General features: G+C 41.6%; 5 protein-coding genes across 9 annotated transcripts; 3 read left to right on the top strand and 2 right to left on the bottom strand.

Moving 5' to 3' along the window:
* The first annotated feature begins 33,960 nt into the window (after window positions 1-33,960).
* Window positions 33,961-78,069, top strand: LOC109981043 (rho guanine nucleotide exchange factor 9). Of its 4 annotated transcripts, XM_065958796.1 has the most exons (15): window positions 33,961-34,262; window positions 35,595-37,271; window positions 38,387-38,725; window positions 39,500-39,626; window positions 39,734-39,840; window positions 59,250-59,429; window positions 60,079-60,168; window positions 61,278-61,478; window positions 63,650-63,829; window positions 63,970-64,202; window positions 65,184-65,313; window positions 67,246-67,377; window positions 69,523-69,766; window positions 71,288-71,356; window positions 73,392-78,069. In XM_065958796.1, exons 2-15 carry the CDS (start codon window positions 35,667-35,669, stop codon window positions 73,565-73,567), a joined length of 3,813 nt encoding a protein of 1,270 aa, XP_065814868.1. In that variant the 5' UTR covers window positions 33,961-34,262; window positions 35,595-35,666; the 3' UTR covers window positions 73,568-78,069. The 4 variants fall into 4 exon arrangements, with proteins under 4 accessions (XP_065814868.1, XP_065814869.1, XP_065814870.1 ...); XM_065958797.1 differs by lacking the exon at window positions 60,079-60,168; XM_065958798.1 differs by lacking the exon at window positions 38,387-38,725 and having other exon boundaries at window positions 33,962-34,262; window positions 60,046-60,168.
* Window positions 78,070-78,260: 191 nt separating this feature from the next.
* Window positions 78,261-83,294, bottom strand: LOC109981024 (ankyrin repeat and SOCS box protein 12). The gene is made up of 4 exons (XM_029276579.2): window positions 83,100-83,294; window positions 82,417-82,740; window positions 79,438-79,966; window positions 78,261-79,153 (listed from the first exon to the last, which is right to left on the bottom strand). The coding sequence occupies exons 2-4, from the start codon at window positions 82,699-82,701 to the stop codon at window positions 79,008-79,010; spliced, it is 960 nt and encodes a 319-aa protein (XP_029132412.1). The 5' UTR covers window positions 82,702-82,740; window positions 83,100-83,294; the 3' UTR covers window positions 78,261-79,007.
* Window positions 83,295-86,035: 2,741 nt separating this feature from the next.
* Window positions 86,036-96,832, bottom strand: zc4h2 (zinc finger, C4H2 domain containing). Its single transcript, XM_020629697.3, has 5 exons — window positions 96,697-96,832; window positions 95,944-96,115; window positions 95,547-95,719; window positions 89,818-89,980; window positions 86,036-86,770 (listed from the first exon to the last, which is right to left on the bottom strand). The coding sequence occupies exons 1-5, from the start codon at window positions 96,747-96,749 to the stop codon at window positions 86,657-86,659; spliced, it is 675 nt and encodes a 224-aa protein (XP_020485353.1). The 5' UTR covers window positions 96,750-96,832; the 3' UTR covers window positions 86,036-86,656.
* Window positions 96,833-96,897: 65 nt separating this feature from the next.
* LOC109981063 (moesin-like) lies at window positions 96,898-109,028 on the top strand. Of its 2 annotated transcripts, XM_020629698.3 has the most exons (16): window positions 96,898-97,130; window positions 98,246-98,348; window positions 99,019-99,066; window positions 99,238-99,321; window positions 99,407-99,502; window positions 99,688-99,810; window positions 100,343-100,494; window positions 100,601-100,684; window positions 100,774-100,920; window positions 102,715-102,811; window positions 103,879-104,042; window positions 104,179-104,309; window positions 104,516-104,676; window positions 105,132-105,224; window positions 105,787-106,020; window positions 107,776-109,028. In XM_020629698.3, exons 1-16 carry the CDS (start codon window positions 97,048-97,050, stop codon window positions 107,938-107,940), a joined length of 1,965 nt encoding a protein of 654 aa, XP_020485354.1. In that variant the 5' UTR covers window positions 96,898-97,047; the 3' UTR covers window positions 107,941-109,028. The 2 variants fall into 2 exon arrangements, with proteins under 2 accessions (XP_020485354.1, XP_065814872.1); XM_065958800.1 differs by lacking the exon at window positions 99,019-99,066 and having other exon boundaries at window positions 96,903-97,130.
* Window positions 109,029-109,230: 202 nt separating this feature from the next.
* LOC109981070 (progesterone receptor) lies at window positions 109,231-119,392 on the top strand. Its single transcript, XM_020629711.3, has 9 exons — window positions 109,231-110,442; window positions 111,398-111,534; window positions 111,773-111,889; window positions 112,219-112,359; window positions 112,470-112,676; window positions 113,226-113,370; window positions 115,158-115,288; window positions 115,445-115,596; window positions 118,265-119,392. Exons 1-9 carry the CDS (start codon window positions 109,649-109,651, stop codon window positions 118,427-118,429), a joined length of 1,989 nt encoding a protein of 662 aa, XP_020485367.1. The 5' UTR covers window positions 109,231-109,648; the 3' UTR covers window positions 118,430-119,392.
* The last annotated feature ends 24,787 nt before the right edge of the window (window positions 119,393-144,179 follow it).

Below are 144,179 nucleotides of genomic sequence, written 5' to 3'. Positions count from 1 at the left end.
TGTTAGAATGATTTTATCATCAAAGATAACATGAGGCTCAATTAATCTTTGAACAGAATCAGCTGAAAGAAACGTCCTGCAAAGGACTGTTTGTTCCTGTTCTGTATATGTCAGTTGTTACCAAGAGGCAACCTCCGGTCTTGAAAAATGAAGCCAAAGTGGAAGTGCAAAATCCTGCAGTTTGTCGAGGGTCCTCTTGAGGCTGACTCTAAGACGACTGGAAGTCACAAACACATGACGGGCAATAAAGCCATTTTTACAGCATAAATAAACATGTTTACAGCCTGGTACTAAAAACCAAATAGGTCTGATTAGTTATTGTCATCACTGGCACACACTGTAGGGGGGGTGAGTTTTTTCAGAAGGGCAGGCGATTGACAGGTGGGCGTGATGTAACGGTACATCAAGAGGCTTAAAACCCGCCTCAGCTCCAGCTCTCAGCCTGTCGTTAGTTTGACTGAAAGAGATAAGAGATAAGATAAGATAAGAGATAAGACACTTTATTGTCATTGTATGTGATACAACGAAATTTGGTTGGTGACAAACAGCCCAGCAGCAATCTGAGATAAAAATAAGATAAAAAACAAGATAAAAAATATATTAAAATATATTAAAACAGCAGAAAAAAGTTAGGCTGAGACAGGATTTCCAACATGGTGGCTGCTGCTGATGAGCCTCTGGGGCTCCCTGCAGTAACAGATGGACGACATCACCAAGGCTTCGTCCATTAATATTTACAGTCTATGGATGTTACTCACCCTAAATAAAGACATTAAATCAGAATTATACTTTTTAGCTCTTTTTTTAACACAACATATAGAACTTCCTCCTGAATAAAGAATATATGTACCTTTAACATCTGTGCCAAGGAAATTCAGGCTACCACAAGAACTTTTGCTTTAATTTAGATTATTCTTAAAATCTGTCTCACCAGATGTCTGCCAACTGTTTGGATGTTCAGAAATGAATCACTGCAAATGGGCAGTGGCTGTTCTGTTTTTCTCTACTTATGGAGTGTAATTACTAAGGGTGACCCCATGTAGTCGAGTACTCGACGATTCGTTCGTCAGAGCCTCAGTCCACTGCCAGTCTCATATGCTGTATTCATGTGCTCCACGGATTGGTCCCAGTTTCCGAGTTGGATGGTCGATCTTCCGACTTCAGTGTGTTGTTGTAACAACAGCAACAAACATCATGGATGCTGCCACGAAAATGTGTCTCTGTTACAAGTTTTATTTCAGAAACAAAAGTTGATGTGCAATACTCGAATAAATAAAAAGTATCTTAACATTAACTAAAAACAAGTCGGCCACCTAATTTTCTTTTGAGTTTCCGAGTTGTTGTTTTGACTTGAGCAGGTATGTTACAACTCAGAAACTCGTTTTTCCGATGTGTCCGACACCACATGAATGCACCAACATAGTCGAGCACAAGGATAATTCCATTCTAGCTAATAGGGGTGTTTAATGTCTAACTTTACAATGTGTGGTTCATAGCCTATCTTGGTTTGAATATCACCTTATTAATACTTTTGATGCAGTTCTGAAAACCACTTGTAGCCTACTTTAAATCAATCTCTTTAAGTGTGTGTATGAAGAAATCACCCCGGATTGATAGAAGCAGCATGTCCATGTGTCGATAATTTCATTGGCTTCCAGAAATGTCAGTCATTGGCACAGTCGCGTGCAATTGGACATCAGAACAGGTGGAGGCACCAGCTTTATAACAAAGGCTCTCATTGGCTGCTATAGGCTGTAATGAGAGGTCAACAAAAGGAGTTTTTTTAACAGTTTCGTGGATCGTTATGGATGTAACGTGTTTGGATTCAATCTTTCTCTTGATTTAAATCATGGTGACACTTTTTTGGTGGATTATTATGACCAGGAGAGTTCAGTGAATCTTCAAATGGTAAGTTTAAAGATGCTGTTTGTTTGTTTGTTTGTTTGTTTGTTGCTGGTTTGACCCGCACACACTGGGTGCTGTGTGCACAGTACTACAGTGTGTGTCTTCTGTATTGGACATGTGTAATATCGTAATAGGGTCCCATTAACGAAGACTTAATGAGTGAGAAAAACAATGTCCTATCATAGAGTAAATGGTTATTCCAGGATTAGATGGCATATAGTTTAATAATGTGGTTAAACTCAAATGAGAATATGGATCAATGAGCGCAAAAAACAAACCACAAGAAGACTTCCTGAAAATGTAGAAGTTTTCTTATTTCATTAAATAGGTCTACTTAGTCCAAAAGGAGCCTGGGCAGATGGGAAACAAGTATACAAAAACCTTTGATGAAAACCAGCACAAAGGCTGATCCTTTAGACATCCAACACGAACATGTCACTCCAAAAAATAGATCATAACTTTAACAAAAGTATGCATGCAAACTCATCACTGTAGTCATGGTAACTTCAAATTCATTATCAGTTTAACTCAAAGTTAGAATACATGATGTGATGACTCGACTCATTTGTGTTCATCTCATCTCAACTAATGTGAAGTTTTCCAACTTCAGAAAATGACCAAGTTGTAATTACGAATATGAGTTAAATAGATGCACCTTGTAAATAAGTCGACCCACAAAAAAGTTAGTAGTTAGTAATATTGTTTCATTTTGTGGCAACATAGAGCTTAGCACTACTGCTTTTAAGTCCCCTGTTCTCATCCTGGTTCAGTATGACGGAAAGGGAAACATAAACACTGTGATGGTGAATGGACTTGAGCTTGTATAGAACATTTCTCTTCTTCTCAAAGCGATTTCACACAGGTCACACCTACACACTCAAACACTGACGGTAGAGGCTGCTGTATAAAGTGTCCATCAGTAATAACTAATCCCAATTCAAGGATGACAAACAAATCAATTCATTTTACCAGGAACGTTTTCTTTTGTCTGTTTTTTTTTTTCAAGATTTATTTTTGGGCTTTTTGTGCCTTTATTGTAGGGATATGATAGTGGATAGAGTCTGAAATCAGGGAAAGAAGTCATTTAAGGATACCTTTCTAATAGTAAAGGACAGCTGTCATTAAAAGTAACACATGAACACCAAGATTCCTTCAAGTGTTTGTGTCGGCGTGTCACTGTGTCGACATGTCGGCTTGTCCCCACCCCCCCAACGCTGTAAACCTAGGGGAAACACTGAAGTGCTACAACTTTTTCTATCAGCCTATTATTATTAACATACGTCTATAATCATTATGACAAATGTTAAAGTAAGGCTACAACGCTATTATTTTTGATGTATTATTATAACAATACCAGTGTTCCCTATTTCATCATAGTTACAGTTGCTAAGGTTCATATTAGACTGATCAGTCTATTTTATACCTAGCTGTTACTTCTAATGCTACACCTCTGTTTCCCAATATAACTGCACTTTAGCTACAAATCTCTTACTGTTCCACCTCTCTCTCTCTCTATCTGCAGCTCCCTCTACTTGGCTAAATGTTGCTTAGCGCTGTGCTCATGCTGGATTCATGATGGGTCTTGGTTCTAAAAAAGAGTACGGTCTGCTCTGTTTGCAACGTGTCTAGAGAAAACATTTAATATGAATTGGGAGGTAAAGATTGATTTATTCATGATCTAACAAAAACCCGACCCTGATCTAAACAGAGGCAGACTGCGGATGTTCAGGTCAGAGCTCCTCCTTCACTACCTTGGATCATACCTACCTGGGAATTTAAAGTGTGGCAGTGGTATAAAAATATCTGTGCCTACTGCAGAGATTCTGCATAAACTAGCTGACCTCTTGCCCCTAGTGGAGGGAGACCCAACCTGACTTTCTTTCCAAATCAAAATTATTTTCTGCTTTGACCTGCATGTCATCTCAGGCCTGACCATGTACGAAAAAAACAAGGCTGACAGAGGACAGTACAGCCCGACCGATAAATCGTCCAGCTGATATTAACATATCCAGCGACGTTGGTATCGGCTGATTTCATCACAGATATGCGCCGATATTACAAGATTCATTTACCAGTAAAATAGCATTTCATTTGAGATTCATTGTTTTACACTTGCAGTTTTCTTTCAGCGGCAGAGTGTGCTGTATGGATTGTAACTTTTTAATTAGTTAATCAAGTTTTTACAGGGAAAATTTCACTCCTAACATTCAGAGGCATTTATTTAGCTATCATGTTATTAAGGCAGATCTAATCCTTAAACGAACATCTGCTGTAGTAGAGCAGAGGTTTCAGCAGCTGTTGATAAACTATGAGCTGTCAGTCATGTCTGATATGCCCCTTACCTCCCCCTCCCTCCTCCTTTCCCAGAGGGACAGAGAAAGAGAGAGAGAGAGAGAGAGGGGGAGGAAGTCACAGAGTTAATCAAAGGAGTAGTCTTGCAATTAAGTGACACTGAAAGTTACAGGATTGTATCTCAAATCCATTCGGCTTACTTCATGCCTGAGACGAGGGGCCTTAAATAGACCGTTGATTCTCAGGTTCAGTGATTAAACTGGTCATGGCACATAAGAACACAACACAGCCGTGTTTTTACACCGCATTTTCCTGTTCTTGTGAATTTGTACGGCATTCTGGGGGAAAGCTTTGAGCTACAGAAACACTGTTTTGTTTTGTAAATCCGTCCTCTGTCATGCATACAGAGATTAAATTCAAAAGGTTTTGTGATGTTCATCAGCTTCCCCTATGAATAATTCCAGGAAGCAACATTCAGGCGAAGGCAATTCACTCTGATGGGACTGAAGGTTATCCAGATGGATCCGGAGCGTGGCCTTAGTGTATGATTACATGTTTAGCTCCAATATTGATGTAATCCTCAAAGGGTATTACCCTGTAGCAGCCTACCTGTGGATATGCAACACAGGGCTTTAAATCTGCACCCAATCTCCCACTATCTCACCCCTGCAGCTTTCCCCATCAAACCGCAGCAATTCGGCGCACTGTTCCTGATGGGGTGCTCCTCTATTCTCCAGATGCAGTTGGACAGCTGACCCTCCAGCCAAGGTGCCTCTTCTAACAGGTCTGAATGTTTTATTCATGGCACCTGTGGACCAAAGTAAACCACTAGACCACAACCAAAACAAAAGGGGCTCAGTCACCTCGGGAGAAAACTTTCCCTGTTGTAATAAGACGTTGCATCTCTGCTTCTGCAGCTCTGTGATCCTAATGCCATGGAAACAACCACGCTGTGACAAGCAAATATATATTTCACTGGATGGTTGTAAATATAAACACTCTTATGCGTTACCTAACCACATGATTTGACTTTGAACATATTCTTATTTTGTGGATATTGTCATGGGTAGATTATTTCCATACCCCCCTCCCCCCAACACACAAGCACACACAAAAAAAGCTCTTGCTAAACTTGCCTCTTTTGTCAAACTGTTTTTAGCTCACAAAAGCCTAGGACTCATGGGGAATGATGTTTGTTAAAAAACAACTTAAACACAGGAATAGAAAAAATATGGTTCTGCGTTGGTTGTTTCAAAACATGACAAAGACATAAGATGTTGCACCCAACATACTGTTGAGAGAGGTCTGCTCCAATGCTGCTTTTGTTCTACTGTTTCGATGTAAAAGAGACAATACATGATGTTTCTAACATCTGCAGCGAACCTGGATGTTCTGGTCTCACTTCCAGTGTATCGTTACGATTCACCAGATCATGTTTGTTACAGCTTTAAAGCAGTCACCCCACTTTGTCTTAAGATGGATCTTAAGTGCGTTTTATTTTTGTATTTTTGTCCCTGTCCCTCTAAGAGAGATGAAGGGAGGTAACCATGCCAACAAAGCCCCAGGCTGCCCCCACCAGAGATCGCTATAAATGTTACACTTTAAATAAAAGTCTTAAAGTTAAGTGTTATCCAACCTCTAATCCTGCGGAGCTCGGGAGGTTACATCTAAATGGTTTAATTTTTTTAATTTATGCACGTTTTCTGTTTAGCTGCATCACTGACAAGAAACTGTGCAGCACTTTATACACCATAAAACCATAAAATTATTGTTTTTATGTAATTTAACAGATCACACTTAATATTTGAACATGTTAATTAGTGAGTTGAGTGCACTTATAGATATTTATTTTACCCTTTGACAGATAGCAAGGCTGACTATTTTATTTTGTTTTAAGTAGGGTTGTCAGTAATAAAGTGAATCGTGATTTTTTTCAGTTCTGAAGTTAATGATTCCATTTTTTTTATCATGATTAATCTAAGTTGTTTTGTCCATTGAGGCCTATAGTAGGGATAAGTGGTCAGGAGATGGTCAACCATTTGAGTGAAAAACATCAATTACATTTGATTTTATACATACTGAGAGTTAAATGAGAGGATTACACATTCCTGAAATCCATAAATCTAAGGCTTCGTTCATTAGCTGGTTAGCTTAGCATAGCATGAAGACTTAAAAAAGTGGTTGTTGCTGACTGAAAAACTGATACAAAATAAAACTTACTAGATCTAAAAAATAGATACAATGAACCTACAAATCCCTTAAACCACAACATGCTGTGTTTACTCCTTTATTTATTTATTCTAATTAACAGCAAGGCAAGCTGGGGCCTTTTTTTCAAAATGTTGAATTATTTTCCATAAAGTGTAGCTGTAGTTGTTACAAAGAAAAGAGAATGCCTCCATCACTTCTCCCACACTGATCTTTCATGGTAATAAGTGGATTTGAGCTGGTGGCACTTTTGATCACCAAATGTATCCCCCCCTCATGAAAAATTCAGGAATATCCCTCATGATCAATTCAGCCTGTGCGAATGGATCCTAGGTGATCAGAAAGAGTGCTTAATATACCCTGTGTGTGACAGCGGTGGATTGTGAAATGATTGAAATTGATATAACGTCAATGCTGGGTAATCACAGAGCTCCCTGTCTCTTCTCCTTGATCATTCAGACTGAATCAGAGTCCGCCTTTGATCAGTCTCTGGCGCGTTACCCAGGGACCGACAGAAAGAGACAGGCAGTACAGAAGAGAGGACAGACACAGCCATGTATTTACCCCTGCATTTCAATTCCACTAATGATTATTCACGTCCAGTCACTGTATAACTGCTCGGAGGAAGCCAAGTGCTGAGCCTTTATTATAGAAGATCTGAGTGAACATTATTGCTTTTGCTGCATGAAACAAACGCTTCAAGCAATTATAATGATTATCATTATCTGCTGAGAGACACGCTCGACGCAAATTGGCTCTATGTCAGTAATTAAGAGATGCACCCTTTTTTTTGGAGGGGGCTGAGTGAAGTTTTCATGCTGCTTTTAAAAATAAAAAAGCCGGAGGAATGCCGTGCAGAATTTTAATACGCAACCTTTGGGGGATAATTTGACCCCTTCTCTCAAAAGGTTCTACAATTGAATGTAAGCACCTTTCAGAATGACTAATAACAAGTAAGGAAAAAGTAAAACGGAAACTCTGCAGTCCATTTTCAATCATTATAACTCTAAAAGGCCAACCAAGACGAGGAATGAACTATACAAGTCAGGTCCGGCTTTTTTAATCGTACTTAACACGTTCTTTTTTTTTCTAATTTCCTCGTTCTTTCACTGGAAATGGCCTGAGATTGTGTGTGGCAGTGTGTAACGCTTTCATTTCCTCTGCATGTCAGGCAAAGACAAAGTAGCAGCATTAATGCACTGCATTAAGTCCAGGTGTGAGTTTATGTATACATTGAATTGCACATTAATCTAGGTTTTTATCACCTTCCACTGCTCAGTGGGCGCAGCATGACCCAAAAAAAAGAGGCTTAATTTGAATGCAATGCAGAGAGAGCCAAACATCAGATGCTGTCGTCGAAGAAGTTTTTTATTTTTGTCTGTTTGTTTACATCTGACATCCTCTCCTTTCAAACAACACCTGCTCCTCTCCAATCTTTCCCCTCACTTCAAATGTGTATTGAAAACTTAAATGTTGCTGAGAGTTTCTGGAGATTTGGCAGACAAATAAGTTTTTTTGGACCTGCTGTGATTTGCTTACCCAACCAAAATTAATGTTTAGGATGACATTTTCTTTGTGTATCAAAAGTGTTTGCGAGCATAGAACATGTGAAAAGCTGTCAGGGTGTGGATCTGCTAATTCTAGTGCTTTAAACATACTCCAGCTCAGGCGTCTCAAAGACCAAGACGTGCTGTCCTCATCAGAAATTAGGAATATAAATGTAGGCTATATGAGATAGACCAATTTGGTTAGGACCAGTATGCTTCTTCCCCATGATGTCGTTTTCATGTTTCAGTTTCTGTCGGCTGAGAAACAATTCAATCAAACTGCTTAATACAAACAGATTCTTTCTTTCTTATTTTCTTTCTTGAAAGAAAAGGTTCTAAATCAAATGATGTGTTCATGTAACAGTTTGTAGGGTCAGAGGTCAGCTTTGTGTGTCTATGTGGAGCTCCCGCTGTGCCGCGCTTTCTGCAACGTAGGTGGAATCCTCTGCTGTATTCTGCAATGTGTGCATAATGGACACTGGGCTGTATTAATATCTGTGGGCTTGATTGTCGATGACACTAACAGTTTTTTATAAATCCAAATCCAGTGGGTTTCTGCGTGTATTTGTCAGAACGCATATTTATGCAGGAGTGCTCGGAAACCAGAAACAACTTTGTCCTCTGTTCCGTTAAAAACACAAATATGAATCAGCTAATGCACTGATATTAAACTGTGGAGTTGATGTGCTGTTGTTCTAGATCAGGGCTTAGGTGGTCTGAGGTGGTTAGTTTCTGCTTCCTCAAGATAGAAACGCGCCAGCTTTTCCCCTGACCACACCTCGGTACAAGACAAACACACCCCCAAGTTAATTAGCTGTTTAAAAAATGTGAGTGCTGGGCGTTAAGATGATAACTGCAGCAGGTGGAATATAGGAAAGATACCTGCTGCACGCCAAGACGCTTTTTGCCGGGTGAACGAAGGGCCCAATATGTTTTGACCTTAATGTGTTCAATCATTTTTCTCTCTCATTATTTATTCAAACTCAATCAAATGTATTTAATGACTTTTTGTCTCCAAGTATTTTTTAAACATGCAGCCTGAGCCTCCAGCGCCCCCTGCAGGAACAGGTGGCTGACGTCACTCAGGCTTTGTCCATTAATATTTACAGAATATGATCCAAGTATAATTTACAGTAGGTTTTTTTTTTGGTTTTTTTATCACAGCAGCACATACAGCAACCGTACGGCAGCTTTTAGTAGCAGTTACCGATAAACGATAAACATATCTTGACTGTCTCATGGCGGCCATCGCAACAAGACATGTCCTGCAACGTCTGTGAAATGAAGAATTTCTCTGGCTTTGAGAACTGTTGTAAATATTTGAGGTAATGTTACTTAACAAAAAAGCTATAGGTTTAGTTTACTTTAAATTAATTTAAATATTTTAGCATAGAAATTCTCAGTTTTGTATCTTTAGTACACATAACATCTTCACACATCTATAGCGATAATGTGACATTGATGCATAATACAGGCCTGTTTAAGGACGTTTACTTACCATCAACAGCTAGCAAAATATTATAAAGAAAACACAAGGAGTCCCAAACTCCATGTTTGTTTACCCCACTTTAAACCAGACTAAAGCAGTTAGTCTACAAATTGTCAAAACAGAATATCGATATTCAAACTTTGGGGCTAAAAGGCTATAGTAGCATCTCACGCTAAGCGAATGATTTTAGGACTGCCTATCTATCTTTGTATCTATCTAATTCATGTAACAAGGACGTTATGTAAAATAGAGCTCATCTGCTCACTCAGACTAATTGAAGGTCAAAAGTGTCGGTGGGCGAGAGAACTATTCAGTGTGCTCTTCTGACAGCAGGTGAGTGTGCTTCATGCGCTCACTGTAAAAGGGGAAATGGGACTAAAGCAGTAGATAAAAAAAAAATGTAAAAGCGCACAAAAGAGCTGAGAAAGAGGTTGTTGAAGGTGAAAGGAGAAAAGCTGAGGATTGGGAGATTGATGTGAGATTGGAGGAGAGGAAGGAAAGAGCAGAGGAGTGGGTGGTTGGGTTGGTGGGGGCTGTTCCTCTGGTGCACTCGGCTGGGGGGGGGTTGAATCCATGGGATATTAGATGTCCTGACCCGGCCGGTGGAGGGCGTGAGGATGGATTGGCCACCACGGACCAACAGAGAGAGCAAGAACAAGGGAAGGGGGAGAGATGGGGTGATGGAGGTGTGGAGAAAAAGAAGGGAGTAAGGAGAATATCAATGGCCAGACAGAGACACGTATGGATTTCTCTTCCGTCTCTTCAGAGCCTAACTTTACAGCAGCAGCGCAGGAGTGGATCGAATTGGGAGGGAGAGAAAAAGTGCCTGCTGATCCTCCCCTGAGAAATCAACACTTATGCATGAAAAGCTTCTTTGACTGTTAACTTTGTTTCCCTGCTCATTGTTCAATAGGATGCACTTGTGTTTTTTTTCCCCCTTGTCCTTCTGTTTACAAGTCGGCACAATAAAAAGCAACATAAGGTGGTGACAGAAAATAATGAATACCACGTAAATGATAAAAAGCCGTCCATGGCTCAGAGTGAACTAATAATAAAAAAGGAAATTTATGAATAAGGGTGCTTATTACCCAGTGCTGCCTTGTGACTATTTGCATAATTCCAATTATTGCACAATGACACAGTTCCTTCCTGATGTGATTTGTGCTGACTGTTAATACCATCAGCATAAACAAAGGAATATCACATTGATTCTCAAGCTGAGTCTGTCACTGTTTGCATCAGCATCCATATAGTGAAGAAAACAGGGGGATGTTCAAAGACGGCTGCAGGTTTTATCTTTGCCAAAGCCCAAGTTTTGAAAATGTAAGAATATAATTAAATTGTTGAGGAAACAACCTCAATCATGTATTCAGTGTGGATCCTTAAATGAAAGGAATTGAAAGCAAACTGGGACTAGATCTTCTAAAGGGGCTCAGAAATCTCAGGGCTAAGTCATGTGATGTAGAGATTTGGTGTCTAAACACATTTTAAAGCAGCTCTAGTATGCTGATCCATATTTCAATACCTTCATATAATGTTACAATGTTGGATGTCCAGACTAGAGTTTTTTTATTCAATTGTTGGTGTAATCTGGGACGTGGTTTCCTGCTGCTCTGAAGAGACGTTATGAGAACTTCATGAGACTTGTCCACAACCTGACGACGGGATCTGCTGATTGTTAAAACCCCTAAGTTCCACCAGATGTGTGTTCGGCCCGTCTCCGTTCTTTTAGAGCATTGGAGCTGATTTTTACTTTACTGGTTTTTACTTTCTTCAATGCTTCCACTGGCTCAGCTTGGTCCCAGCTGTGGCAGTCCAGAGCCCTCTTTAGCAAATACGCAAGGCTTCTATTTCAATCAGGAGAGACTTAATTGGGAATGAACAATTATTTATTTAAAAATTAAATGTGCAACAATATAGAATTAAATGTCAGAATCAGAATCGGGGTTGATCGCCAAGTACATTTACACATACAAGGAATTTGACTTGGTGTATTGGTGCTAAAGAATTAACAAGGAAATAAAGCAAAACTAGCAACAACTTAAATAATAATAAGAAGCTATTACAATATATAAAATAGAATTTAAAAATGTAAAATATTAAAAATCAAAAACACAAAATGTACAAAAGGTGCAATGTAGGAGCTGTGCAGTGGACTATGAGAAAAAATCTTAGGGTATGTAAATGTTCAAAGCCTTTTGGGATGAGACTCCATCATGACGACTTCATGTACTCGGCGGAGTAATGATGCCGACAGCAGGATAGGATACCCCCCTATGGAGTCTAGACACTGGTGATGGTGAAGAGGAATGGAGGCTCTGATGAGCCTGAATCTGGACTCTGCTGAGCTGGAATGGAGGTGACTGGGGCGGTGATGGGTTGCAGCGGTTGCACTGAAATGACAGAATGACTGTGGAAGAGAGAGAACTGTTTTAGCATTTTGCTGCAGCAGGATGATTGGTTGAGAGAGGTTGTGCCCGAATCTGGTTGTTTGATTAATAAACGCCCATTATCAGCTGATCACCAGAGCAGGTAGACAGAGGAAGTAGTTTAGGTTGAAGTGAAAAGATGAATGAGTGTGCGAAAAAATATAACCAGTCTTCCTGCTTGAACTTACGCTGAGCTCCATTTTTGCCAGGTGCTAGAGCATGACGCATCAATTTACCTGTGTGTTTATAAGGGTTTCTATACGGTTTTATGCCACACAAATTGTTATCTCTTGCGCTGTCACAACATTAATCTAGAATTACCGTGGGAACTCCTTTGTCTCAGCACTCCAGCTGTTTACAGTTTTTTACTGTAAAAAAAGTTAGAATAAAATAAAGAACAAAAGAATCTTCCTACATGTCCAGGTAGTAGATGTTTCCAGGCCTTCAGTCATCATAACTGTGAAACTCCACATACAATGTAAAGATTTATTTATCTCAGCAGTGTCCAAGGTCAACTTAGTGTTTCCAAAAAGAATGAAAAGGTCAGTACCCATGTGTAAAATATCAAGCCCTTTGGACATGATTAAGGACATTAGTTATAGAGACTGATACTGTTTCATGTGCCAAGCTGTCAACATGTTTATCTCTCGCTGTAAAGTTTGGCATTTTATTACAGGGGTCTCTAAGGACAGACTCACTTTTGGAACTAGCCTCGAGTGGCCATTCAATGAACTGTTCTGGCACTCTGCACTGACATTTTCAGCCCTGGGATATCTACATGGATTCCCACTGATGTGAAGGTCATGTATGAAGTTTGAAACTTAGAACAGAAAAATACAACAAAAAATGGAAACAGAGTGAGAGTAGAGAGAATATAATCGAACAAATTAGAAAAAAAAAAAAAAGATATAATTAAAGCTTTCCATGAAATCGTGATGAAAAACATTTGACTGAAAGCTACAAACTGGACTTTTAGCGGTGTTTTCCAATGTGATGTATCCGAACCTTAAAGCCATCATAGAATAGTCCCAGTTATTCATATTCATATTCATAAACCTTTCAAACTATCAATCAGAAACATGTAGTGCCATATGGAGGACTTCCTGGTCTTTTTGGTGAGCTACCATTTGTTGGGGTGAGTCATTCACAACAGGAGATCGGCCTTTTTAGAATTGCTGCTCACTTGATAGTAAGTAAGTAAAGTTTATTTATAGAGCACCTTTCAAGAACAGACGTCACAAAGTGCTTCACAGTAAAGAATTGAACAGAGATAATACAAACAGACAGTTACATAAAATCAAATATTGACAGATTAAAGAAAGGCAAATCTGGACAGACGAGTCTTTAGCTGCTTTTTAAAAGTGTCCACAGAGTTCACATTTCTCAGTTCTTTGGGAAGACAATTCCAAAATGTAGATACCACAACCTCTAAGGCACAGTCTCCTTTGGTTGTTAGCCAGCAGACCCTGGTCATTGTAAAAACACATGTATGTTGTTTCTATAGCAAATAGTTGATATGTTTCAGATAAAATAAAGTTTGAACTAGATTTCTAAGCCGATTCTATTTGATGCACAAACTATAAACCACCACAGGGCCCAACCACGCAGAGACACGTTGCTATAAAGCATCAAAAAGTGTAACCATTGGTTTCCTATCGTACAGCATGCTTGATGTTTACTGTTCTTTGCTGCTGCACAACGCGCAGTGGTTTAAGAGCTCAAATTCAAGTTAAAAATTGTTTCAAATTTTCATCTCAAGTCGCAGCGTTCGTCAATGTCACGTTTGGCCACTCAAAGGTTTTGCTTGCGGTTTCTGTCCGTTTAAAGGACGTTTTTCCTTGCCACTGTAACTTTGCTAAACGTTGCTTAGTGCTCATGATGGATTAATGTTGGGTCTTTGATAACATACCAATGAGTAAGGTTCTCTTGTAAAGTGGGTTTTAGGTAACATTTGCTCAAATCCATTTGTTCCCACTTCTTGTATTGAGTCACCTGTAATGCACACAGCCCGGCTCTACAGGCGCTCAGGTGGTTTTGGAGCAGCTGCGCTTATCATGATGTGTCTTTGTGTCATCGGGCCTTTTAGAGTGTATTGTTTTATGTCCTCCATGATGAACATTGGTAAATAAATTGGTAAAATAGTTTTTTATTTTTTAATGAAAATCCTGATCTCACCCAGGAAAGGAATTAGCAAAAAAAAACATTTTGCAAAGGATTGTGGATGGAGACTCATTTTGAGCTTTCAGATGATGAAGAAATAGTAAAACATTGTTAACAGTATATTTTCAGATGGCTAGTTGTTTTGAAAAGCATTGCTAAGGCTGGAGGGGATTCAGCTTAAGTGGTATTATGTTCGTTACCGTCAGTGGAAATTCTGCAACTTTGACTTCAAAAGTTTTGCACTGAGTGACACAAGCTTATCTAAAGTAGCTAAAACCATTGTGCAACCTGCAGTACACAAAACAGAAGTTATTTTCCCCCTTATGAAAGTCAATGTAGCCTTTTAATGGGGTTATTCCTAATGCTGAAAAGGAAACTGGTCCTTTTATGTTGATATAAAGTATCTTAACTCACTTTTCATTTATTTTCATCATGTTTTGTTGATGCTGATGTTGCACAAGGGTTTTTGGTCTGATGCTGAATCGGATACAAGAAAAAAACAAGAGACCAAATGTCTCTGTCCACTTTAAAGGACATGCCTGTAAGGTCACCTATTATACTCCTTTTTAAAGAGTTTAAGGTCTCAGAGCTCCCCGAAACATGTTTGTTAAGTTTATTTTTTATAAATCCACTTTGATTCATGCCCCCTCTATTTCAGCTCTGCTCAGAACAGGCTGTTTCTGTGTCTGTAGCTTTAAATGCAAATGAGCTGTGTTTGACCACGCCCCTCTCTGGAGGGAGATGTGGTTGGCTTTCTTGCTTTATGTCGTATGGTTTACGGTGAGAAGGCAGACTCAGAGAGTAGAACAAACACTTAGCTGTGGGAGTGTCACCCACCTGGGTGAGGGGTTACTGCCCTTTGTGATGTCATGAAGGGAAAATCTCTGGGAAGGGAAAACAGCCTGTTTGAGCACACATTTTCTGAAAAGTGGAGCAAGCATGAAATATAGAGGATGGGCTTTTCTCTTAAATAGGGGGGTTTCTAGACAGGCTAGGGACACATGTTTTAGAAAAACATGTGGAAGTGCATTTTGCATAATATGTAACCTTTAAAATATAAACAAAACGTTTTAATGAAGACATTTTCTCTCACTCTGACATGTTTTTTTCCATCCCTTAGATTTAATTTATCCTGAAGTTGATAAAATTCTTGAAAACTTGAATTTGTCTGGCTCTCCAAATAAAAGAACAGCATAGAAGCCCTTGTCATCACTTGTTGGATTATTTTGTTTATCACAGGTGTGTATACCAAAATCATCTATTTTTCATCCACAGTCAGTTTGGATTAGGTGTTTCAAGATTCAAAATATCAACTGAAATGTTTGCCTGTGCCCTGGTGAGTCTTCACAGCTATAAAACTTTCTATTTCTAAAACATGACCTGGAACACTTCTCCGGGCTTTGTGGATTATAGGGCTAATCCAAAAAACCATTACCGTCACCAGTTTCTACAATGAATATTTCTTAAATACATACATAAAAAAAGTGGTTTCAAAACATCATGGGTCAAACCTAAATAATGTGGGTTTCACTGCAGGTAAGTATGGAATTATGTTGACCCTTTAAGCCGCATCTATGCAGGATAGAATATAAACAGAAGAGAAAGAAGAGTGTGATGGCCTTTGATCCCCTACAGAGGGATCGCCTGTGAAGAAGATAATGAGGAAATCAATAAAGCTGGTTGTAAAACTCAGGCTAAGTCATGCCTGCTCGGTTGGGGGTAAGCTGTGTCTTACCGGCAGCCCTCCAGCATCTCCAGAAATACAACTGCAATGTGTTAGTGTGGGTTTCTAAGCTTCTGTCACTGTGTGAATCCAAAAACACATGTATTTTTTACAGAAAAGGATATGGAAGGCACTGAGATGAGAGGAGCGGCTGTGAAGGCTTCACCTGCCACATCGCTGCTTAAATACGTGGCGTCTTCTGTGACAAATACACTCGTAGAGAGGCAGTCAAATGAAGCCACATGATGTACTGTGGTAGTAGAAGCATAAGGCAGCTTTATTCTTCTCTCTGTGGATCTGAATTGTAAAACCAATGCTGAACTGTTACAGCAGTCTTAAAGGTGTAGTTTGCAATTTCGTAAAAATACAATTGTTCACTTGAAAAAACATCAATTCTGCTTTGATATCTGTATGGTGTATATGGAGCTACATGAGGCTGTCTTAGCTTAGCATAATAGACCTAAATAAATACCCAACCCAAGAAGTGATGAGGAGACTAAATTGTTAGGTGAGTAGACCCTAAAAATAGGGTTGGGGGAAGGTAAAGTCATGATGGTATTTATGGTGAGTGATAGTGTTTTTCATTGTTTTAGGGGAATTTGTAACTTCAGCTCTTTTTGTTGTCACCTCATGCACATAAAATAAAAACCATGAGCACCTTAGTAATGAAAGAAATGTGGAACGTAATTATCAAGTGTGTTGTCGATGGTCTCTAAGAATTGATCAAGACTACAGTTTGCAAATGGGGAACTGGATTAGGTGATTACATTAATGTGTTGCTTTTTATTTATATGAATATATTTAGGCAGTTTTACCTTTATTGGGTAGGAAAGTGGAAGAGAGACAAGAAATGTATGGAGAGGAGAGTGTCAAAGGAGCAAGGTCAGATTGGAACCGACTGAAGCCTCCACACATGGGACGTGCAACAATACTGCTCTAGACACCTTGAACTTGTACATTTTGAAAGTCAAACATTGTGACATAAATTCTGGTTGTTCTGGTAAAAGGAGTGACAGCTCACTTTTGGGATTTGTTTTTTGGGATGATCTTTTAAGTGTACAATGGTCCTCTATCTATTGGCACATATGTCCTTGGATGTTTTGGTGCCTTGTTGGTCTTCGGTGGGTGCATTTGGGTAGAGTAACAACCCTGTTTTGGTAGTTTGGTTAAGCGTCTTTAAGTCCAGTTTTGTTTTTATTTTGGAAACAAGAGTGTGCTAGTTCATGACAACAAAGACTGGAAATTGTGGGAGGGAAAGCTAGGCTTGGCTTCGTCTATTTATCAGCACATCTAAATCTCACTAATTAACAAGTTCTATCTTGTTTGTTTAATCCGTACAAAGAAGTATGTATAAACAGGAAGTTGTTGTTTTTGCAGTGTGATGTGCAAGCCCATTTCTCTGGCAGCTTTCCCCGCATGTTGACAAATTGAATGCTAAGCCAAACTAACTGACTGCTGGATGCAGCCTTTTAAAGAGCCAAAGTTAAACTTGTACTTCCTGGTTCTGTTTTGAGAAGCCAGAAAACCTCATTTAAATTCTCATTAAGACCCGTCACAACACTTATCACTAAAGATCCAGCCCTAAAACAGAGCCATTCAACAACAATATGTCGTGTGGCCCAACTCGTATGTCTAAATGAGGTGGTTAAAAAAAAAAAGTTCTGTTGTCATTGTTTCTACTGTTTCTGTGTTTTAGCAACCTTTGACGAACACCATTTCCCATAAGCCCTAACCTTTGCTGGTGAAATGTCGAGGCTCAACAAAAGAGGAGTGTGTATGGGTGAGTGGAGGGGTCAAAGCGTGCTCAGACGTGTGTGTACCAGCAGCAGAAAACACGTTAGTCCTAACAGAAATATAAAGTATGGGTTGTATTATCTTTGGACTGAGCTAAGTGGCTTTTTCTGCTTTCGTTCTCTTGGAAAAAGAAAGTAGACATATTTTCCTAAAGTGTCAAACTTGTGTTTTAAAACATATTACAGAATGCATGACTTGTTATGCATATCATGGTGTTGTGAAAACAACTGCCTATTTTTATCTGAACTATCAACCCTCTCTTAAACCTTTGTTTGTGTGAATTTTTAACCCCGCGCACCAATCTGGGAAAATGAATTTTATTTGTGTGCAGTACATCCGTCATCGAGGTTAAATCACTCCTGAGCTGCGAACCTCGGAGCACAATAAACAAATCAAACACAATCACCTGCTCCGTCTGTTATCAGCAAGAGGTCACTGAGGGGGTGGGTTTCGTGGAAATGTGCTGTTTGCCCCTTGTTATACTGTGAAATGTGTGCACTAATTTATGCAGTTTGGACATTGGGACATTGTAGAAAAATAAAGAATAGTAGCAATTTGAAATAATTGGTCCGTGTTCCTTATTATTCATGCCATCTGCGTGCTCCATGCAGCTGAAGCGATGATTTACCGGGTTAAGCTCTTAATTGCCAGCAAACAAGAGCGCCGAGCAAATTGAAATGCATGGCACAGGAGGACGTGAGCTTTTAAGAGACAATATATGTGGCTACAGTGTCAATGCTGCAAACATGAGACGTGCTATAAGCATTACAATAACACATCTATCAGCGGAGGGAGCAGTGTTCTGTATGGCTTCATGAATGATTTCTTTAGCATAAAATATTTTTTGCTGTTTGATCATCTATGCTGTTTGATATGTCATTCATATGGAATCTAGTTTAGTAAAACACTGATCCATTCCCCTGAAGGGAGAGGTTCTTTATTGAAGATTTCATGTATAAAATGTTGCATTTTGTTTTGATTCGATGGTTACACTTTGTTGTACTCTGTTTCATACCTTTTTGGATTTGGATCGTATTTTGTCTCAAATCTAAATATTCTATGACATGCACTACTTTTCCAATCGCTGCTCATAAACCAGCCCATAAAAAATGCATCCCAAAGTAAGATTTCTACTTTTGACCCATTTTTACATCGGGCAAGAAACGTGAGCGCACTGCTAAAGCTGGAAACTTGCTATCCGTTATTCTTCTTATCCGCTCCCATCAAAGAGGTGTCCAGTAAGAATACTTTAAGAATGTTAATATTTTACACTCTCACTTGGCTGTAATGGCCCTTGTTCAGGAGGTGAGGAGAAAGCGAGGAGAAAGGAGTCGTTGTGTTGGTTATATATTCAGCACAGAGCCTCACTCTAATCCACATACACTCCAGCTCTGTCCCCCATGTGTGCCCTGCCCTTAAGAAGGCAAACAATGGATATCCTTCACTCTCCTCTAGATCACCTCTTTCAACACATTATCCTTCATCTATTGCCCAGACTCCCTCTTTCTTCATCTATTTTTTAACACACGTTCATTTGTATGTTTCAGTGTAAAGCAAACAGGGCCCATCAATAAAGTAAATAGAACAAATTTTGAAAAAAAACACCCACATGAAAAAGATTTATGCAGAAAAGAAAGATAGAGCGAGAGAGAGAAAGCCCTGGATCGCTTTCTGTTTGTGTAAGAGGGATTTTTAGTTAAGCCCAATTTAACAGTCAGTGAGTTTAAGCAAAGGTGCTCCGCACTTTCTATTCCGCAGCATAAACACTCAATATATGCTAAGCCTCATTCTCTTGGTGTGCATAATGCTGCCTGGATCTCAGCGAGCTCCCGCGGACCCGCACACACCGCCCCATCCTCCTTTCTCCGTCTGCCAATAGCTGCCAAGGAAAATCGATATGTCAATACACATCGCAAATGTTGGGTCTTGACTTTGCAAGGTAATGTCTGCTTGTCTCTGCAATTTCGCTCTGTGCGCAAAACATGGGGGAGAAAACAGTTCCTCCACTCTCCCACGGACATTGGGTGATGAAAAACATAAACAGAACAGGTATTCAGTGTTGTTTACTGGCCTCGAATATGACAGGGACTTTCTCCAAGCTGTCTCAGTTCATCCTTCAAATACTAGTCTGCTGGGCTCAAAAGTTTTTCTTTGTTTTTTTTTTCTTACAAGTCTGACACCCACCACTCCAAGATACCTCGTATCTTTTATATATCCACTAGAAGATTTCTCACTCTTTTCACTGCTTGTAGAAAAACCGGATTCCTGCTGATTTTAAATGGGAACCACAACCCTGAGACCTCTGCGCCGTATCCAGGTTTCATCCCAAGGCCCTGTGCTGTGCTGAGAGGAGTGGGAGGGAAACGCTGAGGAAGAGAAGTGGGGCTCAGAACTAAGAGCCCAGAGACCCCCGTCTCTCCAAGAGATCGGTTCTACTCTGAAAACTCTATCTTCACTTAATCCTGTCTCACTGGGACACACACCTACGCATGCACATACAAATGTAAGCACGCAAACACACATGCAGCTGAATTATGCATACATGCAGAATGAGTGTATGTTGTACATAATCAAAGCGCAGCTGTGGGAGCATCCTATCCTCTATGGTAGAACTTGTGCTGATGAGTTTAGAAGACTGGCAAAATGAGGAATAATGATATTTTGCAACCCTTTATACTGGTTTCTTATTCTGCAGTGGCTCCAACACACATATCACAGCTGAGATGGCTAAGGGGCTGATCGCTTGCCAAAAGCTCATGTTGAAAGGAGCCTTTTTGCAAAACATATGAGCCCTCTCCCAGAGGAGTTCTCACAGAGTACAAAGTGTGTGACAGATGAGTTGAGCTGGAACACTCTGAAACATCTTCAAGAGTGAGGCTGCCCTACCTTTACATCTGAATATTCATGAGTTTTCAAATTAGCTAACTTTTTTTAATTTTTGCATTTCAAATGCATGCATGCTGCCTCCTCAGTTGTCACATACTGTGCACATATCTGACAATAAACAGCTGACAAAACATCCAAGAGTGCTCGGTTTCCACATTTTTTATTTAGATGTAATTTTCTATCATCAAGCCGCAGGAGCAACCAAGGTTCGTTTGATCTGCGTTTTTTTATTCCAGAAGGATTTCATGAATAGTGGCACAAGGGGACCAAACAACCCTTTTCAGACAGCAGCAGAGTCTGAAAGCCATCAAGGTTCTCGTCTCTCCAGGGATTGTTAGTCACACCACTCTCACTGTCTTGTTCAGTTTTGATCCAGGCTTACATCCCTCAATAGCTTTTAGGATGATCAGTGATTCTGCTGCGAAAGGTGACTCATGAATTATAATGTTTTCAAAGTGAGGTAAATTCATTCTTTGGCATCACGACAATACCTGCTCTTGGAACACAACAATGACTTGTCTCCAATTTTAGGTGAAATTACCATAAAGGAACCTGCACATTCGGTTTAGAAATGTTTTTTTTAGCTATTCCACCTAGCAGGCGTATGGCGGCAACTGACCACAGATGTCTTCTTTACTTCTTTATCTGTATGTGTATATATATATATATACAGTATATACAGATCTGTATAATATTCTCCTTTAAAGCTGGTGCAGTCATATTTTAGGAGTTTTATAAATGCTTAAATAAGGGGACACATGTTGCTAGACATTTTTATCATCTCTATAGCAAATAACAAGTGCCTTACAGATATATTCACACCATCAACCCACATAGAAGTTGTGTTTTAGGCCACATGACCATTTTACATCTCTTACCATTAGTTGTCATCTAGTAGCTGTACCTGGGGAACAATAGTTTTATTAGCTCTCTTCTGTTGGAAATGAGGGGTTTGTATAGGGTATGGTAGCCTATATTTTAATTGTAAAAATAGTTGTCATTGTTGCTTGTTTAGCCACCAGGGATTTAAAGGGGACATATTGTGAAAATCTACTTCTTCAGTGTTTTTGAACATATATTTGGGTAACCTGAGTGTCTACTGACCCACAAAATGAGAAATAAACCCATCCAGTCCATTTTCCGATTAACACTGCACTATACAAAGACACAAATGCTCATTGTAAGATTGAAATGGACAGAACATTCTTTGCTTGTTTTTTTTATTCTGACAAACAAGTAACATCACAAGGACACACATTATAACTAAGGCCATATATATCTGCCTTTTGAATAGTGAACATCATCAATTATTGCATTGTGATGGAGATAATCTCATTAAACTCAGACCCTCAGTAAAGGAAATCTTGGTAAACATGCAACATCCCATTCTATAGGAGTGCATATAATACTATTGGTGCTATAGGCTACTTCATACTTTATGTTTTACTTGACATAAGCCAAATCACTGCACATGTATAAAAAATGTTCCAAGTATTTTTCCTTCGTTCTGATTTCAAGTTTTCAGAATCACATTACCATTCAAATTAAACAGAAATGGCTCTGCTCTTATTTTATGAAGCGCAAGCTCAGTACACCTCATGCCCTTCTCCGGCTCCATTAAGTCTCCCGGTGTAAAAACAAAAGTCAATTTCTACAATTTTCCTCCAGGCTCATATTTCCAAAAGTAATTTGACAGTATTTAATCAGAGATGTGTAAAACTGTTCTTTTCACCACTGGATTCCACTCCTTGCTCTCAGGTAAGGACAGACTAATTAATCTATAATCCATGACAGGCTGTAATTTATTGAGGGAAGGCACACACAACCATTCCCCTCCTTTTCTGCCAGTATCCAACATTTCTAGTCAAGTGTCAGCCAGTGAGATGAGCTGGTGCAGAAAGAAAGAAAAAACACTGTTAGCATCTAGTATTTCTCCCTCAATTACCTCGTAAATCCTTTAATTAATATTAATAATTTCATATTTGTAATTTCAAATAACCTGTTTTAAATCGTGCTCTGCCTTTTTGCACATTTATTTTGATGCTTTGTTAAGTTTTGTTGGCTTGAAGATTACCAATTTCTCCCCACAGCAAGAACACCTGAGATGAATTCAAGCAGGAAACTTACTGCTGAAAAAAATGTTAGCGTCATTAAGACACAGGCATGTCCAACATTTAAAGGGATTCATTTTCAATCACACAACAGTTTTGTTATAGGAATAGTCATGTTGGTTCAGTCAACATCTTTGGTTCAATTTAGTTTTGTTTTTTTTACAAAAGTACCTGTAGTATTTTTAACTGGTCGGTGATGCTCAGCACTACTTTGGATGACGTTCAGAGTGAAATATCAATCAATCTTTGTATCGCGCCAATTCTTAACAAATGTTTTCTCAAGACACTTTATAAAAAGCAGGTAACATTAATCCATCATTTTTATTTTATTTTCATTTGAAATACTTTATTAATCCCTGAGAGAAATTCTAGTTTTTCTGTTATTGAGAGACATGCTTCTCACACACGTAGGTCTGAATCACACACATGCACAAACAGGACCTGTGGACATTAGTGGAGAGATGTCAGGCTGCTACACACTGCTACACTGAGTTGTTGGGTGCACCTTGGCAGTACTCAGGAAGTGCCCTGGCACCCTTCAAGCTACCAGACCAACTTCCATATTATGGTCCGCATCGGGACCTGAACCAGCAACTCTCCGGTTTCCAACCCAAAGTCCCTACAGACTGAGCTACTGCCATCCTCATGAGCACTAAGCAACATTTCACAAAGTTACAGTGGCAAGAAACAAACTTCCTTTAAGAGGCAGAAAACTTGGGCAACAAACCAGACTCATGATGAACAGCCATCTGCTGAAACTGTGCTGGGCTTGGACAGCGGGATAGAGGGAGATGGAGGAAGAAGGACAGGGTCAAACAAAGCAGCAACAACAACAATGCACAAGACAGATTTATAGCTACAGTGGTAACAGTATGTGTTATATAATAATGTAATATCTCAACAGCAACTGGATGGATTGTCCTGACTTTTGCCAGAAATCTGCAAAGGCAAGCATCCTCTGATGTTAAACACAAGATGATTCATTAAATCAAAGTTTTACTCCTTTAACATTTGCATGTTAGTAATGTCAGCTTGAGCACCTCAGCATGTAAACATGAGCAATTCATTCAAGCTGTTACCTCTTATTCTCACATTTTCTAGAAAAAAACAAAAAAAACAAAGTCTGTTTAATTTCCAATAATAACACAGAGACCCCAGAGACGAGAGTTATCCAATTGTCTGAATAACAATTAAAAATCTCATTTTGAAAGCTTGACAAGGCAGTTGCGGGTAAATGAATTAGCAAAATTCTGATGACCTTAAGAGTCATAAAAAAAGTCAGAGTTTGAAATTATGAAGTCATGATGAATGAAATATAAATATGATTCAGACTGTTGGTTGGATAGTTTCATGGACATGTCATCATCTACTTTTTTTTTTTCCGACATCCTGAGTGAAAAATATGGAATGAATCAGAAAGAAAATCATTTGAACGTTTATTCCATGATGAAAATAATGAATGGATGAAGCCCCTTTTGGACATTATTTGAAATACAAACAAGCAAAGACATCTTTGTATGTTTTACCTTCTCTGTTTTCTGATAATAATCAAAGTGGTAAAGACATTTTAATCAATTTGTATTAGATATTAACTAAATTACTGATCACTAGTATTTAGTTCCTCAGCTGATGATTGGTTCTTGATTCATCACATTTGCATCAATCCAGTAGGGATTGGTTGATTTGTTTGTATCCATCCAGGTGGTAACCAAAGTGTTATTTACAGTACATGATGTTTGGTGATTCATACAGTAATAATTAGCTAAATACATAAAGACAGCAACATAAACAATGTAGATGGGAAATACATTAGATGGTGCTCATGTACATTCAGTGGAGACATAAAGGGAACAATCGAGTGGCCTTCACAGCAATAGACATTTTACAATGGCCCATGGGGATATGACACATCACGGGGGGGCACAAGTGTTTTGATTAGTAATACTAATTATATTCAGACCGTTAGCAAAGAAGAGACAGCATTAAGTTAAATGGCCTGATCCAAATTCTCTTTCTTCCAGCAACACAAATAGACGACGAATCAGATCTGTGTCTTTCTTTTTCTGACTCCCCTCTTGTTCCTCTCCTTTGAGGAGAGCAAAATGAGTCCAGATCTTGTTCATTACAATAAAAGCAGACAACATTAAATTGTTCTCCTATTAAATCAGCCCTTTGTTAGACGAGACATCCGCAATACACAGTGACAACATGACATCTCAGTTCACACACACACACACACACACACTCACTCAGGTCTCTGCAGGCCGATGAATGGATTCCAGCTCTGCTGTCACACTTAGATAATAATTATAGTATATATTGTCACAGTGGATGCTTCCTGACAAAACACAAACACGCCATATGCAGATCGGCCAGTTTAACAGGCTGAGGATAAATCAACATTTAGTGTGCACCGATGCTGGGGAAATATTTATCCTGGAGGACAAACGATGTGTGTGACAAAGCAGCCATATTGGGAGAAGTAAATAAGGCAGATTAACCGTTCTGGTGTTCGGGTGATGTTGTGTTCCCAGACATGTTCTGGGAGGACAGATGGAGGCAGTGAGACATGCAACCCTCATTGTTTCAGCACAGGCTGGGCAGAGACGCATCAGAATTAATCAAATGAAAAATAAACTGAGTGAGAGGAGAGCTGAAAATTAAAATGAACATGGTCTCGGCTTGAGGCCAGATCATGGAGGGCAATGGGCTCCTTTCAACTTCTGCTCTTTGAAATCACCAGCAATATATATATATAAATAAAAATATATTTTACATGTTTGATTTTTTTTTAATTAGTTTTTTGGAAATTAGCACTCAGATCTGCATTGCCTTTCCCTTTACGCTCAGCATCATCACTCTCTCGTACAGGTGTTTTAAAAACCCCTCTGCCACTGTTTGCTTTCACTCCCTGATCGTACTCTGTCAACAAAATGGTGTTCTTCTTTCCTCCCCCCCGTCTGACAAGACTGTCTGATATTGATGTCAATCTGCTGGTGAGGTCTAGCCGGTCGAATGAAAGGTCAGAAAACAGACTCTATATTCCTTTTCAGTAGCAACCAAAGTCACCCACGTGTAATACTCTGCGCTGCATTATCAATCCTGATGAAAAGACGTGAGGCAATCTTTCATCTGACCTCACTGAGAAATGTCACCTCTTTCACAAACGGTTTGTTGCGTCTCGGAATCCGCCAGGCCGCTGCGGTCGTCCACTGTAAAGCGACGTTTTCCTATGAAAACGAGATGGTGGGGGATGTTTCTACTTCTTAAGCATTCATAGTTGGTGTCTTTGATTGACACACTTTGATTAGCTTTTTGGACTGTGATTAAGCGTTATAAAAAACATCACGCTGCTTCTAAGTGAATATCATATGTTTCCCATAAGAAATAGTGCGCGTGCTATCTTTCAAGCTCTAACAGCGTTTACCTCCTGGCAAAGATCAGACTGAGCCGCCGAGGCACAGATCAGTTGAGGAGTCTCTGGAGGAAACTTGGTCTTCATCTCGCTCTCAATAATAATAATAACACATGCAGGCATACCGACTTGAATATGCACAGATACCACACAATCGTTTGTCTCTTTTTTTTCATCTTGCTTTTTTTTTTTTAATCTTTCTTTCTTCCTGTTCCCATGTATATTTGTGTTCGTGTGTATATCCGACGTCAGTATGAGTTTCAGTGCTTATATACACTGCATAATCAATGTGAAAGGAGTCAGAGATGTTGCAATTACTATCATTATTACCATAAAAACAATCTCAGTGTATATTCCCACATCAGAAGAACCCATCTAATTGAATCTATTTCCTTTGCAGATGATGGATTCACCTTCTGTCATGGTGGATGTTGTCTGATTTCCACGCTGTGGAAATATGGTTTTATTTCCCAGCTTATCTCGGCTGCTGATACCTCATCTGCTCTTGGTTCCCTGTGCACTCCTCTCTCTCTCCCACCTCTCTCTCTCTCTCTCTCTCTCTCTCTCTCTCTCCATCTGACTAGCTCCCTAACATTACCACCACCAGCAGAGAAATGATGGTAATTGGCCATTTTGGGCTTGGACAGCTGCTAACATGAAAGCAAAAGTGGCTTCAGCTCCGAGTGCTGAGCTCTCACCTCTTCAGTGGGTTTTTCCCCCTAATAAATAGAATACCTCTTTCTCCCTCCTCACATTGTCTGTACTCTATATACAGGCACGCATACATGAATAAATGAAGGTACGTCTGGAGGAGGTGGATAAAAACATATGGGACACATAAACACTAATTCACATTGTCTCTGCGGATTTCACCCCGTCGTTCTTGACTGATTGGAAGTGAGAGCGGAGACAGACGTATGTCTCCCATACACAGATTAAAAAGCCTCTTATCTTTCCTCTTAAGGCCTTTAAGCAAGGACGATGTGCTTCACTGAATAATAAATGAGAGAAGTTCCACCTGACTTGTAGCTTTTAATTTAAACTAAGCCAGTACTTTACTTGCATCAATTAAGCATCCTTGGATTTTATGAAATTGGCAAGAGATTGTGTGCAATCATGCTGTTATTTATTCATCCATTCATTCATCATTGACCAAGCCTTTGCAAATGTGTAAAGCAAATGAAAATATCTCACAGTGTTAAAGTGGAAAATCATGGAATTGAACACAGTGATTCCCCCTTTTTCTGCAGAACATCCTGAAGCCTGGTACCTTGTAACAGAGATCCAATCGATGCCTGTAGCTTTAATCACATCTAACTTTAATGCTAGCCACATCTCCGAGGTGTAATACTTTACTTTCACACCAAATTACTTTTAAGCCTGAGGCGCATCTTCTCCAAAAAAAATGTATCTGCGGTCACAGCTCCAGCAGTATGACCGTGATCCATTGATTGACACATGGCTTAAGGCTGAATCCCAATGGAGAGGAATCCTGGTTACACATATGACTTGCTGTTTCTTTGGGATTTCTGCACATGTAACTACACATTCATTACGGAGGAGTGAACCTGCAGCTGAAGGGAGCCTTAATACTGGGCCTATATTCAGGTGCAGAGCACAATCACCGCCCTTAATCAGTTTTAGTAGCAGTTTCTTATTGAACCTATCTAACAGCATCCAATAATTCAATGAGGGAATGAACTGAACTCTGGAACTCTTGCAGTTAATTAAAAATCTCATGGCAAAATTGGTCAATTTCATTTCATCACTTTAGATCAATTCCTCCGGTTTCACTCTATCAGTTTGATTCCCCTGAAACATGGATTTGCCAGTGTGGTATTACCCCTGAAATAGAAAATATTCTCAAATGTACGCTCTATCTAATTTTTTATAATAAAAGATTGTGTTGTAATCCCCTGTTTCTCTGTTAAGATGCCTGCGCAGTGTGTCCTCTGAAAGAGCCAGAGTGCCATCATGTGGTGGAAACCCTCAACTGCGAATGACGCATAGTACGTTCCAAACACAATCTATAAAGTATTTATATAAAGAGAGGCAGCTTATTTCAGTGGGATGTGGTCGTCTCTGTAATTTATCCTTTGTATTTTTTCTTTTTAATGCATTAAATTTTTAATGTGAAAATAAAGCTATTCCCTGCCTTCAAGTAAAGTAGAGACAGTCTCAGTTGGTTCCACTAGATGTCTCTCCTCACTCGAGTGGATTTCTGCTTTTTGGGTTGAAGACAGGTCTAACAACTTCTACACTGGTGTTACATCACCCGTACAGAGAGAGGATCTAAGGGTGTATGTGTGTGTTTGAAGAGTGCAGGCTTGTGTGGATGGCTTACAGGGGTCCACAAGCAGAGGAAAATAATGACATGCATAAAGAACTATAAATGATACATAACAAAGTATGTGAAGTGTATCCTGAAGCCTGACAGAGGGTGAACACACTTCAAGGAGATTAAAGGTATTATCATTAAGTGGTCAAAAACACTTTAATAGGGGCGCTGATGCCTAGCGGTTTTGGTCCTCCAAGCAGGTGTCCCAGGTTTGAGTCCGATTTTTCGCTCCCTTCCTGCGATGTCATTCCTCTCTCTCTCCCCCGATTTCCAACTCCGTCCACTGTCCTATCAGAATAAAAGCATAAGGCCAAAACATTAATCTTAAAAACAAACACTTCAATAACTATGCTACATTGCAGATTTGTAAGATGTAAAGATTAAATGTTATTTACCATAAAAAGGTACATTTTTTGCTTATTCATCCATTTGTCCTCCCTCCTCTCCTAAACTATTTCACACAAGCAAACATTGATAATAGATTTATGTATCTCAAATCATTTGGTTACTCTTTAAAATGTTATCCCTCACAGTTTGAATTTATCTCCAACAGATGTTTACTTATACTTGTCTGTTGCGTGCATAATCACCCATTAATGATCTGGAGGCAGGATATTTACACATTAATAAATGTGACCTGCAGCTGAACCCTTTTAGAACTGTTTGAACACTAATGATTTAAAATAATCTATAAAGGGAGTGTTTCCTGAATGATCATGTGCAGAGTAACCCCCTATTGAATGTCAGCAGGCGGTTTGTTAAGAGACCATGCTTCTTAATTGTTTCAGTTCAGTTCAGACCTTTATCGTCTCTGGAAGGGAAATTTGATTTACAGCAGAGGACAAAAACACAACCGATAAAAAGACATAGGACAGCACAACACAAGGTGATGGAATACAACCAAGGAAAATAAAAATGTCACATAGCAATATCAATAAAGTGCTCTAGTGCTGCTTGAAAGTGCAGTCATGGTTTAAAGAACATTAAGAACATTAATTGCATGAGATACATACAAATACTTGGTGTTAGCCCTGTGCAGCCTGGACCTCCGACCAGAGGAGAGAAGAACAAATCCCTCCAAGAGAGGTCTGTCAGAGCTTCACTTTGCTTTCCTCACACTTTGTCTGTTCCAGATATCTGACAAGGAAAACTGCCGTGTGCAGATTATTTTACTGGCTGTTTTAACAAAACAGCAAAGACGATTTTTGTTGTGTAGTAAATGGTTACCATACCACAAGATAAAACAAAAGCACTCATGATAATTTGGTTAAACATCTATTAGGATTTATATTGTATATCCACATTTCTTAACTCAGACATCTATATGGATGGGCAATTCATCAAAAAACTAGTCGAAACCGACATTCAGAACCTCTAATCGACGTAATCTTGCCCACTTCGATTATTTACAGAGCAGAGTCGACGACACGTCCAATTAGCAGCATGGAAGCAATGTCTGTCATTTGGACACGTTTTGTCTTTAGGGAAGACGACAATGAACAAAAAGAAGTCAAATGTAAACACTGCGGAAAAAATGTTTGAAAGAAATGCAAGTTTTTTAGAGAAGTACATTTCTACTTTAAAACTAAAATGTGTTGTTTTCATTTCAAGTGATGCTTTGATTTCTGTTTGAAATATTCAATAAATAACCACAAAATAGTTCATCAGATATGAACTCTTTCATTAGAAAACATATCCCAGCTTTAATAGTTGAGTATATTTACAGTAGAGACCTCGTCAGTGAACTATGAGAGCAAAAAAACAAAAACGAAATAATAATTCATTAATCGTAATCGAGGTCAAATGTTCAATTAATGGAGATGTTGACTTGAGGTCATATCGCCCAGCCCTAGATATCTGGTCATTTCACTGTAGGATACTCTTTTTAACCATTTATCAGAACTCTCCAGGACTATAGAGGAGTTTGGAGAAATATTGATTCTAATGTTGTGAATCATACATTGATATTTTTCATGATTTAATAAAACAAGCGTTATATACATTTACAAGATGAGGACATGCAGAAAAGGATTTGGAAGAGGGATGCGCACTCTGCATGCATATCCCTCCGCCTCTAACTAGGACATGTTTAAGATGCTGTAGCAAGGACAGAGAGATAGTGAGGGGAAGGGGAAGGGATTATATGCTGTGATAGTTGATAGGTCTTATAATGCTGTTACTGCTCCATCTCTAGTTCAGTCCAGGCTGCTGTGACTTTTCGCAGCCTGGCTAATGTAGAGGACACTGACCAGAGACAATGGTGGGGTCAGAGGTCAACAAGCATTCATCAAGGAGATAAAGCAGGGAGTGCTAAACAAACTTTATCAGTGACTAATCATGAAACGAGTGTGAAGTCGTATTGTCTTCTTAAATTGTGTAATATTTTGCATTAAATCTCAACCATTCCCTTTGCTCAACAACACTGACATATTGTGAAGAAGATCTGCATGGTTTTCTCCCCTCAGTTAAATATCCCTCCTCCGCTGAATACCAGCTCTCCCTTTATCACTCTGTCCCCTGTGTTTTCCCAATCACAAACTTTGTTCCCTGAAGTAGCCAGATGAGCACAAATGATGTCTTTTTATGTGCCAGACTGCTTTTCTCTCACTGCTGCTGACCCAAAAAACACAGCCAAGTCCAGTTCAGCCCAAGGCCTGTGCAGCAAGACACAGAGCCAGATAAAGAGTCACACAGACACACAAAACTGGGATAAACATCTGCCTCATCACACTTTTGACTTTTGAAAGCAGCTTTTGCTCAAAAAGGAAAACTGAGAACTGCTCTATGCGATGTTTTTGACGGACAGCAACTACACAGAAGTGAACCAAAAAATGATTTACATTTTTGTCAAAACAGGAGTCTTCCATGGGATACTAAGATGTTCTTTCCGGAGTGTTGATTCTGATTTGAATTCCTAAAAAATCTGCTGTTTCCTCCCTTGCTCTTAAACAGGAAGTAGAACGGTGGTCGTCTTCCGCTCGTCTTGTTTAATGGAACCCCCCTTCCTGTTTTCAGATTCATCCTGATAATGGCTGAAAGTCCCCTGTTGAAAACTCCAAATACACACACACACACACACACACACACACACACACACACACACACACACACACACAACGCTTACACACTCACTCCCCCTGTCCGGTCCATCTAATTCTTTCTTTCCCTCTGTGTCCCTCTCTCTGCTTCTCGTTGTGTCTAAGAAGGCTGCAACACAAGCTGTTTATGAGATCTTCCCATCACCAACAACGGTCCGACCTTTCCGCACATTAACATTCCAGTTCGGGGTCCATGTGTGTGCCATGTGAGCTGGTACATATCTGTGTTGTGTGTCTGTGAGTGTGAGAAGCCACAGTGATTGATTATCCCCAAAGTGAATGCAGTTAAGATGAAAGTGTCTGCGAGCTGCTAGGATGGGTTTGTGTGTGTCTGTGTGTGTGTGTGTGTGTCTTTGGTGCCATGTGCAGCCAGGCCAGGGAAGTATGCAGGTCAGTGCAGAGGGAATGTCAGGAATGCCAGTGTAATTCAAACTCTCCTCAACCACTGAAGGCACCACTACCTGGGCATATTTTATACCAAAAGTGGGCCTGAGTGTTAATCTGTCTGTGTGTGTGTGTGTGTGTGTGTGTGTGTGTGTGTGTGTGTGTGTGTGTGTGTGTGTGTGTGTGTGTGTGTGTGTGTGTGTGTGTGTGTGTGTGTGTGTGTGTGTGTGTGTGTGTGTGTGTGTGTGCGTGTGTGTGTGTGTGTATGTGTGTGCCAGTATATGTATCACAAGTATGGATAGTGCAAACCACGCTCCCAGTGTCATATGCACATGTCAGCAATCTGTCCATCTAAGGAAACACACAGTAGTATCACACAAATACAAAAAAGATCCTAAACACCTGCCTTGAAAACAAAATGTGTCTGAACTCCCAGCTGTACTCACATGAGCAACACCTCCTGAATCCTGTTCCCAGGCTTTAGTAAGCCTTTCATTTGATATCACAACATATCTACAACACCCCTCCTCCTCGCCCTCCCTGTCTGGCCAGCTTTTTTTCACGGCAGCCTGTTTTCACTCAGCAGCTTTGACAAAGACTGCTGAAATAATTACAGCTGGGCCCGAAACGCAGCAAGTGTTTGTCTCCTGTAATCTCCACCAAACCAACCAGCGGGGACCGTGTCATAGGAAGAGGAGGAAGAGGTCGATTGTTCTGGAAACGAGAGGCCAATGACATCATTTCAAAGAGTGCTCAACACTCGAGATAAACGCACAACAAAGTAAACGGGCTTGTAATGTACACAGCCAGCCAAGCGTCAACAAAAATGAACTTCTGTCTGCCTCTATTCATCGCTTTCTTTCTTTTCTTTTCCCCCCCCCTCATGCTTTCTGTAGTCCATACAAAATAGGCTACTCTAAGGATGCATTTATTTTCACACAAGCTTAGTTATTTGTCAGTACAAGCCGATTCTGAGCTAAAGCATTTGGCCTGTTTGAGCCAGGATGTCTTTTGTGACGGGAGGGGGACAACAGGAAAACTGCTTGGGGTTGTGAGGAAGTGAGTAAGTCAGGGGGAGGGAGGGATGAAGTAAGGGAACCGGAGTGAAGGAGAACAACAAACACTTAAAACTAAGAAGAAAAAAGACAGAATGACCAAGAAAAAGCAGTACAAAAAACAAATCTGTAATAGACACACATTTTCCTGTATGTATGTAAATGAAAGGGGCTGTTAGGTGAAGAGCCGTAAATGCTGTAAAGATGCTTCATCAGAGGAAAGGTCATTTGAAGATGAGGTTGCTGTAAATCGCAGTGACAGCTGCGGATGACTTATGGAGGAAGTGTAGCATGTAAATCACCGTGTCGCTACCACTGCTACTACACCCTCAAGTGCTTGAAGCCACCTCAGGGAGAGGGCCGCACAGAGGAGAGCGGCTCCTCGGGCAACCGAAGGGAAGCATGGATGCATAGAGATATTTACATACGGTCAGACAGACTTCCTGGCATTGTCAGCCTGAGAGCGTTGATGTCAGATCCACTCCTTCCTGTGCAGAAGGGAGAAACGCCATGCGATGACAATGGGACCAAAACAGGACAAAGAGGAAATGTTTAAATTTAGGCCCGGTTCTTCCACACATCTCCTCTTTCACGGCCATGGAGCTCTGGAGCTGTTTAGTTTTTTTGTGAATTCCTCCAGTTTCCCCCCCTGAGCTCCCTCTCCCCATTGTGTCATTTCAATGGAAGGATTTTCACATTCAACGCAAATCCCAAAGGAGGATCAGCTATGAGACCAGAGTTCAGTCAATCACTTATTTTCCCTGATGTTCTCTTAGAAATCACAAGTGCCTCTTAAAATTGCACTCATAAAAAAAACGATTAATTCATCAAGAAATGGCTATATTGGATAGGAAAAATATGTTTTGAATATGAAGGAGCCAAAGGATAAAAACAGGATTAAAAGTAGCCTAACAAGTAAACCCCTTTAATATAAATTAAGCTTCAGCCTTTGGCTTAAAATGAAAACCCATCTAAACTTGATATTTATCACATGTATGAGTTTGAGTCTATTCAAGTAGCTACGTGTGTGTAGTAGGCTGCGTCCTGTGTGTGTGTGTGTGTGTGTGTGTGTGTGCAGAGGGTGTGTTGGTGTGTGTGCTACTCTGTCTGCGTGAGAGCTTTATCACAAATCAGAGTGTCGGCGTCTGCAGAAGTTCGCAGGGCAAGAGTTCACCGGTATGTCGCTAACTCGGGGAGTTTCTCTCAGTTTGATGATAGCTGACGAAGTTTAGAGGCAAAAAAACCCACCAAACACAACGAGGTGGTCAAGGAAGTCGCTGTCTTCAACTCAGCCTTGCTCATGGATACAAAGTTAAGCCCGTGAAGTCCAGTGGATAAGTCCAGGCGGTGGTGAATGCGGAGTTTTTTTTGTTGACTTAAAAGGACAGAAACGACGATGTCTTTGGAAACGGGGAAAGTCTTCTAGAGGTAAGTTAAGTTAGCCTCAACAGCTTTAATGAAAATAATATTTATTTTTCGCGGGTATAACTTCATATGAAAGTGTATTCTGTTAATAATAGGAGTAGCCTACACTATTTATGGACGGATATTTCTGTTTAAGTTAATGTCAACCAGGTAAGCTCGCAAAGAAATGTGGTGAATGAAACAGCTGTAACATTAATGTCACATTAATGACGCCATATTTAGCCTTTAACAATTGACACAACTTTCTGACACCAGCCCAACAGAGTAGCCTATAGCCTACTCTCTGTTAGCTTTAATGGACAGTAGATACCTGGAGAGCTACACAAGATGACAACCTGAAGGTTTGAAGCAAATATATGAAACTAAAAGAACAGTTTTCAATGTTTGTTAGTGTGAACTTTATTTACTTTACAGATTAAAAATGACATTAGCTTGTCAGAACTCCTAGATAAGAATAAAATGAGTAAAAAAATAGGCTACATGAAATTCTACCTTTAGCCTAAATGTTAAAATAAGTAGCCTACCTGCTAGTTTAAAGTAGGGTATCATATAGTTTTTTTAAATACTTTTTTTTTCCACATGATTTCCTTAAATAATGAGAGTGACAGAGTTGCCTGTTTTAATTGTCTTTATATAGCATCTTAAAGCTAATCTATAAAAAGCTTGCAAATCAGATTGGCACGGCCAGTTTAATTGTAACACATCTTCGGTGGTGACCTCATGTAACAACAAAGATGTGTGCCGGAGGCCCCAATTAAAACACAGGGTTTCCATATATTAAAGGGATTATATTAAGGAGGTAATTAACATGTAGGCTTGTAGTGGAGCACTTGTCGAGCATCCTCTTCCTAAGACGTTTATCGGGAGCTGTGATGATGATGTCACGGGCCTGAAATAACCTGACATCTCCTGTAGTGAGTGTTTCCATGGTAACACAGCCTCCTGGTTTAAATGGTGGATGAGGGACTGTGTCTCAAATAATTACTTTGGATAATGTGGACCAAATATGGGGGTGGGGGGGAGGGGGCGTCGAGTGACTGTTGACTCTGCTATGAAAAGCCCTAGTTTGAGAATCATCCAAATATATCCAACACCTTCAGGATTTTATTTTGTTTAAGTGACATAAATAATCTCTTCTTTTGTATTTATTTGAGCCCATGTGTAGAGATAATCAATCTGACCGTCTCTTCAGAATGTTTGACATGATGTGTTTTGATATTCATGGACTATATTTACAGACAGGCCAAGCAGGTTAAAGACAGAATAAACATGACATGAAAAGATAAGGCAGCCAGTTTAATGTTAAACTTCTGAAATGTGGTTTTGTTCCTCCAGGTATTTAAGAGAGAAGAGCTGGAGACATGATGTCCATTGGAGCTGATAGCTGACACTGTAGAATGAGAGAGGATGGAGCAGACAGACAACCCTGCCCTTGAGAGCAACAACCCTAATGGGTTTGTCAACCGAGTGTTTAATGTTTCTCTGGATGTGGAGAATAAGACCAGCAGTGTTTATATTCAGGAGACTGGGCAAGGGCCTGAAGAGGGGCAGGGAGAGACCCAAGCTGCCTCTTCTCAGACCCCTGTCAAGGAAAGACAGGAGGTCAACCGGAGGCCCCGTGCCACAGGGGGCATCTGGAAGATCTTGAACCGAAAAAGAGCTGTCTCAGAGCTGGAGCGAAGACCCCACTCCATGATCCTGCCTGGGGAGGCTTCCCTCCCTAAACTCTCGTTTGCTGACAAAGTTCGGTCCTTCAAGAAGCTTAAATCTCCCTCTGTGTTTAGAGGAAAGACAGGGAAACTGTCCACTTCCAAGTTCGGCAGCTCCTTGGTGGATGAGGAATCTTTCTGCCGAGACTTTGGCACCCCTCAGCAGTCCAGCAGGGGCACCCTGAAACACCGTGGCAAGAGACACTCTTATGCCGGCTACACAGCAGAATTTGACTGCTCGTTTGAAGAGCTTGATCTCACTCCATTAGACAGCCACCAACCCACTGTAGTGGGAGAGGCTGTGACTCAGAATGGTTGTAAACCATCAGAACGGGTTTGCTATACCAAAAGAAGCCTCAACAATTCAACAAACTGTAACAAAATAGCTGCAGTATGTGAAGAACCTAGTGCTCAATGTAGCCCAAGCACCCGGCAGGGCAGAGGAAGGAGGAACAAGGATGTGTGGAGTTACCTGAGGAGGATTTCCCTTTTAGGGAAGACCAATCCCGTCTACTCAGAGAGGAGTTTTGACTCTGAGCTTCCATCTTTGGATAAAACCTTGGACTCAGACTATGGTTCTGTGGACTTTGAGAGTGTCAGAGACTTCCAACCTCCACGCGCAAAACACTCTGACACTAAGGGACACTTTGGGGGTCTGTTCAAGTTTTTTAACAGTGTAGCAGAGACAGCCAGAAAATGGCGGACAACGTCACACTCCTTTTCTCCTCCAGAGGGAGAAAGTAGTCAGATGAGCTCCCCTCGGGCCACACAACGCACAGTGGAAAATATTCATAGTGTGTCCCTGACACTACACAGTGAAGGACTTCCAAAATGCCAGCCTATTCCATCATCACCAGTGACCGCTAAATCCTCACACTCCAGTAGCTGGGACAAGGAGGCTCCAGCACCTGTGGCAGGGGAAGGATCCCCTAAGGTGGTCTTGAGAGCCTTTAGGGCAGGTCCAGGATCACGAGCTGTCAATGGCCTTAAGAGTTCTGAGTGCACAGACAAACATACAGACAGTGACACAAATTATACAGCCACAACGATAGTAGAGAATCATATCTCCCAATCAGGTCCAAACACAGAGACTAAAGAAGAAGCAGAGGTTGAAAGTGCAACATTAAACGGTGTCTGTAAGGAGGAAAAGGTAGAGAGACAGCCAGGAAATGAGCAAGATTCCAGGGATGCTCCACCTGGCTCCCACCAGAGACAGGAAGTGAACGTCCAATCACAACAAGGTGATAAAGAGAGCACAACCAATAGCATACCTGCATCAGATTCCACAGAGGAAATATTTAAGGTATGTGACTTTAAATACAAAATAAGCTACGATCAAAACCAGCTAGTGAATTATATTTTGAGATAACTTTTTTTATGTATAATGTGTCCCACATTAATGCCATAACTACATTCCATTGCAGGCTTTTTTCCACATCATTAACATTGCCAAAGGCATGCATCATGTAATTACTGCATAAACGCTCCAAACTTCATTTATGTAACAGTTTTAACCATGGTCATGCTTTTGCTTCTTAAAACCATCAACTATCAACCAGAGTGTAAATGGTACCGAGAGCGTTTCCTTATTTCCTCATTATATGAGCCCTAGGTGTGGTTCGTTAACTGTCAGGCAGAAACAAAAACATTCAAGACGCCAACCAGCCTGTGAGGACATGAATTTGGGCACCTATTCTACAGTTGTCCTTTTGCCCCATCTGTTGGAGAGAAGAGGAAACAGTCAGCAGCTACAGGGCTGTATAACAATACACTTAGAGGAGTTAGTCCTTTCCTGCTAGCCGGCCTTGTGTATCATACTAGGAAACACTACTTCCCATAAAAGCTGACTGTGTGTGGCTTCAGCAGCCCCAGAGCTCTGTGACGTCTGCACTTCATGACAGCACCCTTCCCTCCTCACTCCAGTGGAAACATTAGTCATCTCCCTTCTAGTCACACCAAAGAGTCAGGACATGTTAGCCCAAACCCCTAATGACAAAATGAGATGTGACATCTCAATACTCAGCACAGTTTTCATGGGGGTTTATTATGCAAGGGCATGAGCTGTGGAAATCTGTGTTGTGGGAACGGTGTTAAAAGTGCAGTCCTATAATAACTTAACAGATGGGATGATTCTAGGAAAACCCTTCTCCCACATCACCAACTGTTTACACATTAAATCTACCTGTTTATTGTTTTGCTTCTCTTAAATTTAACTGCCATTAAGGGGGCAGTCTTGAATCTTGGGTCTAATCACTGATGCATTGCAATTTGGAGCAGGAGCTCTTGGCAGTCTCTTTAAAAGCATTTTGGTGTGTATTTGTTGAGTCTATAGAGACATTCCTCCCAATTCCCAACACAAGAAATGCATTGTTGCACTTTTATGTGGGCCAAACTGCTGAGTATCTGTGCCAATCACAGCTGTGTGAGCAGATTGCCAGCAAGACAGGCTCCAGTGTGAGACAGCCGTGCCCAGCAGGGTCCCACTCTAGCACAGAGAAGACCTCTGTACCTCAAAGGCCTCTGCGCCCTCGTCCCCGCCCGGCCTCAGCCGTACTGGACCTCTGGAGGCCCAACCCCGACCGAGAACTCTACAGCCATTACAGTGAGGTTGGATCGCTATGCCGGCGGAGACGCAGGCCCGCTACCACAATGCAACACTCTCCAGGGCAGAGAAGGACGGTGGCTCGCCCCAGGCCTTGCTCTGTCATAGAGACCAGTGTTACAAGAGAGATGCAGTCCATGGAGCTGCACCACAGAGTAAGATGTGTAATGACTAACACAGGCATGAGAGTCACATAAATATCAAAATATTCTGAGCAAATAAAAACTGTGTGTGTCAACTGACATAAATATGTCAAATTATAATGCTGAATCTTGCCAGTAGTATTCACAAACTCACTGATAAATACAGCCTGAGCCCATAATGAATCAAACACCAAACCGCAGGCTTTGGCGGGCAGTCCGGTGCTCACCCAGTATTTATACAACATTCACTGTTAGCTGCAACAATGCATGCATGCTCTGCCCCATTTATAGAGGCCTGTATTTCTGGATACTGCTTTTCCCTCAGCTCACCTCCCCCTCTCTCTCTCCTTCTCTTTCTCTTTTTCTCCATTTCACTCTCTGTCTTTCTCTTTCTTTCTTTGTGGCTTCTCTTTCTCTCTCCCTCACTCCCAGCCTTTCTCTGTGGCCAATTTTCTGCCTCATTGCTTCCATAAGCTCTACTTCTCATTGCCCGAACTCAGAGTCAGTTCATTTTAACCTGAGAGACCGCCCGGTTGGCATGATGTATAGTCTCTCATGGTTTGCTGCGGGGCATGCACACTGACCACTGCACCAGAATAGACTTGCTGAATGTGAAATAGTTTAATTCACAGCAAGAAAGGGGGACAGGGCAGTAAAGGATTTTTTTTTTTTTGTTAAAGCGAAGGACAGGGGAATGTGTGAATTTCATTTTTTTGTGTGTGTGTGTGCATCAAAGTAACTCTGTATGGAATATAGGAGATGCCCTAACTATCCAGTACCCTATAGGCTTTGGCTCGCCCCCCGGGTGTGTCACCGTTAGAGCCCCCACTCAGGGCATCTCTCCAGCGGTGCCGCTCCCTGCCGCTGCCACCAAGCACTCTCACAGCCCTGGCGTTGCTTCTGCCCCAGTCAGGTACCTTTTTGCATATTTTCTAAATTATTATGCAGACTGTTGATTAACTTGTGTTTATTAAATTGATCTGACGTTTGCCCATCTGTCTGCATGTGTGTGCCCCCCAGTCATTGGTCAGTCGTCGTCGTCTGTGCGTCTGCGGTCGGGAGGCTCTGGTAGCTGCAGGAGGAGGAGGCTGTTGAGACCTGGTTCAGAACCACTGCAGGTCAACATTGTGAGTCCAACATATATCCTCATAAACACACACACACACATTAACACAAAGTGATTCAATCATTTATTTTACTCTTACTCCTTCTGTCAGGCTCTATTTCAAGGCCTTCAGTTTGGCATATCAATATCACAATATGTTCAGATTTTTATAGAAAGATAAACCCTGTTACCTCTATATAATTCATAGGAGCTTATTAAAACATTCTCACACAGACACATCCATCATGCTGATGCTTTCTGTATATGACATGAGATAATTGGATGTATAATAGAGTAGTAGAATAAGCCTTTACTAATACTGATAATGTGGAGATTACACAGCACTGGTCACTGTCTCATCAGGTGACAAAGAGCCATGAGGATGGTGGCCACGTGTCCTAATGTCATCCACTCCTCTCAGGCCATTAGTCATCTTGAATTGAGCTCCTAACATTTAAAAAATAATAATAATCTGAAGAGCACACGTTCAGACAAAGCCTGTATTTTACAGCAGAAAGAGGAACAACAGTACACCTATATGTATAATGTGCCTTTGTCAGCTGTGTAAAATAAGCTTCAGAATACGATAGAGTTATACTACGCAGCAAGAGAAACTAGGCATTGCAGAATCGGCGCTTTGATGTGCAAGTGGCCTCAGGGGGATTTTGTGAAAGGAGATGCAGAGTTTCTCTGAAACATCCTGACAAGGAATTGAACATTTCTGCGGCCGAGTCCAGCATCTACACACCTACAGAACTGTGCGTAAATGCACAGGGATGAACACTGAATGCATGATGATTTGATTATTATAACTTCAATCGAGCCTGGCCAGAATAACCTGCAACGTTTAGCACACAAGCTTTCATTGAGTGTGGGTCATCATGCATGATGTTTCACAGATTCTTATTTTTAAATGAATGTTAATCACCAGTGGGAGAGAATAATGAGAGAAGTATTTAATACCATTTGAGAATGTGTGAGTGTGCACAGCGCTGTGTAGCTATGTTGACAGGGGTAACATTTTCTTTAGCAAAACATATTCAGACTATTAGCATGGAGTCCCTGAGAATTTACTACAACATTTCTGGTACAATATGCAGTCCATTTTCACGAGAGGCTGCCTATTCAACTGTGGAATTGTGAGCCCCCAGCTTTCTGTACCGGCACGTCACTGCACTGAAATTTAGTAAACTGTGTCTTTAAAGGGGTGATACAACTGCCCAAAGGCTTTTATTATAACTTCTTCTTGCTGGTCTAAATAGTGTTTGTGAGCCGCCGCACGTTGTTGCCATGACACTCGCTGGCTCCTGTTCATCTTCTTGCTTCTATCTTTAGGCAGCCTTTTTAAGTGTGAGCTAAATAGAGAAAGTGTGTGGGTGAGAGAGAGAAAAGGGGTGGGAGAGAAACAGAGAGGGGAAGAGAGATGCTCCCTTTGTATGTGCACTTTTGTGTCATGGCCCTCCCCTGGGGTAGGGAACGTGGACTCACAGCGCTGGAAATGTCTTGCATGTGCTTGTGTGACTTTCAGTCGTAGTTCATCTGCAGCAGAATCAAATGCTAAGATTAATAGCTGCATTTTCAGCATGGAGTTAGCACACAAACATATGTATTTATATACTATTAATGCACACATTGTAACACAGCTGTTTTGACATTACATAGAAAGAGAATTATGACATTTTAATCTGTTTTTTTTTCGGGTTTATTTCTGGTAAATCACGCAATGTTTTTGTGGTATGGATCTCATGTCAGGATGGGATCTGCTGTTAGAAATACAGTGCAGTGTGTGTTACAGTCTTCCTGATAGAATGACTACTGGAGCCTAGAGGCCTCGGGCAGAGAGAAAGCATTCTCACTGCAGTGGATTAGCTGCTAATGCTGACGCCTCTCTTCTCCCTTTCATTTAAATGGATTTCTCCCCCAGTCACTGCCCTCTCCTCTCCTCTCCTCTCTGTCTCCTCTCCTCTCCTCTCCTCTCCTCTCCTCTCCTCTCCTCTCCTCTCCTCTCCTTTCCTCTCCTCTCCTCTCCTCTCCTCTCCTCTCCTTTCCTCTCCTCTCCTGTCTGTCTCCTCTCCTCTCCTCTCCTCTCCTTTCCTCTCATCTCCTGTCTGTCTCCTCTCCTCCCATCTCCTCCCATCTCCTCTCCTCTCCTCCCATCTCCTCTCCTGTCCTCTCCTCCCCTCTCCTCTCCTCTCCTCTCTAAAAATCAGTAATACCAGTCTTTGATAACTCTTATGCAGATGAGGGGACAGTCTCCTGAGTCTTACTAATGCTGTGCCCGAAGCTCTGCTGTCAACTTGTCAGAAGAGGGGGAACATCTTATCAAGGGCTTCGTGCAGATTAAGAGTTTCCACAGACATCTTATATGATTAAGTTTGGGCAAACCTAGGTCTGTGTGGTCATAATCATATTACGCAATGCTATCTATTTATTATTAACGCATGAGTCAGCAGGCAGTGGCCATTTGGCCTAATAGAAGGGCAGTGATAAAAGGGAAACATTTGGGTTGAGTAACTACTTATTTGGAGCACCAGTTCTCATATGTTTATTTAAATGCACAAACTGAAATGTGTCTGCTCGCCCTCAGCTCATATCATAGACACTTTTCACCACGTATACACACTGCACATGCTCTCCTTATGGATTCAGTATTCATCTGTCAAGATGTATGAGTCATTGCATTGAGAACAGCAATCTTTGGTAAGAAAAGAAAAGCACATGTGAGTGATATCTCTGTCAAGCACACTGAATGTGTGGCATACTTTTCACCCTAGGTCTATTTTAAATCCTCCTGAAACAAACCATGACAATGGGTCTTAAAATAACTGCATGTATGTACAATCCACACCAGGCCAGCTAGAATCTTTTTTATCAGTGTTCATTCAACATTGTTCCCGGCCTCTAGGCACAGGCACATATCCACTGTGACTCTCTGCAGCCACGAGCTAATGCTGTTTTTTAAGAATACGGCGTCTCTGATAAATAGCAGCGTCGCCGACTGAATCTGAGCAGGTGGTTGTGTCAGACTGTCCCTGGGCTGTGTTTTCCCAAAGAAGGGTTTCTGCCTGTCAGGTGTGTGCATGTCTGTTGTTGGTGTTGTTGTTGTACTGCATAAGCATGCGCCTCCATGCTTATGCAGAGTGAGTGTATTTGTGTGTAGCAGTGGAGACGGTTAGGCTCAGGGCCCTTTGCTTATATAACTGTCAAGAGGGTTTCCTGTGCTCCCTACAAAAAACATTTCCACTTTTACTTCAGAGGGCTGCACGTTTCAGGGGACTGGAGGAACAGTGCTCTGGGTTAATTTTCATACTCACTGGTGTCTTCTGTTTTGCCATATCTTCACATCACACTCTGTATCTTGTTAGTACATGCATGCCCGTGCATGTATGAATCTGTGTTGATGCTTTTTGGAGCATATTTGGTTTCATACCTCAGCCGGGCTACTGTATTTATCCTGCCAACGTCTATCTCACTAAGTCCTGTGGGACATTGGGAAATATTGGTAGATCATTTCAGTTATGTCACAACATGCAGTGACTATGGTTATGAGACTATTCAAGGCCTACGGCTCTGCTGTGCTTATTAACCAGCATCAGTTGTATCATTTGTGATTGTTGTCCCAGGCTGCAAAGGTGTCTTCATCCATAGTCTTCTTGAGGCCCTATTACCGTGATAGTGTTTGTTTCATAACTACTGGACAAGTGTACAATATGGTTAATTCAACACAGAACAATGTGTCCTTATGTAAGGTAATATCTTTAATCATCAGTCATCACTACCTAAGAGCACACACTGCACAGACTGAAATATTGACTCAGCAGTCTTTTACAGAGAGATTGTAGAATTGATTATGCATGTGTTAATCCCACTGATAACTTTCTCTATCAGTGTTTGGCAACTTTAACTAGTCCAACAACTATTATTACAACATATAATTGCATATCTCATCTTATTACTGGGGCTAAATAGATTATATTGACTTGAATCGTCTTAAGTCCAAATAAAGATAATCATTTTGAGCATAAAATACTTCACAACAGGTCCTCTTACACCATCCTTAGTTAGGCCACAACCTTCCCTTCTAATTGTAAGGCTGGCAGTTTACCATTGTACTTAAGACAGGCAGTTTATATAACCTTAATATAACTGTATTAACAGGGGTTTATGAAAAACTATAGTTACCAATGATGAGCTGAAAAATAATAGTTTAATGCCATTTATTCAAATCAAATATAATGTGAAGCATAAATTATTCTTTTCTATGAACATGCTATTTAATGCATGGCCAACTCTCATGCTAGCATAATTTATAATTCAACAAATGTAACCAACACTGACAATGTGAGCAACAACAGAGAGAAACTAACCAGTCAATTATTCACACTCATCCATGGTGACAATACATTACTCAGATCTGATTAGAGGTTGTCGTCCTGCTGCTCTGTCAACATAAAGGGTAATATATGCTGGCTGTTTTTTAAATGTACCAACTCAATGAGCCTTACCTGAAATGTCCAACTTATAATGTTTACATTTTTCATTTTCATTTTACTCATGGTCAACAAAACGACGTGTTGCTAAGATAGACACATCCATCTTTGCAGAAAGAGCAGCATCCTGATGCAAAAATGTGACTGAAAATTATTGTGTATACAACTTTCTGTGTCAGTAAGCTCCTTAGAACTATGAACAGTCATCTCACGTATATTCAGCATTTCCTTTTAATCAAGAATTAATCCTAGAATTGTTTATGACATGAGAAAAAAAAAGAATAAATCTGAAAATGACACTCATATCAGTAATTTATCAATAATTAATTCAAATGTTGTTTATTTTTGTAGGTTTTGAAACTGGACAACCGCTGGCTTCTAAACAATGGTCAATTGAGTATTTGTACCCTGAAAAGAATACATATCCCCCCGGCCTTGGTCACTCAGTCCCTGCCCTAAAACAATGAGACAGAAGCTAACTGCCTGTACAGTGTGCTGCTAGTTAGAATGTGTCCCGCAGGCCTCTGTGAGAGATGGGCAGTATTATTTCTGGCAGCTGCCACTTCCTGTGTACATTATTTAGCTTTACTTTTCTGCTTCTGACCTCTCTGGCTCCCTGCTACACCACATGTGGCGTCAGAGTAAACCCTCCATCACATACATGTATTATGCAACCCCTTCGCTCTTTGTACTTCTTCCTCGTTCCCCCTCCCCATCCACAACGTTTTATGTCTGACCTCAGAGCTAGTCATACCTCCCTCTTTCACTTCTATCTCTACTTTCTCCTCTTTTCAGATCAAGATTTTTCCTACTTCATATTTTTTCTTCACTCCCACACCTTGTCCCCCCCCCCCTCTTCACACCGTCCTGTTCCTCCCTCCAGGCATGTGAAAAACACCTGCTTCATGTGACCTGTCGTATACATTCATGTCCTTGTGTGCATCCAGGCCTGAGCACCATGTTACATATTAGATAATAAACTTGGGTTTTTAAGGACACCACTAGATCAGTGCATCATAATAAGTTGGGAAGTATTTGATGGAAAACTAACTGACCTATCAGTGAGATCTACGCTGCTGGAAACACAGAATACAAACCTACTCTGCACCCAAATACGGTTTTACTGCAGAGTTTTGCATTTTAATCCAATGCTCTGCTTTTGAACTCTCGTGCTTTAGGAAGCAGTGAGAATGTAAAATAATGTGAGCTGTGAGGACAGGTGGGGCCCTGGCTTTTCTTGCACCAACTCATCCCCCCTTTTGAGATACATTGGCATGTAGTGACAATGATGGCTGATTGGAGTAAGTGAGTAGGCTGTTCATAGCCTTACCCAGCTTTCCATTTCCTCACAGCTGATGTGACTCGCTCCTCCATAAACGTCATAATGGAAATCTAAATAGACAGTAGTCTGCTTCCAAAGAGACACTGTAAAAAAAAAAAACATTGCATGCAAACATAGCAGCCTGATAACTTAGGAAGGAGCTGCTCTTTACCTCCCGGTGTTGTGGGCCGCAGGTGGCTGACAGTGCTCTGATGAATGCTGACACAAGCAGGCACGTAAAGTACATTCACAACCAGCACAGTAGAAGTACAGTACAGCCGTGGAGGGTTAGGCAGCCAACTAAATCCCAACTCCGGTCATTTGATTTTATCCCCAACCCCACAGCTGGCTCTATAATGACCGATCTTTAAGCTCTATTGAGGCACACACTGGCACCCGTGGTGAACACAAACATAAAAAAACATAACAGCCTGTACTTTGAGCCGTGTTCCTTGATGCTTTCTTTTTGTTGCACTTTGTGAAAAGCTACAGTATTGTCTTTGGGGAGCTTGTTACAGTGGCAGACACACTGTTTCCCCGCTATGGTAAATTTACTGGCATTTCAAACTTACCACACATTGACTAAAAGTGAGAGAAAGGGCTTCAGGGATTCTTTGTTTGATTTGAGGTGTCCTAAGGCACAGTTAAAGGAGGAAACATATGTGCAAAATGAAATTGAGCCCCGCTGGTTGGAATAAAATGGTCAAATAAGAGGAGTGTTCATGGATCTCCTTAAAAGTGGTGTCTTGGTTTTAACATTTAAAATGAGAGCAAATAGATAATTGATTTTGTACCTTCAAATCTGGCATTTGGGAAATAATGAGGCGTATTGGCTTTCATAGAAATTAAGATGAGAAGATCAATCATCTTCCATATCTATAGTTATTTATGTAGCTTAGCATAGATGCTGAAAACAGGGAGACACAGCCAGTCTGGCTCCATCATGAAGACAAAATAGGTTCACCACCGTGGTTTCAATATTTTTTAAATCTCTCATGGATAGGTTGAGGGGGAACGTCTATTATCTTCAACTATTAATGACACAGTGAACCAACTTTCCCTTGACAAATTCGTACATTTATCAGAGAATACAACTTAGCAAATTTTCTTCAGTAAAGTGTAAAAAAAAGTAAGATTTGTTTTAGATTAGCTTCATGTTTTGTGTTTTCTACTGCAGTTTTTGTGTTCGAATGTCTGTTTTTATTCCCCAAGATACTTTATATTCCCTAAATTATGTCAGTGTTTCTACAGAGACTCTGTGTCTCTTCTTTCCCTGCTGGAAATTGACAATGTTACACAGACTCACTAGGGGCTGACTGGAGAACACAGTTGTATTCAGCTTGTTCTACAGTCTCTAAAACATTACATTTGGTTTGTCATTTAATAATAATAATCCATGTTTACTGTTCCCACAGCTATGGCATGACTGAGCAGGAAATATGATCCTGAAGCCAGTGGGTCTAGAAATGTTTTGATATCACTTGTGCTGTCTTTAACCCTATTTTCTCCACCCTATTTGGCACGACCGACCTCGTTTATCTCATCTCTCTCATACTATTTCTTACTATTCCCGATGCACTGACCCACTGACTTGCCTAAAAGCCAAATTGAGTTGAACGAATAAACAGCTGATGTTTGAACAATGGTGACAAAACTGTGTTCAGGAAAAGTCCAGCAATTTATATTTAGGGTGCTTTGTGGCTGGAAGGCCTGAGAGGAAGCAGGAAGGCAGTGTGGTTGTCGTGGGGTTGGGAGGGGAACAAAAGAATTGGAGCAGACTGGAGGGGAAATGGGCGTGGTGGGTTTTCGCCTTCCATTAGCCAAATACCTACTGACCACAAACGGATTCATTTGCCAGGGACAAAATTAGAAGTCGTTTGAAGCTCTTCAAAGAGAATCTGATGAAATACACGACATGCATGACTATTTTCCCTTAAGCATATTAAATCTGGGGCATTTGATTATTCTATTTATTGCAGCAGTCTGACTTCTTATAAATAGGTAGTAGAATATTTTCAACCCCCCTATCCCTCCTTCATCTGAAGGTGAGAGTTGCCAAATGTCCGTATCTCAATGATGTTTGATGCCAGTATCTTAGTAATGACCACTTCCTTAAGCAGCACAGCTTCCTGCCCACATTCCACCAGGATACTACTAACTATTATTTGTAGATATGCCCCCGAGGCAAACATGGAATTATTACGTTAGAGAACCAGTTTAATTACAACATGCTTCTCACTGCAACATGGCATCAACCTTGTGAAAGGAAGGTGTCGGGGATGTGCTTTGTGCTCACATCTGTTTGTAATATTCATTGACAGGATTTTGAGGCATACCAAGTCTTTGGAAAGAGTCCAGTCTGAGGACATTAGATGAGCCTCTGTTGTTTGCTCATGTCATTATCTTATCCCTTTTGGCTTAATTGGACCGTGGCATCCGATGTGCACTGGAGTATTTCTCTCACGAGAAAAATGTCCCAATCAAGTGTGAAGCGAGCAGCTGCTTCTGTTGGAGAGGTTCAGGGTCATTTTGACAAGCGAGGGTGAAGGCTGAGATCATGAGATTGACTGTCAGTTTGATGCATTGGCTACTGTAATAGACGTGAAATCACATGCTGGGAATAAAGAGAGAGTACACAAAGAAAAGTTAACTTTTTGACTTCCTCTCATCCAAGCCTAGGTCCACGCTGTGACAGAAATGTGTATTTGGAATGAAATGATTTCATCCCAAATACACATAAACTCAATGGAGTTCCCTCTGCTGGATCATTATATGGTTTCCATTTTTCCCCATCTTAATTCAGTAGTGACATACCTAAATGGATATTGAAATGTTTATTTATCTCTGTGATTATTCTTACTTTCCATACTGGCACGACATTCCCTGTTAAAGCTAATTTAAGCTAAAGATGGAGGATTAAGATGAATCATCAAGTACAGCTGAAGTTTATATGAGACTGCTGCAGTGAGTTTGACAAATCAAGTGGGTAGCTTCCAAATTTAGGATCTTTTTAATAACAAATTCCCTTGTTGTACCGCCATCTCTATGCCAGAGCTCAGCAAGAAACATTTTATTTTCATACTTAGAAGACTTTGGGAGATACACTCTTCATCGGCCTAATTCTCCCAGCAGACATTTCACACCTTTACTTTACCATACCTGACCTATGAGCCATTACTGAACTTTGTAATATGGGCATATCACTTGTATATTGTCTGGTCTGCTGTAAATAGGAACAGTTTCAAGCTAAAAGGGGAAATCAGGCTCCCCCCGTTTTTGAACATATTTTGAGGCCTAAAAGACTAAGAGGTTCAAAAATTGAATTGCTCCGGTAGATTACTTCAATTAATTGCCTTAATTCATGTTATCTTTTGGCTGCCTGCTCAAGCAAAGCACAGGAGCAAATCCAGAAATGTTTATAACTTTTAGTAATTTAAACCCCTAAGTATATAAACAGAGGTCCCATTTTTAAAAACAGCAGAGTTTAAGTTTTTTAGATACATGCTACATATCTTCAAAAAGTAATGATGGCAAAATGACATTTATTGTGACCGTTTGTGCCAATACCTTTTCAATGTGAATACTTTGAGCGAATCCTATTTGTCAAACAATTGTCATTCTGTCCAAAATAGTTTTGGAAGTCTGTATACTTTGCTGTCATATATTATTCTATTTCAGAAGCTTGATCCAAAAGGCAATTGGATTTGGTTGAAGATCTTGAAGATGTTTCATCTCTCCTCCGAAAAGGCTTCTTAAGTTTAAGAGCTTCAGAGGAGAGGTGAAACGTCTTCAAGATCTTCAACCAAATCCAGTTTCAAGCTTCAAATTTACCATGACCTGGATGACTGAGAACCTACACAGACATTGTGACCCCCCCCAGACCTTTACAGTAAGAAGCTTTTTAAATGTGGTGGTGATGATGGTCAATCTAAATATTTAAAGGCAGGTTTGGTAATTTTCTCCAGATACACTTTTTAAGATTTTGGTAGAAATTGTCTTTAGGTCCTGACCGAAATTAATAACTCATGTTCTCTGAAAAAGGAACGAAGAAAATCCGTCATCTGCAGCAGTTGTAAGCCTAGAAAAACTTTGACCAATGTCTGCAACGAGGAACCAATCTGATGAACCAATCACACCTCCCTGTCTCCCTGCTCGTTCCCTACCCCTTATGTGCAGTAGCCCATACTCAAAGCGCGGTGGTGTTGGCCGTTGTGAGTAGTAAAATCGTCACATATTATGATAAAGTTTAGTGTATACTTACTGCTGAATGAGACGACGTAGTTTCTACACAATGCAAGCGATGAGCTGAGGTCCACTTCTCAAGCAACGGTGCTCATGCATGTAAGTGAGGGGGGGTGGCTTATGAGGGAGCATACAGGGGAGGGGGTGGGTGCAGACGGAGCACTGAGGAAATGCTACTTTTAAAATCATGCTAGTTTTTGAAAATAACCAACCCTGCCTTTAAGGTTATCTGTGTCAACCAAAAGTGCCCTTGAAATAACAAAATGTCAATCAAACACCAGTTCTTCACAACATCTACAGAGCTAAAAATGAATCCTTTTGTTTGGATCTGCTGCCTCTTTGCTTGTTGTTAAGCATGTAATTCCCGTACAGAAACTTTAGGTTCAGTCTTATTTAACACGGGATCCTCTGCTGTGGGAGATTTTTCTTCCACTCTTACCATCTTCCCCTCTCTTTTGTATATGTATGAGTACATTAGCATTGGTGTCTGTGCAGATTTAGACTTTCAGATGTGACCTTTGTTGTCTAAATGTCAGGGAGATTGGCGAGGGAGCCCACAGAGGTAGGGCAAGGCTTACATAATCTGCTCACACTGCATTTCACACACACATATGAAATCACACAAGCACAGAGCAGTAAAAAAAAAAAAAGAAGGAGCTTGTTTTAGGACAATTGTCATATCTCAGCTGTGATGCTCTCTGCATCTCACTGAAAGCCTGGCTTTTAGGAGCGGTGGCTTTTATCAGCATGTATGTGCAGAAAGTGCCCTGGAAATTATTTATGGATTTAAAAATACTGATACAGTGCACTCTTTTTGTGTTATTCTTTTAAACTTATTCTGGGGTCCTTTGATCCCTCCCAAGGCTCTGAGCTGAATGTAAAGACAGAGTGTAGTTGAAGAGGGCTTTTGTGTTGTGTGCGTGTGGGTAGGTGTGTGTAGGTGTTTGTGCATGTGCTGCATAGTTGAGGAGCTGGTGGCTGGTTTGAGACTGAACTCAGTCTCCTTTATGAATTCATTCATGATGTCATTCTCTTTTCCAAATCTGAGACACGGACACCAGGACTTAAGCTCAAGGCCACAATGCACTCATGTGTAATACAATGTTCACAGTAAGTATCACTGAGAAGACCAGATATTGATATGCATGCAAAAAAATAATGATATTATGCATGCACCTGCATCAGAAGGGAACTGGAGCCCTTTTGCGTTGTCACTCAAAACACAAAACTGTTAGCCTAAAAGGAAAAACTTCATGGAAAAACTGTCATGAATACCAAACACTCACCTTCTGTAGGTTTAAAAGGACTTGTGCTTCTTTGAGGAGAATGTCAGCTGCATAAATTCACAGCATTACAGTTTACTGTATTTTCATGCAGCAATACTCCTTAATCAACAAATTAAGATTTTAGTCTTAGACTTCAACTTGCAACTAGGTTTGTTTGTGTTGGTTAAGGATGTAAAAACAATAAGCTGCATTGTTTTAAATGATCTATGTGTATTTAGTAAATTTGAACATCTGAATCCTCAGGATTTGTGAAGCTTGTGCTGACATTTTCATACTTTTTTCCCACCATGGAGTTTTATTGGTTTGAATTCTTTGGCAGTAGCATCATTTCAAGCTATCTATCAATCAATCAATCAATCTTTATTTGTATAGTGCCAATTCATAACAAGTGTTATCGTGAGACACTTAAAAAAAAGAGCAGGTAAAAATAACTTCCTCATTGCTATATTACCAAAACCCACCGTTAGTCTATCATGAGCGTAGCAACATTTTAGCAAAAGTTACAATGGCAAGAAAAACGTCCTTTTTAAGAGGCAGAAATCTTGGTCAAATCCAGGCTCATGATGAAACAGCAATCTACTGAAACTGCGCCAGGATTATCAGCTAACAGTCTCTGTCCATTCAAACAGACCACCATATTCACAACAACCTGCAACTGCACGTTTCACTGCTACACAGAGGGACTACATGGTTCAATTAGATGATCATATGTTGTCAAGCCCATTATTTTGGAATGATATCATTTTTGAGTATGTGTGAGGTTTAGGAAATAGTTGTTCTGGGTTGTTTCTTTAGTGTGTGTTCATCACAGTAGCTCTCTGAGCCCAGGGTGTCACATGACCTGGAAATGAGATACACTGTATTTTTGCAAGCCTGGTTTTTCTGAAGATGATTTCCTGTTCCAGAATGACTGTACAGTGTTTGTTTAGTCTGAAGGACTGCAGAAAGACACCGCCTCTATACCCGAGGTTTGGAGCTGTGTTCTGTTTTTTTTTGCTGCTTTATTACTTCTCTGCTTCTGAGCCCTATGCTTATTTCAGTTTATTTCCTGTTCCACGATCACACATCTATGCATCAGGAGGTGAGTTCTGAAACCACAGTATGATCAGAGCAGCAGCACTAGTTCATTTTGCAGTTTGCTCAAGGGCACCTCAATGGTAGTGCAAATATGAAGATAGTTCACCCTTCCAAAACCTACTGATGGAATCTAGTTAGCAAAAAACAGCTCGCCACCCCCGCTTAATGCTGAATGTAACATCGCCCTGCCTGTGGCTGTCCAGGTGTACATGTGTGCTTGTGTCCTTGCATCAGTATTTAAATCCAACTGTTTTTAAAAAGTGTTCACAAAACACTTAAAGTGCTTTAAGTCTCAGTCTCATTATACACAGTGCTGCCTGGTCATGAATTAAGGAGGGAACTTCAGTGATGTTATAAAGCAATGTTCATCTGCCTAAAAACAGAGTCAGCTCATGTCACCTGATGAAGTCATTACAGCAAGTCATTTTACATTAGTCTCAAAATCTGCTTTTGAGTGATAGGAGTATTTACCAGAACCAACGGTCTAAAGAGAATCCACTGTTCAATATTATACATAATCCATTTCTTTGGGGGGAACCATACTAGTTTTGAAGCAAAGATTCACTGATTCAATTGTTTTCTAATCTGCTTAATTGCAAGTCCCATGCTCGATGGTAAATTTGAGAATGCTTTTGTTGCTGGAAGAGCAGCAACAGTCTGGATTATTGTGATTTAAAAAAAAAAGCTTTTACAATATGCAACTTCAATCCTCCCCTTATTTCAAGAGCAGCATCAGTATTTTAAGCTTGCACAATCTAATCACCACAAAGCTGCTACTGTACATGGTGCCTTTAATTGAAGTTTAACATTTTCAATGGATCTCGTCCTCTTTCTTTCAGGCATTCATACTTTGTGGGAACATTATCAAGTTGAAGCACAGACATATTTTGCCACAGAGTGAAAACAAAAGTATAAAAAATACAATAATTTAGAATCCAACCCCTCAAATATTCAACCTGTGCTATCCTTAAACACATGTGATCTTACAGAGATACTTTTTAAAGCCCGTATATGACACTTGAAGTTGCTGCTGCTTGCATCAGAGCTGTTCGTCCAGAGTGTAAATGTGGTTGATTATCAGATCAACAGGGCACACTGTATCTGATTGATGCCCAGCCACGGACAAAGTGGCAGGGGAGGATGACATTATGCCAATAAAATTATAAGATGGTGATCACTTTGAGAAACGTGCATCCATTATTGTGACATTTATACTCCCTCATCACGGACTGTTAATGATAAATGATAAATCACCAGGGCATGGTGATATTTTTAGCCGGGGTTGGAGATGAATGAGGTTATGATTCTGGCCACGGTGGTCGATGTAGTGAGCGAGGGGCTGACTGAGCCCCTCCCCCGACTGTAGGTGATGGCTGAAGCCGGCAGTCTGGCAGTGGAGCACTCTGATCAGTATTAATGCAGGACCGCCTCTCAGCCTCACAGCCGATCTCTCTGCGGTCCCCACTCACCGGAAGGCAGCTCGGCAGCTGCGGACAGCCTGCGCACAGCTTCTCTCTTGTTTGCTTTCAGGATCTATTGGCCTGAGAGTCGCTCGGTTTTAAGGGAAGAGGAGAAACACCGGCAGGTGTTGACTAGCGGGGAGAAATCGCGGTGCAGACTGATGACGATGATGATGGTGAGGATGATGCATCTCTTCCCGTGCCTTTATGAATTACATCGCGTAGTGTGAAGAGGCGTAGGGGCATCTTTTCTTCATTTCTTGCCTAACTGTAATGGTGGATTGCTCGGTGGCTTTGAGGCTACGTGTCTTGACGGGGGAGCTGAATAGGAGCCGTCAGTGAGAGCGCAGCTCAGCATCGGCCCGCAGCGCTGCGCCATGGCCTTGGATGTCCAGACTTGCGTGGTGTTTTCGGTGATCGCGGTTCTGGTGCTTGTGAACGTGCTGTTGATGTTCATCCTCGGTACTCGTTAATGGATCTGCGCTTGGGGCCCGGTTCGCAGCGCACCACGCTTCCTCACAGGAGAGGAGAGAAAGACAGTGCGCGTTGGTCGAGAGCGGGGACACCCGGCGCTCCATCACGGCTACGCGTTACAATGAATGACGTTGGTACAACATAATGTATTTCTGTTACCCCCTCCCCAATCCTTCGTTATGTCTTGTGTCCTCTCACCGTTTGTGGTAGTTAGTGTTGTCTGGTGGTGGTGATAGTTGTGCGGATACAGATCTGTGATGCTCTTACCTTTTCTGTGGTGACTGGAAAATCATATCTCCGCATATAAACATGTCCCCCCCCTCCCACCTCCCCCTACGTCGATCTTCGTCTCTCCTCCATGTTGTACATTGTTGATTATGCGCATGGATTTAAACCTGTGATTATGAGATTTTTTAGATGAAACCCACAATAACTGATGGTCTTTTTAACAGCGTCTAACTGCTGCGTCAGGACTTGTTTTCCTAATGTGATTCACTGGAGCCACATCCACAATATGGCAGCTAATAGCTGAGCAGTGGCCTCTCCTCAGAAGTAAAAAAGGATATTTGTGTAGCAAATAGCTATGCTAGTGAGAGGTTTGTGATGCTGATCTCAGACTCTGGAGGACCGTTTGTAATCTCAGCTGAACAGTAACCAATTGAAAGCAGGGCTAGGCCTAATAAAGGAGGGCCTCCGTCACTCCAGGTTTCCCCCATTTTAGATGCAGCTAAACTCAGCTCCCATTTCACAGCCCACTATATTCACTTTTCTGCCATTTGCGACATCTCAATGTGGTGACTATATCTCAAGCTGAAATGTTATCACACCTGGCAACTAAATAGTTACTAATAAAAAAATGAACGAGTTAATGTGCATACATCTGACAGCTGAAATGTCTCCCAAGTGAAAAGAGATGTCAGGTGCAGATAAAAAAAAAATCCATATCCCCTTTCTCTTATGCTTTAGTATAATCGAATAAAGGCTTGGAGGCAGGTGTCATGAATGTTGAATGAGTGTCAGAAATAGATATGCTAAAAGCCTGTCCCAGAGCCGGCCATGGCAGTCCTATTAATAGGGATGGTAGGATGAGCAGGTTTTTGAAGATATACTGTGTGTGTGCTCTCTCACACTCTGGGTTAAGTGCTGTGTGAGTCTTGTTAAGTGGTAGATGCTTTTCTGTATGTAGGTAATGTTTTATGAACACAGGCACATCTATCACATGCAGTGGCATGTGGTCTGGTGTTTTCATCACTGAGGCTAAACATTCTATAGCAGGGACCCCCACAGGACTATAAACAGAGCTTCTTAGTATTGTACACTGCGGTGGTTGGGGCTCAGTCGGCTAGCAGCTGCAGATGTGTGCTCACATGTGAGCCTGTTATGTTGCCTGTGTGTAAGAGATAGTCTGGGTGGCTGTTATCTGTAGATCCACTTTGATTCTGTGGCGTGCACACGTCCCCGAGTGTTCACACATTTTGTAATCCCCCCCAGGGCCAGGTGCCTTCTAATAGAGTTCTGTTAAATGCTGTGCAGCCAGAAGTGTCAATGTGCGGATGGTGTGTGTGTATGAGGGAGAACAACAGCGTGCGAGAGGATGTGTGTGTATTTCTCACTGGTTTTTAGGCAGAGCATCTTTGATTGGCTCCCAGACTCGGGGTATAAGTGTATTACATAACAGGGTTGGCAGACACAGGGAGGACGGACTGCGAGACTCGCTCGGTGCGTCAGAAAAAGAGAAGCCTCTTTCTGGAATACAGCACCTTGTTACTCGATATCGCAGGCTCAGCTCATGCAGAGGACTATCACCTCGGCCACTTCTGACAGAGATTAATCTATCATGATTGCATGAACCGGACTTCTCCATGCATACACTCTCTGAACAGTTACATGCCACAAACATGGTAAGGCTAAAAGGCTTGTCTGTGTGTGCGTTTGTGTGTGTGTGCTTGCTCAGGAATGCTGTAGGTGCTTTGGTGCAGATGTGCTTTAGCTGGAGATAGAGGAGGATGTTGGAATGCAGTGGAGCTGCCAGTGCAGTGAATGCTGATGTGTTGTGCTGCAAAGATGATAAAAGGGAGTGAATCGGCTCTCTGTCATTTTATATTTCTTAGCCATGTCTGCGATTGAATGTGAAACCCAGGGCACTGTCTATATGTCCACATGCAGGGAAAGATTTCTCTGCATTCATTTGCATTGACCCAAATACAGGTTTTGCGGTTAAAGGCGACCACTTCGCCCTGTGATCTTTGATGTTGTAACTGCAGTGTAACCAAAATGATGACACGGGGTTGATACAGCCGGTTGGCACTCAGGTGATGATGAGTATTTTGGTAAGACTTGCCTGTGTTTACTTTGTTTGCCTTTTGATCAAGCTAGGTGCGAGGGTAAGCCGAGGGAGGACTTGGGAAGATTGATTATGTAATGTTTTTAATTTATTCAGCATGTAGAAGGGGGTAAAAAGGAATGCACTGTATAGGAGAGGGCAGTGCCGATCTCATCAGAGAGATGGAGGGATGAGGACGAAGGAGGAAAGTGAGCAGGGTGGAACATTGGCTGTGAATGGATCTCTTTCCTGTCTCTCTCCCTTGCTCTTTCTGTCTGTTGCCTATATTACAGCAGATTGATGGGGACTGGAGAGATTGTGCTTGGAGTGAATGGTGCTGAAAATGGAGTGGATGCTGGAGGGTGTGTGTGTGAGTTGGGGGGGGGGGGGGTGGCTGGATTAGGGAGAGCAGACATTACTGTGAAGAAGCGAGAAGCAAGACTGACCTCAGTGGAGAGGCTCATCTGTTCTGAGGGTGCTGTGGCAGGCCGAGGTCCGGATGTCAAATAGTAACGCTCATGGAGAACTGATGTGGCTATTCCACTGATTTTCTTTTGGCTGCAAGTTTGTGTTATAAATTAATGTTATTCTTCTTCCTGAATGAACAAATGATTTTCACATCTTTTTCAGTAGTATTCATTGTTGCTGTTTCCATGGCAGCGTGACACATGTTCCTGCATTAATCCTCCCCTCTTCCTGTAGTGGAGAGCTTTGAGATACATGCTCGAGCTCTTGTTACGCCAGTTCCCAGGCCCATGTGAAAACTGATTGAAGAAACCTACTCAGCGATGTCTTTGATCGTAAACCTGCATGCTGAGGGCCTGCATCATGCACCTCTGCATTTCTCACTGTCATGGAAATAATGTTAGTGCATTCTCTAATGTGATTGGTTCCTCTTTTTCTCAGATCTAATAACAGAGGGCTTTTGCTGCTTCTTCAGCGGTCACTCTCTGTGCGTGTCTGCTCACACATGCACCTAAATTTGGAAATATTCCAGTGCCTCCTGAAGTGTCCTTGCCTCATCCCATCATCTTGTCAATACCAGTGAAGCATCCTCATCTGTCGCCATGACGACGGCTGTTTTTTTTCCATTCCAGGCAAGGGCGTCCCCCCCCCCTGTGCTCACTCCTCTGCCCAGATTGGCTTATATCCCCCGTAGCTGTCTCAGTCAGCCATCGGGGAGGTAGGCTTGTCTACAGGTTGAAGGGGCAACATAGCTGCTGAGTCTGAGAGCTTACATCCTCATGGGGGTTCGGTTGAATGCAAACAACACTAACACACACACACACACACACACACACACACACACACACACACACACACACACACACACACACACACACACACACACACACAGCTGCTGTTTCTTCAAACACACTGCATCAGCATTAGGTGGGACCAGAGTGATGAGGTGCATTTTAAATGGTTGAAGGGATTTGATTTTATGAAAGGCAATGCAGTCTTAAGAGACTATGTCAACAACTAGAACTAGCTTACTTTAGAAAACAACAGTAGCTCAGTGTTATTGAGCAAAAGCCTTAATGAAAGCCAAGAACTAATTTAATGTCCATCCATGTGACGTCCCAGTCTCCGGGCCTTTGATAACTCCTTACCTTGAGCCTAAGCAGCTCCTGTCAGGCTCGGTTAGTGCTGGCTGCGCTGCCCGCAGCCCCGGGGACTGAATGCATGGTTAGCTTCTGACTGGGGACTGCTGATGAGCACTACCTTGGAGGGAGAGCAATCGTAACAAACATTTGGAGCTGTGCCATCCATAGATGCATACAGGGGGTTTAATGTGTCAGGAGTTAAAAGTGTGGCTGCAGGTGTGAGTGCTTCTTTGCGCACGTCTCAGCACAACAAACCTAACTGCCCCATGTGATGGATGGCGTAGATTTTTTTTGGTAGATGGATGATGTCAGACCCAGGTCCCTCGCAGGAACACTGTCCGCTGTCTCGTCCTTTAATGAGAACAACCTTTAGCCTCTCCAGATCCTTTAAAGAATACTGATTATCCGACAGGCCTCCATGCCCCTTCAGGTGATGCCAAACGCAAGCACTTTAGGTATCCCTTTCTTTATGGTAATGCATACAATGGAATATATCTATTTTTAGCGTAGCATAATGTCGACATAATTTATTCATGATGCTCAAATCAATCGAGAATGTTTGATGAGTCATGCTTCCTTGCTCTGTCAAAGACTGTGCTGCAGATTAAATAACAAGCTCTGGTGACAGCTCGAAGGAAAGGAGATTATCCCTTCACATTTGTTTGCTCCTCAGCATTTATATTACATTAACACATGTAATTATTCTAATGTCATAATGGGCCAATTATGGTCCCTGTGTGCACACTGGTGCTGTGTGTATGAATGCTGTGTTGTTTTTCCACTAATAGCTCTGCCTTTTTTGTGTTGTTCAATTTTTGTTGTGCGGTGCTGTGTTCTGTGTCAGCTATTGTGTTGCTCTGTTTGCACTCCCTAAGCTGCTGGTAGGCCCTGGCTTTGAGGGTGTGTATTTGCATCTATTAGTAATCTGAGTGGGTTTAGCAACACGGATTCATACAAATTAAGGCCTAAATAAGGATGAGAACTGAATTTGCAGTGCCTTTCAAAGGTTATTTGAATGCTGTCTTACGTCAGGTGGATCCACAGTTGTTGGTCAGTGATTGCTGTTTTTGTCGTGTCTCCACATCAAAAGCTGCATTTACTGAAAACAAAATAGTAAGATTCCGCTTGTCTTTCCCTCTCGTTTCCCCCAGTTGATAAGTGGAGGTTCAATCGTCAACGCTGAGGCGGTATGGGACCATGTGACCATGGCCGACCGGGAGTTGGCGTTTAAGGCCGGCGACGTCATCAAGGTGCTGGACGCCTCCAACAAAGACTGGTGGTGGGGCCAGATTGATGAGGAAGAAGGATGGTTCCCTGCCAGCTTTGTACGGGTGAGTTAGCTGCTGCCATGGCTGGCCAGCGACCATAGACACAACACAACACCCACGCACACAGAAATGGAGGCACATGAACATATGCACACAAGCTGCCGAATACACACAGGAAAGTGCACAAGAAATTCTGTCACATACGCAAAAAGCACACAAACAAAAACACACTCTTTAATATGCCTGCTCCGCTCACAGATACTCTGTTGAATAAGGCTGTGTTTTAATAATACATAACATTGAGGAGATGAGACAACAGCTAGCTAAGTGCCTTTATCAGGTGTTCAGGGACAATGAGACAGAGATGCTGATGAGCCCCTTTTTTCCAGTTTGGCATTACCTTCAACTGTTAGCCTTGAAAATCAGCATCCCTTCTTCACCTTGTGATTATATAATCTCATAAATATCTGAGCTCAACGAAGCCTACCACACAAGTCTGATTCTTTTAATTAACAAGAAGGCTGAACAAGTGAGCGAGAGTGGTTGTCGTAGGTAGATGCTTCACACAGCCAAGCACCCCCCACAGACACTCCTCATGGCCATTCCCACCTGTCCACCCTTCCATATTCACTTCTTGAGAGGGCAGGGCAGACAGGCTGACTGACTGTCGACCAAAAAGTATCTTTCTGTTCTGTCATTCTCTCTCTCCAAGGTGGAACCCCACCCTCCTCAGCCCCAAACAAAACAGGTTTTCTATATCAACCCCATAGCAACTCCACGGTTCCAAAACACCACGTCAAAGGTGCGTTTTCCCCGCTTCATCCAACCCATCCAGCCTGCCCGCCCACCCGCCCGCTCCAGTCTGTCCACACAACGTGCCCTCGACATTACCAGACATTTAACGTCACCATGACGGCATCACACCATCTTCAGCGGGGTCGATAGAGAGGAAGAACTGATGAGTCAAAAGTAAAATAATGTTAAAAGTCTCCTTAAGGCCACCACTCAAATTCTATAAACATATTTACATAGAAGTAGATGGAATTTTGGAACCATTATCCCTGTTACCATTTATCGTTATCTCGATCATAACCTTGTGAGAGAATATGTTTTCAGTACTCGATTTACTATTGACTCTGACTATTTCTCAGTCTTAATGCTGCGCTAGTAGCTCTCGTCTGCAGTCAGTGCTCTACCACCCGTCACTCTGCTTGTCTGTGGCGCTACATTCCTCATCCTGTGTTTGGCATTCTACCCGTCGGTTCTTTGATGTTCTCTTGGCAAACTGTGTGTCATCAGGTGTTGGGCTGCTGGACATCTGAAACCACACTCACCTGGCCCGTTCTATATGAACAAGAGTAGAATACACAATGTCCTGTGTGTGGATCTTTGTGTGTGTGTGTGTGTGTGTGTGTGTGTGTGTGTGTGTGTGTGTGTGTGTGTTAGTGAGAGCAGAGAAACGTGTTGTTTTGTGTGCAGATGTTTATGCATGCATGTGTGCAGGGAGGGGGCTGGACTTTTTTGAGTCAGACAGCATTGAAGTTGGGTGATGACTATCCTCTGAGTACTAGAAGGTTTTCTTCAAACTCAGAGTTTAACGGTGTGCACCTGCACCTTCTGGACCAACAGGCTTACTCACTGTCCCCACTAAATTAAGCTCTGTGTGTGTCTGTGTGTGAGGTGTGTTTTTATGTATGTGGTGTAGGTGTGTGTGCAGTGTGCTCATAAGGAGTGAGCAGTGCCACTGTTGTTGTTAACATAGTGTGATATGGAAGCCAAAATGTATGTTTACTAACACTCTTTCTGTCATCAGATTTATGCACTTCAAACATGACTGAACACATGTCTTATTCAAGTGCACATGTGTGTGTCGCTCTGTCTGTGTGTGTGTGTGTATGTGTTTGTACTCAGCTGTGGGTAAACCAGGAGGACGGGGGAGCGGAGCCATCAGAGGGGACCAGCGAGGTGCAGAATGGGCACCTGGACCCGACAAATGACTGCCTGTGTCTGGGCTCGCCCCTTCAGAACCGAGACCAGATGAGAGCTAACGTCATCAATGAGATCATGAGCACAGAGAGACACTACATCAAACACCTCAAGGACATCTGTGAGGTACGTAACACGTGCGCACATCCATCAACACATACACACATACGTACACACTGCACGTTAATACAAGAAAGAAAGAGAAATGCTGATGAAATGATTCAACTGAAATGTGTCCATCAGAAGAAGAAGCAGCCCTTTTGATGCTACACAATTCTTTACACTCCCACATTCACACGTTTAAACATGGCATATTTTTACTCCTGATCTCAACACAGTCCAAAAATAATTCTCTCTTTTCTGAGATATGAAAACACAATTTGTCATCTGCACACAGTAGTGGCAGCTGTCACACTCGGACTGATTTGGTCCAGATTCAGTTTTTTTTTTTTTTTTATAGATTATGAATCATGCAGAAGTGGAAAACAAGAATTCCCACCTAATAAAAAATAAACAAAAGCCTTGTAAACGGCTGTATTCTGAGGACTGCCAGCCTTGAATAAAGACTTAAAACATGGCACGCCAAATGTGGAACCTGATTCACAAAGCTGGACACACATTTAGAAAATTGAATCTGATTTTATGGCTTTCACATTAGTTAATGCTCTTTCACCTATTAGTAACAAACACAAATGCATGCACTGTACAGATATAGTATCCTACATGGGTCAGTTTGATCTTTCTAAGGGGACCATAGTGGATCCTCTGACTCTGTTTTATTCTCCAGTCATGCTGCATGGTTCCTGTATTTATAGTATAAAACATGACATAGCAGTATTCAGTTTGATCTACTGCTATCAAGAAGGATAGACCATTACGTTAAGAAATACATCTTATTATATTTCACTGTTTGCATTCTGTGAAGCACTGTGTCGCCTATATATGTCGCGATATAAATACAGATATTATTAGAATGATGATTTTATCGGTTGGAAAATCAATACAGTGCTCATTTCTGTAGGGGAGGCAGTAGCTCAGTCTGTAGGGACTTTGGGTTGGGAACCAGAGGGTCGCTGGTTTAAGTCCCGATGCAGATCAAAATAAGAACATTGGTCTAGTAGCTGGAGAGGTGCCAGGGCATTTCCTGAGTACTGTCGAGCTGCCCTTGAGCAAGGCACCGAACCCCCAACCACTCTCACGTGTAGCAGCCTCACTCTGACATCTCTCCACTAATGTCCACAGGTCCTGTTTGTGCACGTGTGTGTTTCGGGCCTATGTGTGTGAGAAGCATGTCTCTCAATAACAGAGTGTAAACCTGGATTTCCATCAGGGGTTAATAAAGTATTTTGAATTTTAAAAAAAAATGTCATAGCTGTCACAAGATTAACGATCAGAATACCTCTGCATCAAGACTTTTCGGAAGTGGGAAATTCTCAGGTTAAATTCTTGCTTATCTCATCATCTCTCTTTCATCCTCAACACACCCTTTGCCAGTGAAGCGTTGTGTTTAAAAATAGTTGGACTAAAGTGTGAATTTCACCTTCACACCTCCATACTACCCAGCTATTGTAGTACTTCTCAACATGCCAAATACTTTTTTTTTTTTATCTCTGATCACTCGATAGCAGAAATATGCAAAGATGTCTTAAACATCACTTCAAACTTGTCTGATCTAGTTTCAAACTGCGTGTAGTAAGCAGTGAAAAGGAAAGAGTTTAATGACTTAGGACAGCTAATTAGAGGAAACATTGCAGTGCAATCCCTCCGCCTATGAAGTCAAAATGCCTCTAAGCCAATGTTTTCTTGTTGTAGTTGAATACTTGATGACTTTGGAGGCTGTGCTAGTCTCTAAGGATGCTACCATTGAAGAGGCTTCATTCCTTATATAATGTAAAAAGAAAACACAGTGCATAAAAAGTTTCAACTAAAGCAGTCGCTCATTTTAGGAAGATATTTCACACTTTTCGCAAATCAAGGATACTCTAATTTAAAACTACGCCTCCATTTTATTGATTTGCATTGAAGTTGAGCTGAAGGAACAACAAATAAAAAGGCTACGCTTGTTGTGACATTCACAAAAAACAGCAAAGTTTACTAAGAAGTGGAGTGTGAAATAGCCAAAATCGACTTATCACAGCAAATCTTTCCTCGACGTGTCAAAGCTTCAGAGCAGTTAATTAAATACAAGAATCGGACTGACAAATCGGGGCCATGTGTAAATGGATGAAAAAGGAAATAGTTTTTGAACTTAGACAATAGTCAAAGCCTCACAGTAGTTGTAACCAATTTTATTGTAGGGCTACCTGCGCCAGTGCAGGAAGCGTGTGGACATGTTCAATGACGACCAGCTGAAGGTCATCTTTGGGAACATCGAGGACATCTATCGCTTCCAGATGGGATTTGTTCGAGATCTGGAGAAGCAGTACAACACAGAGGATCCCCACCTCTCTGAGATTGGACCATGCTTTTTAGAACATGTGAGTCCTTTTTTTCTTCTTTTTTTTACACTTAAACAAACTTCTCTGTACCTCCTGGCTCTCCTCTGCCCAGCACTTAAAAGACCATTCATTTTATAATGTCCTCTAATCATGCATTCGTTCACTCCTGTGCACTGCAGCAAGATGGTTTTTGGATCTATTCTGAATACTGTAACAACCACTTGGATGCCTGTATGGAGCTGAGCAAACTGATGAGGGATGGCAGGTACCAGCACTTCTTCGAGGCCTGTCGTCTCCTCCAGCAAATGATTGACATCGCCATCGATGGCTTCTTGCTCACCCCTGTCCAGAAAATCTGCAAATATCCACTCCAGCTGGCCGAGCTTCTCAAATACACTGCACAGGAGCACAGGTACTGTACACTCTCTGCTGAGGTCACAATTAATCTGCTGCATGAGGTGCTGTTTGATGGTTGTTGTGAAAAAGAAGCCATTACTGATGCATGGTTGTTTTTAGTGTTTTGATGCAGCACGTTGTTCACTATGCTTCAGCAGCTTCCTGTGAATGTTTTAGAGGACATCATTTCATTGAGGAATCTCAGCATCGTTTATGTAACAGCATTGCAATTAATCTCCAGTGGTCACAGGATCATTGCATAGATCCGTGGCTATAAATAGATTGCAGATTAAATATGAATTTGGGCTTTTGCTGGCAGGTGTACAAGCGTTCTTCACTCACTGCCTGCACAGCACACGAGCTCAGTACACAATACAAACATTTGCAGATGATCGCCGACATCCAGATGTGCAAACTCATGTGTGGGAACCCGCAGAAAAACATAGTGTAAATGATTTAGCGTGCCTCAGCCAGCTTCAGGTCATTCACAAACCATGCGTTCGCAGCCAGAGAGGGACAGGTGCCAGCGAGGCCTGCCAGATCACAGTGTTCCACTGTTGGGAGCTGTGGAGAATCTGCCAGATATAGGCTCACTCTCTGTCACACACACACACAGCATTGTCGCACACACACGTACACACACACACACACATTATCTTTCAAAGTGAGGATTGGATCCGTAGCACATCTAAGCCAGAGGGATAAATCCAGCTCAGTTAGCATAGACGCAGGCAGAGTTAACTGCAGCTAGAGAAAGTGGCTGATTAGAATTAAATAGCAGTGTGTTTTTTTTTTTTTTGACTGGGCTCCAGCAGACTTAGTGCTGTTACTTTAAGTTTATAACCCAAGTGGTTTAATAGGCTACTCTGTATCATTCACTGCAGCAACATTACATGTCTTTAAAAAAAAAAAAGTCTTTTAAAGAGTGGCTCATCTCCAAGAGCTATAACTTTCCCTTTAACACCCGGCAGTGATTATGTGTACATTGTGTTCGCAGTGACTATCGATACGTGGCAGCAGCACTGGCAGTAATGCGGAACGTCACTCAGCAGATCAACGAGAGGAAGAGGAGGCTGGAAAACATCGACAAGATCGCCCAGTGGCAGGCCTCTGTTCTAGACTGGGAGGTTTGTGTGTGTGTGTGTGTGTGTGTGTGTGTGTTGATCTGTTCGGACCATCTGTTTAGCCTAGAGACGGAAAACATTTTGATTTTTACACCTTTAATCTGTCACTAAATGTAGACACTTTTTATACCACCTACTTTAGGAAAGCATCTTATTAAGTGTTTGTGCCTGTCAAATGTCCTCTAGCCTAAATGTCGGTACATTCATAAAGCCTAAACATGTTTTCCTTGCTGTCAGATGACGACACAGGAAGGACAAACATACATTTTACTCAATAAAATCAAGTATATTTAACCTTCATGCTGCTTTGTGAAAACATGGTATTTATTGTTTTCATAAGCTTTTAAAACCTGCAAAGTAATTCCTTAAACTTCTTTTTATTGTCATTATTAAGTTTTCAGACTTTCAGTTGTAGTCATACCCTGCATTAGATGATGACTGCATACTGCACTTAACATGATTGTCTTTTGATTTAAAGTAGAAGTCCAGTAATCTGATGATGTATATTACATAGTGTCTAGAGGGTTCAAAAGGACATTTAAAAAATGGCAGTCAAGGAACTAGCTTAAAGGTGACATGTCCTGAAATTTGGTAAAAGTTCTTAAAGAAGACATATTATATCCCCTTCTCCACCTTTTCAAACAGTCCCCCTGTGGTCTAAATGAAACATCTGTGCTGTGCTTTGGTCAAAATATAACATGAATCAAGCACCAGAGGAGGTTTGTGACCCTGTATAAACCAGCTCTCTCAGACCGCTCCGTTTTGGTGTGTGTGTCTCTTTAAATGTAATGACCCCACCCTGAGCTTTCCTGGTAGACATCACTCCTCTGTACCGTGAATAAAAATGGCAGACCTGCGCAAAAGTCTTGCTCTAGGCTGGGGGTGGAGTTCATGGGTGGAGATACCAGGGGAGGGGAGGTGATTTTTTTTACCAGAATCCCACTGTGACATCACAAGGAGAGCAAATTTGAAACGGACCCATTTTTCTCTGTGTTGTAAGACTTATGCAGACCACAAACAAAGGACTGGATGGGTTTATTTCACATTTTGTGGGTCGGTAGACACTCAGGTTACCCAAATATATATTCAGAAACACTGTACAAGTGATTTTACATAATATGTCCCCGTTAAATCAGGAAATCCTACAGAAATTAAAATTCAACTAAATAGCATTTATTGATTGCATTTTCCTGATATGTAAACAGCCATATGTCCGAGTCGGCTTTATGTTACCAGATGATGACATCACGATGACATCATCACCTCCATTTCCCAGACCTCGCAAAGCTACTGTGGCTGGGAAGTGCAAAACAAAATTCAAAAGTCTGAAACACTTTCACAAAGCTTGAGACAAATTTACATTTTGGAAAACATGTTAACATTCTATACAACAAAAACACTTTGACAAAGGACAAAACAAATGTACATTTTATTAAACAAATTTACAAGATGTGTAACATTTTTACAAGTGCTGAGACAGATTTTCAAGTGGCACAACACTTTTACCAGTCCTTAAAAAAATTACAAACGACAGAATCTTGATGGAAAGGGAATTTACCAGAGGCAGGAAGTGACCTGGAAGTGATTGAGAGAGCGGTCATTTAGTTTGTTTTGGCCATAGAGAGAGAGAGAGAGAGAGAGAGAGAGAGAGAGAGAGAGAGAGAGAGATATATACATGAAGTTTAATTTAGCTATGGCCACGTAAAGATTCTGTGGTTTGTAAATTTGTTTGTTTGCCACAGAAGTCCGTAAAACTCTTTCTAACTAACTACTAACCAGAATGTGCAAACTGACTTCACCACATGACATGTGCAGAATCAGTTATTTTAGGCTTTTATCTTTTTGCAGCTGAAACCTGATTTTTATCCATGAGACTGTTCTATATTTATATATTGCATTTCTGTATTGTGTGTGTGTGTGTGTGTGTGTGTCCAGGGAGATGATATCTTGGACAGGAGCTCGGAACTCATCTACACTGGGGAGTTGTCATGGATCTATCAGCCGTATGGACGCAGCCAGCAGCGGGTCTTCTTCCTCTTTGATCACCAGCTGGTCCTCTGTAAGAAGGTAGGCAATCTCCCCCCCCCTCTCTCTCTCTCTTTGTTCCCCTTTTTTCCCTCTTTTTTAAGAGACATCGTTGGCTGAAAAACAAGCTGATAAGCTGAAACACATCCTCAGACTGTGTTCTTAAGAGTTGTGTATCACATGGCTGGTGACTGAGGTGCTTGAAGACAATGTGACTTCATCAACCTTCCTTGTGAGCTGCAAAGGGATTATATAATAGTGTCTGAGACGCACCAGTCCTCAGTGAAGATGCGCTCAAATCTTCTGTACCTTTTACAAAATGGAGCTTTGGTACTTTGGGCTCTAATGCACCAGGGCTGTGCTCTCCTGTCAGATGGATGTTCACGCTTGGCTAGACTTTATCACACATGCACACAGGGACACCGCCACCAATGCAGACAGACACACACAAACACAAACACACACACACGCAGGGCTGAATAACTGCGTCATCCCACGCATACATGTGTACAAACAGAGCAACAATGATTTAATCCATGAAACAGAAAAACATGAAGAAAGCGTTATAGATTGAGTCATTTTCTGCTTTTTTATCTTTTCTCCACCCCCCCCCCCCCCCCCTCCTCTTTCATCTCTGACACCTAAAATGAACTCAAGTATTTCTGCTGGTCACCACGTCTGTTAGCTGATCTCATCCACTAAATTAATTCTGCTCCGAGACACACTGAATAATCAAATCTAGTCTTTGTTCTACAGGAACCTAAGTACAACATGTGTAATGGCAGCCCCCAGGGTGTGTTAGTAACTCGCTGCATATAGTCGGCCATCTTTTCCCCCCATCTCTTCCTTATCAGCACACAGATGCACATTTGTCCATGCATGCTTATTAAAAGATTCTTTATTTTTATTTCTTACCTTTCTTGACCTTAAAGTGCGACTGGATGTTATTTCCTGGGGCAATTTAACAAGGTTTATTTTTGTATGGCTGTTAAAAGTCACAGAGGTTAAGGTTATGTTTGGTTGATGGAAAGCTACAGAAAGAGATGGTCAATCACTCAATTATCAAATGTTTAGATGATTAATTAATTCATATCTAGTGTCTAGTTTGCAGCTTCAGAATTTTGAGCATAAACATCTCTGTGTTGTCTGGTGTTTGAGTGTATCTGAATTATTGTCGAGTTTGTCTTACACACTTTGAAAGCTTTTTATTGCTTTTGAAAATGACCCTTAACAAGGCATGATGCAAAATGATGACAATAATCATCTTAAATCTTTATCTGCAGCTAACTATTTAATAAATGACTATTTTTCTCATGTGTAAGGAGAAGTTACCACAGAGTGATTTCAGACACACTGTATGCATTAAACTGCTTTAATATGATGGAATAAAAGAAACACAATACAGCCCCAAAGAGCTCCTTGATATGCACATTTTTCAATCGCTCTTTATTTTTAAGGTTTTAGTTTTGGGATTTTTATGCCTTTATTGTAGAGATAGGACAGTGGATAGAGTCAGAAATCAGAGAGAGAGAAAGAGAGAGAGAGAGTGGAGAATGACATGTGGAAAAGGAGCCAGAGGGTGGATTCCAACCCCGTCCCTAAGAGGACTACAGTCTCCGTACATGGGGTGCACACACTAACCACTACGCTACCGTACCGGGCCCATTCATTCAGTATTCCTTTACATTTCTATTTTATCTCATAAAAACTGTTAGATAAACAACAAAAGAGTTTTCAGGACATGAAGCTCGGGGATGGACATGTGACATTGTGTTTTCTGTTATCTGTTGGTTTATTAGTTATTGACCAGTAACAGAGATTAGAACAGCTGAATAAACACAAGTCATACCAACCTGATGGATATGAGCCTTACATAGGCTTGTCACGGTTTCTTTGGGGTTGTCCATTTGATTGAACTTGTGTTGAGGAAACCTAGTCAGGATATATTTACTATTGTTAAAATAGTGCTTTATATATTCCATGTAAGCGAGTGCCAAGCAGGTTTGCTGTGAAATGTTGCATCCTGCAATATGTGTGCAGAAGGTGTTTGTATGTTTGTGCAGCAGATGGAAAGGGTTGCATAAGACAGACTCTCAGGATAACAGGGGAGGGATGCTTGTTGACACCTCCACGGTTCAGCTCACACACATACACACATTAACAGACATCGTCCCTGCTCTTCCCCAGGACCTGATACGCCGGGACATCCTGTATTATAAGGGACGCATCGACATGGATCGCTACGAGGTGCGGGATGCATTAGACGGCCGTGACGATGACTTCAACGTCAGCGTGAAGAATGCATTCAAGTTGTGCAACAAAGACAGCGAGGAGATCCACATCTTCCTGGCCAAGAAGCCAGAGGAGAAGATTCGCTGGCTCAGGGCCTTCCACGAGGAGAGGAAGATGGTGCAGGAGGACGAGAAAATCGGTTAGTCACGCACCGCCCTCTTTGGAAAGCATTAGTTCCATTCACAATGGCCAATGGAGCTTCAGTTACATGTTGTATCTGTAGCACACTACAAGGTGACTCTTCGTACAGAACATACGCAACATACACACACAACATTTAAATCATATTTATGTGAGTGTAACTTTAGCTTTGATTGGCTGGCTCAAAATCAAATCATATCTTAGGACATTTTTTCCAAGCTGGTCTTTGTCTGCTCTGAGGTTGTCAACATCAGATTTGCACATATTACTAAAATGAAGAGAACGTATTATTGGATAGTCAATTCAGGTTTTTTTGGAAGGATGTCCAGGCGTATTGTGTTGGGATGTTAAAAGACAAAATGTTCTGTTTATACAGGGAAAAACTGAATATTTATTGATGTAAACAGTTCTAATTGACATTTATTCTTTACAGCTATGTATAACTTTTTTTCTGTGTGGGTCCTTGGGAGGCTCAGCTTGTCTCGAAGGAAAAAAGGAAAGGAAAAAGGCTTGAAACCACTGTCCTAGGAGACATTGCATTACTGGTAGTTTAAGAAGGTTTTTTACTTTAATGTTAAAATATAACAATTCTTAAAAGCTGTTTTCAAGTCAAGAAGATCCTTTGTAACGTGCTTTACAGCCCTCGTGTGGAGATTCAGCGATCCCTACTCCTATATATTAGTCTTTGCCTTTATGAAGTATATGTACATATTCTTAACAGCTGTGTACTAGGAACCCTGTATATACTTGTTATTGCTATCACTGTCATGTCATAGCTGGGCTAACACCTACAGGCTCGTGACTGCTGAATAATGTTTGAGAAACTCTTGTTTTTCTTTTTTTATTTACATGAAATTGCTTAATTCTGTTTTTCCCAGTTCTGTGCTCTAAATTTAAATGATTACAGTGTGAGATAGTGTAACACACATTTTCACTCACTTTTACTACAGTTACAGTCTACGCTTACACTTTTTTTGGTCTTCCTGACATGATCATTTTACAGGAAATCATTTCTTCTTTGCCACTTGAAAAACAGATTTCACCAGTGGCAGCCATTGTCAGTACAGCCAATAAGAGCTGTAACAAATCAATTCTCTGGGGGTAATAAATAACGGTGTTGGATCGATGCATTGACTGGCTCACTGGCAGAGACTGCAGTTAAAGTGGTATAAAAGTCTCTTTAACATTGGCTGCATTAAAGGCAGAATGTGCGACATTTAAATACAGAAGAAATCCAGTTTATCCTCTGAGAATATCTCAGAGTCATGATGACTGTGTACAACGAGTGAGACACATGAATCGCTCGCCGACTGTGTTGGCACTTGGAGGGGAGAGGGGTTTGAGGTGTGTCGCTGTAGGAGAGCGGAGGATTCAATATGGAGGAGGTGTCACCAAACTGCAGTTTGTTTTGGTTTCATGCTGGTGCTCAAGGGCGACATCTACTGGATCAAAAAGTCTCACATTCTGAGGAACAGGTGAAGTGCGGTTGGTAATACTTACAATATTGTTTGTCGTTCAGGTTTTGAGATCTCTGAGTACCAGAAGCGACAGGCAGCCATGACAGTGAGAAAGGTGACCAAACAGAAAGGTGAGGCAACAAGAAGATATCAGGTGATTTTCCTTTTCTTTTCCTCGCTGGTGTGCTCTGTCTTCTCATCGCTGTTTACTCTTCCTTTAACCTGCTCTCTTTGTTTTTGTTTACTTTCTGCGCCGTTTCTAAAACATGCTTCTTTGTTTACTAATGAACCTAGACTACCTGTGTACTACTTAACAAGCTAGAAAAGCCAAGTGGAATTACGCTGTCACGCTTTAGAACTCACACTATTTGGACTTTGAGCTAATTGTCTGTTAGTCCGCACATGAGGTCGACTTGATATGAGTTTTAAGGCAGCTGTTAAGCATCAATGAAAAGACAGAGGGCTGTTTGCATGAAGTATTGAGTTTAAAGGGAGATACCAGTGTTCTTGACATGCGGGTCCTGTGTCACGCTCGTCTTGGAAAAATATATTACCTCAGACACCTGTTTGCATTTATGTCTTTTGCTGAGTTAGAGTGGTTGTTGGTTGTAAATACTCACTCTTACATCCTGACCATTAGAAACAGAAACATATATTTTTGTCACGACGGATCAAGCAGCCTTTACCTTTTTTTTCATCCAGCCAATTATAACACCATGATGCCCTGAAGTCAGGAGAAACATCAAACTAAAAACAAGACTTATTTTGTGATGTAATAAGCTCAAGATATGACAAAATAACTCAACAGCTTGCAACTATCTCAGTAACAGAACAACATGTCAAACAGGTTGTTTAAGACGCTCTTTCCTGACTCAGCATTCGTCAGAGGACCCACATGTCCAAAGTGCTGGGATCGTCCTTTAAGATTTAGTTGTTTTAGTGTGAGGCTAGATGTTTGTACATTTACCATTACTACATTTAACTGATGTTCTTGCTCTTGCCAGTTTCACTATAAGCATGACCATCCATTGAAGTATGAATTAACCAATGTCCACTGCTGGAATGTTCTCTCTGACGTTAGGTTCCCCTGTAGATGTCTGTCACAAGTACATGTTGTGTGTTTCTAAGTGCTGTATGTGTACATGGCTGGCACAAGGTGAAGTACTCTCTTGAATTTCAGATTCATTTATAGATTTCATCTTGAGAAAGAGGGCCATGTTGTATGGACATGGTTTGAAAATGATAAAGGTATATGCATTAGAGTTCTCCTTAGAGCTAGCAACAATAAGATGCCATGGCAACTGCTAAGCAGCATTGGGAGGTGTTGTGATTCCCATTGGAGCATGCAGTCACTGTCCAATCTGTTTACAAGCATTATCTTGACAATCCAAGATAAACAGGTCCCAGTAACACAAAGAGATCGAACCCTTCTGCCCAAACAGTGTGAGGCAAAATACCCCCCAACAAAAGACACTGTTTCCCACCTTTTACATTCTTCTCTAAGATGCCATGGCAACTTTTGAATATTTCATCTCCAAATATTGATTCTTATCTAATTTTGTAACTGCACTAGCTTAGTTGTGATGCTTGTAGACCGTAGCTTAATGACATTGTAGGCTGTAGTTTCAACGCATATTAACAGCTTTTCGTTGGCTCTATTTTTGCCACTCTTGTGTTCTCAAGTGTTGAGGGTGCTATCCAAACAAATGTGCTGTCGACAAACATGGAAGAACAATGTCTCTTGTCCAAATGCCTGGTTTCATCATCGTATCAGATACAATCTGTCCGTTCACTTGTTTGCCTGCCACAGAGTTTGATTGAATAGCACCTGAAGTCTCCCTTGTGTCATTGCTAGAGCTGAATTTGACTTTCCTCTGGATTCAGCCGTCATCATATGATCACACTGTATCATATCTCAGGTTTAATATGCAGAATGTTAACAGTGAAGGCTCATTTTGTACGTCTTTGTGCCTGTTTTCTTTGGATGCATGACTTGATGTTGTGTTGTTGTGTCCGGTTCTGATCCATTACTGACAATGTTTCCTATTTGCTATCCACCTCCCTTTCTTTTTTCTCTTTTGCTTTGCGCCCCCGAAACGCCTCCTTGTCCCCCTCCTTCCCCCCACCCCCCTCCACATCTTGCTCTTTTTGCACCTGCCTTCCTAGGTGTAAACAGGTGCACGCCCCCCTCATACCCGCCCCCCCAGGACCCCCTAAGTGCGGGGCATTATGAGGTAACGGAGGACATGGCACAAGGAGAGGTTTTTGAATTCAGTCAATCCAAAAGAGGCCAGGCTCCTTTCTGGCAGAATTTTAGTAGATTAGCTCCATTTAAGAAATAGAGATTCACAGACTCTTCCGAAGGACCAGCTATTTTTCTTAGAAGCACTAAACACTGGATGATCAAGTCCCTTGATGAAGGAAATTATGACAAACACACATACACACGAGACTTCAAAAGGACCAATCTTAATACAAGAGTGTGATTGGAAGCAGCAAGAGGACTGAGGACTTGAGAAGTTGCGGGAAAAAAAAGAAACTTTACAATTCATATATATGTTAGTAACATTCTAAGTTATCATGCTTCTCCAGCTGAGTCGACTGTCATGAACTCTTTCCCTCGGATTCTACATATTCACATCATCTGAATGTCCTGGAGTTACTGAGATTGTTATATTGTTTCATTTTGAATTATCCGGAAAGAAACACAAGGCCAAGCCAGGGCATTCCTAGTAGTATGATTGTTTGCCAAAATGCTGGGATCTTGCTGCGCTGCTGCTATGTTGAGATTGCTCGCTGCATTCTTCTGAATGTGAGATCAAATAATGACGGGGGGCCTCGGCTACCAGCTGCGGCGTCTGAAGGACCTGCGAAGCTCGACTGTCAGCATCTTCTCTGAGTTAGATCCATTCTGCCAACGATCACACACTGCTCAGGCAATCTCCGCTTCACTGATGTCTGTGTCTGGATCTCACTCTCTCAAAAGCTTCACACTCCTCTCTCTAGCTGTTTGCATATAGTAGCCCTCTCTTCACCAAGTGTGACGTTCACAGAGTTTCCCTCTCACTCTGCATCCCTCTCTCTCTCTCTCTCTCTCTCTCTCTCTCTCTCTACCTTCCTGCTCAGTGTCTATGAGTCAGTGGCTTACAGAGGCAGAGCTTCATTCTTTTGGAAACCTGCCATTGGCCATGATATGATGGGTCAGGGAACAAATCAATAGTTGAAACATCAATAGAATATTTACATCCTTTCACCAACCACTTTTGACAGGGTATTCATAACCTATCACACCGTGAGGGGGGGTTGAGTTTTACGGAGAGATCGCCGCTCAGATGAAACAGCTGGGAGCAGGAGATAGGCAGGCTGCGGCCCACCTGCCTTGTATCAGAGCCCCCCTCCCCCCACGCCCCCACTCTCCCCAGAGACCACCCCTGTAGCACTGTGCTGGCAGCTCACTGGGTGTTTGGAAAGAGCACAGCCTACCTCCAGAAAGAGCTCAAAGTGAAGCTGATGAATTGGCCAAGGTGTAAAATAATTTCTCTTTCTCATGTCGGCTGTACAAAAAAAAAACAGACTTCCTCAGCTGACTTAATTCTTTCATATTGCTCACACTGTAAAAAAGCACAGCACATAATATGCAGTCTATGGCGTACTTTACTTGCACTTGGTTCGCAGCAAGCCAAAACACGCAATGTCACCGATGAGAAATGAGAAAGGAAGCGTAAACCAGCACCATCTGAAAGAAAGAAAGACCCCTGCAGAAGTGTGAGCCAATAACCACAGGGAGGCAGAAAGGTGAATTTAATCTGTAGCATGCAGGTGTCCTCTCTGACAGATTCATGCGTCTCTGATGACCGCAGTTTCAAATCTTGGCACTCCAACCCGTCACGTCGTTTTCCAGATCTGATCTAATGTTCTGGCGGTTAGCTCGGCACTGTTAAACGATTCACAGAGGACTAAGGCCTGGTCGGATTGATTTGTTCAATCAAAACTGTCCCCCAAAAAAACTGCTGTGAGCGAGATCCTGTGCTACTACAAGAGAGGGGTTAGAAAAAAGAAGATCTACTGATTTAAAATCCCATCATGAAGGTGTGTTTTTATTATTTTATTTCTACTGTTGGCATGTAAGTGACACATCTCTCTATGCTTTGTGATCATATTTTGACCTCAGATACAGATGAATACATTTTGTGTTTCTATCACCTGATGGACCGTGCATATACAGTTTGACAACTTGTGCAATGTGAAATATTATGATCTTCACTACTCACTCCAATGTGATATGAAAGAGTTATTATATTGTTCTGTGTCATTCGTTTGCCTTCTTAAAGGCCTTATAACCTATTGGGAAACAAAAAAGACCTTTCGACTTGCTTTGTATGTCGTGTAATTTATGTTTGGTTTCAGTAAAGGAAGTTGAGAAACGGGCGAGCTGGTTTGCTGGTGTCTGTAGAGATGGCTCCCAGTCAAATTTGTTTTGTTTTTTTGGAAGATCACTCCCCGGTCTGGCACAGAAAAAAAGAAATGGTTCCCAGGCCAAGATAACCTCAGGTCCCGTGCTAAACCCACCACCACTCCCAAACCCCCCCCGCCCCCCTCTCTCCATTCCCCTATTCAACACCACCACCAGTTTCAACACACAGACGCAAGCATGCAGGCAAACACACACACACATAATCATACGCACTTGCTGGCCCGTTCTGCTGCGTAGAAGAGAGATGCTATCTAACAGTGCCTTCCAGCATTCCACTAGTGATTATCTATTCAGTTTCACAGGCAGATTTGAATTAGTCATGTATTTTCCCTTCATCGTGGGACTCGCATCTCTCTCTTTCTCTCCCTCTCTCTCTCGCTCTCTCTGTCTCTCTCATACACACTGGGAATTCCTCATTCCCCAGTGCATGAGATCCACTCGGACAGAAACTCAAGAGGTCAGGCCTTTTTCCATACGAGTAGACACTGTGCTGTCTGACTGACTTTCAAACACCTTGTTATTCTATTATATTCTATCACATTTAAAATAGCAGTCATTTTAATTGCACACAGAAACAAAGAAGTGAATTCTGATTTTAAACGTTCAGAGACTTACGTAGATTTACTTTACTATCTATTTAACATGCTGAAAGTTTAATTTGAGTATTAAAGTAGAAAAACAGCTTTTCATTAGCAAAGTTAGGTTTCACATTTCAAAGTATACTAATAACCGTGAGTTACGGATCAAAAGAAGACTCATCTATTTTAACCTTTCTCAGATACACACTGTAAATAATGTACAAAGGACAGATCATATATTTGGATATTGGTATTTTGCGTTGGGAGACGAATGTTGTTCCAGTTCTAGCGTGCGGTAGACCTCAGTACCAGGTAAATGCATGCTTGTGGCATCCAATATTTTGCATGAGACTTAAGACAACTCTTAACAAGATTGTTTAGTTTCATTTTTATCTCCAATGGGGATTCTTTCGTCCCCACAACACACACACACAACCATCGCTTTGTGAACCCATGCCATCTTCACGTAAGGGGAGTTCTTTTTTCTCTGTCCACCTGTCTCCTGCTCACTGCTCATCATCACAGGTTGTAGCTTCTGTTTTTTATTTATTGTCGAGTAACGAGGGGGGGGGAGGACGTCTTCCCCCTCATGCTGTATCAAAGACTGAACTGTTGAGGTGAAATGAAAGGCACTGATGCTCTCTTTTTGCCCACATATAATGGGTTTATCTTTATTCAAATCTTTTCTTTTCTTTAAACTCTAACTTATGCTGTTCTGGTCAAAACTGCTGGTTGTTATTTTAGAAAAAAAAACATGAACCGCTGAGGCGAAACGGGTATAATTTTTCTATGACAACGGTGAACCAAATAGGAGTGAGCACTGATCATGGGTGTTCGTGTATAGATTTGTAGTCGAGCTGAAGAGCTGAATAAATGCAGAACCTCTCGGGAGGAGCTAAAAATAAACATAATCCTGCAGACACACACACACACACACACACAGTACTTCATTTTAATTCATATCATGCTCTTGTTTCTACTTAAAAAATGATTCTTTGAAGTACAATGACGTGACAGTAGAAATGACTTCCTCACTTGTATTTATTAAAAGCAGTATTAAGTAGTTTCCTTTTGCCACATTTGTTAAGAGGTTGTAAATATTGCGTTTATCTTCTATAATTATCTTTCCGACCTTGTCCTGAGAGCTGAGGGGACAGCATTTTTTCTCTCCCTCTCTCTCTCTATCGCTCTCTCTCCAAGTCATAAAACCAAGACAGCCAAGTTAGCAGAGCGTCACTCGGATGCATCAGAGGTTGCTCAGATTTACGTAACTCCTCCGAAGCACAGGGAGTACATGAGCCGCCCCGCGCTCGCTCACATTTAGCATCGCAGCATCTTTAGTAGGAACTCCTCGCGGTTGGTTATGCAGTCATGTGTGGTTGCAGAAAAGTCAGGGTACAACAGAGTCTTCAACGAGCCATATACTGATGTGGTGTTCAATGACAACATGGTTACCAGAAGACTGACATCCCAATTCTTTGGAATCTATTCATTGTATATTACCATCTAGTTTGAGGTTTGGATTTTTGCCTAGCACTGAAGAATTTACTCACAGTATTCATATCCTTTGTCACCATATGCAAAAACGTGTCATTTTCTTTCTTGCTGGCCTTTGAGTTTTGATTATTTGTTGTAGAAATTAAAAACCTGAAAAATAATGCCTATTCAATCCAGAAACTGTGAATGGGAGAGTGGAGATGTCAACTGTATGTACATTATATGTTTTGATGTAATCAGAAGCACTGGGAATATGTTGTACTTTGCTGTAAAAAAAATAAATCCATATCTGATATAGCTGTACTTTTGTTCAAAAATAAATCCTCTACAGAACTGTGGGCCGAGGCGTCGATGTGTGAGCCGGAGCATTGTGCTGGGTCCTGTCGTGTGACATCACTTCCTGTTTGTATGTCCCATTCCTGACAGTTGACGCATTGGATGTGCTTTGGAGGGAGGATTAGGGGCATACAAAAGAAAAACAGTCACATAAACAATTTTCAACCAACTTCCAGCTGCCTGCAAAAAAAACTAAAAACCAAGACTGTTATCAATAAGTAATGAGACTTATGCAGTTCTTTACTCCCAGTTGGCTGTGCTGAAAGTGTAGCCGGGTAACTCTGCTTGCTTATGCTCTTAAAGTTCACAGATGTAAGCCTGTTTTTCAGCTAAGATCTAAGAAAGTGGGGTGCAAAGCACACGCTGTCTGTGTCTGTGTGTATGTTTCCCCTGATGTGTCTGGATGTCTAAAAAAAAAAAAAAAAACAGTGTGAACACATTTGATTGTGTAATGTTACCTATGACAAAGAGGGAGGTAGAGGTGATGCAAGAGGCATTAACAGATGCTCAGAATTTGAAATAACAAGCCCCAGTTTGGAGAAGGTGTTATAAGCTGTGTTACTGTGGTCTCTAGTGGTCATACCCGGTGTTACACTTCCCAAGGACACGGCACATTTTCTTCTAACATGGAGCCCTTCAGAACAACCATCAGAATTAAAACACAGCATTGAGCTCAAATATTTCAACCTCCAATAATAAATACATAATTTCAAGTCACAAAATGTCAACCTTTGTGAATAAATATTAAAACAAGAATTTACAGCTCTGGCAGGGTAAGTGACCTCTAAAGGAGCCAGAGAAAGTTATCTCGTCCTACTCTTTGGTGTACAGATAAGTAGAAAAAAAACAAAACAAAAAAAAACAGGCTGGCCATATTTTCTGATGCTAGCTTGAGCATCATATGAGTTCAGAGGTGTCATGCTTCAGGTAGTTCCTCAGGATAACAGGAATATCCAGACTGTCAATGGCGGGCTCCTTTTTGGCAAAGGGGAGGTGTCTTCGTATTGCTTGCCGAGTCTGCGACATCAGTGTTTTGGGACAAACTGGAGCAGAAACAGAAAGATGTCAAATTAATAATCATGAGAATTTTTTGGGGGGGCTTTTAATTGAGAGATAAGACAGTGGATAGAATCGGAAATCAGGGAGAGAGAGTGGGGAGTGAAGTGCAGGAAAGGAGCCACAGGGTGGATTCGAACCAGGACCGCCCGCCCGGAAGACCACAACCTCCATACATGGGGCGCTCGCACCAACCACTGCGCCACCAGCGCCCCAATCAGGAGAATTTCTAGTCAGTGTTATGCAAATCAAACCAGCTAAGGCGTCTCACCTCTCTCTTTGAGCAGCAGTGCCAAAGCTTCATTCTGCTTCGTAGTCTTGTCAATGATCAGTGTGGGCAGATACACATCTGCCCCAAAGTCTATGAGAAGCTGGATGTACTCCACGCCGCACCCATACCGCAGACACACTTCCAGAACTGTCTTTGGCTGCTTAATCCTGGCCAGCATCTTCTCGTCTGTGCAGTTGTAGTTGGGGTTGGCCCCATGGAGCAGGAGCAGCTTAAAACAGCCCAGGTGTCCATACACAGCGGAGATATAAAGAGGCCCTCTGCAGGCTGTGGCATTAGAGGCCCACTCGGGGACTTTAGGTCTGACGTCCAGCTCGGCTCCAAAGCGCAGCAGCTCTCGGAGGATGTCCAGGTCTCCCTCACGGGTCGCTGTCAGCACCGGGGAGCAGTTGTTGTACTGGCTGCCATTGGGATCGGCTCCGGCCTTCAGCAGGGCGACCACACAGTCTAAATGTTTCCCACTGACAGCTGTGAACAAAGGAGTCTGGGCCTTCACATCCAAGCTGTCAATCTGGATAGACCACAACAGAACGTCAACACAATGGAACAGAAAGAACACATCCCTGAGAAAGTTGTGTGTTTGATGATACAAAGACTTAAGGGATTCCCTTAGGAGCGCACTATTTATTCCAGAAGCTGAAGTAAGACATTTCAATGCTGTAAACCACAAATGTATTTTCATATCTACAGTTGGATTACAGAACATAACAGATTTAATTACCCAGAAATACTAAATGCTCCAATACTTCCCATGATTATTATTATCAGTTTGCACATGCCTTTTGGTACTTCTCAGATAAAAGTTTACCTTCGGTTTATTAGAGCAACTCAATGAGGACAGCCGAGTGTTGAGGATATGAGAATGAAAACATAGTACTGAAGTCAAATGCACAATAAAGTGGTCATGATTTGGTTATAAGTCATTTTATCCATTCCTTGTTAAAGAGTATTGATCAGAGCAGCTTTAATACTGTTAAATAGTGAAAATAAGAAATACTATCTTATATTATATTACCCATTTATTATGCAATACATGACATACTGTGTCATAAACAAATATTGATATTGATATAGTGATAAATAAAGATGGTTACTATGAATCTACCAATCCATCATTCAGAAGGTCTTACTGACATTTTTAGATTTTGGGTATATAAAGTATTACCTCCAGCTAGAAATAAAAGTCTTCCTTTTGGTACCCAACATTTTTAGTAATTAAGAGAAGGGCATTATAATTCAAGAGTGTCATGTTTATAAAGCAATATACAGATGTGTTTCAGTTTTAGAGGTTAAACGATGGAAGAGTTTTAGTGATGAGCTGAAATTGTGGAGTTTTAAATAAAAACTAAAAATGTCAACTAGTGATGATAATTATTAAAAATTAAGGATTATTTTGGATAAAATCTGCTCTTGTTATTTTCTTTTTTGGATTGCAGATGTTTTGGATTATAAGGATTGTAGGACAGGCAGATATCAGGGTTTGGCTTCAGGCTTTTCTTTTCATTTATTGTCCTTGTTTGTTTGAATGTGATTGTGTGTAATGGACCAGTGTAAACATGTGAAGTGGTGATATTCTGATTCACACATATTTTTTAATCTTTTAGTTCTTTGGTGGAGGACCAAAATAATATTATTCATTAATTTCAAAATATGTCTTCTTATTTGTTCATCTTCATATTTAATAAAATGATCTGCAGAAGGATTTTAAACCTTTTAGATCATTCTCATAAGAATAAGAGGTTAAAAATAAGAGCTTAATAATAAGAGGTTAAGGGTTTTGTGATTAAAGGTGGTCTTTATAGAAGCACTGAGTAGTTTTTATTATAATTAGGGGTTAGAATAATACTGGTTAACAAGGTGGGAACAATGGACTCTTAATTACATGAAATGATTTTAATGTCATTTCAGTCATCGTTTTACCTACTTGAAAATATTTTTTCTTAATTAAGAACTTCTAAGTATCGTTTCTTGAATAAGTGTGAGCATCATGTACATTCTTATCTCCCGTCATCATAGCTCCTGTTAAAGCTCCTGTGAGGAGTATTTAGCTGGTTATGAAACGCAGACTGAAATGAAAACTGATGTCTCTTCATGAAATATTCAAGTAGATTAGACCCTCAGAGACTAGGTTGATTATTTCTATACAACTCACGCCTGTAAACGCTGCTATGGGTATATAATTGTCAGACAAAAGTGAGTTACAGAACTCTGCCAAAACAGCATTTTACACTTTCCACATCAAAGGTTGAAAATAAATAATAAATGTTAGATTGGGTGAGATTTCCCTTCAGAAAACACTGCTTACAGATGTTTCGGACAACATTTATTGAAGAGGTAACATTTTATTTTGTCCACAGGGGGCGCCAAAATCAACAGAAAATGAAAGTCCTTCACAGGAGTTTACAGTCTTTGTTATTAAATGTGCTCTGGACAATTTTGGGTGAAAAAAAAAACTCTGTCTGTTCTCCCCAAAATGCTTTTGGTGATCTCTTTTTCTTCTTCACATGTTCCTTCAGGTAGCCAGTAAGTATCTAAAACATCAAAGAAGGATGTAATGACCTCTTTCTGGTTTAAAAAAATTGGTTGGCTAAGTACAGTATATATTTATGGTTATTAAATAGGAAATTTAAATGACACCCACATGTGTATTTAACAGTGAGCTGTTTATATGATGACTCAGCAGGTTATTTTAATGAAAGCTGCTCAGCGCTTCAGTCAATGATCTCGAAGGTGTCTATATTAAGTGCCTCTTGCATTTTTACCCTGTTGGCTTTTTGGATGTACTTTTGTCTTTTTACTGTCCTGCCTTGCCACAAAACCAATTACCCTTCGGGGTCAAATAAAGTTGACGTCGAGCTGAGGCAGCTTCAGTGCCCCCCCCCGCCCCTCCACACCTCTAAAGATCCATCTCCCCGCCCTTATCTGATTTCTGTACAATAAAAAAACCTCTCTATAGCTCACCTCTGCACCATGCTCCAACAGCAACTCCAAGCACCTCAGGTGTCCCAGAGCTGCAGCAGTGCGCAGGGGGGTTACCGGGACCCCCCACCCGCTCCGAGCATTGATAGACCTCCTGTAACTCTCCTGAGACAGCAGCTCAGAGAGCAGAGTCACGTCGTCGCTGCTCACGGCATTGTTCAAAGCCTGGCACTGTTCATTGTCCTCATCCTCCTCCTTAGGCTGCAGCAGGGAGAAGATCTTGGAAATGTCCATCAAACTCATGTTGACAGCTTGGCCCAGAACCATAATGTTACCCCAGGCTAGTGCAAGTCAAAGCAATTCCATCTGCAAAGGCCAAAAAGAGCAGAGGAAGATGATAATACAGCCAATGCACCGCTGACATCTTCTTGGCATTTAAGGTTCTTTTCACTGGGCATGGTTTCTGTATCCACAGAGCAAACATATTCTGGAATGATACTTATCATGACCACACACAGGACAATTTATGTTTGTTTACATAACTAATGTATGGAACACAAATCCAAACAATACACCCTTTGATGACATACATGGATCCGTCTTTGCTTAACGATAATAAAAAAAGCTCTTCCACTAATGATCCACAGAATTTACTAAACAGAATCAAAGTGAAATGGTCTGAGCCGAAAGCAGCCAACTGGATTTAACTGCAACAAGATACTTACCTCCACTAACTGCTTGCTGATGTTTTATCCAGAGACACGAGAAGAAGAGAACAATTTCAAAAGTCCACAATGAGTCATGAGAAGGAATGAAGGAAAGAGAGGTCCTCCAAGAAGTGTGTGACGCTTCCACAGTGGACTAAAGTGTAGTATGGTTTGTGCATGTAGGTGACTGTGTGTGTGTGTGTGTGTGTTCACAAGCAGAGTGGGCAAAGGCTGGGGGGTAGGGGGGGCTAATTTTAGGCCACAGATGGGCCTGGCTAAACTTCCATTCTTGGAGGGTCCAGGCACAGGTTTATTATTAGAAAGGTGATAGGAGTGTGACACTCAGGCGCTGATTGGTGAATGTGACTGTGTCAGGAATTAAAACAAACAAGAAATGGAGACGTCTGTGTCTCTCTGCCACGTTATAAATCAAGAATTAAAAACACAACAGCCCACATTATAGGGCTGAAGTAGATTGGCTGAAGTTGTCTGTCAGTTTCCTGTTCTGAACCTGCTTCCCTGATTCACACCGAGGCCGCCATTTTAGTGTCAGCTGTGTGACTGTCAGACACTTCAGAGGAGCAGCCAGTCAGCTGTTCCTCTGCCAAACCTACCAATGTCTTTATACTGTCCCATGTTTAGAAGGCATGCCGGCTGCAACACATCACATTCTCTCAGCAGATGGCACATAAAGTCCAGATTCCTGGCATTGTTCAAATACACGAGGAAATTATTCATTTCTTTATTTCAGCAAACAGACATGGACAAGTAAGACAGGTAGAAATATTTTAGATGATAACATCCTGACTGTTTTCAATTCAATGCAATCTACTTTATCAGACCCTCTTGCGGCATCTGGTCTGGAGCAGCCTGTACACAAACAATCCTGAATACAAACACAGTGACGTTCATTATACAAAAGAGCTTAGAAAATAAAAATAGGACCCAAAAAGAATACTAATGTTAAACAACCAGTTAAGGACAAAAAGAATGTGCGGTAGTAAAGGGTTAAAAGGTCAGTGAGTATTTAGTATTCTGATTGCAGAGGGGGATGAACAAGGGAATGGTCCCAAAATAACATCTATGTACTTAAATGCTGTGTGTGCAGTTTTATTATGATAATTATTACATTGTAAAAAAATACAATTTATATATTCCCTGAAATTATGACAATTGACAACAATACATAAAGGCAAACCTCTGTATGAGGTATGGTAAAAAAAGTATGTTATTCTTCTTTTCTCTAGTCCTTCAATTAAACAACTTTTATACACGAGGGGAGGAGTCAGCTGCCGTCCTGGCGATGTAAACAAAGTGAAGATAGGACTCTGAAAACTCTGAAAACATCACAGACAGTGGGACTCGGGTGTTACACCCATTGTAGACAGTCATGACTCACAGAGTTATTTTCAGAGGAGATACTTGATTTCTATTATAATTAAGTGTGAAAAATCACATTTAAAGCCTTTAAGGGAGAAAAAAATGAAGAAGAAACAGCATTTTCTGTAATGACCATTTTAATTAGCTCATTATTGCACATCTTTAATTTGGTATCATGGATTTTTTTTTTGTTAGAATTAAAGTCTTGGGAGGTTAGATACTTGCTTTTCACAGAGCTTCCTCTGTTATCCGTGTGATGTTTAACATAAAATAAAAACAGTAACTTTGAATTACACAAACACGCAAACAAATAATAAGAGGTCCGTGTGCTGCCCTTACCCCCGTTGACCACCAGATGGCGGTAAGCATATGCAGAAAGTGCAACTGTTGAAGACACGAAAAGAACAGGGCGTGTAAACATTTATGTGAAAGGGAAAGCCATTTTTGACAAAGCCATTACTAGGATACTTTTAAATCGTTTTAATTTCACAACAAAAGGGTTTGGCTCTTCGTAGAAGAAGTATTTCTGTTGTCCGGAGCAAACAGCAGCACCTTTCGTCCCCCTCGGAAGAGAAGAGGGGGTCAAATGTGAGAGACAAGTAGAAGCCGGGGACGAGATATCGCCGAGAGGGTAACCTATGGTAACCTCCCTCACCCTGTCTGTACAGCACAGGAGAGAGAGAGCATCCCTCCCTCCGCCTCAGTGTCAGGGCCCCACACAACAAGTAGTTCCCCTTCAAATCGTTTCAATGCTGAGGCTCAAAACTTTGAAGGAAGAGCTGAAGCGGGTCAGCAGGTCCTTCTCATGTGACTCATGAATGCCATGTGGTTGTCTTTATGGAAGAAAATAAATTCTGTATTTCTCCCCTCATACGTTTTTGTAATGTTTGTGGCAGGCGGCGGAGGAGGAGGAGCTCCGTGATCCGGTTGTCTGTAGCGTGTGTGAGCAGGAACAGGCTTCTCTGGCCTTGACAAGTTTTATCAGAAGGAAGAAGACACAACTGAGCAACAAGCCTGTCGTTGACAACTCGTATAGAAACAGTCCCCCCCCCCCCCTCCCCCCCGCTGATGAAAAAGACTATTTACAGGAATGTGCATGATGGGGGGAGTTCGTGCAACAATCTCACAAAGCCCTTCGATGCCCCTCACTGGATTTGGGAGGAACTAGTTGGTGTAGATATGCAGGTCACAGCAACCTGGGGTTACCGTAGCAACGACTACGGAACGTGGAGTTGCCCTGGCAACAGATGAAATGAGGGGTTACCCTGACAAAAAACGCTACAAAAAAGGAACTCATTTAGCAAGCCCTCGCTGTCCTTTTTCAGACAGAGAGCTGCAGACATGACAGGCACAGTATTAACACAATGAAAGGGAAACTGTTGTGGGGAAGTCGAACATATTCCTACTTCTTTATTTAGAAAAACAGGCTCATCCCATCCATTTAGACAATAAACAATAATCCATACACCGATGTCATCACTTCCTCTGAGTCCTCTGTGTTTATGTTCACACTGCTGAAAAACACAAATGTTTTTCTGTTTTGTTTTGAATGTAAAAAGGAGATAACAACAAGGTTATAACAAAACAGCCATTTATTTCCCTAACACTGTATTAAAGTGAACACAGAACAACACCATTCAGAGCAGATGAGCGGGGCTTTTTCTTTCCAGTTTGTGGAAACGTGAATACTGTAAACATTAAAACAACATTGTTTTTTATTTGACTTTTCAAATAAACCTGTTTAATTTTAATATTGGCACAAAAATACACAACAAACAGCCATAGAAACACGCATGCATTGCATAAAAATATACACAGTACAGTACAATATCCAAGGGAATGAACAAAAGCATCATGGGTAAAAATGACTGGACATTTTCATCCATGTCCTTTTTGCACTATTGCAGTTACATGGTTAGAGGCTAGTTAGCTACTACAGGCGTCATACAATGACAAACACATCCAAAGCATTGATAAAAACAACAGAACGAACAATAACAGACACTTGATCAGCTCGACAGTTTATGCAAAAAGGTACCAAGACAGTTTGTTAAAGTGGGGACTAATTGTGGAAATGATCCTGAAGCAATTCTCTGTTACTTCAGCCATATCTAGAGATGTACATGGCTGATCTTAGATCAGTGTATCTGACCAGGTCCCTTTAAGTCAAACAGAGGCAGAGGGAAGAGGGCGATCTACTCATCTGGCTTCCTCTTGGGCTTCTTTGGGTTGCGGGAGCGGCTCTTGGCCTTGCACAACGGGCAGATGGGAGCATTACGATGAATCTGCTGGTGGCAGGAGAGGCAAGCCTGGAGAGGAGAGACATTCAGCAATCATCACTATTTCTATGTTCTCGCAATGTTGACATCAGCAGGCGGCTTCATCAGGTTGTTCACCTGAGTGTAGGAAGCTATTTTATTATTTACTGAACTTTGGGTTGATGTCAGAAGTCAGAAGAATAGTTCTGTGTGAGTGTAAGAATATAGACAGTATTCCTCATCCAGGTGAAAACTGGATTCTTAGACGCAGAGCAGCAGCCACCATGGAGGAGTCTGATGTTAAACTGATTACCAGAGAAGATGCTCCCCCTTTTTTAAGACTTATTTATGGTACCTTTATTGTAGAGACATGACACTGGATAGAGTTGGAAATCAGGGAAAGAGAGTGGGGAATGACATGCAGAAAGGGAGCCACAGATCGGGTTTGAACCCGGGCCGTCCACTTGGTCGTCAACTTGACTATAGCCTCCATACATGGTGCGCACGTATTAACCACTGCGCCACCAGCGCCCCGCCCTCACCACTTTGTGATTGTGAAAAGTGTTACATTTTGCTAGATAATATAACGAAGAGTAAGGTCCTGCTCTGTTTGTGAAGTGTCTCGAGGTAACATTTGTTATGAATTGGCGCTATGCAAATAAAGATTGATTGATTAATAGCGATTGGGTTGGATATGTTCTCCGTTTATACTCATCGTATATCTATTTAACGTGTAGGTATCAGCTGGAGGCTGCATGTAACATCAGTCAGAAAGTAAACGGCAGTAATGTTAGAGCCTGTTAAACGCTGCAGCTGGAAGCTTAGCAAAACAAAATCTGTTACAGAGCTCCAAAAGCTGAAGCTACAGTTCCTAAAGGACGCTTCCCGTTTGTTAGGTCTGAGTCACACGCACTGCATGTACAGCCAGCGCAGACACACACACTTAATAAACAGGGTGTATGTGTAACATGTTCTAAACTTTCAAAGCTCATATGAGAAAAGAAAAAGATTTCTGTAGATTTTCAGGGAACTTGTTATTCACAGAAAGATTCCAGCTTTGTGTTTGTAAAGTCGATCTCCCTGATGATAACAAATACTTTAAATTAGTGGTGGGCGATATAACGATCTTAGATCGTGAAGGATTTTAACTTGCTGACGATCTGCCAAAGCAGAGAGATCGTAGAACCGGACTAATGTGTTTATTCTATCATGCTGCAGTTTACGCTCTGACACAGACGCGTCTCCTCCTTTTTTGCTCCGCAGCGGTGAAAACGAAACTTAAAAGTAAAGTCCGCAAAAACAACTCCATCCCAGTTATATGCAACTGTTGTGATATTTTCCCAAACTGACACGCTGTGATCAACTGTTAACTTATCTGCATAATGTGCACATTTAAGATTAGCCTACATCTCAGATAGCGACACGGAGAGACGTCAACAGTCAGAGACAGACAGGGCGCAGCTCAGACAGTCAGTGGAGATATAACCCCGGTGTTTAAAATGTTACTGTCGGTGTTTCCTGCTCTCTCAGTTTTTAAAAGTTACTATCATCCTCTCCACCCGAAGCTCACCTGTTGTGATAACAGAATTTATAGGGATTAGGCTAAATGATGTTACAAAGCAGCAGGCAGGTGATAGTGAGTAACCATGGTGACTGTCTGTCTGTCAATCAACAAAGTCCCGCCCCCTCTATGAATTAAACTCTTCTGTCAATAAAACTTACTTTGATCATGTGTCACAGAATGAACACATTGTGTATTATGTTTGATTATATATATAAACTAAACTAAAGTTAGTCCAATGACTAAAAACAACAAAGGCTGCAGAGCCTGTATGAAGCTCCAGCTGGAGGAAGTCTGCAGGGCTAAAATAGAACAGAAACACAAGAACTCGAAGTCTACATGTTTTTAAATGAATGCATCACTGCGTGAAAATGTTCCTGATGAACATAAAAAGAGGACACATAACGAAATCATCATTTCAAAGTGGTGAGGAAAACCTTCAAATTGTGCATAAATATTGATCAAATTGAGGGAAAGACATTTCTGTTGCTAAAGATGTTCTGGGTGAGAGACCTCCAGACCTCCTACAAAGATGTTTTTCAAATAGATTAAACTTGTCAGCGCAGTTTTTGTGCATTTAAAAACATTATACAGGGAAATAAGTTTGGTTGAACTGGTCAGCAACTTACAAATTTGTCTAAAGAACAGTATGAAAAAACAGTGATCATGATTTTGCCAAAAACAAATCGTGATACGATATTTTTCCCATAGAGCCCACCTCTACTTTAAATGAAACAATGCAGCTCTTTATACGACAGTCTGTTGTTCTCAGATGTTTATAAGCTCTTTCTAAAGAAACATAAAGTTTGTGTTTATCTTACTGCCTGGATTATTATTCTTCAGATTGTAGCAGTGAGTATAACGTGAAGAACATTGAGGATGTGATACATTAGTGAAATGTATGGAGACTCATTTGGATTTGAAGAGCTTTTAAAAAATGCACAGTTTGAGTCATGGCAAGCTGAGGAGCAGAAAAGTTATATTATAGATTTTTTTGCCGATCCAAGGAAGAAACGTCTGCACTGTGGCAAAAAACTGTGATCCAATCCCAGCCGTGAGATTTGTGATCTGTTGCAGCACGTGCTGCAACAGATCACACGTGGGTACGTGGGGAAAACAGAGGACAGGGCCGGAGTGACAGACGTATTATGTAAGAAGAGACATTCATTACAAGATGATTACTGATTAAAACTGTTCAAAAATGGACCTGCATTGTTTCACATTTTCTGACTTACAAATGATTAAAAGACTATTCCTCCGGTCATATATTGTCACCGAAGTTGTCCTAAAAATAGTGTCAGAATATCATCTGGTCTGGTGAACCTCATATCATCTATCATATGGTCTCATGACCCGAGTGTGTCTTCACACCCCTTATATATACGTCACTCACACATATTTTGAATAGATGACACAGCCACAGGCAGCTTTTTCATGATTGGGAAATTAAAGAGCACTATTTAAACTTTTTTTTAAAATATGAAAATGGATTCTTTTTCAAATCCCGGCAGTGATTTCAGGTGAGTAGGAGCAGTACCTTCATCGGTGGGGGTTGTTGTCTGAACGTGGCTGTCTGGCGTGCATCCTGCTTCCTGGAAACCTGAAGCTGTTGTGCTGCTGCTGCAGCGGCTGCAAGGGATTCTGGGATGGCAGGCTCATGTGGCTCCTTCTGCCACTCCGCTTTCTGCTTCTCGAAGTAACTGTTCAAAGCAAAAGAAAGAGAGAAACATGGCTAGCTGTGACTCTTATTTAGAGTTTATGAATCATATCACAGTTGAGATTATCCCCATCTCTGCTCAGCATCCGGAGATGTGGAGTGGCAAAAGCAAACACAAAGGAGACTTAAATTGGAGAACATTGTAGTCGATCTCACACATCTTGTTATGTGCAACTCGGAGCAGAAGTACAGTCATTGTGAGAGTGTTTGTCTGCATGTGTGCGTATGTCTGTGTTTGTGTGTGTGTGTGTGTGTGTGTGTGTGTGTGTGGGCAGGGTAGGGCTGGGAAAGAAATTTGGCCTTGGACTTTATACCTCACTGGCCTATTTTCAAAAGTAGAAAAAGTGATATCCCATTTCATTACGCTCTCTGGTTTCTCTCAAAATAGGCTTGTGATAGAGGGTTGACAGAAGCAATTCAATGGAGGTAATTCTCGTTTCCATGATCCAAAAAAGCACCAAACATAAGGGCTCTACACCTGATGAACACACATTTTGTTAGTTTAGTTTAGAAACGATTATTTGATTCAGATTCAACGTTTCCTTTTTAAGACAAGGGTTCAGTTTAATTTTCATTTCCTTTTACTTTCACAGCAGACGGCTCATTGGTATGCTGATCTGTCAGTCTCACAGAGTATCTTAAAAAGAAACTTGACGGACCAACAGGCCGGGGAGGTGTGCTTTAATTTTCTGTAAGGTTGCTCCATCACACCGTGTAAAACCACAACCACAGTGAGCACGAGAACTGTTGGGTAAAATTACTCTACAATTACTTGGCTGGCAGCAGAGGTGTGCAAGAAATAGTTTTAACATCTCCACCGTCTTCCTCACTCAGACATCATCACAGATCTCTCCCAGTGATGAGTTCTGTCGTTTAAGGGAAAACCAGCGAAGAACAAGAGTGATAAGCCTAAACCCTTTTGAGTGTCTCTGGGAACATAAAGGATCATGCTACTGAGAAGGAAAGGGGAGACAGCAACCATCTGGCCAGAAATGAACTCATCATCTGAGCTTCCTCGCAGCGCACGGCCAAACGGACCAGCTAGCCTGCCAACAAGGCTGTCAGCCTGCAGAGCAGCAGCGGACGAAGCCCACTTTCTCACAACTCAAGCTCTTTATGAGACGAAAGATTCAATTTTCACTACATCAATCACCAGACCAACCAAAGTTATTCATTACAATCTTTTCTGTAATTCCCAATGTACCCTCAAGTTGATAAAAGGAAAAGAGCAGGAATACCGAATCTTTGAGTGAGGGACTAGATTTACTGTCAGAACCACTACTGGGGAATTGACTTCTAGATTTGTATCCATACAACACACCAGACAAAAAGCAACTTCCTGACTTTATATCAGCTGTTTGGAAACTCGTTTAGAGTCATTACGAGTCTTTAAAGACCAGTCTCCAATGGCCAACTGTCATCATGTACACATGAATGAATGTTCCCCATGAATGTTCCCCATGGCTCCATACCAACACCCCTGGTCATAAATAAACGAGTCACTTATCACAAGGGCACCAGTGACACATTGTTCTGAAGTCAGAGCTTAACCAGATATGCTCTCACACCTTATCAATGTCGTCCCTGGTAACACATCAGAGAATAATAAAATCAAAAATCCAGTCACATGATATCCATCATGTCAAAAGCCCTCCTGTCTGATCTTAATATCATCTTTGATCCTGGGTGTCAGACTGAAGTTTTGGCTGCAGGGAGTCTAACTATTATTGACCCTCACCCCCCCGGCCCTAAATTTGCCTACAATTTTGTGGCTAGTAAGGACATTCAAGAGTTTGAAAATGAATTCATGGGACAGCTCTGGCATCTTTGGCATTTTCTGAAGCCAACTAATCTGGAAGAAAAAAAAAGGAAGGGAAGATTTAATTGGTTTAACCTGTCCAAGACCACCAAGAGGACACCTCACTGACGATTCTCTTTAAGCCTTGAGCTACTAAAGGTGCCCCCCACATTACCACCAAAACATGTCAAAGAATGACAGATGAGATGAGCTGCTGGGACTCTGACTTCATCTTAAGTATTGATTAAGAAAGAACAACAAGATCATTTTGACTTAAATTCAGTTTAGAGTTTTCTGCTTCATTTATAAAGGACTTAAAATGGTCCATTCACTTTAATCACAAAATCCATTTTACATTTGTTCTTTATTTCTTTCTGGTAATGAAAACTTTGTAATGTTGATTTAATTTGTCAGGGTCTCCAGGCATCTGCTTTAAGGTTATGTTTCCATGCTAATACAGCCGATGGGAATTGTTTTTTTGTTTTTTTATTGCAAAAGAATACATTGAGATAATACAAAGATCATGCACTTTACATTTAAACCTGATCAGCATTCAGGGGCAAAAGAAATCACTATCATTCAGGTTCCTCCGACCCCTGACTGTAAATAAATCCCCTTTAAGACAAAGACTCAAATGAACCTTTCTCAAATACAAGTTTCCATCTCACCTTTGCTTCGCTCCAACTCAGTGTGTCTGAGTCACCCCTCCATGTTTTCTGTACTTCTCATTTAAACCGAAAAACATCAGACACTATGGCGATGAAAGGCAGGGAACTGCCATTTGTCCTTGACATCTGAGAAATCTGCTTTGAGTTACTGTTCCAAAAACCACTAATCAGTTGTTGACCCGGCAACTCATGACCTCCAACTGTCAGTCATGTGGACAGCGACCTTTAAAGACTTCGCTCATGCTCCTTAACCAGCCAATAAAAATGCCACACTGCCATAATCTGTACTTTCCCTAATCACAAAGGGCGCACAATCATGTTTCTTATAGCACAAAGTAGCAAAGTTGCAAACTGCATTTTTAACTAACCGCTGAAATGTACTGAGCTGTCTGCTGTTAATTAAACATAACAAATGCTCACGCTCACACCCTAAGTGATGCTGCATCTAATGGTTTCAATACTGACATTGTAAAAGTCATGAAGGTTTTAATTTGCAAACCATTTCATGTCCATTTATGAAAATATCTTTGCCTTTGATAGAGGATTTAAAGACTTTCCCTCTTAATCAGAGATCCTGTTGCCCCAGGACAAACAAGACGAATACATCATCTGTTTTTTTCTAAACGAAACGAATAAATCTAATTAATGCATGATTGTTTTTATAGCAAAAATCTGGACAAACTGGCAGGTAAACCTCTCCTCCTCTCACGTCTTTGTGTTCTCACTAACTGGCACACCAACACTCCTGACCTTCTCAGTCATAGCAGTGGAGCTCTGATCTAGGATGTAGTCACCGCCCGTCTGAAACTACAGTAACTTCAATAAGGTTGATCGGTTACTGTGATCTGTGGACATCATAATTCTTGTTTCACACTTTTAATTACTTACAAAGCACACAGCACACGGCACCCCCCCCCCCCCCCCCTAATTCTTTTAGGATGGCCTCTGTGCACCCTTAGTAAAAAAACAAAAAACAACAAGGGGTCAACATGACTTCATAAAAAGTTCATTTGATTACTTATTGCTTGAAGTCTCAAATGTTAATTTAAAAAAAAATTGAGATTGGGATAAATGGACCCTGTGACGCAGTAACCTTTGTTTTTCTTGGATCAGTTTTATATTACTGATTAAATGTTGTAGACTATGAGGCTCCACTCTTGGACCTTTTTTTTTAAATTTGTCAATCCTCAATTACAGAAGTTGTAGCCTATCAATAAACAGACTCATCCACATTGCTCATCCTGTCCTTACTAGCGGGCACAACTTTGAGCTCTGCAGAGAACTCCTTTTCCCCTGATGATACTTGATTTTAATTCCTGTACAAATATAGGACGCCATGCTTTACATTCTGCTCTCTAATTCTGTCAGAGAAAAGGTCACCTGGTGACGCCATCATTCTTTGAGGCATGCTCGTGCACAAAGGGGCCTTGATAGTGACCATTAAATATTACAATTTAGTCTGCTGTCACTTTTTCCCTTTTTCAGTTTCCCCTGTAATGTGTGTTTGAAAATCTGTGTTTTTCCACAGCAACTCCTATTCAAGTATGTAAAGAAATGACATAAACAGTAACTTTGTATTGCAGATTGTGTTCCCCAGCTTTTAGAATTTTAAAAATCATCTTTCATAAAATGTCATACTTCCATATTTTCTGATCATGATTCTGTGTAAAAAAAAAATGTTGACAAGAAAATGTATGTTACTTACAAATGACAATTAAAAAATAGTTATGCCCTAGAAACTGTTTCACGAAACTTCTTTAGCCCTTCTAGCACGACATCGTATTTTATTCCTCTGGAAATCTCCTAAACCTCCATCGATAGCTCTCTGGCTTCAAGGCGTTACATTCTCTCTTAAATGAGAAAAAAAATAATTTGACAGTGAAAGGCTGTTCTTATAAGTTCTCTAGAAAATGGAATCCTTTCATTAACTATTTTTAGTCCTTACCAACTTTGCCCCTGGACTAAATCATCCCCCTACCAACTATTTTTATTTTATTTTTCTGATATAATTCTCTCTATTGTGATTGTATTTTATTTTTTCAAAGTCATTTATCTGGTTTTACTTATCAATATTTACTTACCTTTTTCTTTGTTTGTTTTTCTTTACTTGTCACCAGACTATGTACATTTTTTTTAAAGGTCTTGTATAATTTATCATCAATTTCTTTCAATACAGAGACATTGTTTATTGTTCCTGTTCTGTAAAAATTAAAAAAAGGGGGGTAACAAAAAAAACTTTAGACTTGCAGACAGGGGTGGAGCAGCAATTTCAAAAGTGCGGGTGTTCTAATGCTAGTATATTACCACTCTCTAGCAAATCAACACATTCTGTTTCATTTAATGTTCAATAACTAATATTAGCTGGCACATCATACAACAAGACAAAGTTACAAAAGACACTAACTTTATGAACATCCATTGTGAGTAACCCAGTTAGCTTAAGCTCTAAAAACGAGATTCAAAACTGCTCTTTGTGATGCTTTTATTTTGCTTTTCTTATTGCCTTATGCCTCAGTCTCTTTATTTCCGGTCTTCAAATATAATGTGCTTTTATTTTGAAAAACTGCAAAGGGGACTTCCGCTAAATCGGAAAGTTAGTATATAAGGAGTAAATAAATACAGCTAAAAGAACAACCAAGAGGAGAAAATATTACACTTACGTTGTTTTGTGAGGTGGATTTATCTTAAAAACATTTGTTTGGGTGACTAACTCTCTTTCAGAAGGATGCTACATGTAGCATGTATCCATTTGTTAGCTCTGAGCTCTGACTCAACCAGTGATGAGTGACAGGAGGATTAAATGCACGTAACTTTACCGTGCCTCAACTGTAACCAAACAGCTATGATTGGCTTAATTGTCACTTAATAAGTATTACTTGAACAATAGGTTTTCATCAGTGACTCCACTGGTAAGAAGTGTGGGGGATGAAAATATGTTTCAGTGAAAGTGTGGCTGTGGCAACACCCACAACACCCACGGGTGAGACGCGCCTGCTTGCAGAGTGTCTCGCACCCATTCTTGTGTGAGTGTGACTATATGTGTGTGTGTGTGCGTGTGTGTGTGTGTGTGTGTGTGTACTGACTCCAGGGACAGCTTCTCCTCTTCTTCGTTCAGGTTCGGGAGTCTGTGTAGACCGAGAGTCATCCTGAGGGCATCGACATGCTCCTTCAGAGGTTTGTACTCATCATGTAGGCGGCGAGTTGTTTCTAGCAGTTTATTCAGGTCATTCTCTGACTGCTTGATGGTGCTCTCCATCTGAGGGGAAATGATTGGGTGTTTCAAAACATAAATACAGAGGTGTAAAAGCTCAACATAAGCAATTTGAAGGTGCCAAGCTATTACATCTTCATTCTGAAAGTTATACAGGCACTGAAACGGCATATCTTACTAACTATCTAACTATCTTACTTTGCTAATTTTACTAATCTGAGATTCAGGAACACTTCCTCTGCGTGTCGCTGAATGCAGTACTCACTCACCACATTGATATCAGCATGGATGAGCCGCAGCTCCTCCACGTGTGCCATCTTCTCTTGTAGAAGCAGATCCATCTCTTGTTTGTACTCTTTCAGATGCTTCTCCTCAGACTCCAGAGCCTCAAACTCAACCTTAAGACGAGATTTGATTTTCTGCATCTGGACAGTCTTGTTCCTGCAACCAGTGGCCCAGACACACAGACACACACACACACACACCAGCTGTCAGATTATCTCTCTTCATGGTGTGCAGATGACAGAAAAAAAGTGCAGTGCTTTCAACTTGAAATTGAAAACTTAATGAGCGTTTTACTAATCGTGTTTCGCAGAATGACCATTTACCACAGTGAATTTATGCATAAATCCATGACATCTGTTATTAAGGCTCACAGCTGGGAAGTCATAAAAGCAAACAGACCTTAGCGATTAAATAACAGACCGGCAAGCTTACTAGCAAAGGAGCTAGCTTACCAACAGATTTAATAAGGAACACACATCTAATCACATTTTGTTGATGCACATCTGGATGATTGTTAGATGAGCGATGTGAACATGTAGCTTTACGTCAGCACATTTTAATCCACGTCTTGTTTCGTCTGCAGTGTTTACCTTCTCTGTCAGAACAGCCCACATAACCTTTAGGGACAGGATTTGGCTAATTGTAGCTAGCTCAGTAACAAAAGCGAAGCTAACGTTAGCTAAGACAAGGTTTACTCAGCGTGTGTCAAACATCTCATAACAACGTCTTAGTCTTACCGTATTTCCAAGATATTTTCTAATTTGCACATTATTTCTTGTTCATCCGCCATGGTTTTGGTTTAGCAATCCGTTTTCGCTCAGTTGTTCCAGCTCAGTTGTCCACGGCCCTGGTGGTCTCGGTGGTCTCCTTGTTGATAAAAAACACAATAGCAGATGTGAGCAAGCACGCATGCGCAGTGTGAACCCGTCTGCCTCACACACACACAGCCTGTGGTCAATGTGCCAAAACAAAAGATCCACTTCCTATTCAAGTTTAAAGCAGCCTTACATTCAAAAGTCATTGTTTCACTCGACACAAACATTGATGTTACACTAAAGGACGATGTGGTCTTCGCTGCAGACCTCTGAATGGTGAAAGGAAAAAGGAAAAATCAACAAAATAACCAAAAACGTATGGTCTTCATGGGACACATTGATCTGCGAAGCCTCGGGTATTGTGAAATAAGTCACTCCAGTTAACATCGAAATACCTCATGTAAAACATGTTTAAGCAAAGGCCCTGCTGCAGTTACTAGAATATTTTCGTAAACAAGCCCAGACATTGAGGCCCCTGACAACATTAGCCTACTACTGAGCACCATAAAATGTTATGTCTTTGAATATTGTGTAGTTTACTTTTAAACATTGCTAATGGTCAATGTCAGGGTTTATATCCACAGTGACAATCTGTTAAATCACTGGTATTAAAATGTAAAATATTGTATTTATTTATTTAAAATAGGGACAGTGCACATTAATGAACATGTGAATATGCCAGATTATAACCATCATTTCCATCTGTGGTCCCTTGGCAGGTTGGTGGTAAACAGGTAAAGAAAGTTACATAAAACCACGATGGCAAGCAAAACCAATACAACAAGTAATGACAAAACAACAACATATTGTAGCCTACATTAGTTAACAGAGACACATATATACCAGTATGTAGCCTACTTAGGTAAAGTAGTAGGCTAGTAGCCTAGAGTTAGGCTAAGCCTAATCATTTTAGAATAAGGCAAAGTTGCCTGATTAGCCTAGAAACTAAAATAAATGTTGGTGAAATGAACTAATCTATACTGTTGTACAGTGAAAATATAACAGTCTCCTCAAATATAATGACCATTAGTATTCAGTACCTCTAAAATCCTGGTTTCAGCCCTGTTAGCCAACCAGGAACACATTGGCTACTATTTGAGCAGTTAGCAACAGGTCAACAAACCAAACCCAAAATGACTGTATAACATGTGCTTAAAACATTAACTGAAGGGATTATTAGTTTAGCACATGTCCTTTGCTCCTTCACTGCTACTAGAACGTTAGGTGCTGCTTGGTTCATGGTGACCTGTGTCACTCCATAAACAGGTCTGTGACACAAAGTCCTGTCTTGGTCCTGAATGGGTGTAAAAGAATCAAAACCTGATCAATTTAAGCAACAAAAAAAAATGTTCACAGAAGATGAAGCTTGCCTCTTTAAATCTCTTGGTCCTCGGTCTGCCATTGGATTAACCAGAGAGCAGTACTTGGGAATAATACAATGGTCCATTCTCATTCAGCATAATCCTTGTAGGTATTGCAAGCAGTTTCATATGACTCCGCAGCAAAAAGGCTACTACAAGCACCTCTCTGAAGAAGTGTTACGACAAGAGATTAAAAAAATACAAATGTCTACTGTAAGTAGCTCCTTTCATTTTCTTATATCTTAATTTGAGCTGTGTATTTTATGTATTTCTCTTTTAAATGTAGTGGTTTGATTAGATTCTGTTAACCGGCTCTATACTTCTTAGAGACAGGAAGAGTAGGCATCTTTCTGATGTAAACTCGACTGTAGGAGTAAAACACATGAAGTTATTCAAAATATATGCTAGATTGTTTTAATGTGTTTGTGTTTCTGGATTTAATGTGTGCTGTTAAATGATCTAGAAAAACAACACCGTAACAAAGTTAAGCTTATCTTGTTTTCTTTAATATTGATTGAAAAAATCTCCTTAGCAAGGCTTTCAAGTACACAACTATTTTTACTCTAAATATTATCATAACTCCCACTATTATTATTATGTCTTCTAATGAAGGTCTGTCTTTTTTTTTGTTGCTCATAGAAGTGTTTATGAGGAATGGAGCCAAGCATTTCTCCTCTGTTCTGCCTTTTCTTTTTGTACTGTACAAGTCAGTCTATACAGCAGCTGTGGATGTGTGTGTGTTGTTTGATAACATGTATGCAAAATTACCACTATATGGGTGTCTTATTGTTAACACAGCCGTCAACACTTATGCATCGTGGAATGAACCCCATGATATAAATTAAGTCTAAAATATACCTTGGGCTTCATTTTTTGATTGTAGTCCCCACCAACCTCTTGCGATTGGATGCTCCTGGTTGAACAGAAGAATGTAAGGAACACTCTTTTTGGTCATTTTGCTCTCAAAGAACCAACAAATTTAGCATTGTTTCAGAGCTTTTTTTTCTCACCCAGTTGCATGTCTCTTGATGCTTCACCAGTGACACACATGAATGATGAGCAGGGACATGTTCCTCCTAAATCTCAGTGTTTTCTCTGACAGATAAATGTCCGCGTTACAACCATGGACGCTGAGCTGGAGTTTGCCATCCTGCCCAGCACAACTGGCAAACAGCTGTTTGACCAGGTACCCTGTACATTATTATCATACTGGGGCTTGGACAGACACGTGTGTGATCCTGTTTTTTATTTTTTATTCTTTTAATGTTTAGATAGTGAAGACTATCGGGCTGAGGGAAACCTGGTTCTTTGGCCTCCAGTATCAGGATAGCAAAGGCTTCTCCACATGGCTCAAGCTAAATAAGCGGGTGAGAAGAAAGTTTGTGAATCAACTTCCATTCCTGTTTGGCATCACTTTGAATCCCCTGACAGATGTATTAAAAGGAAGATGTCATTATGGTTATGGCTTTGGTCATATTGTGTCACCCCGTTGAGACTAATTAGTACCTATGTCTTCCTTCCTGCGTCCCTCTCAATTGGACGCGCAACCCAGGTGACAGCTCAAGATGTAAAGAGGGACAACCCGTTGCTGATTAAGTTCAGGGCAAAGTTTTACCCCGAGGATGTCGCAGATGAGCTGATACAGGAGGCAACACAGCGCCTCTTTTTTCTACAGGTTGGTCTTACAACGGAAAATCTGGCGTCTTAAAGGGAATCTTGTTGTCAATTAACATTCCTGACACGGATGGTAATGATTGTCTTCCCTAATAACAATTTTGTATGTTTTTTTCATCTGCCATCTGGATGCATGGTCATAATTTGACTACCTGTTGTGTTCCAAAAAATATTAGAATCAACAAGAAGAATCGTTCAAACATGTTTGGTAGATATCAAAATATCTTCTGAGAGCATGGCACACTGTAGATGCAATAATTCAATTCAATTCAATTCAAAACTAATGAATAAGGAATCTCAATCAAAACAAGATGCTGATCCTGCTTTAATAGGGGGGTGGGTCTCACTATGACTCACACATATCCTGTTAACCCCTGATGGGTTTTTACAAAAGGGAGTATTTACAGAAAAAGTGGATCCAGGTGCGCAAACATAGGCTTTCCATCCTTCTTGATTCAAATGTACACCAACAACACATTGTAAATGAATGTGTTTAAGCAGATTCTTAAGATCTCTTCTTTTCTGTTTCGTAGGTTAAGGAGAGTATCTTAAACGATGACATTTACTGCCCCCCTGAGACTGCAGTGCTCTTGGCCTCGTATGCGGTTCAGGTCAAACATGGAGACTACAGGAAAGACTATCACGTTCCGGGGTACCTTGCAAGAGAAAAGCTGCTGCCACAAAGGTACTCAGTCCTATAGGAATACTAGTGTTAACCAAAGATTAACTTAATTCCACTTTCAGTCAGCTGAATTCTAACTGACGTCGCTCTTCTTCTCTGATAACACCAGGGTTTTGGAGCAGCACAAGCTGAATAAGAATCAGTGGGAGGAAAGAATCCAGGTGTGGCATCAGGAGCATAAGGGACTTCTAAGGTACTACAATCTTATAGCACAATGAGAGCCGTTACTTAATTCTGCTATATGAGGTGTACTGTAGTTCATTAAAATGGTCTATATCACAGAGAAGATGCCATGGTGGAGTATCTGAAGATAGCCCAGGATCTGGAAATGTATGGAGTCAACTACTTCAACATCAAGAACAAGAAAGGATCCGAGCTGTGGCTGGGAGTGGACGCGCTGGGGCTCAACATCTATGACAAAAAGGACAAGTAGGTCACCATTTCAAAATATACTACACACTCTTTGTGAAACAATGTACGCTTATTGCTGTTACTTTTAGGCTCTTTCGAAGCATGGTTCTTTGGTGAAGTTTATCAGCTACTGACTACTTTGGTCCAGACTCAAGGACCAAAAGGACTTTATGCAGACGTCCAGTCCTCAGTGGATCTCAATCTGTTGGCAATGACGTTTCATCTGACATATGAAATATGTGATTGGTGATTTTTATTATTGCATCATGCATAAACAATATGCCCGACCCAAAACGAGACACCATTATTAATACACAGAGACCGAAGACCAAAAGTAGAGAAAATACTGACAAAACAAAACATCCTGACGCTTCTTCCAGGTTAGAGACACACGTGGCAAACTTATAAACATTGAAATAAAACAACTTCTCCATCCTGTCATCATGTATTTTGGGACTGAAATAATTTTACAAATGAACTTATCAATTCTATTTTAAAATCACAGCTTCTTCTTTTAACTTGTTCAAAAAATCAGAATCTCTTCCTGCTTTCCCCGTGTATGGAATTTGAATCCCATCATTGTTGTGAAACATAAGTATTAAACACATCCCAAAAATCTAAATTCATCTCAATAAATAAGAACAACTATTTCTTGTGAACTAGTGATGTTTTCTTGCTTCTCATGTGCATGTTTTTACGTATTGGATGGAGGCCGGTTATGATGGCCGTGCTTTTACATTACTTTGATGTAGCCAGATGAAGCTCGAGCTAGCTATCAGACACCCTCAGATTAATTGTGTCCAATGTATTGATAAAGAAGGGGTGCAGTGGCAATTCTAAATTTTGTTGGGGCCCTAGGCAAAACATTCATTGGGGGCCCCTCCAACAAGCATTCATCACTATTTTGTCAGTTTCTTGACATTTAATTGTCTTCCTTTCTCTCTTTTTTTCACTCCCAGACGGATAATTATTCTTCTTCATTTCATTCGGTTACTTTCAATGACAAACGTTGGTTTTCAAAGCAAAAATGCATGAAACAGGAGGGAATGCTGTCAGATGGGCCCCCCTTAGGGAGGTTTCCTACTGTCATTGCAAAATGTGCACATTTTGGCCCACTGCTGTGGTTTAAAGTTTGTGAGCCCTAAGGGTAGCCTGGGGCCCCAAGCAGTTGCCTGCCTTGCCTATTGATAAACACCCCCTCTGTCAGGAGGTACATGTTCTGGCATTGTGTAAAACATCATGAACATCAGATGGAACATGTTGTGATTCATTACATACTTGAACACTTTATTATTTTTTTATTGCAACATTAACAACAGGAAACTATTATATCACACATGTCATATTCTTCTCAAATCAAGCAGGACTAGAGTGTGTAGGGCTGTCATTTCCAAAAGTATCCTTCTGTTATGAGCCTGTATTCCCTCATTCAGAACTAGTTGTGCTTTCACATATTACCAATAAACATCAACATCTAAAGCAAGAAGCAAAAGCACTTCCTCCCCTTGATGCTGTAATCAGGATAATATTTTCAGTACTTTGGACTCTGGCTAAAAACCCCAAACCTAAATCTAACTACATTCCACTCAGCCACCTTCCTAACAAGCTAAACTATGATCATTAACACGGTGAACATACGAGTATCTGCCCGCTAGCATTGTCACTGTTTGTAGGTTTTAATTAGCATATAAAACACCTCTATGCTTTGCTCTCTTTATGTGTTGTGTTTTAAATGTGTGTGTAGAAGTTACCATCCTATGACACTGTAACTCTCTTATTGACCTCAATGGTGAACCATGCCAATACTTTCAGGATGACCCCAAAGATTGGCTTCCCCTGGAGTGAGATCAGAAATATTTCCTTCAACGATAAGAAGTTCCTGATCAAACCGATTGACAGGAAAGCGCCGGTATGTAAAAAATTTTAAAAAAAAGATTTGTGGTCTTTCAAAGTGATTTATTGGAGTAGAACCATACCTTTACATTAAATCCTCTGTTTGTCTTTACTGCGGCCAGAAATGTTATGAGGGGGTTTAGTTGATTGAAAATGTGTTATTTATACTTCACACCCGTAAGCTAGACAAACTGGAAGCCTTTTGTGCGGCTTGATGGTATGTTGTAACTGTGAGCTTATCTAAGTTTAACTCAGTTCATGGTTGTTTGTGGATGGGATTAAATAGCTGCTCATTGGGTCCAATGTGTGTGTACTCACTTTAGCATTAGCAACTTTGATAACAGATAATAACAGATAACAGAAAATCAGCAGAGACACCTCCCACCCCCACCAAGGACTGTTTTCGCTGCTGGACTCTGGAAAGAGGTTCCTCAGCCTCCTAAGCAGAACTTCCAGGTTCTGTAACAGCTTCTTCCCACAGGCCTTAAGACTTTTCAACACAAAAAAGAATCCCTCCATTCCCCCTCGAACCCCGACACAGGACTACCTCACTGGACTGTAAAATACAATATAACACACATCACAATTTGAAATTTAGTTCTGATCTGCACTGTAAAGTACAAGTTTGAATGACAATGAAGAAAGTCTAAGTGTAAGTGTAAGTTGATGAAATAATTCTCACTGCTACATTTGAGATCCTCGATCCTCCATCTTCTCATGAGTATTCACTGTGAATTTGAAACAGACGGTGAAAGAGAATCCTGTAGTGTTGTTACTGGAGAAATTACCAACTTTGAAAAAAGCATAAATTACAGCGAGTAGTGTAATGAGAGCAGCTGCTACTTGATCTCATACACAAACATGAATGTAGCCTCACACTTCAATTTGGCTTCAGAATGCATGCACAGAATCAAGGAGAAGCGTCCAAGAGCTTAGAACAAATTCATGAAATTCTACCAAACAAAACTGTCTGTTCAGATCTTGTAAACCCAGACTTAACTGGGAGACAGTTATGAGTTGCTAATGACTTGTCCTGATTCAACCCATGGGCATTCACTGATTATCTCTTTTTTTTTGCCATAGGACTTTGTTTTTTACGTGCCTCGTCTCCGCATCAACAAACGCATCCTGTCCTTGTGTATGGGGAATCATGACCTGTACATGCGTAGACGTAAACCCGACACCATCGAGGTGCAGCAGATGAAGGCCCAAGCCAGAGAGGAGAAGAACAAGAGGCAGAAGGAGAGGTAAGAAATAAGGAAACTAATGAAGGCTTTTTATTTTTTTATTTGACAGTTTACAGTGTGTTCTTGCTGCTTTAAGAAAGAACTGTCAGGAGATAAAGATTTTCAGATGTGTATTTATGCACAATTCTCCTGTTAGGGCTCTGCTCGAGAGTGAGAAAAAAAAGCGAGAAAATGCTGAGAAGGAAACAGAGAAGATTGCTCGTGAGACCATGGAGCTGATGGAGCGATTGAGACAGATTGAAGAGCAGACAAAAAGAGCTCAAGATGGTCTGGCAACTTTCCGAATACAAATGTTTTTCGACTTGAGATTTGTGTTTTTTTTATTCAGTTTTAGAACATTTAAATACTTTGTATAATATTGGTGCTCTTACAATCTCTGCTAAGCTTACAGTATGCTATGTTGGCATGTCTGGTTGTGTGTGTGTGTGTGTGTGTGTAGGATGTTTTTTTACAAATGTGCATGTGTGTTTCAGAGCTGGAGGAGCAGACTCGCAGAGCTCTTGAGTTAGAGAAAGAGAGGAAAATAGCTCAGGAGGAGGCTGAGCGTCTGGACAAGGAACGCAGAGGTGCAATGGAAGCTAAAGCAGCCCTGCTACATCAATCTGAGTCCCAAATCAGGAGCCAGGAGAGCCTGGTACTTATGAATGACACATGTTTCATTTCAATTGAATAGAATTAATTAGAACGTAGATTTTGCTGATATACCTCAAAGGTGGAAAAACTGTGAAGTCACCTTCAGTCTGAGACCAGTTAAATAATGATAAAGGACTTATTGTATATATTAACATATATTGATCAAGACAACCTCCACGTTAGACACAAAGGCTGGGGAGGTATTGATGTCATTAAGGGATTCACAAATTCAGCTTGATAGCATATTTAAATCTTTACCATTTTTAGCAGTTTGATCAGGATGGTAATTAACCTGAGCCGTGATGCAGCATTTGAAAAAAAAGAAAAAACACCTGTGTATGCACAATCACACACACAAACTCTGGCTTACACACATGTGCACCCACAGACAGAGCACAATGGCCTCAGATCAGGAGCACTCTTAACTCTCTTCCCATTGTGCGCGTGTGTGTATAGGCCACTGAGCTGGCAGAGCTTACCTCTAAGATCTCCCTGCTGGAAGACGCCAGGAAGATAAAGGACGACGAGGCAAAGAGATGGCAGAAAAGGGTGAGAATTAATGAGAGAACCATGAGAGAGATACAGGATGAATCAAACATGAGCATAGAGCACCGTCTGACACCCCTAAGTGTTAGATCTGGGAAAATAGAAGCAAGGCATCAAACACAAATAAATATATAAGTAGACTTTAAAAATATGATTGTATGAATGTATCTGGATTTGAACTTGCAGCAAGGCACTCTTTGAACCAGTCTTTGAACCATTGTTGGCTAAAGCAATACAATATAGACATGCAACTTTCATGTATGTTTAAGTTTATTGTTGTGAATCTTTGCATACAATTAGGAATGTTTATCTCAACTTTCATTTTGCCATCATCATGTGTCTGAGTTTTGTTGTGTAGCCTATTTGTTTAAGTTCAATGGCAAAGACATATCAGATAAGTTTTGATTCCTAGTTATTTTGCCTGCCTATTTTGTGACTTTGGACTCCAATTCATTATGTCAGAGCACAAGGTTGCAGATTGACACATGACATTTAGGGGGGAAAGTAGGCTACTTGCATTATCACATCCCAAAGCATTGCTTCACAGAAAGTTGTGTTTTGACAGGCGATCGTGGTAGAAGCTGATTTGAGGCGAACCAAAGATGTGCTGAAGACTAAACTCATGGGTGTCCACATCCAGGATTCAGCGCACTCTCATATGCACGAGCACGATGAGACGGACGAGAGCAGCGCGGAGGCGAGCGCTGAGCTGACCTCTCCCGGCACGGTCCGAGATCGCAGCGAGGAGAAAAGGATAACAGAGGCTGCGAAGAACCAGAGACTGCAAAATAACCTGAAGGTAAGGTTAAGTGACAGTGATTGAATTTCACCATTCGTTTGTTCTCTTACTGGCTCTCAGATCAGAGGTCAGGTTCACTGAGAGATTAACAGTCCATGGCTTTTCCTGGAAATTTAAAGAGTGCAAATGAATCAGAAAATACCTTCAGTTTCCTCACTTAGAGCTTCCAAGTTCAGTAAATAATGTGCTCTAGAGACGTGGCACAACCCCAGCTGAACACTGAGACCAGTGCGTCATTACCTTAATCTGGAGTTACTGTAATGGTTCCTGGTCGAAGCGCTCCAACAAGACTGAATGAGCATCTCTCAGGTTTTAACTACTTTTTCAGCCGAGCCTCAGACCTCGTCAGGCTGTTTAAATATATCTTACTGGACTGTAGTGAAATGTTGAATAGACAATTATGGTGCACAGAGGGTTAATCACGTTTACTTTGGTGATCTTTGAACTTCATATATATAGCCTTGTATTTTGTGAAATATCTCAACAATTATCAAAAAAAGAAAATTGGGCTGCTAAAGAAAAAGCAGTCCAGAAGTCTATCATCTAAAGAGGGTCAATCGAACTGACTTCTGTCTGAAGCCATGTTGCAGACATTTGTGGGTTTGAGTTCAATCTCTTGAGAATTTTAAGGTGGATTGCTGTGTTTATCTAGAGGATAAATTAACTTCACTGGGTGTCTTATATTCCATCAAGCACCACCACCAGGTCGAAATGTAATTTGCCCAATAATTTGGTTTGTGACTGAAATGGAATGCCCATCATACTGATTTGTACTTTGTTTCTCGTTCTAACCTTTACATTTTAGAATCCAAACAGGCTAAATTAGGAGGTGAATGTGGAAATTATGTTAGCATCGCCCCTGTATGTAAGCTGACATTAGCATTTAGCTCAGTGTCTCAGTTGGTAGAGTCAGGGGTCGTCTCTCAACCGGAAGGTCGACGGTTCAATCCCCAGCTCCTGCAGCCACATGTCTGATGTGTCCTTGAGTAATATACTTAACCCTGTATTGCTCCCACTGATTCGTTGGTGGTATATGAATGGGATAAGTTACTTCTGATGGTCTCATAGCATCAGTGTGGGAATGTGTAGGTGTGCCTGAGCTAAGCCTCACAGGGCCTTGAACTGTTGTCTCGTTTCCAGAGAATCTCTAGCTCTCAATCACCTACTCTAGCTGTGCTTTATGGTAATTTTAGTAACATTTGAATGTAGACAAAAAAGGCTTAATAAGAGGTATGAGGTGTAAGTGCTTGAATGACGTGTATCTTAGTTGGGCACATTCAGTCTTGGTAGAAAAAGCACATTTTGTTGCTGCAGGGTTGTTAGGGACTGTGAAAGACTTTTGCTGCATTGTTTGCGATGTGTTCTTACAGTAGAGGTTTTGACTCTGTCATAAAGATGGCAGACTAATTGCCACGGAAAAAAAAACTGTGTTTCACCGAGAACTAAGTGCACTCCACTTAATTAAACATTTCTGCAGGTACATTATCATTCTGCCGATTTCATTCCGGTCACAAATTTCATGCAGACTGTCCAGGCTTATTACAAGTGAAATAAATGTTGTCTCTATCCAGCAACCAAAACAAGATATGATGCATAGAGGACTCAACAGTAAAATGGACTTAATAATGATGGACAATAGAGAGTCTTCAGATTGGGATTGAGGGGCGCACAGGGGGGCATCGCTTCTGAATAGTCTCCCAAAGAGTCTCAGGACAGAGGATTTCATTTGCTGTGTGTGTTTGTGTTCTCTTTCAGTTCCTGAGCAGTGAGCTGGCTGGAGCTATAGACGAGACCAAAAGGACCCTCAATGACCTGATCCACGCCGAGAATGTGAAGGCGGGCCGTGACAAGTACAAGACCCTGCGTCTGATTCGTCAGGGCAACACCAAACAACGCATTGATGAATTTGAGTCCATGTGAGAGAATCTTCTGGAGGCACAGACAGCAGGAGATGGATAGATCATTGAAAGATTGCAGAAGTGTAGGTGAAGATTACTACATAGGTAGAATATTAACTCGGTGTTAACAGGTTTAATATGAAAGCAGATGATTCTGTAACTGGGCTTTGATGCCTTAAATTCCAAGATTTTAATTTTAGTGCCATTTAATCTGGAAACATGTCAAAGCAGAAATGACAACTGCCCTTAAAATAAAACGTTATCTATTTAATTTGAAAAAAAAAAATGCATTTATTGTTTGCTTCAATGTTGTGGAGAAATATCACAGATGCTATCATTTATGAAAGCTCCTCAGACACATCTGCAGTCTCAAAAAATACAAACTGATGAAACCATTTATATTATTGATTGATGACTATTTTCAGTGTTCCAGGTAAATGGTCCATCATCTGTTCACTTAAATTAACACACAGAACTTGCTGCAGGGTGTTGTGTGTGTGTGTGTGTGTGTGTGTGTGTGTGTGTGTGTGTGTGTGTGTGTGTGTGTGTGTGTGTGTGTGTGTGTGCGTCAGTGCACATGCAAATTAGAATAACTTCATCAGGAAACGTTTTGCAAGGACCTGTAATAAACACACATGAAAGGAAAATAAAAAAAATAGCAACTCCCTCCACTGTACCTTAACCATATCTCTGCCTTTACTTTTGCCAAAAGCAGGGTTTCCATGTAAGCACACAGCAACCAAGGCTGCCCGGAAATTAACATTTTTCTGTTATTCATTCTATGAAATTGATTTGTTTTAATTGTGTTTCTCTAGCTGCCCAAATATTCACAATTATTTTGTTGTGCTGTCTTAAAATACACAGAAGAAAATAAAGTTTGACTTATAGAGCCTTCATTTGCTATCCCTATTAAAGAAAGAGATTGCATATTATTTGTAATAATTTGTCTTCTACTGTTCTAACTGTTTCTAACAGACCCTATGTGGAAATTGATATTGGACTAACTAGTGGTATAAATGTACCTAGGGCCTATCTAGAAAGCAAAACAGAATATGAAATTCATGATATTGAATTTGTCAAACTAAACTGAAATAAAATATTCTAAAAGCACCTGGCTGCTATCATTGAGTGTTGCTGGGAAGCAGTGGCTTTTAGTGCCATGGACTGTAAATATTAAGGTTTTTAATTGAATATTTTCAGTGTCTGTTTTACATAATTGCTATAACCTACGTATTATCAAATCGCTGTTAAGTGCTGATTATTCTCGCGAGACTGGCGGCTGGATGTGCACTGAAGTAACGGCACAGACGCAGCGCTGCTTCCAGTGGGTTGGTTTTCATTTGAGATCATTGAGAAGTTAATATTTAGGGTTTACGTTGAGAATGAAAACCGTCCAACACGTCCAGAGTTCAAAGTCCTTCTTTTGGGTTACTAACCAAACTTTTCAAGTGAAGGCAGACAGCCTGTTGCTCCGGTGTTTTTTTAAAAAAAAGAGCTGTTACTTTATCAAAAGTTCACAGCCCTTCACCCATATAACACATCGACGGGACGTCCCTTCCGTGTAACTGCCTACGTAGGAGAGGGCTCTGAGTTTCCTCTCCGCGGACTCGGCGACATATGACCGGAGTTTTGCAGGGTAGGCGTTTTCTTGCTTAGAAAGTCTTGTTGTCTGAGTGCAGCCAGCGTACCGACACGACGCGCCTGTCTGCTTTAGAGGAAACTATTTCATTATGAACGATCTGTTTGATACTGCGGACCCCTGTGCGTGCCCGAGTAGTGCTGAGCTCAGTAAGGCTGTGTCAGTGTCATTGGGTTTGGATACCGTCTCTCCACCTCTCAACAACACGAATCAGTGCTCCAGCAGCGCCTTCGCAGACTTCGAGCCCGCAGAGAAAAATAGTTCCCGAGGAGTCCAGGAGTTAGGGGCGGCTCCGAGCATGAACCTAGAAGGCAGCAGGCTGCTGCTGCTGGATGAGACAAACCTGAGAGAGGACGAGGATTGCATCCAGCAGGTGAGCTGCATGGAGCTGCTCGGGTCAGGTGAAATGGACAGCGCGCACACCATGACGCATGGCTCGATGATCTCCAGATATGTTTGCAAGGAATCAAACTTGTTTATAAACCAGCTGAATGAGATGCCCGCGCCATCTCAGGTGGAGGAGGCTCTCTTACCTTTGAAATCCTACTCTTCATACGCCACCAATCCAGACCACTACAGAGAGACAATGTGGTGCGAGTATAGCGGACGACCCGAGCCAGAGAGAGGCGAATCTGATGGACATAATTCGCTGTGCAAATACTGTAATGGTGAACAGGTCTCTTTTGGATCCCGGCATGAATGCCACTGCGTCTGGTACAACAAGGCTGAGCAGCAGAGTGGTAAAGGTGGCACCCGAGCAGCAGCGGCACACGGGTTCGGTCAAGTGGAAAGTTACCAAAGGGCGATCCCTCAAGGGCATGCCAACTTTTCCAGCATTAAAACAGAGCCGTCAGTCTGGATCAATTGCACAGATCGCACGTTCAGGTAATTAAGCTCTTTGCAAAGATATGTTCTCACTTGCTTTCATTGGCATCAGGTCTGGAGGGAAGTCCTGAACTACCACACAGAAATAAAAAGAGGACTGCACAGTGTCCACGCTTCAGTGGTTCAATGTGCCAAGCTGTACAATTGTTTGTGCATTGTTTGATTAGGTCATTTTTGTTACTGGAAACAGTGTCATGAATTTGATGCTTTATTATATCCATCCTAATGCTTTATAGAAGCGCTGCACTTCATCTCTTCATCCAGATATCTTTGTAGAGGGCTGCAAAGCATCACTGGATTTGCTCAAAGACGTCATACATAAATCAAACGTAGTTAACGTTATTATTGTTTAGATGTTCATTTCAGTGACTTTATGTTGTCTAACTGTGATATCATTCTTCAGCTCCTGCAGCACCCACCACGTGCTCTCCTTGGCCTTGGCCATGTTGTGTTTCTACGTGCAGCTTTACCAAATCAAAGTTCACCTTATCCCTAACTTTTCAGCAATGTCCTTTTTGTGCTGTGACTAACTCCACAAATATCAGTGTCGCTATAAAAACCAGAGATACAGCACCTGTTGCTCTGCGCTCGGACTGAAAAGAAAACAGTCTGTTTCCACTTTGTGATGCTTAAGGAGAGATCCTGAAATACTAAGTCCAGAGATCTGTATCACAGATTTCTGTTAAACCTTGACTTGAAATTATATTAATCAAAGTATTGATAAATCTCTTTTTATAGTTTGAATGGATTAAAGGACTTAGTTCACTGAATAATGTGCAAACACAGACTCAAAAGAAAGTCCTGTCGACCTTCGTCGGATTTTTACATATCTGTTTGACCGTCTTAATTTAATTTTAGCTGTCAGGTTTTAAAAATGTACAAGCTGTGCCCTCATGTGAATCCTTAAAACAGCTTCTCTTTGTGTGTGTGTGTGTGTGTGTGTGTGTGTGTGCAGGCATGAGGATTTGTTTCCAGGTGTGTACCTGTCCGACAGAAGAGTGTGTCAGGTGTGCGGGGATGATGCCTCAGGTTGTCACTATGGAGCAGTCACCTGTGGCAGCTGCAAAGTGTTCTTCAAGAGGGCTGCTGCAGGTGGGTACACACGCACACTCACACTCACACACTCACACACACTCACACAGTTTCCCATCCGCTTATTTAATTTCTTACACCCACACTCTGGCTCATGCAAACAGAGCACACTGACCTGGCTCCATGAGGGCGAGTTATTTGTTATCAGCAAACGCCCACATGTCGTTGCTACGAGTGGAAGCTTAGGCATTGTTGAAGTCGCTCCCTCATCCCTCAGGACTTTATTGTATACCACCAGGTAAGCAGAACCACCTGTGTGCCAGCCGGAACGACTGCACCATTGACAAACTGCGTCGGAAGAACTGCGCCTCGTGCCGCTTGAAGAGATGCTTCATGTCGGGGATGAGCCTCAAAGGTGAGGAACTGAAGATGAGAGGTGAAGGAAAGAATGTGTGGAGTGTTTTTTGGAAACTGGGGTCAGGTAGTCTGCACATTCGTTGGATCAGAACCAACAATTTAGATGTTCCAGCTTAAATACAGTGTGACAAATGCATTTTAGTAAAGGCCAAAAGAGCACTTGTGAGGAGCCCCATTTACACATTTTCACCTTAGCTTTTCCCTACTTTGTTCCAGCTGTCACTTGTATAATGATCAGACATAACAACTTGAAATGGAGCCTTCTTATCTTCCTGTTACCCTATTGCCTGTCTCGTACTTGTCTGTATTGTCTGCGGCGGATTCTAGGTCGCAGGCTAAAGGGAGCCGGACAGAGCAGAAATGGAGAGGAGGAACAGGCTCAGACTTCTTGGGGGCCTGGAGAACGAGAACGGGGCGGAAGACAAGACGTCATGTTGGAGCCTGGGAGTGTAGCTGCCAGGGCTCAATGTGAGGATTACTGTCACTTACGCTCAAGTACAAAGTTTGCCAAAGAAAATTGTGATATCATTTTCATTTTATGCTTTCTCTTGCCATTCTTGTCTGTTTATCCTGCACAGCATCCCAGGCTTTCACTCTAGGCATCCCTCCTACTTTGCGCTCCTGCCTCTCCCTGCTCAGTGTCTTGCAGGCCATAGAGCCGGCTGTGGTGAATGCAGGACATGACCATGCCCTGCCAGACAGCGCTGCGTCCTTGCTCACCAGCCTCAACGAGCTGGGGGAAAGACAGCTGGTTACCGTGGTGCGCTGGGCCAAGGAAATACCAGGTAAACTAGTCAGGGCCAAGGTCATAAACACTGCAAACTAATCCAACCTACATGCCAGGGATTCTGCCAAGGCTTTGTCCATCTAATTTATATGACTGCTGTTTCAGGTTTTCAGGTGCAATGTTTCAACTACCGCTTGCACCTCCTGTCCAGACAAATACTGTAGAAAGGAACTTATGTTGAGCAAGGCAGTGAATGACACCGTAAAAGGCAAATCACCAAATCCAAAGCTCACAGTGATTCAGATGAGCTATAAAACTAGTAAGAACAGTTGATATTACCTGCTAGCATTGGGCACAAGTTCATGCCCACAAGATAAAAAGCACTTGCAAGAATTGTATGCCAGCAACACTTCCCATTAGAGCAGCAAATACGATGCCAGTGAAACCAGTCTGTTCCAATATTAGTCACTAGAGGGGGGTATGTTCACATTAAAGCCAGTGTACAGGCTGATAATGGCCAGCAGTGTTTCCATGCTGTGATAGTCATGTTGTTATCAGTAATAACTCACATTTATTTACTCAACATTTGATGTTGTCATGTCTCTAGGATTCCGCGACCTTCACATGGATGACCAGATGTCCCTGATTCAGTTGTCATGGATGGGGGTGATGGTGTTCGCTCTCGGCTGGAGGTCCTACACACTGACCAACAGCTCCATGCTGTACTTCGCTCCAGACCTGGTCTTCAATGAGTAAGTGTCTAAAAATAATCCCATTTCTCTTTACTGATTAATCTTCTGATTATTTTAAACACTGATTGATATCAATCTTTCATCTATAAAAGAAGCGGGAATAGTGGGGCGCTGTTGGCGCAGTTGTAAGAGCGTGCGCTCCATGCATGGAGGCTGTTGTCCTCCAATCAGGCGGCCCGGGTTCAAATCTGACCTTTGGCTCCTTTCCTGCATGTCATTCCCCACTCTCTCTCTCTCCCTGATTTCAGACTCTATCCACTGTCCTATCTCTACAATACAGGCACTGAATGCCCAAAAATAAATCTTTATTTTTATTTTTTTTAAAGCGTGAATAGCTCATTACTATTACTAAGAACTAATAGGTCTTCAAAGTCTTCAAATTGCATACTTTTTCGAACGTCCTGTCCTCATTAACTGTCAAAATGACAAAGGAAAGCAACACGTCGCTCATTTGATAAGATTGAGACAGCCAATGTTTGACACTTCTGTTTAAAAGATGCCTAAAATGATTAATTTATTATGGTGAATGGTAAATGGACTTGATCTTATAAATCTCTTTTCTAGTCTTCTGACTACTCAAAGTGCTTTTACACAACTTGGGGATAAGTGTCTTGTCCAAGGTCACATCGGACATGTGGCTGCAGGAGCTGGGGATTAAACACTCGACTTTCCGCTTGAGAGATGACTAACTCTATCAGCTGAGTCACATCCGTTATCAAAGTAGCTGTCGCAGCAGCTCTTCTTCGTAAAGGCATACTTCTGTAGAGTTCTAACATAAGAGTATGGGTCACATAAAGTTTAAAGAAGTTTGTGGTGTCTGGCACAGTCTCTTCATCAGACTAAGGAAAGTGTTTTTTTGGGGGGGCCTTAACATCTGTAGTAATCATTTTGACATATGGTTTTGTTGAACTATCGTGAGATTTTACCTGTCAGCGTGATTAGAAAGAAAGGACACGGGGGAACATGAGCTACAGAGAAGATTTCAGAATCACACAGTGACTGTCGTCTGCTTTTTGAGGCGAGACAGCAGACAAGTCTGTTCTGTGCTTAATGTTTCCTTTGCATCTTCTATAAGCATGGCCGCAGAGGGATCAACTCAGATGATTTATTCTGATTCATCTTCAGGAAACCTTTATCAAATCTGCATCAGCATTGGGTTCTTCAGTTTTGTTTTCTCTTGCTCTTACAAGTTTGGATTGGCAGCACAACCTTGTCCAGCCTCTGTCAAACTTTTAGTGACAGTTCAGCTCTGGTCTTTTTGCCTTCACTTTGTACTTTGAAGAACTTAAACGCAGACTTTGAAAAGTAAATCACGGTACACGATGAACATAAATAGCAATTCCACAGCCTCTTATCAGTAAATTGTTTTCGGTGTTGAAGGCGGGGTGTTACTCGGAATGCCAAAGCCAGCCACAGGCTCTCAGAGAGGCTCTCACTCTGCGTTTTGTGCAACATTAGCAAAACTCTCATTCGTTCTGCATTAGACCTCTGTCACTCTACTGGGCTGGCTCTGACCTGCATGGTAATAGAGACACCTGCCCTTGTTACTGACCCTCATTTTTCTTTGCCTCTCTGTCAATCTCTTTTTTCCATTATCCATCTTACTCATATTTTCTCACCTCAACTGCTTTTTCCTCGTTCCTTCACTCTCGTTTCTGCATCCATTAATTGTCTTCCGTCTTCCTGTGAATCTCTTGTCCTGACCTCCTCTTGGCTTCCAGCCTCTCCCTCCTTCCCACCTTGTGCTCCTTCTTTTCTTCCTAACGCTGTCTCTCTTTCCCTCACAGCCAGCGGATGCAGGTGTCCAGTATGTATGAACACTGTGTGCGGATGAAGCTGCTCTCCCAGAGGTTCTGCATGCTGAAGGTCACCCAGGAAGAGTTCCTCTGCATGAAGGCCCTGGTCCTCTTCAGCATCAGTGAGTCAGCTGGGATCATGTCTGAAATAATAGGCTGAATGTCAAACTCAGAAAGTAAAATATGACTACAATAGAGGGCGGCCGTGCCTCCGAGAATTGAACAGGATGGATAAAGTGTGTGAAAATTATTGTTGTGTTCTGGCTTTGTGGTCACAGTGCCAATGGAGGGCCTGAAGAGCCAGCGTTGTTTTGATGAACTGCGGACCTCCTACATCAAGGAGCTGGACCGCTTGGCCAGTCACCGAGGAGAGACCACCCGTACACAGAGACTGTTTCAGCTCACACAGCTGCTGGATTACCTCCAGTCGGTAATAGACACCGTTCTGCCTCCCGTATAAAAACATGCAATTTATTACTGAAATGTGTAAGTGTCACAGAAGCTACTGGAGCGGCAAATAATAGAGATCACAGTTTGCTTTCCCAAGAAACCAAACATTATGTTTGCCTTGCAAGAGTCTCAACCTACTCAGAAAGTAGGCGTAATCAAGATTTGCTTAATTAACTCCTTCAATTAAGGCTTTAAGTTTTGACATTTAGAATCCAAGCATCAGTCTCCTTCAGTAAGGTCACAGACAGACTTTGTTCATAAATGATAACCAGGATTTAACCCCCCCCCCCCCCCCCGCACATCGGCTAAGGTTAAGCACACACTAAAGGGTCGTTTGTATCCAGTTTGATCTCTTCTGTACGTGAGAGAGAAAATAAATGTAAGAGTCACCCTCTAGTGGTCTCCTGCATCATGACAGATGATTGTAAAGCCTCATAGGGAGTTGACACATATTGTCAGTGATGCAAAGAAAGCCCCCAATATCCAGTGTCAGTCGGCATCATTATCTGCAGACTGCATGTCCAGTCTAACTTACTGTATGGACAAGAAACACAGCAGAAGGAGTGTTTCAGTAAATACTACTGAGCAACATCAGACATGCATTTAAAAGTGTCTCATGTTTTTTTTCCTTGCAGCTTCCACACACATGAATGTAACAATCCCTCCTTCATTTTGTTTGACTTTTCTCTGTAGAGATCTAGAACCCATTCACCCCCCCTAAGAATAATCATGGGAAAATAAAAGCTAGCAGAGAAAAAAACTTTGATCCAGCATGTAAATAAGTTTCACTTGTGTTTATTTTATTGGCTAACATCAGTTAGTTATGGATGGTTGACCATCTCTGCAGCCAGTTAACCCCATCGTTTCCAAACCACTGGTGCTGTGTAGTCAAGCCTTGCAGCACAAAGGCCGTTACTGTTTTGTAGCCATGGTAACACATTGAGTTGAACGTAAAAAGTTTTACATAAAACAGGGTTGGTGTTACCCAGTGATCTTAAATAGGCGTTTATCGGACAGCAGGAACTTCTTCATAGCTCGAAGAACTGTTAGAAACCCTCCTTCTTTTTTATTGATCCTGCACCACAGGAACGATGAATTATTTGAGTTTCAAGAACCCCGTTAAGAGGAACCTGTTTAGCTCCTGCTTCAGAGTAGGAACCATGGCGGTGCGAATGCAGGCAGAAAAAAAGTTCCCATAATATGTAGTTCTCAGAGAACTCCCTAGTGGAAAGTTCTTCTTCAAAATGTCCCCAAAACGGTTAGGTCCAAAAACCCCTCGCATGAAAGATTGTGTTCTTAGTTGTGATGAGGTGTTTAACTCTAATACCATTAAACTTTATGTGTAGAAAACTATTAAAGAAATACTTAAGTTTAAGTTAATATTTAAGATGTGGTCAGATAGGTTTCAGTGTTTCATTATTGTCTTTAAATAATTTAAACAACTGTCTTTGAAAACTTAAACTTTGTTTTCAAGCAGAACGTTTTAAGTGTTGGCCCAAAATTGTTTATTCCGTATAGAAATGACATATGAAACATATCAAAGGTCAAAGGTATTGAAGTTGGTATTGTTTGCTGATGACACAAAAACATTTTGTTCTGGGGAAAACTTACAAGAATTATTGGAGGTGATAACTTATGAATCGACTAAATTAAAAATCTGCTTTGCTAGAAACAAATGATCATTAAACTTGATCAAAACAAAAATAATGATATTTGGAAACTGTAGAATAAAAACACAACTACATGTACAGATTGATGACAAATGAAAGGCTTACAATCAGAGTATAAATCATCTATGGTCTCAATCCTATTTAATCAGCCTCTTGCTTTTAGTTGAGATTAATTAAATCGTCAAAACCTGAAATAAAGTTCCTTTTGAGAGCATCCTTTTAATCTGAACAGCGTACACACATGCCTGTCTGTACTGTGTGAACCTTTTAGTCAGGAGTTTTTTCATCAAGGTTTTCAAAGGCATCAGATACTGTTATCTGTAAGACTTAACTGACTCCACTTGTTTTTGTAAAGATAAGGACAATAGGTAAACATTTATCTGTGTTATATGACTGAAGATTCTCTGCATTAATGTGACCACTAGAGGGAGTAGTTCAGCTGCATTTGCTCCTTAAAACAAGTAGAACTTGAATTGGTATTGATTAAAAATCAATTAGATGTCCAAGAAAAAAAGAATCCTGACTGTGTTTGGGACATTAGCACTGCAGCAGATTCCCCCTCCAGTCTTGCATCATGGATCTAACCCTAAAGGCCCAGCTTTGTCTGAGTCCCCCTCACACCTCGGATCTTCTAATACTTTATGAGTTAGAGGGCAGCATGGGATTGCTTTGCAAGGCCCGTAAGGCAGAAAACCCCGACTTGATCAAGACATTGCCGTTCAGACCCCTTCAGCTTTATCCTGTCTGGGGAGCTTAGAGCGCCACAATGAATGTCATCATTTTAAATCACCCCTTAAAGCTTGTGTCAAGAGACAGGCCTCACTGTCATTTGTTATTTTTTGCTTTCATCTGCAGGCTTTGTTCTCGTTTCTTTCAATGCGATACACATTTACGTGTGTATCGTCTTTGTTTACCTGTGACCTCTGTATGACCTCTGCCTCTCTCTCTCTCTCTCTCTCTCTCTCTTTTTATCCTCAGATTGTGAGGAAGTTACACCAGTTCACCTATGATCTGTTCATCCAAGCCCAGTCCCTGCAGACACGCGTCAACTTCCCCGAGATGATCTCAGAGATTGTGAGCGTTCACGTGCCCAAGATCCTCTCGGGCATGGTCAGGCCCATCCTTTTCCACAATACGGCCTAGAGAGGAGTTTGGGTGATTGTCCTTTTATTGTCACTTGAGCTCTGTTGCCCAATCCTTTGGCCATTTCCTGTTAAGCTAAAATGGCTGGAAAGGCTTTATGCTTTTTACGAGCTGAATTTATTCAACTCGTTCTGACCTACAGGGTAATGTCGGGCTCTTGGAGGGGAAATTCTACACAGGGCATACAGCTCATTCTTCCAGTCCGTTGTATTCTTATTGCATCTTATCTGTTCTTCGTAATACCTGTAATCTGTATCACACACATCAATGCTTCTGATTAAAAACACTTAAGCGCATGCATTCCTCCACATGAGCCATTGACTGTCAACCAGTTGACATGTAGACCTCTTCATTTCACAGGGAGAACTTAGTGAGGGAAACAGGTTTTTCAGAGATCACACGATCACATCATAGCTCATCTGCATGTGTTGATTGACAGTTAATATACCGTTATGGAATGCATGCTAAGACATTGTCTCGCCTGCAGGCGACTTAAACTGATTTTTGAACGCTGTTATCGTCCAATTAAAAATAACACTTGGCTTATAGTTTGAACCGTCAACAAAAAAAAAATACACTTTTAAAAATGCGAGTGGCTTCAGATGCAAAATGAGATTGTATATTTATTAATAGTGTGATGACAAGAGGGCACAGACACTGTAGAAAATATTTGGACAAAAGAAGAGAAAAAAACAACATGGGGATGATTTTTTTTTTTTACTTTGCTTGTTTCTGAGTGTTAAATCTTCTTCAAGAGTAATTTTCCTGAGCTGACATTTCATACCGTGTAACTTTTCTACTGTTTCTTAAAGTCTTCTTTGAAAGTGTGCTGTTGTGTATCATCACGTGTTATATTGTGGCTTTCTGACAACTTTGCTTGATGCTGAAGGCCCGGCCAACTTTTTGCCAATTTGTGTCAATGTTGTCAGCATTAACGTGTAATTAAAGTGACGCATGAGTGTGTATCTGTGTGAGGGTAATGTGGGCCGAGTGAAAGGGCAATCACAGTGCTGCGTCACAGCACACATATAAATAGTTTGGTATCGCGTTTAAGTGCATGCTAATGAAAACACAGTCATGTTCTTGTTCTTTTTCCATTCATTTCAGTCTGCAATGCAGTCAAGTGGACAGACATGCTTTAGAAAACAGCAGACGGACAAGGCTTTTCTGCCGCTGCATTACCCACCCTGAGGATAATCTCAGTCTCCACCCAGCCAGGTAATAGATCTCAGCAGGAAAGCAGAACATATCACACAGTCAAAGCAGGAGGCCTGGCTGATTTATTTCCTCTTATTTCCAACATGTCTGCTCATCTGACATTACACATCGCTACCTGTGCTTTACTACCACCTAGTGGCGGCTTTCGGGTCTGCATCAGTAATCTGAAACTCAGCAACAGTGTTGTGGTGTTGGTAGGACAGCATCTGCTGGATCCATTGACATTTGCTCCGTAATGTAATTGGACATGGATTTAGTCAGTGTTTGAAAAAAAGGTTGCCGTTTAATTGTCACAGTCACGAGATGAACGAAGTCAAAGCATTTAAAGGGAAACGAAAACAAAGAGCATTATATTTAAAAAAAAGAAAAAAGTTTGATTTAGGGTTATATAATATAATAATAATAAAGTTTATTTCTAAAGCACTTATCAACACCAACATCACAAAGTGCTTTAAGGAATATAAAAAAACAGTCAAATACACAATAATAAAATCTTATTTTTATCTTATCTTAAAACGACAACGCAGCAATTATCCAATGAACAGAGAAAAGACAAACAACCGAGACAAAGATTGGCTAAAGTTAACAGTAAAACAAATTAAACATCATGGATGAAACAAGGATTATAAGAAGGCCTTGTGATAAAAATGTGTTTATAAAAGTGATTTTTTTAAAAAGGTGGAAATGTTGAAAAGTCATGAAGTAAAAGCTTTGCATCGTGAGAAAACTATTTTTTAATCTTTATCAAACTTGAATTTAAAGTTTATTTGTAGAAGGGCACAGATTTCAGGCAAAATAAGTTCAACCGTTCAACAATATTTTTCTGATGTCGACAGGCCCAGAAAGAAATGACATATCTTTCAGAGGTGGTTTATTTTTACAATCTGCATTTAAAAGGCTGAACTGCAAAAAGCAGTCTGTCTGGGTAACCTCCACCACCATTTTAAGCACCGTTTCCTGAGCAACCTCTTTCAACAAGTATTTGTCCCTCTCATAAATGAATTGGAGCTGAACGAGGTTGGGATTGAAAGACATGCTGAAATATCACTTATTTCTAAATATATTCTCTGCTACACATGCCCCTGTGGCTTCCCTAAAAAGGAATGGCGTCTTGTAGGTTTGCAATGATCAAAAATGTATGTGTTGTTGTCGGCATTTGAACTTAGTTTGGATTCCATTTGATTTCTTGTGTTTCTCCGAGTCTGCTCTGCATCAATATTACATGCCTACTCTAGCAGAAGAGGGATTTTTCCTGTTGGGTAAGGAGAACCGCAGAAAGCACAAACACACTCAAGCCGCAAAACAACAAAAAGTTTTAAGCGTTTCCTCATGTGGAGATATGGGAAAGATTAACGCGAGGGAGGAGTATGGACATGAAAGTTTTCTTTAAACGTTAGAGGATGACACAGAAGAAGAGAGAAGAAGAGATTGTTAAAACGTGTCGCTAGAGTAACCAAAAACTCACAATGCCAATCTCACACAGTACCTTCTTCTTCCATAAAACTCCATCAATGATGTCTTTTACACCAGGTTACTGCAACTCATGGCTACAGTGACCGGGAAACAATTAGATGCTGGAGGTGGTAAGAAGACACCTCTGAATGGGTTGTTTCCGTGGCCTATCTAATGGAGGGCGATTCTTACCCAAGCACCAGTCCATTAACAACCAATTAACTTCCTATTAATATTTTACCAGACAGGGCCTCTCATCCTGACGTGTTTTAAGGAGCTTTTCCCAGGAGTGTTTGAACATGAGCAGCTTTTAGCGCAGCATAAAGAGGCCTGTGTAATGGGCTGAAGGAGGAGGAGTGGCAACCTGATATCACTGAGAGCATGAGGAGGGGAGCGAGGACAGGAGACAGACTTCTGCAGCTGGCCTGCTCCGCGCTGAGCCAAGCCCGAGTCCTTCCAAACACACACACACACACAGCCTGACTGCAGCGTTAGGAAATCCACGGCTTTTATAGCTACGACACAAGATCAGACATGAGTAACGACCTTGTGCCATGCATGGAGTGTAATTGTGTTTTGATAGTGGAGGATGCTCAAAAATTGCCGCTGGGCAGCAGTTTTTCCACTGGGTCCTCCTCATCCTCCTGAAGCACACCATGAAATAAGTCTTAAAACAAGACAAGCCAACTCGTTTCTGAACTAGTTTTTTTTTGCTGTGTAAGGTTGGTTTGGCTGGATGTTTTAAAACTAGTTCAGGGAAACTCCCTGCCTTGAGACAAAAAGGAAGAAATAGAGAACGAGAGAGCGAGGGAGGGAGGCTGAAATAAAGAGAGAGAGAGGCCATTATGACTATAGCCTGAGGCTACTCCCAACGGATAAGGCATTTGTCTTCACTTGAAAGTATGATTTATTTTTCCTCCAGTCAGAAGGGTTATGTTTGTCGCCGCAGTCTGGAAGGGCTTTTGGAAATAGCTGCAGAGGCACAAATGGGAGAACGAGAACGTTCACCAGGTTTTCTAACGCAGCCTTCATGGTTTTGCAAAGACTTCCTTTCTATGGTTACCGTGTTGGAGATCACTTTCAGTCTTCATTAACTTTAGTTAATCATACTGAACCTTGCGTCCAATTTATCAGCAGGAGCATGTGTGTGTGTGTTGATGATTAAGAGAAAAAGGGGAATGTGGGGAGGAGGGGGGAAGATGTGGTTGTATCAGGTTCCCTCCACTGGGTGTAGATGTGGTCTTAGATTTCTCTCTGGGCTGCTGATTAACCGTGTGTGCGTGTGTGTGGTTGTGTGTGTGTGTGTGTGTCTGTGTGTGTGTGTGAGAGAGAGAGAGAGCTGGGAGTGCACTGAGGAGGAGAGGAACTTCAGCTTTAATTTCCCCCAGCTCCAGATATTACACCCCCGCGCTCTCTGTTTTTATTGGAACAGAGACCAAAAAACACCAAGTGTTTATGATGCATTAAAACACGGTGGGGAACCCAAGTGTGGAATTGTAAATCTATACATTTGGCTCTGTCTCTCGGACGCAGAATTAATTCTTTTATAGAGGATTCCGTTTGTTTTATGAAGACTGATGATTGTAACGCACCATGAAATCGTGTTTATCATCTTGATATGGAGGACGCAGGCTGTAGAGAGAGAGAGGGTTTTCTTCGTCTAGGGGGGAAAGAGAGGGAAATGGAGGCAGGACTTGTGAAAAAAAAATGTAGACGGGCACATGGGAGGAGGAGGAGTCACTGAGTTTTTTTGGGTTGAAGCACAGAAGGAAGGAATTATTCTGCATTACCCTAATGACCATTTGAACAAACGGATGGGTGAGGAGCCCACATTACATTCTATTAACTCGGCTTTTGTTGTCAGTGAACTGTTAATGATGTTCAAAGGGAGCTGTGCAGCGCTCTCCTGGACAATGCATGCTCTGTGCTTCTAATTATTCTCAGGAAAGTGCTGACAGCCTTTATACCTGGAGACACATTAGCCGCCTCTAATTAGAGTAAATATTCTTCTGCTATAATACTGGTATAGCCTCACCGATCCAACAACGATTAGTGCCTTGTTTTTTTTTTTTTCTGCAGGGCTGCTTATGCATTCCCAGCCTTTCTCTGCCTCTCATTCTCCTTCTGTTTTTCTGTCTTGATCATTGCCTTTTGCCTCTTCCTCGCTCTTTTCTTCTCTGCACTCAATTTACTTTCTCTCCTTCCTCCCTTCTCTCCCCCTTTTTTTTTTTTTCCTGCAGAAATGGAGCACCACTAGCTGTGACAGAATCACAGTGGCTGCCTATGCTCTAGCCATCTCCCAAGTTCATTATATCAGTACACAGTGTCCATGCCCTCCGCCCCTCGTAGCTCCTGTGTCCCAGCCAAACGCAATGTGACAGCGCCGCCACAGCCCTCATTTACAGCCATCACAGGACAGATTTCCCCTTCCAAGGCTCCCCGTCTGCAGCCTGATAGATGGCACCCCTGCTTTTTCCTGCGCGTGCAAGCGAACGCGCTGTTACTTTGTGTGTGTCTGTGCGAATGTGTGTTCATTCCTGCCCTCCATTCATCTATGTCTGCATGTGTGCAGCCGGCCTGAGCTGTTTTCCTCTGTCAGTACTGGTCCCTAAAACAATGTATTATGATATTACTGTGCTTTGTTTACACTCACTCACACACTGTTTGTTATATTTAATGTACTCTGCATACATCGTGGTGATTTTCTCCTTATCCTCCCAGAGTGCTGCTCTACTTTTTAAGTGTATGGTTTGTGTAAGTCCTTCCATTTCTGCCGTGTGCTTATTGGAGCACCCTTGGGGCAGTGCACATCTGAAGTTCAGGAAATGCTGCAGCACACACTTTCTGATATCTTGTCTCTCTTCTTCTCTAAATCGTGGAGTTGTAGCCTCAGGGCGTCGGTTCTGTGTCATGCAGGGAAGGTCGAAACAGATACACACACACACACACACACACACACACACACACACACACACACACACACACACACACACACACACACACACACTTGCGCACATACCGCACAAACTCATAGATTTCAAATATCTCTATCAACCCTCAGAGGATCGGATTGTTTTACGGGAAATCATGTCACGGGTCAAATGATTGAATTATTAATGCGAGTGCTGTGCAAAAACAATCGGCCCTTGTCTATTGTGATTCCAACGTGATATTCACAGGCCCCTCTCTGCCCAACTTGATGCTACTATGTTACAATCCAAATCCAATAATGCAGACGCTGCAAAAAGAAGGCCCCCCCACTCCTCTCCTCTATTGTTTCAGTGAGTCAAAGAGCGTCTGTTGCCTTCAGAGTGGAGTGTATAACCCAGTCTGTAAAAACCATATTGACTGACGAGGCCACATTTCCAAGGACAAGGAGATGCATTTTCATCAAACAGTCATGCTGAAGTAATTCACAATCATGGGGCTCTTCCACAATACACTGATCTATGGAAACACTGTGTTTTTATATGCATATACATGTGTCTACTTATCTGTGTGTGTGTGTGTGTGTGTGTGTGTGTGTAATCTGGCTCTTTTTACACTACTGTAATCTTAATTTCTTCTGTACAGTGCCAAATATGGATTTTCTTCCCGAGCGCAGCCGGAAAATCCTGCAAGCACATCTTAGGCACATTCATGATTCACATTATGGAAATTAAAGCAGACAATCCAGCTTTTTCACATTTGCATATGTAAAGAACCACACTCAGAGAGGTACAAGTGTTTTAACCTTATTTCACAACGCAGCGGATTCAATTGGGCGTAATGCGCTGCTTTATGATATTAAGAGAGGAGGGTTCACCAAGACCAGAGGAAGGCCTGGTTCCCTTAGGCACGGTTCTCACAGAGCGTGCATAGAAACGAGTGTTATTGCAAAAAAAAACCCCGCTGATGGATTCTTGACCTCAGCTCAGAAGGATTTCTGGCTCTGTTTTGAGAGTGACTGTAGAGCAACATCAAGGAAGGAGACGTAAGGTCACCCCGTTAGCATTTATTATCAACCCATGCCAGAAAACACAACTCTTTTAGACATCCTAAACATAGCACGCCGGACACACGGACTGACAACTTCACTTAAGAGAAGCAAATCAAACAGGCTTGTTAATGCAGCTGCTGAAAACCGTCCCATTAGGAGCAGTCACTCCTATTCCTTGTTTTTCTATCATTTTTCCTTGCCTTTTTCATGCCTCTCTCCCTATTGGGCAACGGCCGGGGAAAAGAAGGGAAAATGAAAAAGAAATGAAACATGTTCCTTTAAAGATTTAATGAAGACATTTCACTTCCACTTATGGCTCGGAATGGATATCATAGTGAATAAAACAAGACAAGGAGGGAAAAAAAAAAGTTGTGCGAGAGGTTTTATATTCCTGAATGAAGGCGCTGCATGTCTAGCTCCATCAAGCTTGTTTGCGTCATTATGCATTCTCATTACGGTTTAGCAGAAGTTTCCCATCTGGAGAAGCAGAGTCCCTGTTTACAGTCCTCTCTTCCCCTCCTCTCCCTCCATATCAAACCCCATAGATGTTCTCCGAGGCCTAAATGAGCTTGAAGACAAAAAGGGAGCACAGTGTAGTATCTGTTTTTTTTTCTTTCTCGGTCTAATTTGCCTTTTCCCTCATTATGTTCCCCTCTTTATGGGGAGTAGAAAACAAAAGACGACATATGTAATTACCGCATGACTAAAGCGTAAACATGCCTTGTAGGATGAGGCTACGCTTTCGGCGGGAGGCTAATTGTAACTTTCTCCTTCTCCTTCAGTGCCTGAGTTATACGATAGCTCACAGTCAGACACGTGAACATGCATATGTGCTTACATGCAAAGCACACACCCACACTGATGCACCCCATGGTGCGTGTGTGTGCGCCCAGTTAAGTTTCTCTTTCTGTCTCTCATAAAGCAGATGTTTCTTCGTGTAGATTATGATTCATGCTTTGTTTTATAGAGTGAGCCACGTGATATAACACATTATTGCTGCTGTTCTACCAAGCACATGACATGTCATATATTCTGTACTTTGTCCAGGTGAGAGAAAGACACTGGAGCTAATCTTTTCTAACACAACAAGATCATTTGAGATTGCAGCAGGCTATGTGTTAAAACTACAGTATAAAAGTTGCCAGCCACAGCCTCAAAGCCTCCTCAGGCAGTTAAAACCACAACACTGCAACCATGAATGGCATCCCGGCCTTGGTCTACACACACATCATTCCACACATTACTCCCCTTAGCTCTCCTTTTGATGTGTCAGAGAGAGAACTAGTCACTGTTCCTTAGTTTTTATTGCTCACACAGCAATGGTGTCGATATATATATATATATATATATATATATATATGTGTGTGTGTGTGTGTGTGTGTGTGTGTGTGTGTGTGTGTGTAAGAGGAAGAGAGCAAGAGAGTGTTTGGTCTTCAAAGGCAGCAAAGGGGGTGCGCTACTTAAGACCTATTAAACCTGGAGCTCTGTTCATTGTAGCCGAGAGAGAGAGAGCGCTGCATGCTGAGGCAGACAAAACGGCGAAAGCGTACCTTTGAACTGGAATCATGTGGGAGCTCACATTTTCACAAGTGCTGCAGAACTGAAAACAATGTTTTGGCGAGTCCCCTGATATGTGTTTTTTTTTTTCCCGCTAAGGGCCAGCTAACAGAGGATCTGTTAGGGCTTTGCCCTGACGGTGTGATATTACAAGCCCACAGTACATAATCCAACATACTGTGAGTTATTAAAATATGACCATAGCAGCTCCCTTGGGCTGTATAACTCACACATACACTGTCTCTCTCTCACGCACACACACTCTGTTACACATTCCTGCGGGCCACATGCATGCACACTGTCTATACCTCCCTGTCTCTGTGCTTCTCTAATGCAGACACCCAGACATGAGCACACCGTTTTATTTAAAGCTGCACTCCAGCTCATATCCCTCAGTAGAAGGGGTAAACTTCCCCTACAAATCAATACTTAAATGGAGTTTCACTCCTTCATTACATACTTCACACTACAGCCAGTTGCCTTGTAAGGGGGGAGGAAAAGTGTGTGTGAGGGAAAAAAGACGAGCAGTCTGCATGTTACTCTATATCAGGGAGGTACAGGAGATAAACATAGGAGACAGAGATCTCTCCGGAAGCAGGAAGGAAGCAGGACGCTCTAAATCTGCCACACACCTCAATTTATGTACAAGAGATCTAAAAACAGAAAAAATTACTATAACCTTATTATGAGCTGCAGGATGTTTTTTTTTTTTTTGCAGAGTATGCGTAGATTGATTTCTGAAACTCATTCCAAATAAAAAGAAGCAAGCTGAGTGCGAGTGCTATGTTAATGATAGATATGCGGGTATTGGATTCATTTATAGCGCGGGAGTGGAACACTATTGTTAGATCATAATTCAAACAACCTGCTTCTTTCAAGTATGCTAGATGAGACTCCCGGGAGGATACTGCTATAGTCATCTGCATTGTCTGTGTGTTTGCATGCACACTCATCCTACACACTCAAACACACACACACACACACACACAAACACACACACACACATGCTGTGGATTCATACAAGCACACACAATTTTTGGTGTTCGTGCGGGCCCTGGGGTGCAGAGCAGGACAGGAGATTTATGTTCTCTGTCGTCCAGACACGGTTCTCCCGGCTAGCTCACCGCTCATTAGGGCTCCTACATGGTCATATGTGTTACTCTAACAAGCTGTATAGAGCCCCCCCCCTCCCCACTAAAGCCTGATGGATTTGAGGGGTGGAGTGGGCTTCCACCCTGCAACAACCCGGAGGAGACGTCACAATGCATGAAGCATTGCAGGAACAACTTATCTCCATCTCGGCAGGAGGAGTACTATGGAGTCTTTTCAGCCATCCATCATGGTTAGCTGTGTTTATGAGGCCTCGTTTTAATGATGCTTTCAAAGACATGAAGATGCACTGGAATTAAAATGTTTGTTTTTGCGCCCTGTTTGTGTAGAACAGAAGGGGGGGGGGGGGGGGGGCTGCTGTAATCAGTGCTGCATTTGCAACTGAAGCGGGAGAGCATATTTGCTAATCTCTATAGTTACCTGATATGAAATGAGTGTCATTCTCATTCTCTGTTGGTTACAGGGACTGGAGTAAATACGAAGGCCAAATGAACAAACAGATGACTTGTTTGTGAGCTGCTCTGCTCACAGGGGTTTATCAGTTGTGCTCCGAATCTGTCTGATAATGCATCCACCGTCTATTTTGCGAGTCATGTCTGACTGATCATGCTGTGTGCATGTGACTGTGTCTGTGTGTGTGTGTGTGTGTGTGTGTTGTTTACAGCAGAGAAGCTAACAGCTTCCTGAGAGATCTGTTGCTCGTCATGCAAATTGACTTGATAGAAAAAAGGAGCTTTGCTTTGTTAAAATACCATTTCTTGAGAAAAACTAAGGCAATAAATGGTAATATCGCTGCCAATGAAGCTCATTTCATCTCAGTCCGCACCTTGGGATTTAATCAAAAATCCTGTAGCTGCTCACTTATGACTGATGTGATCGGCCTTTCCACTACAGAGGAATACATTAAAATGATTCCCGTAATGAAGACATATTGCACAGACCATTCTATCGAGGCTCTGATCAGAAAAATAACTGACCTAACCACCGCTAATGATCTCCGGCTGGCCTTGTTCCATCCGTTCTACGGGCAAAAGTGACAAAGTAGGACGCAGGTGAAGGTTGCAGTGAAGTAGGTAAATAGTGTGTGAGGAGAGGAGAGAGGGGAGTGTTATTTACAACCAAGTGAATTGCAAGATAAGCTCATGTTTAGATAGATGCCCCACACCGCCCAGTAATTCAAGCAAAGCTATCAAGAAGTGGCAAATAAAATGTCTGCAGTCAAATTTTACAGACCAGTAAAGTGTAACTTAATAAAGGTGCTGAAATGCCTGCCGTATTGACTCCTCGTGCAACAACATAGTGTTTCCCGAAATGATGGAGGATGCTATTAACAGCATCATTAATGAACCAACTCAATGCCTCGGTAATCAAACGTTCCATTCAGCGGTCTAACTTATTCTAACAAACAGTGGGAAGTGAAAGCAGCAGTGATAGCACAGGCACAGCTCCACCTCCCCCCCAAGCCTTTCCTGATTAATCTTGTTACAATTTTTGCGCGCTAGGTCATTCACCTCTGCAGCTTTGGCAACAGCCAGGAGTTTGATGGTTCTTGGAAAGTGCTGTTTTATCATCGCAGCAACTACAGGCTTTTTAAAATATGGGACAGGTCGAGTCATTCAATCTAAAGCTGTTTGAGTTGGCGTGCCGCAGAGGTTTTTAAAAAGATATTTAGGTGATCTGGAGAGGGTTTCACTTTTCTAACACAACATCCAAAGTAAACCTTTTTCATATCCAATGATACAGAACCAGCACTGTGCAGATGGAGAGCACTGCCATTGTGAATTAATCAGGACTCGTGGAGGAAAAACAGGAAAAAGCATTCCTCAAATTAGACAAACCCCAGCCACAGCTTGACGCGGGCGAGCCCTGGCTGTGATGTGGCCGGCTTCCACGCCTCATACAGAGCCAAGGCAAATATAGGGCCGATAAAGTTGGCCAGGTCTGATACGGTTAACCTCCGTGTTATCAGTTCCCCGGCCAATTATGTTCTCAGATGCCTCCACTCATGCTCTGTTGATCACTGCTGTCCACAAACGAGAGCATATGAGTGGCATCGCATTATATTGTTCATTTAGGGAAATAACAACAAAGTCAAGCTGTGTGTTTTGGGTTTTAATCCAGACACGTTTCAACGGCTGAGTCGCTGTCAGACTCATGCCTCTTCCCTCTGATCTGGGAACACAGCGGAGGGGAGACTGTGGTGTAGTCAGTCCAGATCCACGCCGCTCTGTCTGGGCGGACTCCAGGCCGGGCCCCGGCCCCTTCACGGAGACAGTGCTGGGTTTAATTATCCCCAGCTGTGCTTCATCTCCCTCCCCAGCTGGGCTTTGTGTCCCAGTGTCCTCTGCGAGTACGGCGCAGTCACACTAAAGTCAAGGTGAGACACACAGGCGGGGTGCGCACACACACTGCGCCTGCACAGACTGACGTGCAGCCACACACAGAGAGAGAAAGTTGATGAACACCAGCAATGGACACAATAATGGGAACACCTGTACAACATGGCAGTTTAATCTGATCACAAACATAATATTAGTGTTTGGGAGCTCGTGTGACTGTCCACTGTCTGCAGTTAATTGAGTGTATGTTTTTCATGCTTTAGATTTGGTGCTGCTGTATTGGATTTTGTTATATTGTTTTGTGTTAGTGAATTTGTTTTTCCTGCCTGCTGCATATATACTCAACGGGGAGATAAATAATGTGAACGCTTTCCAGGATATTAACCATTCCATGCTAGTCAGGCCAATTATCAAGACTAAATGGTGTCTTAGTGTTCTGCTCTTTATCAGGGAGGTTGTTATTTTCTGGTAAACCAGGATTATTTGTACTCTCCATAGATACACACAAGCCCGAAACACTGAGAGGGGTCAATAAACTCTCTATGTACCAGAAATAAATATCCAGATAGACACCAGACATCACACACCATCATTTCTGAAATGTGGTATAATTAAATGATCACTTCTTTGTTTCCCAGGAGTGTGTAGTTATCGATTGTTTCAGATCAATTCATTCTGTTTTTTTATTCTTTCCGTTGACTCAAACTGCACCTATAAACAATATAAACCAACGATACACATTTGTAAGCATTGCAATGACTGGCTGAATTAATATTTAATTTTCATGTCTGATCATTTACATAACCATTCCCTCAGGGGATTATTTAGACACATTAACCAACAGCAAGCCAAACATTGTGTTAACCCACCATCATCTAACAGCACAGTACCTGAACCTCATCCAAACGTGCATGACATAAACATCATCCAACACATACATAAACATAAACCTCCCACATTCCCCCTCCAGGATATATCCCACGGTACGAGTGTATACAAACATACAACAGCCCACTAAGCACAAGACACAATACATGAATACAAAGAAATCACATCTGCATCCACTTGTGTCTGCCATCCCATCTGTCATCAGTTACTTTTTCTCTTTCTGTTTAATGCTTCAGAGAATTTTCAGAAAATGCAGAATCTTTATCAATAAGACGTTAAAGCTCTTTTTCAGTATCTATTACTTTAAAAGAGGGATTAAAATGTGTCGTTAATCATGTTTTAACTCTTCATACAAAGGACAGCATAACTTTATTCATCTTGCAATGCTCACCTTTTTTTAATCCTCAATCAAACATCCTTTCTTTTCTGTTTGAATAGGAAGTGTTCAAACAAACTGAATAACTTCAGTATTTTCAGATTTCGGTCTTTTTCTAAAACAGAAATGGTTTCTCACTAAGTCTGCTGAGGTGAATTCGGGTATTTTGGGACATCAGGTACATTTGAATAGGGTAGGGACAGGAGGGTAGGGAAGGTAGCCTTTCCTCATTACTGAACAAAACGTGTTTGTTGGATGAGTATGAAAATGAAAGGACAGATCCACTAAAAGAGCATTTACTTGGTGGTGTGGTGACTAATTCTGATGCCTCACCCAACCTAGAGGTGGAGTGATCCAATCTTGGTTGAGACCATCCAGTGTTGATTTGGGTTTCTCCCATTTGAGATGACTTTAAACTACTCTAATGTCCTAAAATGAAAAGGACAAACCCACTAAAAGAGCATTTACTTACAGGCTTCTTAATGGCAAAGTGGCTAAGTATCCCACCTCCCTACCAACACGTTGAGTGATCAAATCTTGGTTGAGGCCATCCAGTGTTAATCTAGGTTTCTCCCATCACAAATAATATTGAACTACCATAAGGTCCTGAAATGAAAAGGACAAACCCTCTAAAAGCATTTGCTGACATGCTGCACGGTGCGGTAGTGGCTAAGACTCTTGTCTCCCATTCAAGAGGTTGAGTGGTCAAATCTTGGTAAGCTGGAGTGCTCTGGGTTTCTCCCATTGGTTATGATTTAAACTACCCTAATGTTCTGAAATGAAACAAACAAATCCCCTAAAAAAGAAAGCACTGACAAGCAGCATAGTTGTTTAGTGGTTAGGACTGCTGACTAAGAGAGTGAAGGTTCAGGGTTCAAGTCCAGTGCAAACAGGGAAAAATGAGGGACGGTGCTGGGAGGTAGAGAAGAGGAAGAAATAATGAAGGTAAATGAAAAAACGAGGGTAGAGGGGTGTTTCAGCTTTATTTTATTATAAGGTTATACATTTTGAAAGCATAAAAATGATAAACAACCATGTGAGATGCAGAAGGGTATATACCAACTTAAACATGTATTTTTTGAGAGAGTTTTTAATTTTTTAAAGAGGACTTTTCTTAGTGTCCCAAATGATCCAACATGGTTTTATTTATTGGGACAGTAAGTTTAAGGTAATTTGGGACACTTTTAAAATGATAATAAAATGATGTGCGACACTGTGTCACACTAATGTTTTCATACAACCTAATTAAAAAGAGGAGCTTAGTATCTATACCATCACAGAACACCAGAGATGGGTTTTTTTCATTAATCATGAACAGATTAATATTTTTATTTAATAAACCTAGCATCAGTATTTTGTTTTTTACCCAATAACTTTTTAAATTCTGCTACTTAAATGTAAAAAACATTTAAAAAAAAATATTTCTCAGGGAGAGTTTGGGCTTTACCTTCTGACTGCTAACATCATGGCAGCTCTTCTTATAAGACATCAACATGCTGTACAGCTATTCAAGTTGCTATGCTAATGGTCTGTACACACGCAAAGAGATGAATACATGAACCACACACACACGCACAGCCTCTTTAAAACAGATGTGACTGTTGAGATAACGGAGTAGCATCGCCACATGCTGCTTTCTGAACGAGACAAATGCTTGTGAAAGCTGTCCCGGCGTGAAGCTTTTGCATGACCACTGCTCCGGCAGTTTTGATCGAATCCCAATCTGACTGGGTTTGACATGGTCCATCTGTGCGACTGTCCTTGGCCTTGGTTTAGGGTCTAGAGCAGAGGGGGCTGCGGAGTTATCACACTGAGAGGCTGCTAGGGTCATTACAACCCTCTGCTTCAATATTTCCACTTTTCTGATGGGAGCCAAATGTTGTGCTGGAATCCCTGTGTCTGTCTGTCTTTGTTCCCGTCTCTCACCATCCTGTCCGGGGCCATGCCAGCACAGCTGTGAGCTGCAGCATGTAATAAAAGTCTAATGCGAGCAGCTGCTGGGGGTTTAAACTGTAATGAGATGGTGTGTGAGATTACCACACTTCGCTAGTCGCTGAGAGAAAGCTTGGCATCCCGACAACATTGTGTCCTCCCCCCCTCAATAGTACAATTACACTTTCGATATGGCTAATAGAATATCCACACAACGCCTGTAAGCAAGAAGCGTAATGAGCTTTAGCTTAGCCTCTTCCCTCCCTCTTCCTCTGTCTTTCCATCTCTCTCTGTCACATGCCCACAGCTGCACCGAGCGTCCACCCCAAGGAGTTGCAGTTAACTGCGAGGGACTGATGTAGGAAACAGAGACCCGCATTTCTGAAATCAAAGGCACGCCTAGTCAGAAGATTCCCACAGAGAGGGACAGATTTCTTCAAGAAACACAGTTTGCCTGCATACATCATCCCGACAAATAATTCAGGCCTCAAGTCATGAATAGTTGAAAGCTCTGTGTCAACTTCATTAGTCAGCATGGGGGGGGGGGGGGCTGATGGTACAGGATGCATGCATACCCACATGGTGCCCATACATTGAATAGCACCGTTAACAATGGAAAGGAGGCTTGCTATAGAGTTGCTTTAGGCCTGCTGTTGAGCTTTTGTAATGTTCCACTTTATTATGCAAAATCTTCTCTTTTTCCCCCACTTTCTCATTGTCGGGCTTATTTTCAATTACCTTCTCCTTTTGTTGCTTGAGTTCATTTGTTTTACTTACTCTATTCTCTTCTCTCTCTCGCCCTCTCTCTCTCTCTCTCTCTCTCTCTCTCTCTCTCTCTCTGTCCCTCTCACTGTCTCATCCCATTATTGGAGCTCTATCCCAGGCATGATTGGATGGATGTAGCAACATAAAAGTCCTTGTTATGATTCCTGTGCTTCCTTAGAGGGGCTCTGTAATGAAAGTTCAGGGTGTCTGAGTGTGAAGCGTCTGTACCTGTCATAGCAGTGCTGCGATAATAGGCCCAAAGGTGCCACTGCCTCATCACGGTGGCGGAGGAGGAACTCTTCTGAATGAGTGTGGCTCTTCATTACCTCATGCAGAAGGCTAAACTCCAGATTCACAGCTCTGTGGAGCTGGATATTGTGAATGTGACCCCAGGGAGCAGAGCAGTGGAATTTCAATACGCCACACGGTCAGTATTATTCCACACCTGAATGCGGAGCCTTCCAGACAATTAGTGGAGAATTATAGAAGGCGAGGCGTCGGGTAATTTAAAGAGTCCGTCTCGCCTCAGCCAGAGCCTCGGCCTTGCAAGCCAGCGGGGATTTTTTTCATTCTCACAGCAGGGGAGGGGGGGGGGGGGGGGGGGGTGGAGGAAAATGGATGCTCTCAGACAACTTAAACAGGAGCAAACTTTCTACATATTTAGGAGGTGTCAAGTGAGGCAGCTTATAGCCTTTCAAATGTAAATGTTTCTACTAAATGTCTTCATGCCCTGCTCTGGCGCTGTTTTGTTTTTTTGCATTTGCAGTTCTTCTGTGTTTGAGGGCAGGTACAGCAGTGAGACTTCATGTAGGCAAATGGCCTGTCACTGTCGCACACTGTTACCATTTTATCAACCCAATGCAGACAAGCTCCAGGCCATTATAAATGCAAAGGATGATCAAGTCATTAAAGTAATATTCGAGTCTGGACTGTGGCAGCCTTATCAGTGCACTCCGCCATCCGTTTCATTAGCCCACCTCATCTCGCCATCATCCGAAGCAGCAGATATATAGTCTGAAGAAGATAAGAGATGTCACATAACTACACCACAGCTCTTGATTAAAGCGCTCTATTAAGTGACACCCTGTTGTTATTTCACTGCAGACTCATGTCTTCATCTACACATAAAGTGAGTGATTATAAGCTGACACAAAAGTAATGGAAAGGGGGTGCTGGTGGAGCAGTAGTTGGAAAGTTCATCAGAATTTCCAACCAGCTAGCATCACCTGATAAGAAAAAATTAAATAAAAAACATCTAAACAATTGCATGATTGCATTAATGCATCCATCACTTCACGCCTGTTCTTTTTGTCATCTGTTAGTCATGCGATGCCTCAGAGCTGCAGCTCACCGCTCAATGTGGAATGCACATGGCCACATGAGATCTTCGTAGTATCCCAACTTTCTCCCTCTGAAACGTGTGTTCCAGCTGTTACCACTCTGTGGACTTGTGAGGTTATAATGAGCATGGAAGCAGCTGCTTCCTCCTACAGTAGAGGCCCCAGCCTTTCTAATCCTGATCATTAAGAAAAGGGAAGGGTGTGGGGAGCGCAGTGCACAGACTTGTGGGCCTCAGCACCCCAGGACACGCTGTGGAGACTTTGGTTATCCGAGCGTTTTATGAGTCGGACTAGCAGGTATAGGACCTCATTGATCTGCCTGAAGTGGTAAAAAAGGATTAACTTATGCAAGACAGCTGGACAAAGGGCTACAAAAAGAAGTGCTACGGCTCCATCTTTTCCTCCGTCATTGTCCAAGCTCTGGTCTGAATCTGAACATTCAGCACAAATGTGCCGGCCCTTTTCCTGCCACCACAGTGTGAACCTGCTAAGCTACGATAAAGACACAGTAGCCTGATAATTCTGTATTCTCACAGCCTTAACGTCACCGTGCATAAACTCGATCGCACGTAGAAAATATCAGATTATGAAATATTTATGTTCTGACCTTTCCCAGTAATGATTTCATGATTTAATTTTCTCCGGCTTTACCTTAAAGTGCTGAGAGAATACAAAACAGAGCCGAGCAGCGGTCACGAGGGGGAAAAGACGATCTATTGAGACGATGACATTTGCATTCAGCTTGTAAATATCAACAACACTCGGGCAGATTATTCATAGGCCTGGTCTTGCCTGTTTCCCTATAAGCCTCCGCACATTAGCTGAGACAGCCCTCTCTGTCTTTCAATTTCCCTCTTTAATACTTTAAGCTGAAACAGTTGAGTGAGTGAAGTTTAAAGCGGCCTGATAACCAATACAAAGAGTTGTAAATCACAGAGCATGAACACAGCGTCATTCAGATGAAATATATGCAGGCATACAGCATGGGATGTTCCCCGTGTAAAGTTAATAATGTTACATTTAGAATAACAAGCCCACTCAGCCTTGTCACAGTTGAGTCGACGTGAAACTGCACCCAGAGCTGCGGCTCTAACAAGACTGTGTCTTTGGAGCAATTTTATGTAGATTAGTAATATGCTAATTTGAAGCATGACCTCGCTGTTTGCCGGAGAAAATCTGTCTTCTTTTTTGATCTGCATATTAATGCCCAAAGAAAAGATAGAAGTTGAGACATGAAAAGGTTTAATAAAATCAGCAGGTAAGAGGCAGGCTCATAATTAATCCGGCAAAGAGGAAGTCTTCCACAGACAATGGCCGCACCTCAAATTCATAATTGGGCCCCTTTATTGATATTCTACAACGCAACTCCTGAAACAGTGATTAATCTTTCACGGTTAAAAAAAAAAAAAAAAAAAACAGGAGGATTCCACTGTGGTGAAACGTGATTAACGTCCTCCTTTACCTCTGGCACTACTAGCTTAGCCGATCAGAGCCCAGAATTATCTCAGCCAGGATGCCCCCCAGGTGATAAATACACAAACGAGCTAAATTGCAAACCAAACTCATTTTTCAACAAGAATCACAAATGAAGGTGCAGTTCAGGGGACAGGCCATGGCTCTTTGTGTGATGGTCTGTCATTGCGTTTGCTCTACCTAACCTCTCTTGACACCTGGAGTCAGGGACCCCCCTCTAAATGTGTAATATTCAATCTTCCTGACAGCTCTGCTAATGACCAGGAGGAACCAAAACAGAGGTAATAGGTGAGCCTCAAAATTGCTTTCAAATTATCCCTGATAATGATTCCCTTCCAAGTAATAAACCCTGGTGTGTGTGTGTGTGTGTGTGTGTGTGTGTGTGTGTGTGTGTGTGTGTGTGTGTGTGTGTGTGTGTGTGTGTGTGTATGTGTGTGTGTGAGTGGCAGAGTGTTTACGTAGAGAGAGCGTAGAATGGCAGGGCTAATTATCAGCACTATTAAAGGTAAGTACATCCAGCTGCATCCCGGACAAGTCCTAATGAAGGACAGCAGACAGGCTGGACTCTTTCATGTGTCGTCTGTTGTTGGTCAACATCCACACCTCCGCTCTGCTGCTCGGGTTCTGCTTCTGCTCTGACTATGCACTGAGGCGAAGGTTAAACATCTCACAGTGAGACTGGGTTACCTCTTCAGGGTCTGTGGTAGGGAATAAACCCTGCAAAACCCTTTCTATTTCTGCGGTGAACTTTCACACAAAACAGTCAAAAAGGACAACTCAAGAAAGTTGTAGTATTTTCAAACTTTCTGGATTCATACCGAATATGAATAATCTTGCCAAGCACCATTTGCAGTGAGTTATTAACACAACTGGTCTTAATTTGTCTGGGTGGCATATGCAATCTTTTTTTTTTCAGTTTGAGCTGACAAGAGACAAGTCTGAAAAGTTTATTGCATGCTTGTCAAACTCGCGTCCCAAACATCTGTTACTGTAACACAAAACTCCACGGCTCTGCCTAATTTACACTATTTAATCCCTGTTTTGTTCTCACAAATATACCACCATAAATCATACTCCTTAGCGGTCTCATGTGCTTCATTTTCTTTCCCTGAAAATGAAACTAAATAAAGTTTATGTGAAAGGGGGGAGGGGAGGGGGGTTAATGTTTGGTTGTAATTGCAACCAGTGAGAACAAAGTTTCCAGAATTAAAAAGAACATTGATGTATTCAATAATAATTAGATGAACCATTTTATGTCTGAACATTAAACTTGTAACATATGTTAACATTACCACATTGTGTGTTTGTGTTTTGTAGTTTATGACATTCAGTTTTATTGGTGTGGATTGTACAAATTTGTGAGGCATGTACCATTGAACAAGTCGAACAACAGAGAGGACCAAACAGATCTGCTGATCGTTTTCTGACACCAACATTGTTTTAACCGTCACAAAATAGATCCATATGACTCTGTGTGTTTTCTGATTGTGGCCTGGATGTTTGAGATTTGGTTATGTTTCATGCACAAAATAATCATGTTCTGTTGGAGAGATGGTGCACATGGTTCAAAAGACACCAATGGGAAATGAACAATGTCCTCTGGTACAAAGTCAGATTTTACAGTGTCACGCTATTCCAGCTTTGGCGGTCTTTATTCACATGCAAGAGAGCGGCTGTCAGGCCATTTTTCAACAAATGGAAAATCCACCAGTACATCCCCCTGAAATCTCTGAGGAGTGACCCCTGATGCCACGGTGCCGCACCAAAGACAGAGTAAAGCCCGCTGTAGACAAATCACCAACTGTTGGTGTTGGAGCGCCTGAGCCTGCTGTATGCTGTTGACTCATTCTTTGTGTAATAAGGCAAAGAAGGTTCAAGAGGTTCAAACTCATTTTTGTGTGGCCCATTTGTTTTGCTTTAAACCGGCATTTCTGCAGATTATGCAATATCTTGTCTGTTTTTGTATATGCTGCAGGAAGACTGCAGATCTTTCCCCTATCTTCTTACACAGTATGCTTAATGCCAAACACAGCATAAAAGGGCTCATTTAATAAAGGCTGCACTTCTGGATTAGAGTCTGGTGTATTTCAACACTTCACTGCTCTGTGTCGTATGCCAACGTGCAATATATCAGTCTCTATTTCTACTCTAATGCATGTAACACAGAGATTTGTACTTTTCTAATCAGTGCAGCGTAAATACATCACTGTCAACATGCAGCACTTGGCCGACTCATTTCTTCTCTCAAATTACAACCGTTCTAAGTGCTCTTAATTTTCCAGCACTGGTGAATTATGAATGATATAAAATATTCAAAAACCAGCATAGAGAAAGTGTAGAGAGAGTTTCTTAATAATCAAGCTAAGTATGTGATGGTCTGTACTTAACTAAATGAGCACAGAGCAGTGCACTGCATAGCCGTTTGACCTCTATATGCAGCACATTCATTTTCCAAACATATGTTGGCTATTTTGGCAGCTCTGGACTGTGAAACTGAGACAGGCGTAGAGAGGTCTGTTGTGCATGTGAGCGTGATCTAAGTGGCTGTGAATACTGAGGAACGGACCAGCGGTTAGCGGTCGGTGAGAAAAAGTGAGCAAACTGAATGACATGTTTGTGTGATCTGATGCAGATTTTTTGCTCAGGCGCTCTGGGGGATTGGAATAACCTGAGGCCCTTAAACTATGAACTTCCAATTATTTCCCAAACATACCCGAGCACGCACGCATATACACACCGGGGCCATGTGTAATTATGCCACCCATCCCCAGCAGCATCAACATTCCTAAGGTACAGCTGTTCTGGTGTGTCTGATATTAAACGACAAGGTGACTCGGTGTCCTGTAGGCCACCTGAGAGGTAAAGCTGTGCAAGGAGACACAGCAATCTATTCTCCTCAGTGCTGAGAGGAAACTTACTCAGGCAGAGAAGCAGTTATTTCCTGGCTTTGCTCTGCTCCGCTCTGCTCCCAATCCCTCCCGGTTTGCCTTCAAGTCAACACCAGTTAGTACTTTTTTCTTCTGTGTGTGTGTGTGTGTGCCAATGTGTGTCTGCGAAACCGTACGCCAGGCTAATTTCCACCGCGATGCACTGCAGTGTGCTACTAGCATTCTCCAGGATATTGATGTGCAGCATATTAGGCGGCAGAGTGAATCAGTTCTGTGTGCTGTAAATATTCTATTGTCACTTTAATGCTTCTGTCGATGGCTTTGTCCTGGGTAATTCAGTCCACTGCTGTTTCTGTCCCCTGTAGCCTCCACCAGTAAGGCATCCCACACACGTCTGCACACTTCATGCACACACATGCCGACACAGGGAGACTGAAAGAGAGAAAATGAGGGGAGAGTAGAGAGAGATAGAGAGGACATACACATTCACATACACACACACACACACACACACACACACACACACACACACACACACACACACACACACACTGCCTGGGGTTTTTCTTGCCGTCACAGATGATCAGGCCCAGTTTTGGCTTTAGCTTTACTCCGACCAACCCCTGGTCCTGGAGCCAAACTGTTAAAAGACATTAAGTCAGCAGTGAGTCGCGCTGCTGCTTCCTCTCCCTACTAACCACAGGACACTGGATGTGTGTATGTGCATGCATGCTTAATGTGTTTGTGTGATGGATACAGGGTGACTGTGGGCTGGGATCAGCACACATGTGTACCCTAATGAGTCTTTGCATGTACTGGCGCATGTGTAGCCTTCTCCTTGGTGAGGTCAGCTAGAGAGAGGGGGCAGAATATTTGGAGCAGCCCTTTCCGGTCTCTCCGGGCGCACCACATGCCTGTCGCAGCTCAGTGAGCAGACTGTGAAAAGCTTATGTAAATGACGAGCCGCTCAGATGTGAAATCAGCCCTGTATTAAATTGTTTTGTTCCACTTGTCAGAGCTGATTAGTCCAAAAGCTCTCCAAAAGCTGCACAGGTATTGTGTTGATTGTATTCATATAGGAGCAAGGGCAGAAAAAAAATATTCATAGATCGCCACAGGAAAGAGCATCTGTGTAGGTAGCAGGGTGCAATTGCTTTCTGAAGTGTGATCATTAGTCAGTTATCCCATGACAGATTAGACTGCTGGTTTTTGAAGATGCTGGATGGCCCTTCACAGATGCACATTGATTGCAATCCTCCCCCGTATATATCCAGAAACACTCCACCTGTCTCTTCAAAGGAGGCCGTGGATGTTCAGTTACAAAGTCCAGACCACGGGTCCCATTAGTCTAACCTTAGTCTACTTCTGTCTGAATGTCACAGACCAGGAACTGCATGAACCCCACCACCTTTATTCACTCTCACCTCTGGGACACGGCACAGGTGGCACTGACTGTATCTTCAATTCAGGGGCAGGGATAGTGGAGAGAAATTAGAGTGTAGGAGAGAGGGATGTGAGAGACAGGGCGAGGAGGGGGGGCGGGAGAGTGAGAAAGAGAAAGTGAGGCAGCAAGTTCAGGAGATGTGTGGGCAGAGAGAAAGAGGGAGAGAGGAGATTGCAGCACAACGGCTGGAGGGCTCCCAGCATAAAGCGGGTCTTTGAAAAGGGCAGACAAAGAGAAAAGGTCTCCACCAAATACCTGAAAGAATGTTGAGAGGAAAGAGGAGCGCGGCCAGAGGGAGATAAGGCAGTTAGCCGCACACTGAGGGAGCTCCTGTGTCATTGGATCAGATTACTTCTCCTCACATACGTGTGTGTGTGTGTGTGTGTGTGTGTGTGTGTGTGTGTGTGTGTGTGTGTGTGTGTGTGTGTTAGCATGCGCTCAGCTCTGCGCTTGTCCATTTGAGCACCGAAGTCAATACCGACATTCCAGAGTGGTCTGTCTGCGTTCATGGTCCAGTGAGGTCGCTGACAAAGCTGTGACATGGCGAGGCTGTGTGTGGCGCCTGCAGGGCGAGCCCAGGTTGGTGTGACAAGACCCTGGACCACAGACTTGACCCCTCAGCATCAGGCCAGACTACAGGCTAAGAGAGGGATAAGAAAGTTTAATATTTCTCTAAGACTCAGGAGAATTTTTTGTTCCCATGCGAGGCTTCTTTTTTCTCAAGCTCTTCTCCTGGGCTTCAAAGCATCTTAAGAGGAGGGCCTGCTTTGAAAGTGATTTCCAAGTCTGGGGCTTTATCTGTGTGTGGGAAATCACCCTCTAGCTATTTTGTAAGCTTAGCTACCTTTGAATGGACTAACAGAGCCTTGGGATAAAGGGATCTGCTGAGCTACCTACCGTAGCAACAGGCCCAAAAGAGGTGCAAACCAGCTTCTCTCTGTGTTGGCACGGAAACGACAACAAATCTATCAGGATATGAGAAGTGGATAATGTGAGTATCGAAACAAATCCAAGCACTTATTAGTTGTGATTGAGGTCTGATAGCAATTAGTCCCGCTCCAGCACACAGACTGACTCCTCTCTAATGATGTCATTGACCTTGTCACCCCCCGGAGGTCAAAGTGTCCATGTTAAACCATGCGTAATGGTTCCGTGTTTAGACTACCAGGGCCTGTCCCGCTAAATGGTGATGGATCGCTTCTTTTTGCTGGTGGTGGTGTGTGTTGCATCAGATGATACGGGTCTCAACATGATACGCAGTTGATTAAATCAATACTCCAAGGAAATGTGTGGTGGGCTCCATTTAGATCCAATAACACGGAGGGGGGGGGTTAAACTGTGTGTGTGTGGACGTGCCTGCACATGTACGAGTATATCTGCGTGTACCCTTGAAGAGGACAGTAAACCAAAATAAAGGACAAGGACATTGTGTTTGTTTGCAATACGATTTTCAAATGAGTTCATCAAAAGTAAATGCACGCCTGTAAAGCAGCATCATGATCATCTGCAACACATGAGAGCAGAAATCTCTCCCCTTATCAGCGATGACAGACTAGATGATAGTGGTCATTTACTGCCCCAGGTTCCTAAATCATAAGGGAGGCATAGAAAAAAAAAAGACAAGACAGCCCAGGCAAAAAACAGAGGGATATTTTTTATGTTTTATGCTCTGCTTTATTAGATTTGTTCGTCAAGAAGAGGACAGCCGCTGGAAAAAGGAAGAGCACCAAAGGAGGTCGGTGACGGGATGAAGGACAGATCTGGATGCTGAATATTAGATATGAGAGAATTTCCACCCATATGGCCGCTACTCCCTGTGTTTTGTCAGGGATGGTTAGCAAAGACAGGTGCTGCCCTTAGGCTGTGCACATAATGCATGCACGCTGTGAAAAACACTGTTCGCACACAAACATAGCAACACAGGCTCAGGACAAGGGAAATAATTTGTGTCTTTTTTTTTTTTTTTTACTGCCTACCTGCTTTCTCTCATTCCCCCTCATTTTCTCCCTTTCTTGCTTTTCTGTCTCACTCCAGCAGTGACCCATAGCAACCCCCCAGTCTAATGACCGCCACAGTTTGACATTCATTAAAGGTGGTCAATTAACCAGAGGGCCCGGAGTCACTTTCATTAGGCGACTTGTAAAGGTCTATTTTAGCCTGGCTTTAAACACAGGGGGGGATTGTAGGGCAAACAGGACGGGGTGCTGGTTACCTGGATCTCAGGGTGGTTGTAGTTGTAGCAGCGGGAGAGGAAGTGGGGGAGGTTTAAAACCTTCAGGAGGAAGACAAAAGCACCTCTGGAGAGTCATTTGTTTTGTTTGCTATTTGTTTTGTTGAACTGGATTCTGTTGGTGTTTTATAGAAACAAACTCAAATGGTGAAAAAACAGTGAAATAGCTGAACAGAGCGCAGAAAATGAGCTCTCATGAGAGGAAAGATGAAAAACAGAGCCATCTGCTCTGAGGGTTGGCTCTCTGAAGACGATCTGGTCTCGTTTCAATCCTTTGTATCACTCCTTTACAGTAAATCAAGGGAGAGAATTTTCTTCTGATGGTTTAAGCTTTTCTGTGTGTGCATACTTATGGCTGCGAGTGTGTGAGTGCAAATAGAGTTGCAAGTGAACAGACGGGAATGTTTTTCCCATTGTGCACGCTTCATGCTGTTACATATCTTTAGAGTGCGTGTTCCTGGTTTAAGGCAGAAAGCGTGTCCCGGTCCCAGGCCTCTGGAGTCATCAGCCTGTGAAGGTCAAGTCTGATTCAGAAAGAGACAAGGCAGATTGGCATGGAAATGGAATCCGCTGTCTCCGTGCCAAACGTCCAGACTGACTGACTGCCCTCAGCCACTCATCACATCCAAGTCTATCCTCTCATCGCACCGTCCACTCCTCCTTCTCCTTCTCCTCCTCCTCCTGCAGCCACTGCCCCTGCATACCAATATCAGAATAACACAGAGGAGGAGCAGCACTGAAATGGGCCTGTTTAATAAT

This window comes from Labrus bergylta, chromosome 9 (assembly GCF_963930695.1).
Source record: "Labrus bergylta chromosome 9, fLabBer1.1, whole genome shotgun sequence".
Taxonomy (NCBI): Eukaryota; Metazoa; Chordata; class Actinopteri; order Labriformes; family Labridae; genus Labrus; species Labrus bergylta.
Note: the sequence above shows the minus strand (reverse complement) of the source record. Positions and strands in the feature narration are given on the sequence as shown.

Excerpts from the sequence above, each read along its gene's own strand:
- LOC109981043 (XM_065958796.1), top strand. The coding sequence starts at position 35,667 with ATGGAGCAGACAGACAACCCTGCCCTTGAGAGCAACAACCCTAATGGG. Across the intron at positions 37,272-38,386 it reads CCACAGAGGAAATATTTAAG|CTGTGTGAGCAGATTGCCAG; the intron begins GTATGTGACTTT and ends TGCCAATCACAG. Across the intron at positions 63,830-63,969 it reads GACCATGCTTTTTAGAACAT|CAAGATGGTTTTTGGATCTA; the intron begins GTGAGTCCTTTT and ends TGTGCACTGCAG.
- LOC109981024 (XM_029276579.2), bottom strand. The coding sequence starts at position 82,701 with ATGGTTCTGGGCCAAGCTGTCAACATGAGTTTGATGGACATTTCCAAG. Across the intron at positions 79,967-82,416 it reads TGTTGGAGCATGGTGCAGAG|ATTGACAGCTTGGATGTGAA; the intron begins GTGAGCTATAGA and ends TGGTCTATCCAG. Across the intron at positions 79,154-79,437 it reads ACTGCTGCTCAAAGAGAGAG|TTTGTCCCAAAACACTGATG; the intron begins GTGAGACGCCTT and ends TTTCTGCTCCAG.
- zc4h2 (XM_020629697.3), bottom strand. The coding sequence starts at position 96,749 with ATGGCGGATGAACAAGAAATAATGTGCAAATTAGAAAATATCTTGGAA. Across the intron at positions 89,981-95,546 it reads GAGGAGAAGCTGTCCCTGGA|TTACTTCGAGAAGCAGAAAG; the intron begins GTCAGTACACAC and ends TGCTTTGAACAG. Across the intron at positions 86,771-89,817 it reads AACAACCCCCACCGATGAAG|GCTTGCCTCTCCTGCCACCA; the intron begins GTACTGCTCCTA and ends TCTCCTCTCCAG.
- LOC109981063 (XM_020629698.3), top strand. The coding sequence starts at position 97,048 with ATGGTGAAAGGAAAAAGGAAAAATCAACAAAATAACCAAAAACGTATG. Across the intron at positions 97,131-98,245 it reads ATTGATCTGCGAAGCCTCGG|GTATTGCAAGCAGTTTCATA; the intron begins GTATTGTGAAAT and ends TAATCCTTGTAG. Across the intron at positions 104,310-104,515 it reads GACAAAAAGAGCTCAAGATG|AGCTGGAGGAGCAGACTCGC; the intron begins GTCTGGCAACTT and ends TGTGTGTTTCAG.
- LOC109981070 (XM_020629711.3), top strand. The coding sequence starts at position 109,649 with ATGAACGATCTGTTTGATACTGCGGACCCCTGTGCGTGCCCGAGTAGT. Across the intron at positions 111,890-112,218 it reads GTCGGGGATGAGCCTCAAAG|GTCGCAGGCTAAAGGGAGCC; the intron begins GTGAGGAACTGA and ends GGCGGATTCTAG. Across the intron at positions 113,371-115,157 it reads CCAGACCTGGTCTTCAATGA|CCAGCGGATGCAGGTGTCCA; the intron begins GTAAGTGTCTAA and ends TTTCCCTCACAG.